Genomic DNA, 118697 nt, shown 5'->3' on the forward strand with positions numbered 1-118697 from the left:
TCACTTCATGGGAAATAGATGGGGAAACAGTGGAAACCGTGTCAGACTTTATTTTGGGGGGCTCGAAAATCACTGCAGATGGTGACTGCAGCCATGAAATTAAAAGACGCTTACTCCTTGGAAGAAAAGTTATGACCAACCTAGACAGCATATTCGAAAGCAGAGACATTACTTTGCCGACTAAGGTCCGTCTAGTCAAGGCTGTGGTTTTTCCAGGAGTCATGTATGGATGTGAGAGTTGGACTGTGAAGAAGGCTGAGCGCCGAAGAATTGATGCTTTTGAACTGTGGTGTTGGAGAAGACTCTTGAGAGTCCCTTGGACTGCAAGGAGATCCAACCAGTCCATTCTGAAGGAGATCAACCCTGGGATTTCTTTGGAGGGAATGATGCTGAAGCTGAAACTCCAGTACTTTGGCCACCTCATGCGAAGAGTTGACTCATTGGAAAAGACTCTGATGCTGGGAGGGATTGGGGGCAGGAGGAGAAGGGGACGAACGAGGATGAGATGGCTGGATGGCATCACTGACTTGATGGATGTGAGTTTGAGTGAACTCCGGGAGTTGGCGATGGACAGGGAGGCCTGGCGTGCTGCGATTCATGGGGTCCCGAAGAGTCGGACACGACTGAGCGACTGAACTGAAATGAACCTCAAAGAACCAACTTATTTATCCTTCAAGATGTGACTCAAATGACAGAGAGAACTTTGAAAGCTTCTCCAGCTCTCACAGACTAAACTGTCTCAGAATCTAAAAGCTCTTGTGAGCACCTTCCCGTCTCCCTGCTGTTGGTGTCTAGTGGTGTCCCCAGATGAATCACTGTTCTCTAGAATGTGCTTTGCTGGGTTGTGTGTGTCTCCATCAGAGGCCTCTCCATGGAGTGGGGACCCAGTGGCTATTTGGACAACCACTGAGCCACTCAAGGCCATGGGGTCAGGTGACCCCCAGGCTACCTGAACAGGGCTTTCTGCTTCCCGCTGGACCCATGAGCCCACATGTTCTTGGGGCCTCTCAGAATCACACCCCAAGGGGGCTCAGTCTCAAGGCTTGGGTGGCTGACCTCAGGCCATCACACCCAGGGGCAGAGATGCATCACAACCCACATGGGATTCTCCCGTGTCCCATAACAGCAGCCCCAGGCCGAGCAAACTTCAGTAAATGTGTAACTTGACTGTGCACCAGTTCACTGTCAGCAGCAACAGTGCATCGATCCCCCTGGATTCCTGGAAGGAGGCCCATCCTGAGAGTCGCCTGGCCTGGCATTTGTCCCTCTAGTTGGGAGGCTGCTGAGGCCCCCACCCCCACGGCCTGGCCAAGTCATGTAAACACCCTCCCCCCGGCCTGAGCACAGGCTGGTCTGGGAACCGCTCCATCCCCACCCCTCAGACATAAATAGGGCCTCGGTGGCCCAGCCAGAGGAAGAAGCCACCCTGTCTTGAGGACAAGAGCGGAAGGTGAGTGGGGGCCCTCTCCATGCACACCCTCCCCAGCTCTCTTCACACAGCTGCCTTGTTTGCTGGTAGGAGAAATCTGGGCGCTCTGGTGGACAGGTATGGGGGAGAGCTGCTGGAAGCCTGTGGCTGAACTGCACCCAGGAACCAGGGGACAGCGCTGACCCGGGCTGCAGGTGGCATTACCAGACTCGGAGGGTGCCTCTCCCCGAGGCACAGGCTGTCCCTCCCCCGAGCGCCCCGAGGCACAGGCTGGCCCTCCCCTGAGCGCATCATGGGTCTCACCAGAGGAACTGCTCCTTTCAGCAGCAGGCAGGCTGGCGGGGTCCTCCGCTCCCTCTGAGCAGGGCTGGGTCCTAGGGGGCTGGCGCAGAAGGAGTCCCCTGGGTCCTCCTCCAGCCCGAGGACAAGCAAGGCTTGTGCAGGCAGTGGAGCTGGGGAGAAGGGCAGGCTCAGTGAGCCTGGGGCTGCGTCCCCACAGGGCTCAGGGGAGCAGTGGTCTACTTCCCTGCCGCTCTTCGGAGGCAGTGCCGGCTCTGGTCCTGGGCTCAAGGCCCGGGTCTGAGCAGTCAGGCTCGTCACTCTGCATCCTGAGCCTCGGTTTGCTTGTCTATAAAATGGAACCAGCGGCAATACCTGGTCTCCCTTTCTCGGGAACTATGCTATAAATTAAGAGTGCTAATACCTGATAGTGCTTTCTAAACTTGAGAATAAACTAAAAAGACACAGTCTTGTTCGAAAGCAGTATAGATCAGTGCCTAAGTGTATGGAGTATGGAGTCCTGGGCTCTGGGCTCGAACACTAGATCTGTCTCTTACCAGCTGTGTGAACTTGAGCAAGTCTCCAAACCTGTCTCTTCATCTGCAGGACAGCATCCTTTAGCCACCACTTGTATTTTTGGGAATGTGGGACACATCAGTAAGCAAAACAGAGCAAGAACCTCAGTCCTACAGGATTTGCATCCGTGTGGGAGGAGACGGCGATACACGCTGAACATAAGACACACATGAGTGACGCAGTGATCAGAGCTGCAGGGGACCAGCGCCACGGGCGGAGAGGCACTGGCGCCGCTCCAGGGCTCTTGCCTGGAGCATCCCAGGGATGGAGGAGCCTGGTGGGCTGCTGTCTATGGGGTCGCACAGAGTCGGACATGACTGAACGATTTCTTTCACTTTTCACTTTCCTGCATTGGAGAAGGAAATGGCACCCACTCCAGGGCTCTTGCCTGGAGAATCCCAGGGACGGCAGAGCCTGGTGGGCTGCCGTCTGTGGGGTCGCACAGAATCGGACACGACTGAAGTGCCTTAGCAGCAGCACCACTGGGAGAGGAGAGGAGGGCAGGGGGAGTGAGTTCAGAGTGCCAGGCGTGGAGGGCCAGTCGAAGGGTGAAATCAGTGGTGGGGAGGCCCAGACAAGAAGGTAGGCTGCTGTGAGGGTTCAGACTTGGCCCCTGAAGTCACTGAAGCTGTGAGCAGCCTTGCACTTGTGTTTGCTACTATCCTCATCAGCCTTGAGCACAAGCCCTGAGATGTAGGAAGCCGTGCAGGAGAGGCTGGTCAAGGGGGAGGCCAGGTGTAGGCAGGTGGAAGAGAAAACCCAAGGCACCGCTGTCAGGCTGGGAAGCTGTGCGCTGACTTGGCACCCAGGCCAGTGAGACAGACCACAACCGAGAGCAAACAACAGCCTCTGTTCTACCTGGTAAATCACCTGAAACGGGGCCTGTGCCTGAAGGAAGCTGGGAGACGGCTGCAATCACCTGCACGGCCCCAGCCCAGGACCCTTAGGCCTGTTCCTGAAGGATTCTCCACACTCAGGCCCCGCCAGTTTCCCCTGGAGAGGTGTCAATGGGCAACTTAGGCCTGCCTGACAGGAAGGCCTATAAAGAGAGAAGTTTCTGTCCTTTTTTTCCGTGTTGTGTAACTCCTTGTGGGAACAGTGGGTGGAGTCAAACAGCTGGGAAGGAGAGTAGGTGGGAGTTAAGGTCAGAGGTCAGAGTTCCCTTGGAAATTTGACACTTAGAGCAGAGAGGGTGCGCAGCGCATGTCAGCCCTCGCCGAGCGGCTGCCGTTGCCGCACCTGCCCAGGCACGCGTGGGTGTGCAGGAGCCAGCTAGGCTTCGAGGCGACCTGGAGTTGGTGGTGATGGACCATAGCTCCAAGGAGGCCCAGGCCAGCTCTGGGAGGGCAGGGGAGAGTGAGGGGGGAATGGGAAGGCTGGGCGGCTACCTGGTAGTACAGCACTCGCCTTCCCTCAAAATGAAGGTGGTGTCATATAGAAGCCGCTAGAGCGCAATGAACCCATAAAGGAATATTTATTCTCTCAGTGACAGCCATCGCGGAAAAAGCCAGCAGAGCCGACCCAGGAGACTTTTCTCCCAGGAGCTCAGCCCACGCCCATTCTCTTGGCTAGAAGTGAGGCTGAGGCAGAGGTGCTGAGCACTGTCCCACCTCACCTGCCCCAGGTGAGGCAGGGAGAGCTTCTACACTGCGGAGGCACGTCTGCGCCTCCTGGGAGAACTGGGCACAGACCGGTGAAATCTGGCTGCTGACGAATGGGCTCGGGCACAGACGACTCGGAGCCCCTCGGGGATCTACTCTGCAGGGCGGGTGCGCGCTAGGGAGGGGGTTGAGACAGGCAGGGATGTCTGGGCTTCCCCAGGTTGAGTCTATGGTGCTTAATTCCAGCTGCAGGTTAGGACTACCGGGAGACTAAAAACCCTTTCTCAGACCCTTCCCAGGGTCACTTAATTAGCATCTCTGGAAGTGAGACTCAGATTGCAATAGTTTCTCAGGCTTTCTGGGTGAGTCCTGTGAGCACTCGGGTGGAGCATAACCTGTGAGAGTGAAGTAGGTTGGAATCGGATCTCTGTTACCTCCTTGCTGTAACATGAGCTTGGGGATGTTTCTCCGTATCCCAGAACTCCCCTTTCTGTGTCTGCAAAGTGGAACAATCTTAGCTCACGTGACACGTTAGGTTGGATAATCTATGGGAAAGAGCCAAACAAATACGAGATCTCCATTCTAAATTACACAACTTGGCTGGGGAAATAAGGGAACATTTCCCACACAGCTGGATTATTTTCTTGTCAGGCTAATTTGTAACACAGGAGAAACCTCTGTGTGAGTTGGTCTTGTATTCCAAAATGGTTTACCACCTACCCTAGGGCTTGGAGCCCCACAAAGACCCTTGCTGCCTCACATTTTGTTCTTTGGGGAAAATTTATAGCCTTGAACAGGTGGGCATATTGGTGTTATAGGCTGCCACTGCAGAGCCACAGACTGGAGTCTTACACAGAAGAAATCTGTATTCTCTTGATTCTGGAGGCCGGGAGTTGACAGGGTTGGTTTCTTCCGAGGCGTCTTTCCTGGGCTTGCAGGTGGTCTCCTGGCCGTCTGCCCCTAATACTTTCATGGGGTTCTCCCTGTGTCCTGATCTCTTATAGGGACACCGGTCAGACCGGATTAATACCCACCCTAAAGGCCTCATTAAACCTAAATTACCTCTTTAAAGACTGTCTCCAAATACAGTCGCAGTTTGAGGCACTAGGGGTCAGGACTTTGTTAACAGAAATAATCAATAAATAATCTATAATAAGAATAGACAACTGTTCTATTTGAGCCAAACTGAGGCCTATCGCAGAGAGACACAGATTCAGGAAGCGCTTGAGTTGTGTTCTACCAGACGAAACACAGAGGGGGCTTATGGAGGCAGGAACTGCAAAATTACGCACGTTGCTTGTCAAGAATTAGGACTGGAACTGGCAAGTAAGGGTATTTGTTAAGCAAGGATTGTTTGGGATTCAAAATGGTTGCATAGTTACAAGGGGAGACCTTGAGACCAGAAGGTTGCAGCTGGCAGCTACGGCTATGGTCTGTTATCGTTCAGAAAACTCAAGTTCTCAGTGATACATGAACATGTCTGAGACAACATCCACATGGCCACCAGCTCCATTTTGGATAAACCAGAATGACTTCTCCATACTTCAGTATGTAAAAATTTCTTCCATCAACTTTGACATATGAATTTTAAAATTTTTGCATAACAACTATCATGATACTTTCTTCACTCAAAGCATTCCTTTAAAAATAAATTAAGATGCTTCCATATTATTCTTTTGTTAAACATGTAATTATTGACTGAAGCATCATACCACTAATTAACAAAGGTAAAAATGTATCAGCCGCTTACATATTCTTGACAAAAGACACCTGCAGTACTTTGTGAAAACATGTGTTTACATTAAAAATAACCCCATTTCGTATTTTTCTTTAAAATCCACAAATGTCTTAATATTCAGACGTGCTTACCACTTTAAAATTTAAACAAAATAAAACACAAACCCACCCCTGCAATAAAGCCCCACAAACGCACAGCTCAGCCCACGCTAGCGTGCTTGCAGCTGGAGCGCCTCTGTAGCTGGCTTTCAGAGAGCGTTGAGCCACCCCTTCTCCTTGAAATGTATGAGACAGGGATAGGTGTCCCATGTGCTGACTGGCTGCAGGGAATATTGCTGGAAGACACGTAATAATCCCCTTTAACTCTTCACAAACTATTTCAGGATAGCAGAAGCAAGTGCCCAGTCAGAGATGGCTCCCGCTGGCCTGAGCCTAGGAGCCGCCGTCCTTTGCCTCTTGGCCTGGGCTGGCCTGGCTGCTGGCGACCGGGTGTATATACACCCCTTCCACCTCCTCGTCCACAGCAAGAGCAACTGTGACCAGCTGGAGAAACCCAGTGTGGAGACACCTGCAGACCCGACTCTCACACCTGTACCCATTCAGACCAAGTCATCCCCAGTGGATGAAGAGGCCCTGTGGGAACAGCTGGTTCGAGCCACTGAGAAGCTAGAGGCTGAAGACCGGCTGCGGGCCTCCGAGGTGGGGCTGCTGCTCAACTTCATGGGCTTCCACGTGTACAAGACACTGAGCGAGACATGGAGCGTGGCCAGTGGGCTTGTGTTCTCCCCAGTGGCCCTCTTCAGCACCCTGACCTCTTTCTACATGGGGGCCTTAGACCCCACGGCCAGCAGACTACAGGCATTCCTGGGTGTCCCTGGGGAGGGTCAGGGCTGCACCTCCCGGCTGGACGGCCGCAAGGTCCTGTCCTCCCTGCAGACCATCCAGGGCCTTCTGGTCGCCCCGGGTGGGGCCAGCAGTCAGGCCAGGCTGCTCCTGTCCACGGTGGTTGGCCTGTTCACAGCCCCTGGCCTGCACCTGAAGCAGCCCTTTGTGCAGGGCCTCTCTTCCTTCGCCCCAATCACTCTCCCACGCTCACTAGACTTGTCCACGGACCCAAATCTCGCTGCTGAGAAGATCAACAGGTTCATGCATTCAGCGACGGGGTGGAATATGGGCAGGCCCCTGGCAGCAGCCAGCCCAGACAGCACCCTGCTCTTCAACGCCTACGTCCACTTCCAAGGTAAGGCCAGCCCTTGGCGGGGCTCTGCCCCTGGCCAGCGCAGGAGGGTGGCAGTCCTCTTTCTGTGTGAACTTACTGTCCAGCATCTCAGTTCCGCTGAGCAGGGCCATGCCTAGAGATGGGCACGGGGGCAGATGAGCAAGCACCAAGCGGCTGCCCCACGGGACTCCTTGGACGAGAATTATCTGAGCATTGGCCTCCCCATCTGCCACCCTACTCTGTGCCACTGCCGTGCTGAACCCTTTAACTTTCGTCATCGGACCCCCTAGAGATGCGGTGAGGAGGTATGACTGCCTTTGTTTACCAGTGACGAAGACTCAGACAGACAAAGTGACCGCTCCTGATGCCACACCCACAAGCACGGGCCTAGTTTCTAAACACATAGCTCGTGGCCCAGCTCCACACACAGAAGGGCTGGGCTCATGTCTGTTGAGGTCAAGGGATCTTGTCCTTGAGAAGTTCACTGTCCCATGCAAAAATATCCAGTTTGTTTGCTGGGATCATTTTCATATTGGGAGAAGGTTATTACCAAAATAATGCGTCACACACAAGATGTTCATTCATTCGGAAATGATGATTGGGGAAGTATTACTTGCAAGAGTCTGAGCTGGTGTTTCAGAGGGGAGAACAGGGAGACAGCACAAACCCCGACTCAGCTTGCTGACTGTGGTTAACCAGAAGGCTGGATCCCACAGGCCAGTGCCTCAGCCCCAGAGCTGAAGGCAAGGTGCTTTGTGCAGGTGCCCGGGGCTCAGGGTGCTCGGGGAAGGCTGTTGCCTGGGAGAGGCCAGAAGGAAGGCTGGGAAACGGTGCAAGACTGCAAAGGTCAGGGCGAGGAACCAGAGCAGGGGCGATTTTGTTTGGCCTGAGCTCAGAGGAAGAGAATGGGATCAGTGTTAGGCAAGGCCAGAGAGATGGGTCAAGGCCAGATTTTGAGACTTTGAATGTGCTAATGGGAGGTTGGAGCTGTGGGTGGCTGGGAGCTGGGCGCCAGGCATTCTGCTCAGAGGTCCCTGGCCTGTGCTATGGGGACTGGAGGCAGGGAGAGTGGTTGGAAGGTTATGCAATTGCTCAGCAAACGGTTCCAGGAACAAGACTCTGAAGCTCTGTGAATGGATGAGTGGGCCAGGGAAGCTGTGTGTGAGGTCCCATCAATATATGCAACAAATAGGACTGAGAGACAAGGACGTCGGCGGCCGGAAGGCAGAACTGTGGGGACGGAGGAAGGTTGACCAAAACACAGTTGTTTTCTTACTCTGACAATAACCTGGAAGTCTGAAAAGCTGCCGAGAAGAGGCAGCAGGCTGCCCCCGGGAGCAGGAGGAAGGTGACAGCCCAGGATCGTACAGACCCCGGCCCTGACAGGTCTTGGGAGCAGCGTCCAGTCAGGGACCACATAGCTGAGGGTGGCTGCACCCCATGTAGGACCGAGGGGGCCCCTGGGCTGAGCCAAGAGTCGCTAACAGGTGCCCAGCAGGAGAGCTCATTGAGAAAGGCCTGCTTCCCAAAAGGCAAAGTCAGAGAGAGCCTCTGGCCCAGAAATGGGCCACACCTGTTGTCCTAACCTGGCGAGATGTTCTTAATCTCTGGATGAGGACAGGATGCTGTCCGATGAGATGAGCAGAGTAGGCGGCAGCTACCCTCGTTTCAGACTCCCATATCTTTTTGGAGGTAGTGTCCTTTTTTTCCCCCATAAACTAACTAACAAGCCTCCTCTCAGTCCCGTGGGCCAGCTTCTTGCGTGCAGCCCCCCTGCAAGCTGAACTTGCCTGAAGACACAGGGATCCCAGGCTAGAGGACAAGGCGGGGCTGGGGACCCTGCCACTCCTGTCTCACAACACCTGGGCGCCCTCCCCAGCTCCCTACTCCCACTCCTCCGAGGACTCACAGCCCTGACTCATTCAGCCACCTCTGTTCAGACCTCCAAGTGCCAGACGTCCGGGGCCACTCCATGAGGGGCTCATCCTCAGCGTCACATTGTTCTCCCAGGAACAACCGCAAAACTGGGCCTTTCAAGGGGCTAGGAAGACTGCAAGGGAGGGGTATGCTGGTGTGCCCAGCTGCTGCTATGGAGACAGCCCAAGTGACAGTGCTTTCAACAATTTGCTCAACAGTAGCCAAGTCAGCTGGCAGCTCAGCTCCTCAAGCCCAAGGCCACAGCCTACTGGCAGGGGTGCTAGCAGAGGGCTTGCCCGTCCCCTCTGGGCCCAGCACAAAGGTTTACACAGCTCACATCCACTGGTCATCCTGGGTCTCGAGCAGCAAGCGGTACCAAGAAACGTGAAGGAATTCTGCACAACGGCACAATGGTGGATACGTCATTGCGTGTTTGTCTAAACCTGTGAAATGTCCAAGAGTGAACTCTGATGTGAACCATGGACTCTGGGTGATGAGGATGTTCGTCAGTGTTAACAAACGCACCATCTAACGGGGCTGGTGGTGGGGGAGGCTGTGTGTTGCTGGGGAGTAGGGGATACACGGGAAATATCTGCACTTTCCTCCTAATTTTGCTGTGAATCTAAAGCTTCTCTAAAAAATAGTGGTTTTGTTTTCTAAAGTGAGCAGGGCAGAGCCCAGGCTTGGGGCCAGGACAGCTCTGGGCCTGAGTTTACCTGGTCTGTGAATAGCGGGGTAGGATTTTCCTCTGTGGGCCTCAGGTTGGGGTCTGGCGTGTTCCACGTTTTCAACATTGGCCGCCGGTGGATTTTGCAGGAGGAAGGCTTTGCTGGGTGCCCTGGGGCTGGTGAAGCTGTGGGGCCAGGAAGGAGGCTTTGGTGGTGCTGGAGGCTTTAGAGGCATCCCTGCCCCTCTGCTCCACCGGAGCCCCGTGCTCTCCCTTACTCTCCCCTTCCTGTCTCCTGCTGGGTCCCCAGGAAAGATGAAGGGGTTCTCCCTGCTGCCAGGGCTCACGGAGTTCTGGGTGGACAACACCACTTCAGTGCCGGTGCCCATGCTCTCCGGCAGCGGCACCTTCCACTACTGGAGCGACAACCAGAACCACCTCTCCATGACCCGCGTGCCCCTGAGTGCCAACGGCTACCTGCTGCTCATCCAGCCGCACCACACCCTCGACCTGCGAAAGGTGGAGGCCCTCATCTTCCAGCACAACTTCCTGACCCGAATGAAGAATCTCTCTCCTCGGTATGGCTCCAGAAACTGCTTGGACCCTCCTGGGCTGCCCCCCAACCCTGGAGAACGGGGATCTGCGTGGGCTGTTCTGCCCAGGGAGTCGGGGGGCATGGGTGGGCAAGGGCACGGTGTCGGCTGAGTCTTGGGGGCCCAGCAGGCAAGGGGGGGGGCGGGTGGGAAAGGTGAGTAGAGGCTTGGGCACCCCCACACAAGCACCCTCTCCAGGCACAGACTCAGCTCTTCTCATCTTCTCTCTCTGAGCACAGAAGAGGCAGGGGAGGAGGCATCCTCTTCCCCATGTGCTGACACTTAGCTGCAGGGTTGGGAGGCCCACATCCAACAGGCCCTCTGCTCTGAGACAGGCACTAAGGGGCACAGGGGGCCTCCTGTGGTCAACACTTGTTAAGTCATTTAAAAAAACTGTGAAAGACACTAACATAAAATCGATCACCTGAGCAATTTTTAAGTGTTTATCAACATGACATCAATACCCTCACGTTTCTGTGCTATACCCTCCATCTTCAGAAACTTTTATCCTTCCCAAACGGGAACTCTGTGCCCGGTGAACACTGACTCCTATTTCCCCTCCCCCAGCCCCTGACCACCGCCCTTCTGCTCCCTGTCTCCGTGTGCCGACTCCTCTGTGTGCCTCCAGCAAGTGGCACGCCATGTAGTACTGGGCCTCTCGTGTTGGGTTATTTCTCTTAGCATTGTGTCCTCGAGGCTCATCCACACTGCATCATGCGTCAGCACTCCCTTCCTTTTAAGGCTCGACAGTATTCCATTGTGTGTATCGCCACCTTCCGTGTGTCCATCTGTCCACTGCAGGGACACTTGGGTCCCTTCTAGCTCTTGGCTCCTGAGAATAGACTGCTACAGACACGGCGTGCTGACAGCCATGTGCGGTCGCTGGAGACTTCTATGGGCTCTCAGGGACGCCCAAGGAAGGCAGGGCTTCTGTGTGGAGGTGAACGCGCCTAAGTGACATGCCCACACAGAGGCTGACCTTGTGCCTGCCCCTCCCCTTTCCCTCCCGCGGGGAGCTCACCACTGCACCGGAAGGTAATAAGACATGACATTACTTTAGAGGACACCATTTGAGAATTACCCACTGAGTACGCTTCAATGCAGCCAGCCGAAAGAAGGAACAGAAGATAGAGCTGACGACTATTCACACCAGCCCCTCAGAGAGCCCACCGCTGAATTCAGCGCCTCCCTTTCGCAGTGTCTCAAAGAACATGGAAGCTTGCCAGTGTACTTACTGCTGAGCGTTTTCCCGAGACACCCTAGCCGAGTGAGCGTGGCGACACTTCCTCGTTCGGGAGCACACGCTTGCTCGTTCGGGAGCACACGCTTCCGGGTCTTCTGTGAGCCCAGCGTGCCCAGGGCCTCACGCTGTGAGACACCCTTGGTAACCATGTGTCGTCTCCCCAGGGCCATCCACCTGACCGTGCCCCAGCTGACTCTGAAAGCATCCTATGACCTGCAGGACCTGCTTGCCCAGGCCAAGCTGCCTACCCTGCTGGGCGCCGAGGCAAACCTGGGCAAAATCAGCGATGCCAACCTTAGAGTTGGAAAGGTACTGGGCGGGTGGCATCCATGCCTGCTGTAGGCTGTGTGCTCGTGGAGTGGGAGGCACCCACGAGAGGGACACAGTGGAGGCTTCACCGAGGGGGTGGGGTGCGGGGTTGGGTAGAGGCAGTTGGGATGGAGAGGAGTGAGCAGGTGGCCAGGAGGCTGTTGGCCCAGGGTGGGAAAGTGGCCAGCGCTCTCTGGGTCTCCCCAAGGACAGCTGCAGAGCAGGGGACCCTCCCCTGCATGTGTTCATGGCTCTGTGCAGCCAGGCCTCGCCTTGGGTCCTCTCCAGATCCCACAGCAGGGTCAGGACTAGGGCCTGGAGAGCAGAGCCTTTAGGCTGGCCGCCGGCCCTGGCACTCAGCTCCTGGCTTCAGGGAAGCACACAGCAGTGGACGGACTGTCCCAGGAGCACAGGGGTGATGCAACCCCATAGCTGAGAAGTGCCTTAATGCTGGGAGGGTGAGACGTGGGGGTGGCTCACAGTCCTGGCCTCGGAGCTCTCTGTGGTGGTAGCAGAGAGGGGAAGCAAGCCCTGGCACACAAGGGGCCAGGGGCCAGACTCCACCTGCCTGGGACAGCAGGGCAGAGTGGAGACGGGCGGGTTTGAGGGACACTTTGGAGAGGAGCCGCCGTGTCCTGTGAGTTGGGTCAAGTGAGGGTGGGCAGGCTGGAGAATGGTCCCCCCTGGGGCCCAGGCCTTCAGGAGTGATGCCTAGGCTCACTGCTTTGCAGGTGCTGAACAGCGTTCTTTTTGAACTGAAAGCAGATGGAGAGCAGGCCCCAGAGTCCGTCCCACAGCCGGCCGGGCCAGAGGCCTTGGAGGTGACCTTGAACAGCCCGTTCCTGTTGGCTGTCCTGGAGAGAAGCTCGGGAGCCCTGCACTTCCTGGGCCGCGTGTCCCGCCCGCTGAGCGCTGAGTGAGGTCGCCACCCCTGTCGGTGCACGCCCCTGCTCGCTTCCACGCGTCCACCTGGAGCTGAGAGCAGCCGCTCCTCAGGAAACGCACACTGGGTACAGTCAGCAGCCTTCGGGGGGTGGAGGACGCCGGGCCTCGAGCCCACATTTTGCACGGGCCATTGCTTCTGATAGAGTTGGAACACGTCAGCTTGACTATGAAACCAAAAATGGTTTCCTTTTTCACTGAGAACAAAATTGGGCATTAAAATTAAAACACCCCTTTCTCATTGCCGCAGGCTTACCTTTGGCTTATTGACGGTGACGATGACCTGCAAGTGGTCCCCCAATGCCTTCCTTTCTCTGGGTTTCTGTTTCCCCTTCCCGATACTTGCGGTTTCTGAAAAACACATTATGAGAAAAACACCAGTGTCTGAATGTATGTTCATCCGTAATCCCTGGCTGATTATCCCTGTGTTACTAATAAATGTCTTGCAACAATAAACAAAACAGAAAAATTCTTTCACTTGGCAGCAGCAGGACAAATATGTGTGAGGTAGTAGCAGGCTGTAGCGTAGCAACATAAGGGCTTTTTAGGGCCTGGGGCCCTGTTTGCATGGGGCTTTCATGAAGGCACAGGTTGTCCTCAGCCTTGTCTGGAGAAGTTCTTGGCGGTGGTGAGCAGCTGCACAGACCTCGCTTGGCAAAACTGGGCAGGGGACAGCTGTCACTCGTCCTCCTGGACCCCCCTGGAGCGCTGTTCACCCTGTGCCTGGAATCGGAAGATGGAGAAAGAAATCTTCACCCATGAACATGGGCGCATGTCCCTCTCAGCGGGGTCCCCACCTTCTAAACCCTGGGAAGGAGGTGGGCCCGTGCTGTTTCCCCCTAACTGTGAAATGGACGGAAAGCACATTCTCTCCCTCGCGCCCATGAATACTCAGAGGACCAAGTAGGCTTGCAGTGCAGCCGCTATCACAGGGGTCAAGGAGCAGGGTGGGGGACAGGGGAGCTGGGAGGCTGCAGGGTGGAAACGGGTGGTGTCTGCGGTCTGCTTGTAGGAGCTGCCCAGTCTGCCCTGGCTGGGCCATGGCAGCTATTCCAAGGGTCTGGCTCGCCCAGAGGGAGCTGTGAGGATGGAGGCAGGGTCTGCACCTGGTCCAAGGCCAGCACAGGCCAGCATCTCAGGCTCTCCCCCCACACACCCAAGTGCCCCTTCTGCAGCTGAAAACCCTCTGCCTAGTTTCGACATCAGAGGCTTCTAGTCTGCTGCGCTGGGCACACAAGGCAGCATGCGATTGCTTAGGAGCAGGGGTTCCAGAGACAGCGGCTGGCAGGAGTCCAGATACTAACCCAGAGCCACTTATTTCGGCTCTCTGGGCCTCCCCATCCTTATTTGTAAAATGGGAAACGCTTGGGTGAATAAATGAATAATAATCACCTTAGTCCGTACAGAGTTCATGACCTCCACCCTGTCTAGAAGCCCTGTTCCACAGAACTACAGCAGGGATTGGGGCGCCTACCTGCGGGCAGCTGTAGCAAGCTGAATAATGGCACCCAGAGCCAGCCAGGTCCCAGTCCCTAGCATCCATGAGCATGAGCTTAGATGGCAAAGGGGGCTCTGCAGACGTGATTAGTCTTGAAATGAGGTAACCCTGGATTGCTGGTGAGCTCTCAGTGCGGTCACAGCCATCACTGTCAGAGGGAGGAACAGAGAGACTGGAAGAGGAGAAAGCATACGTGACTCGGGGCCACAGTGCAAGTTGGGAGCACAGCCCCAAAAAGCTTGAAAGGCAAGGACAGGACCCTCCCATAGAGCCTCGTGGGAGCACTGCCCTGGGAGCCTGTGAGAGGCAGGCCCTCAGGCCTCACCCAGACCTCCTGGGTCACGATGCGCACCTTTATGGGAGGCCCAGGGGTCACACCAGAGTTTAGGGGGCGATGCTCTAAGTGATGCTCAAAGGCTCCCCTCCAAACACAGGCTCCTAAAGGGAATGTGGCTACAGCCAGTCAGGGCTCACCTCTCCTCCAAACACGGGCCCCCAGAAGGGAACGTAGCCACAGCCGGTCAGGGCTCACCTCTCCTCCAAACACAGGCCCCCAGAAGGGAACGTGGCCACAGCCGGTCAGGGCCTGCCTCTCGGATTTAGGGTCTCAAAGGGGCACATGTTCAAATCAGGAGCAGAACCTTTTCAGTGTCTTCTGTAATTCCTAAGACAACTTCAAACAAAAAATGGTCATTTTCAGAATATGTGATTACTGGATTCAGAGCTGCCTGTCAAAAAATAGCCTCCCAGGAAATGCCTTTCTTCATTTGACATATATTTGTGAGGGGCCCACTGAAAGCCCAGCTTTGTGCTGGGTGAGGGGACCCAGCCGGACGAGTTGTCCTGAGTCATAACTGGGGTTTGAAGTTGTCTGCACAGGCCGGGGACGGCACTGCCACGGCACCGGGAAGAAGAGGAAGGTTGGTGTTTCTGACTTTATTTCAGGAAGCAGCTGGCAGCAGACTGATGCACTCGCTGTCCTTGCGGAGCTTTTGTACTGACAACACGAAAGTTGGGTCAGGACACTCATAGCAGCATGGTCTAGATTATTCAACACACAAATATTAACTGTAGAGATTTCTCCTCAGTATTTCCGCAGCAAATCCTGTATCTTCCTGGGGTTGCAGATGCTTACCCAGTAAATACGGTTGCCGTCCAGCAGCCAGTCACCTCCGATCTGGTATTCCTGGTGGGCACGAGCCCTGGCCTGGGGCCAGCCAGGCGCAGCCAGCTCAAGGCCCCATGAAGAACGCCATCAGATCCCAAATCTCTTACTCATTTCACGCCCTAATTTCTGCCCCCCTCTTCTGCAGGTTGGGAAGAGCAGTGCTGGTGACGAGGGGCGGTACACCTGACTGCTGTCCGCCACATTCAGAAACAATCAAGAGAGGTAGAGTGGCTGGAGACAGTGCTGGAGCCCACCTCTGTCCAAGGCTGGACGGCACAGCTGCCGGGGCGGCTGCGCTGGTGCAGAGAGCTCGGCGGGGCCTCAGGGAACAGGTGTGACTCGCAAGGCGATGCAGGGTGTGCCAGGCACCTTGTTATGCTGTTACAGGCTCACCTTGGAGCATGAGGCTGGGGGCACCACAGGCCTTTTCCCTTAGCTTCTTCAGATCCTAGGTGTGTGTGCCAGGCATCCCGGTGCTGAACATGGAGTCCCAGGGTGACCAGCATCCCACTCAGCCTGCAGGTGCCAGCTCAGCAGCTCTCCACTGTACACCTAGCTCTCTTCCCTGTCCTGCCCCTGCCACCCACGTGCCCAGCACCACAGCCTAGCCTGGCGAGCTGGCTCCTCGGACGAGGGCTCAGGCCCTCAGGGTGGGTCCCTCCTGCTGTCTCACTCAGTGTTGCTCCTCTCACCAGCTCCCTAAAACCCAGACACACATCTGTCCCAGGGCAGGGCCCTCCCTGCTAAGATGAGGGCGCCTGTTCTCCAACAGAGAGCGGAGATGCCCGAGCACGCCCCGCTGGGGGCTGGCAGCCTGGACCGGGCCGTGCCCCGCCTGCAGTGCTCACTGCTCTCTGGGGCCCTGCTCCGCTCCCTCCCGCTTCTCCACTTCCATCTTGTCACTCCCGCCAGCTCCCAGGCCTGCTCGCTCCCTTCCCTGTCACTGATTCCTTCTCTCCCCCTACAGTTAACCCAGAGGAGGAGGTGCACCTGCCCTCATGTCAGTGTGGGGCTGAAGGGGCAGAGCCGAAGCCACGCCAAGTGCTCTGCACTCGAGTGTGAATATGGGGGCGAACAAAGCGACCACATGCTTCCAGTGCCGCCTCCCAACACGCCCAGCTCGCCCGCTTCTCCCGCACGTGGGGGCAGGTTGCTAGGAAGGGGTCCTGCTGACTTCAGCGGGAAGGTGTATTGGGTTGCCCTCCCGCAGCCCAGACCTGCCACATACCCGAAGGGCACCCCATGATGGACAGGACCCTGCAGGTGCGAAGGAGACGGGACGTGGCATCTGACTGCGGAATTCACACATAAGAGGTGCACATGCTTTGGCAGACTCTTTTATTTAGGAACCTGACCCCCCTGCTGCTTCTTGCTGTTGACAGAGGTCTAGGCGATGAGCACTGTTCTCAACACCTAGCGGGAGAATGGAAAGCCACCAGTATAGCTCCATCTAGAAAGGCAGTGAGTCATCACAGGGAAGGGTGTTGGCATAGAGTAGGCACCCCTCTGCAGCCAGTCACTTCAAACTGCAGGACCAGAAAGATGACTTTTTATATTCATACCTACATGTATTTACTTCAATCATATTTTAGAAATCATCTCTTCCACCCTAAGATTTACAATAAAAATAAAATAATTTGCTCTGTAAACTATAGTAGAAAGGTTCAAACATCTTAAAATGATCTTCCATACAACGGAAAAAGCTTCTGCATTCTTTTTGAGTGAAAGAAGACCCAAGGGCGCTGAGGGAAGCTGCCCTGGCGCACTTTCGGGGACCAGCGGATGTGCGTCCCCGCTGCAGCCTGAGAGAGAACAGAGCCGCTTTCTTCCCTGCAGGCGTGAGGTCCAACTTTCTATCCCCCTGGGCTCTTCCAAGATGCTTAAGGCTGCTCCGCCGTTGCCTGGTCCTTGGCAGCGGCAACGAGCTCTGCAAGAGCTGGAAAGCTTCTTATGTCCTTTGTTTGCAGGCCCATCTTTTCTATCTGTAAAGGCCACGGGAATGAATCAAGTTAGCTGAATGTGGAAGAGACCCTTACAAAGCAGAAAACAAGATATCCACCCTTACCTCACCCTCCACTAAACCAGAAAAAGGCAGTTTCCTGAAGACTGGTACAATAATTTTTTACTTTCAAATAAATGAAGTAAAAAAGTGTACTTATAACATTTATTTCTGGAGGTCATTCTAACAAGTCAGTGTCAATTTATCTCCATTCACTAAATCATCCTCTCACCAGGATAAGAGCCTCTCTTATAGGCTGAAAGAAAATTCACACTAAGAAAAGGAACTTTTTAAGTACAGAATTCTCAAAAAACGACTTGTCTGAGGTCTTAAGCTCTTAGCATATCATTAACAACTTTTCTTAGAAACAGCTCTGGCGCAGCAGGCACACGGCAACAGGGCTGCAGCGCGGCGTTCGTCACCCTTTATTCCACGCTGCCACCAAGCACACGTGCGCCCACGCACAGCAGAGTCTGGAAAACCCCAGACCGACTATGTCGCCTCTGCTGGCGTGCTGTGGCTTGCCTGGGGGCTGGGAGGAGCCCACCTCCCTGTTCTTTTGCTTATTTGCTCTTCATTGGTCCATGACCAACTTTCCGGCCCATAAAAAGACTTTAAGTTTCTCTGTGAAATAGAGTAAGTAAACAGAAGAAGGTAATAGACTTTCTGCCAGGATGTCCCTGTAAATCCACCTGAAAAGGGAAAATCTGGATCTTCAGTGGTGACACTGAGTCGTAAGAAAGAGGGACTAGAAAATCAAGCGTCTTGTGATGGGAACGTTATGACGCCACTTCTTCTCCAGCAAAAAGGTCTTCCTGACGGCCCGGCGGTCAAGGATCTGCCTGCCGATGCGAGGGACGTGGGTTCAGTCTCTGATCCAGGAAGACCCCACATGCCTCAGAGCAACCGAGCCCACAAGCTATGACCTCCGAAGCACCACGGGCCTCAGAACCTGTGCTCTGCCCCAGGAGGAGCCGCTGCCTGAGAAGTGTGTGCTACGGCCAGGAGCAGCTCCGCTTGCCACAACGAGGGAAAGCCCGTGAGCAGCAGCACAGACCCAGTGCAGCCAAAAATGAATGAATGAACCATTTTTAAAAAGGTCTTTCTTGAGGATTTATTGCTACAGAAAACCTAAGCAGTTGAGAAAGCCAGTTTCTGAACATTCAAAAGTTTGATATTCAGTAAGGATGGAAGGCCCTGCGTAGGATCCACACTTGCCCACAGGTGATGGTACCTACGTGAATGTGCCCCCATCCACTGTGTGAGACCAAAATTTATGTTTTATAGAAAACCTAAAAACCACAGGCAGGGAGGCAAAGAAACCGTGCTGAGATGATTTCTCAAGCACCACATGGAGAAATCAGTGGCCTAATGCTTCTCTAGTTATTCTAAAGCCAAACTAACAAATACCTCAAAAGATCCTCAGCACCCAGCACCAAGGCCATATCAAGCTTGTTTCAGGCACTGGACCGAAAGGACACCACCTCTGCCTACGGGCTCACGTCCCAGCAGCTCTGGGAACAGGAGCACCAGCGAGCCAACAGAATGCCAGTTCACTGGGCTCACAGAGTCTGCTTTTCCCTTCTCATATCGCTGGGCGCACAGCCTCTTCCTTAAGCGTCTGGGGCCCTGGTCCTCTCTTCTAGCACCGGAACGAACTTTTGGTCTCTCCCAGTCATCGCCCGGTGCCTGCTGGGCCCCTGGAATGCAGCCAGGCCCCTGGAAGGGCAGCGGCGCGCGAGTCACCTGCTCTCCTAAATACGCAACGTCCAAGGCCAGCTGCAGTCGGATCTTGTCATCATCGCTCATGCCACCGCCACTGAGGCCAGCCGGGCTGGCGGGAGTGGCTCTCCTGGCTTGCTTGAGCCTCTTCAGGCTTTCCTCCATCTTCCTCACAGAGCTCAGGACGTCCGACACGGTCTCATAGTACCTTGAACACAAGACAGAGTGGTCAAAGAGAGGTGGTACCAAACACACCCCCGAGCTCGGAGGACCAGCAAAGGGATCTGTCTACTTAAAAACTCAATTCCAATAGGAGATCAGCCACGGCAAGTACTGTTTAAGACTGAAAGGAAAACAGGGTTTTGACTCTCTAGCATTGTATTCCCTCAGAATTTAAGAACTATGTATATGATTTTTGTCTAAAATGTCTGTCCTGAACACTAAGAGAAATCACAGGCCAAAGTCTTTCCTATATCAAGGCTGAACAGCAGCTCAATTCACAAATGTAATTAGCAAATTCATTTACAATCAGTTCTAGGAACAGCTTATCTTTTTTAAAGAGTAAAAAGCATTTCAAAAATTTTAAAGAAAACTAATTGCCTTCAAAATGATTTCCAAATTATAAATGAGATATATTTCAAAATTTTAGTTACAAGCTGGTTACCTGGCATTTAGAATACATTTGCCCATAGAAACTGCATTGTAACTCGTTGCTGTGTTCTAAATTAACTCACAAATGCTGCTTAATTCATAAGCAGTAGGAAGAAACAAAGTATTATTGCAAAATTAATAATTAAAATTCAACAACAAAATCAAATAATATATTTTGATGTAACTCAATGCTGGATTTGGGGAAAATAGTTGGCTGAACTAGAACTGAAGAGACATTCAACCAGAGAAGACCTGCTCTGGCCTCATCAGCCTGAGGATCTGACAGCAGTGCTCTAAGAGTTATAACTGCGCTTCACAATGAACACGTTTGCTCCCCTGATCACCCTGGTTGTCCCAGGGCAAGTCTGCTGACCATCGGCAGGACTGGGGCCACAATGGACCGGCAGAGTTGAGGAGAAAGGACCTGAAAGGAGAAAGTGCGCCTAGATTTGCAGAGCACTCCTACATGAAGTGACATCAAGGGCAGCCAAAGGCAGCGCGCTCAGGGGGACGGTGGCCTATGCCTGGGTCCCGCAAGGTGTGAGAGCTGCGGGAGGCGGGGCTGGCGGGGCTGCAGGCCAGGCAGAGCCTTGGCTGGGGTGGAGTGAGCACAGATGGGAAGCGGCTGGGTGCCCACATCCAGCCTTGTCCAGTGATGAGGCCACAGACAGCAACTTGTGATGGCCCCAGTGATCTCTGACTTAGGACTTTTCTAAGAAAGTCCAGAATAGTCTACTTGTAAGTTACTTACTTATGCGTGCTCTCAGAGAGGGTGGCTTCTAACCATTGCTGAATCGTGGCTTGCTTGAGCTTGTCCTTGTGCCCACTCTGAAGCTGGTACAGTGGCTTCAGAGCGCTGTCCACGTAAGAGGAGGCTGTCACGGGCACCTCCTGGGATAATGTTGGTAGAGGTTAAAGATGAACAGAAAAAGAGAAAGTTAAGTTACTCAAAAACCTCATGTTCCAAAGGACATTACTCAGGTACCAGTTTCGAGACACATACAAGTGCTGTCTACAGCAAGATCCTGGGGACCAAGAGGGAGCCACGGAGGGTGGTGTCCAGAGCTGCTGGACTCAGGCGCCCTGACCTTGTGTCCACACGGATCGCCTGGCCACCTCAGTAATTCCAGGTCTGACTTTGTGTGTGTTCTGGGCAGGAGGTGAGTGGGGCCAAGTTTTGAGACCATGCATTTATAACAAGCTAAGACTTTTCTTAATTTTGGTTTCTTCATCTGTAAATAAGGGCACTGATCCTCACTTCACAGGACGGATGACAGTATAACGTGTTTAGTACAGTGCCTGACCCAGAGGCAAGCACTTGGTAAATATGATAACACCCTGCTGATGAAAAAGGGAAAGCTGGTAGATTCCTAAAGAAGAAGTGATGAACTTGGAAAACTAACATAGGTCTGTCTCTCCCACTTCAGACCAGAACATCAGATTAGATACTCTTGCTGATGTCCCCAGGAGTGGGAATTCTGCTATACGCCCTAGGTTTTAAAAGGAAAAGGAGAACAGCCACAGAGATGAGCTCGTCTCGTCTCAGGACCCAGCCCAGCCACTCCCTGCATCCAGAGCTACAGGGGAGCTGCAACACCAGCAGCAGCCAGGCCCCACACCGGTGTGTGTGTGTGCAAACGGCAGGGGTACTCCAGAACGGCGCAGCGCTGAGGACGCCTTCATAGCTCCTGAGAATGAGTTTAGTTGCAAATTAAAGTCCAACTTTACAACCAGGAGAAGAGAAAATTAGAAGGAAAATAAGAACTAGCAAGAATGAAATGAGTATAAACAGTTGAAAATGAGAGTTCTAGAGAAAGATTGAAACACTCTGAAAACAAATCCCCAATTCCTATTCCACAAAGTGAAGACAAAGGAGAATCTGACTTTGGATACCAGTATAAGCTCAATTTTTCACTTCATAAATACCTTTAATATCTTTTAATGTAGCTTTTTTATACCATATCCAGTAAAAGACAGAAGCAGGTACTTCCAATGGCAATATAAAGGAAACAAGGTAAATTCAGATCTTCTCAAACATAGAATATGAAGCCCAAAAGAAGTGCAGGACTTAAAATATTTTATTAAAACGCTTTCTTCGAAAATACTATTTTTCCTCAAGGCCCAAAGTCCATACTGCCTAAGTCCAGCTACCTAAATTATGTTTGTGCCCAGGCCCTGGCCATCTACTGAGGAGCCTCCTTCTCACAATTGAATGAGATGGAGTCTCCCCTGGAGAACCTATTTCTATTCTCACTTAACCATTTCTTCCCTCCTGGCCTTCCTGATACATATTTCCCCACCTCAAAATGCTTTTCAATGAGTGCACTGACCTTATTGGTTCTTCGGTACAGCCTGGGAACCTCCAGGGCACTTTTCAGATGACTAAAGCAAGACTCACTTAAGTCCTGGGTGATTTTCTCACTCAAGGCAGGTACACAGGCAGACAAAGACAGCTGGGAGTCCTCCAGGGCTGCTGCGGAGATGGAAAGGTGTGTTTTATCACTCTATTCAGGCTCAGGCCTAAAGAGAGTATACAATAAACCAAATCGAATCAAATTAAATTAAATATCTCATTCAGAGAAGTTACAAATCACAGAACAGAATACAGAAACAACCAAGAATTTCGACCAGAAAAAACTGTTAATTAAATATATCTCAGTCTCTAAAATTCTATTTTAAGTTATTTCTTATTCAAGGATTTGCTGAATCTAAAGATTCATTTTTACCTGAGATGGAAGAAAAATTCTTAAAGCCCATCACTTCAAGTTTTGGCTTGATTGTTTCTAAGAGTTCTGGAAGCTGAAATAAATATGTACTTTATATATTCAGTTACTTTTTATTAATCAAAGGAAGAGGCAATTCTATATGCACCTACAACTCTAGAATGTTATTAATTAATGATAAAACTAAACTCAGAACTTTCAATAACTTTCATCAGAAGAAAACAAAATTCTTAATTAATGCTTTCACTAGACAATAATTCAACCACAAGGAAAATCAAATTTTCACGGCTATTAACACTATTCTGTAGCTCCCCTCGATACCAAAAACACCTTATGATAAAGACCATGTTTTTGCTCAACACATACAGTATTTGTCCAAGCACCACAAAACACTTAAGCCTGAAAAAAGCAGAATTACGTATCACAACACTTAAGCACGTTCTGTTCTAAAACAAAGTCCTGTTAATGGTAAAAGCAAGAACATGAAACCTATGTGGACAGAACAGGAAGACGTTGTAATAGTTCAGCACTTTCAAAGTATAAGTACTGGGTAAGGAGACTAGAAATAATTAGAATCCAACCCATTAAAGACCATGGCTCCACAGAGCAAGCTAACGAGGGCCTGGCTTGCTCCTGGCCTGTGGCGTCACTGCTCAGGGGAAGCCAGGGCTCCAGGCAGGCACGCTGTAGACAGGCTGCTACCCAAGGAGGAGAGCACGCCAGTCAGGGGGTGGAGGCAACACCGGAAGGGAGGAAAATGGATGCTCCCTCTCAGGGGCCCTGGGCCCACAAGTCTAAACCCCATGAGGCCAGACAGTGAGAACACGGAACCCCACATTTAGAATCCTCCACAACAGAGGCTCGCCCACCTGCTCCTGAAGCCTGTCCAGGTCTGTGACCACATAGACAAGTTGAGTGCTGGAAATGGAAACAATGGGCTTCGTTTCAGACGGGCCACTTGCTTGGTCTTCGCAATTTCCTTGGGTGATAGAAAGCTCTTTGCTGCCAGTTACCAAAGGCTTTTTAATATCCTTAGCACTTTCATTAGAGATGGGCCTGAGTAAAAGCTGAAAAAAGATTTCAGTGATAAAATGTTTCCACCTGCGAGATACACGAGCATGTAACTCAACACAAAATGCCAGCTGTCCACAAAGCATTAAGCGAAAGCTGGCTCAGGCGAGGGCACCACACCCTGTCCCTCCAGGTGGGCATGAAACCAGGAGCCGGGCACACCTGGACCCTGCGTGCATTTCCCGCCTGGACTGAAGCAACAGCCAGAAACAGAGCAAGAGGCCCCAAACTAAAGGAAAAGTAAGACCTGGAGCCTCATAGGTTTTAGAAAGTAAACAATTTACTGTATTTGCTTGAAAAATTATTATCATAAGGGTAAAAAGTCTCAACCTCAGTTATGCTTCCAATAATACAGACAACATACGTGTTCTCTGCATATGAACACGTATGTCATCTGCATTGCTGCAAGGGAAAAAACCTGAGAAGAGCACTCGCATCGAGGAAAGGACGGAGTATTCTAGGTGTAAGAATGATCACTGGCTGGCATCTTGCTGGGGATGCTGAGGCAAGCCCAGGCCTCACAGAATCGTATAGAGTCCACGGTGTCCCAGGAACTGCACGATCTTTGTGAACAGGTTCACAGGGCAGGGTGCTCTATTGAGACCCCTCTGAGCAGAGGGAGGCAGAGGAGGAAGAGGAGAGGAACTTGGATGGAGCACCATTATCTGCTGGGCACCCTCGTTATCACTTTGCTGGGCAAGAAATCTCTTTACTCCTCACAACAAGCACATGTAGAAGCTGTTTTCCTATTTTACAGATGAAGAATCTGAGATTCAGCCAATTTCCCTAAGACCACGAAATTAAAGAGCAGCAGCGCCAAGGTCTGACTTTGACTTGAAGCTGTGCTTTTTCCACTGAGACGCTTCCTCCAGCTGACAGAGGGCCTCCATGTCCGCGGATGATGGCTTCTCCGTGTCATCTTTCCTAAACTGCTCACGCTCTCTTAGACCCATCACCTTGCACTGGCCAGGGTGTGTGTCTGTCACTGAGCTGTCCGTGCAGCAGGCATCTCTGAGACCTGGAGCGGACCGGCTGGGGCCGGACGCTCAGCACTGGACCCCACGAACGCTGCTGTGGCTTTATGCACAGAAACTAACCAATCATCGAGGCCATGTGGGTGCCTAACACACCCAAGCTGAAAAGGGCTTCTGAGACAAAGGGAAGATTAATCAATTGCACGACCTTCTAATCTCAGCCATTTGGCGTTTTTAAATTTCCAAATATTAAGGAAAAAATATGCATATTTTTATCATCTTCATTGAAACGATCATCTCTGTTTTATGGTGCCTCTCTATTGGAGGCACCATACAAAGATTCCGGTTTTCCTGCGGGAAAACAAGGTCAAGGCGGTGCTTTTCAAAAAGACAAAGCAATGAATGTGCGGCGACTGACGCCCCTAAAGGCCACGCAAACAAGAGTGAGAAGGACATCCAGTGAAAAGGACAGAAACTTCGGAAGTTGGACTACAGCCCTTGCATCAACCTCTCATGACCACACGGGCTTTAAAACTCTTGGCACGTTTAGCTTAACCTATCTGTAACTCATTTCAGTCTTGATTAGGGATGAGCACCAGCCAGCCCTCACCTCCTTGACAAATACGGAGTACCGGGCCAGAATCTGCAGCGTCAGCCTCCACAGACGATGCGCCAGCAGCGGCAAGAACATCTCATCAGACCAGCACCTCTGAAGGCTGCTCCACGTCCTATGAGAAGCCAAAAGGCGATACGAGCTCCCAGCTAGAGGTAAAAACGCACAGTTAAGGAGCCGCAGCAGAAGGTCTAACAGCTAAAATCTTCAATGGACACGCCAAGAGTGAAGCCGATGACATTCTGAGGAATCCTATGAGGTCAGCAAAGCTCTAGGGAGGCGGCGTGCACAGCCAAGAGGCCATAACGTGGACACATCCCTGCCTCTCTCCTGTAACGCTGTCTTCCAATCTTATATGACTCCTTCTCCCAGGCATTTGACACATATTAAACATACATAACAATCAGAAATAATCAGTTAACAGGTACTTTATAATAAATCAGCAAATGCGAATTGGAGTGGCAATCACTTGCAAGGGTTTAATCTTTGGTTTTGAATTTGTCCTGTCTTCTCTTCCACTCCTGAATATGCTATTTAAACATAGGAAGTCAATTACACATGGCTACTTTTGCAAAGACAGCTGAAAATAAACTTTTGAGGCTAAAAGAGCGCAGTTTAGATGGAACTTGGCTCCACAAAAGGGAGCACAGTGGAGTGGAGCTTGGTGGCCCCAGGAACAGACACCTAGGTGAGCAGTCACCAGGGACGCCTAAGACATGACTAGACGCAGACATGTCTGCGAAGCACAGGCTGAGCCCAGCCGCCTGCCCACTGTCCCAGGGCTGGGCCAAGGGCTCTGGAGGCCTGAGGCAACAGTCTGGGCTGAGTCGTCCTCTGCAGGGAAGGGTCATTCTGATCCTTTACCTCAGCTTGAGAGGGGAGCGGAGGGTGGCCACATGGCTACAAAAATGCTGTCACTTGAGCATAGCAGGGGTTATATCCCCTTGACACACTATATCCAGAAGCGAAAATGTGGCCTCCTTCCCGTGTTCTTAAAGCACCCTTTACATCGTCTCTATACAGCCAGAAGCTCTATAAACCTTTTTTTTAAAAAAGAAGTTAAACCCTATCTTCAGGGCCTAACTCACTTCCCTCGTGGCTCTGATGGTAAATAATCTGCATACAAGGCAGCAGACCTGGGTTTGATCCCTGGGTCAGGAATGCCTGCCCACTCCAGCAATCTTGCTTGGAGAATTTCATGGACAGAGGAGCCTGGTAGGCTACAATCCATGGGGTTGCAAAGAGTCGGACACGACTGAGCGAGCAACACTACTGGAAGACAGCAAAAGGTCAAGGTGCTCCCAGGGTGCTCAGGCCGCCAAGAAGACTTGGCGAATGGAATTAACCCACTTAATGCTGGACTTCGTCACTGTGAGGATGTTACCTGGTGCATCTTCCAGGACATCTGTAAGTGCTGCTTCTAAGGATCCCGCTATTTCTCTAAATCTGAGAGAAAAACAAGAGTGTAAACGGCTGTCTTTTCTGCTCCAGGTGCCTGTCCCCCAGCCTCCCCCGCCCCAGGCAACAGGACCCTTCTCCTGCTTGCTCGCGGGGTTAGGGCCTCAGAGATGTCCCAGCAGCCCTGATGCCTGGCCTCCAGACTTTTTTCCTTAACTGAGCAGGAAATAAACTTATCTGAATTACTTGACCGGGAAACCATTTCTGGTAGGTCCCACCACCTATAATCAGGTAATCATTTCAGGACCCTAAGACTGGTTTTTCCAGTCCTCTTACCTCCACACTATCAGAAGAAAGCAAATGTCCCTCAAACTAAGAAATGGAGAAGCTCTATTCTGTATCTTTGTTTGCAGCTTGAGACATGTCACTGAAAGGAGGCAGTTAGCTAGAACAAGTCTCTGCCTGGCGCTCACCAAGCGCCTGCTGCCCGTCTCTCGTGCTGCTACTGGGAACTGCGTGCCCACCCTGAGGCTCAGGGTCTGCTCCCCGATGCGCTTCCTGTTTTCTCTGCTGAGCCATTTGTCATTTCATACCATCTTCTCACAGACTTCCGTTTTAATATCTGATGTGGACACATTGTTATGACTGTGAACTGAAACTGTGTATCTATTTCCTTACTTAGCTGCCTGTGTAGCACCCTCCTTCCCACCTATGTAACCTTCCATGTCCATACTTTCTTTACCATACATTCTCCTGTCACCCACTAGCCCCCTAGCTACCAAGAAATTCTCACACATACTTAACATCAATTTACCTAATCCATAATCTTGGCTCTTTTTAGTACTTATACGCTTTTTAAAAGCGGTTCAGAGACTGATCTTCAGGAAACTGGAGCGTAAACGGAGCAGCGCTTCCAACAAAGAGCAGCAGCCCTGCCCGCAAACGCACGGGCGGCTGAGAGCAGCGGGCTCTGGGCCACCCTGACTGCTGGAGCGGGCCGCGCCCCAGCGGAGGAAAAGAACTCAGCAACTGCCCCGTGCAGCTTGCGAAGGGCGGGTCTCTCGGGCAGCAGGCAGAGGCACCGAGGGAACAAGGGACAGGAGGAAGTGGAGGGAGAGGAAAGAGCGCTGGAGAGCGCGAGGAAGGCGGCGCCCCCGAGCACAGCGGGGAGGAGAGGGCAGGGGCTGCCCTGCGGCGAAGGGAGCAGACCGTCTCCTGCATTAGCCTCAGAGCCTAATTCCACCTTTTGCCCAGATCTATTAATACATAAAACACAGGAAGTAAGCTTCAACACAGAAAAGGCCCAACACTAACACAGCGTTGTTCAGAGCACGGAAAACCAGAAGCGGCCTTCGCAGCCCCAGAAGGGAAGGCTGCGGTAGCCTGCGGCACAGTCCGACTGAAGGCAGTGTGAAGAGAGGCCAGCCTGAAGTTCCGCGACCACCAGAGGAACAGGCATAATCCAGTGTGAGTAAAGACACAGGATAAAACTACGCGTATGCTACAACAACCCGAAAACCATACAAACGAGAAAGTGCAAGAAGCAAATGCAGCACACCCCCAACATTAATGCCTTTTACACAGACGTGCAGGTTACGTGTGACCAGGCGTGAGACCCTTAAAACTAAACTGTCCGTGCCAGGTGACCCACGTGCCCTCTCGCCCTGCTCTCCAGGAGCCCAGCACCAGCCCCTCAAGTAGCTTTACTGGCCAGTAACTTCCAGGATTGAAGTGTTAGGTTGTACTTCTTAGAAAATAAACAAATTCATCGAGATGTTGCTTTGGTGAAATTTGAAGTTATCCTATAGTTTCACATGTATATGGGGTGCCATCCTACTCTTGATAGAGGATCTGTAAGAAAGGCCACCCCAAGCACAAACACTCCTGAAGTCTCACATTTGGGTATGGGGATGATCTGGAGACACACACCCCCTTCCCCAAGCACGGGTCTACTGACGCATGGACACAACGTGAGGAGGGTGCAGGGGAAGGAAGGCAGGCTAGCACCACCCAGACTCCATGCTGTGACGGAGCTACACCCTGCTAAGCACGTGCTGAACGGGGCAGCACACACGTGGCCATCCTGGAGGCACAGAACTCTCCAGCAGGAGTCCAATTTAAAAAGAGAGGACACTGCCTGCAGCATTTAAGGGGCTAACGCCCAGCTTCCAGGCAGCCACTGATCTACTACCATTTGAGACTGTTGGGGGCCCATGTGTATTTAATCTCTTTCTACGAAAACTAATTCCTAACCCTACTTTCCAAAACTCCCGTAAGGACAGATGGAGTGCTGACACAACAGGGCGCCAGAGACGCAAGGGGTGCCCGTGGCTCACAGGACACTGGTGGCGGGAGGTGGGCCTTCTTTCCTGAAGATGATGGGGACGCAGGCAGAGTCAGACCCGGGGCTATCCGATCGCTACCGAGAGTGCAGTATTAGTACTGATACTCCTTCCTAGAAACTTGTTGAAACATCACCACCCTACTGGCGTTCAGGCTTACTTTCAATGACCCTGAAGCGAATCAGAGAGCAATACAGCTTTGACACTAGCCATGTTTGCAAAACATTCTGTTATCCCAGAGAATAAATAACCCAACCACTGACGAAAATCACCAGAGTGGCGTTCTATAAAGTATTACTTGAATTTCTTTTTAAGTGGAAGAGCAAATGTACTGAAAACAGGTTCCACACCTCATAACTCAAATGTAACTTTTTTAATTTCATAAATTTTGAATAAAACTATTTACAAAGAAAAGTTAAGCAATTCCTTTGAATGCTTATGATAAACTCTGGTGAAGATTAAAAATGTTTTTCATGGGACTGGGTGAGTTTCAGCATCATTTAAGACTCAATTACCAGCTTTGAGAGAACCTATGGTGAGAGGAGAACGGGCTGAGGCCAGGCTGTGCTACCCTGCAGGGCCCAGAACTCCAGAAGGCGGAATGATGCAAGAGTGCAAGGTGACCAAGTGTGGGGGTGTGGGGCCTGGGGAAGTGACTGGATAAGAGGCGGCTGGAGGCAGTGAGCAGGGGTATGGGCTGTGACGGTTATTAGGGATCTAAAGCAACCTAACCCAAAACGTAGACTACAGGAGATACGGAAAGTCTAAGTATTATTTCTCCATGGCACTCTTACACTATAAAATGATGCTTCACCATTTTAAATTTTTCTCATAAACCAAAAGGGCTTCTTGCCCTGGCTACATCTTGATCATCACATAACGGTTACTCCCCATGCAGTCCATGAGTATCTCAGACAAACAAATCCTTAATTTCTTAGCTACATGATAATATAACCTTGAAAAATTAAGTATAAAGCTCAGTATTATATCTAAAAGAGCACCATACTAACAGTGTGACACCTTTGACTTCCTCATCGAAAGGTGACTATACACATTCCCAATCACGGCAAGTGATTACAAGTCAAGGTATCTATGTATTTCCCTCTCTGTCAATTACTCCTCAGAACTCCAGGGAAGGGCTCCACCATGATTAATGGAAGCGTCCACAATTTAAACACAAAGCTTGCAAGTCTTTAAAGACCATCCTACCTAAAATGCTCTAGCTAACACCATTTTATGGAGGAACTTACTGTGACCTCATTCAAGAGAATCTGCAAAAATGGCTATATTATCATCTATTTTTCTAGAGGAACATACATTGTTAAGAATTTATCCTAAATTGCCCCAAACTGTCTACAGGACCACTTAACTGACACTGGTGATATCACTATGCTATCTGGAAGGAAAGTGTCACCATTTTCCAGAATACTCACCAAGATTATAAAGGAAGCCAAAATAATAACTACAATTCTTATAAATTGATGGATGGAATCAGCTACAAAAAATATTTCAAGACGGGATACTTTTCGTGATTCCCTCTGAGGATAAACTGTCACAGCTGGGCAGAGCTACAGACAGAGGGCAGGGCTGCCCCGAGGAGCAGGCGCTGGCGGAGGGGAAGGGGGAGGGGAGCTGCCAGGCGGCCAGCTCCCGCGGTCCTTCATGGCGAGTGAGGCGCAGCACCCGGGAGGAAGCCGGGCCGGGCTCGCTCCCCTGGACTAGCGCTCTCAGCTTGCCAGAGACACAGGAGTGAAGCGCAACCCTTCTGTCTTATAAGCCAGAACTCTGGCAATCACGATACTTCTGTGCACTTCTGCTCTAAGTTGTTTCCCAGGAATAATATGATGATCTCCAGGAAGGGGCTGTGAGACGGGGTTCAGTCCATCTGAACTGGTGTTCACATCCTATTTCAGAAGGGTGGAGGCGATGGGAATAAATTACTGACCTTATTTGAAAATAAACAGGCAAGTTCCACTTATTATTGAAGCTGTGATAGGCAGGATGCGCTCTTAATCTTTTGACACTGGCCTGTGATCCACACTGCCGTTCAAACGCTCTTACAAAATCCATACTTATGGTATATTTCTAAAATAAGAACAAACAGGTGGAATTTTCATTTTAAGTAAACTAACCAGAATCGGGATCAAATACTGAAAAATGGAAATCAAGATGAAGACCAGCACACAGAATCCCAAGTTTAGGGTCTCATTAGGCCTTACAGCATCTTCCTTTGAAGGGCCCGAAGTGGCTCTACGACTTGTTCAAGGTCTTAGGTGGCAAGCCCCTCAAGAGACCCAGGCATTCTAACTCCAGCGGTCTTTAAGGGACAGCTCTCACTCGTCTTCTAGGGCACCCCTAACTGTCCACTGGAACCACAAGAGATCACAGATTAAGTGGTATAATTTTCACTGCCTTTTGAGAAGAAGTAGAAAATTTAAAAAAAGGAAAGAGGGGGAGAAAAAAGGAAAGAAATTACTGAAACCATGTGAGTAATTACATCATTTTTATAGATAGGCCACCATGAAGACTGACAAGGGGCATCTAGCAACACCACTAAGAGCAGCAGGTAACACTTACTTAACATGTATCATCTGGACACAGTGCTTACAACTGTATTATTTAATTTAACCCAGAAAACCACACTACTAGGTTGACTGCTTTTATTATCATCTCCCACAGAGATGACACTTCCTCTTCTGCTCAGGCTCAGAGAGAATTTACTCAGAAACAAAGCAAGGACATAGAGGAACCAGAAGCCCAGTCAGTCAGCAGCGCAAAACTGCAGCTGCACATCCTCTGGCGAGGGCTCTGAATCCCCAGGCTCTAGGGAGAACACCGCAGGATTTCCCATGCACTTCCCATTTAAGAGAAGCTCTATTCTGGGTCACCAAACCAGTCACCTAGATATGGCGCCTGTGACTACACGGGTCACCAAACCAGTCACCGAGATATGACGCCTGTGACTACACGGGTCACCAAACCAGTCACCTAGATATGGCGCCTGTGACTACACAGGAATTGTAGGACAGTAAACACTACTATAGTGTTAAATTCCTTTCAGCCGGTTTTGAGCTGCTGCTGCTGCTAAGTCGCTTCAGTCGTGTCCGACTCTGTGAGACCCCATAGACGGAAGCTCACCAGGCTCCCTCATCCTTGGGATTCTCCAGGCAAGAAGACTGGAGTGGGTTGCCATTTCCTTCCCCAGTGCATGAAAATGGAAAGTGAAAGTGAAGTTGCTCAGTCATGTCAGACTCTCAGCTACACTTACTGAATTTCCTAAGTGTGGTCTAGATGTGAGGAGCCGAGACAAAGAAAAGTATTACTCATCCCTTTTGGGATAAAACTACACCCCTGCATATAATGGATGTTAAAGAAATGTAAAAATACTCCTCTCTTCTCAAAAGCATGTCCCATTAACACTGAAAACTGAAAGCATTTCTTGCAAGAAATGTTTAACCATGAACATTAAGTATTGGTTTAGAATTTTAAAGTCAACATTTCACCAGAAAGCTCTATTTCTGAGCTGAAAAATCTCCTGAGCCTAACATGATCAATATGATTCTCAAAGAGGGATGTAAAGGGTCTAAATTGCTAATGCTTAAGACCATTACTTCATTCTGCTTATGGTATCTATTTTTAAAAGCCCTATTTTATTTATTTATAAAGGTTTATTTTATAAACTCACAAAACTCAGTGTCACACAATTTGTTGAAAATCATATTACCTAATTATATAGTTCAACACACTGTAACAAGGGCCAAGAGAACAGATAAGTGGTATTTCTGGGATAATAAAGTTCCAAATTTGGTGTCTTATCTGTTGTGAAGTTATTAGGCCCAGGCTCACCACACTCAACTTCTGCCTCTCTACACTTTAAAAATTAGTAAGCAAAGCGACCAAGCACAATTAGAAAAAGAGGCAAATAGAGCTTCTAGAAATGAAAATAATGATAAATTTGAAACAGGTGAAAAAGAATTCAGACACAACTGAAGAAGGAGTTCTTGAACTAGAAGAAAAGTCCCAAGAAATTACCCAGAATGTAGCACAAAGAGACAAAAATAAAAAAGTCAATTCAGGAAACATGAAAGATCGAGTGAGGACGATTAATTAAGAGTCTAAAGGCAAATGATAAAGGAATGAGACAGAAGCACAATTCAGTCAATGAACAAAAATGATATAGAAACGATTTAAAAAACCACCAATCCTCAGATTCAGAAAACCCCACAAATCTTAAATTCAGCAAATAAAAAGAAGTCCGCACTAGATATTTCATAATGAAACAGCACACCAAAGTCACTGGGAAAATTTTAAAAGGAGCCAGGGGGAAAAGCGGAGAAGGCAATGGCACCCCACTCCAGTACTCTTGCCTGGAAAATCCCATGGATGGAGGAGCCTGGTGGGCTGCAGTCCACGGGGTCGCTAAGAGTCGGACACGACTGAGCGACTTCACTTTCACTTTTCACTGTCATGCACTGGAGAAGGAAATGGCAGCCCACTCCAGTGTTCTTGCCTGGAGAGTCCCAGGGACGGGGGAGCCTGGTGGGCTGCCGCCTGTGGGGTCGCACAGAGTTGGGCACGACTGAGCGAATCAGCAGCAGCGGCAGCAGCGGGGGGAGAAGCCGCTGTGACCCCCAAGAGACAGCAGCAACTATTGCCTTCAAGTGACAAAGTTCAAAGTGCAGAGAACTCTGCTTCCAGCAAAACCACCTTTCAAACATAAAAGGTACAAAGTTATTTTCAAACAAATATTAACTGAGGGTTTATCATAAAAAAGTGAAATTTATCACCAACAGAAATTGGTAACAGATGGATTTCAGGAGGAAGGAAAATGACCCAAGAGAAAAGGCCTAGCGCCCAAGACGCAGCAGTGAGCAGAGCACACGATGAACATGCAGAGGGACTTTCAGAGGAGGACGACGGCCGTGTCAGAGCAATGAGAAAATGCCCAACTGGGGGCATGAGAAATCAGAATAGAAAGAAGACCCTGGTAACTAACATACACTACGGAATGGCATGATTGGCGTCTGAGATCCTTGTGCTGTTTGGGAGGCCAAAGGACACCAGTAACTTTAAATTCTGTTAAGTAACCACTAAGGTTACTTAATACACAAATAAACAGACGGCAGAACTTCTAAATTAGTAGAGGGGTAAAAGAGAATAAATGAGAGAAACAAATTCCCAAAAGTGAAAAATACAAAGAAGGTGGAAAAGAAAAAAAAAAAGAAGAGAGAAAGGAAAAGAAGGAAGAAAAATGGGACACATAGGAAGAACTGAAAAATCCACAAGTGTATCAGTCACTACGGTCACGTAAAGTTAATAAATCACCTGATTATAAGACAAAGATGGTCATACTGAATAAAAGAATAAAAAACAAGAATCAAATCCAGAGCAGAAGAGGAGGAGAGGCACCAAGAGGCTGAGCAGCAGGGTACTGAGCAGGAGAGCGGGGTGCAGACTCAGGCCGTGTGGCCTAGAGTCTTCATTCTTCTCCAGGACACTACATAACATCTTTAAAAAATGGAAAATCAACATATGGGTTCACTATTGATATATCAACCACTAAGTCCTTTAAATAGAAAACATGATTTTTTTTTAAAAGAAATATCAAGGCCTCCTAATCTTTCAAATTATATAGGATACTTTTATACTACATTAATAATTATAATATTAACTATATAAATCTCTTTACAGTTGTTTTTGATGAAAATCAAGTTTGTAGAACTCTGCTGTATCACTTTGAAGAAAAACAAGAAGCAGTGATTGGATATAATATATACTGCAATCCAATCACTACTTCCTGTTTTCCTTCAAACTGATATAGCAGAGTTCTACAAGCTTAATGTTTCATCGAAAACAACTGTGAAGAGATTTGTTTTCAACAGTCCTTAAGATCTTTTTTAAAATTTACATAAAAAACATCCATATCTAGTCATAATTGCTTCTGGACTGAATTCTACCTTACATCCTAAAAAATATTCTTAGTCCCCAAAGTATCAGAGACTATGACTTGAATAAAACAATGTCTGTATTTTTAAGGTAAATGCTGGCTCCGCAACTCAGATTGGGATTTTCAATAAACCACAGAACCAAGACTGTGCAAAAAAGACATGATTATCTCAGGTCAGCACCATCAAAAGTCCAGACAGCAGAGGAAAAGGTACCTGGTGAAATGCATCAGGGTCCCCAGGATTAAACAGCGAGGGCAATTTTTCTTCTAATCCTCGTACTATTTCTGGCCAGACAGAATTCACCAAAAAATCATAGCCGGGAACAGTATTGCCCTTTTCACTGTGAGATAAGAGAAAAATTTCAGTCAAATACACCAGAAACATCTACTTACAAAAAGCAAAATTCCATTGTGGTGTTTTATTAAAATAAAACTTCCTCAGCCTAAAATTTACTTTGACCTTTTGAAAACAACTGTATCTGTCAATTATCTTGTTTTAGGCCCAGACTTCTCTCTCACTCCTTGATCTCATTCTCACCTAGAGCCTGACGCACCCTCTGTGTCCCGACTCCTACAATCATCACAGAGCAGACAGCTGGGGTCAAGGTAACGGAAAACTACGCAGACGTGCCGTGGCACAGCTTTCTCCCCTAAAATGGGCTACCACGTTTACACACTATCTTGAAAAAGCAGCAATCTAGTACCACAGGAAAAGCAATCTTTGTATTCAATCTTAACACCGCTCAACTCTGCTGCTGCTGCTGCTGCTGCTGAGTCGCTTCAGTCGTGCCCGACTCTGTGCGACCCCATAGACGGCAGCCCACCAGGCTCCTCTGTCTCTGGGATTCTCCAGGCAAGAGTACTGGAGTGGGGTGCCACTGCCTTCTCCAATGCATGAAAGTGAAAAGTGAAACTGAAGTCACTCAGTCGTGCCCGACTCCTAGCGACCCCATGGACTGCAGCCCACCAGGCTCCTCCGTCCATGGGATTCTCCAGGCAAGAGTGCTGGAGTGGGGTGCCATCGCCTTCTCCACACTCAACTCTAAAACACTATAAGTCACACTAATTTACCAATCACTAACAGCTTTGTGACTCAGCTGCCTCCGACTATCTTCAGGTCTGATGTAAAATTTCATTTAATGTAGAATCTGGATCACAAATCTTAATAAAGAAAACTGCTAACATTCATGGTTTACATATGCACATGCTCTATTTTGCATCGTCAGCAAAAAGGCCGAATTCTGAGTCTCTAATTCACACACTTAGGTGACAGAGAACACTGAGATAAAATCATGCTCTCAGGAGCCACAGCACCTCAGTTCAAATCTCGGGTCACTGAACTTCTCTGTGTTTTGGTTTCCTCATCTTTAAAATCATAGGGTCATTATATGAAATAAGATTTGTAAAGCATTTAGCACTTACTACCATATAGTAGGGAGAAGGCGATGGCACCCCACTCCAGTCCTCTTGCCTGGAAAATCCCATGGATGGAGGAGCCTGGTGGGCTGCAGTCCATGGGGTCGCTAGGAGTCGGGCACGACTGAGTGACTTCAGTTTCACTTTTCACTTTCATGCATTGGAGAGGGAAATGGCACCCCACTCCAGTGCTCTTGCCTGGAGAATCCCAGGGACGGGGGAGCCTGGTGGGCTGCCATCTATGGGGTCGCACAGAGTCGGACACGACTGAAGCGACTCAGCAGCAGCAAGGGCAGCAGCATATAGTAAGTGCTATGTTAACAGTGTGAAATACACGGTACGTAAATAAAAGAGGTGGGCTCCCTAAGCTTCTCTGCACTTAAAAATCTGTAAATATCTTCAGGCAACACCACCTCACTGACCTACCCACTTCGGTGCACTGTTAACATGCTCTATATTAAGGTAATCTTCTTTACATTCAATGAGGGGAAGGAGATGCCTACGTCCCACATACCCAATTTCACGTATCATATCATGCTTTTAATCACAATAAGAACCAGCTCTAATCAGGTATAGGAAGAGAGAACAAAATTGAAGATTTTATAATAAAAATGCACATAATATGAGCAACAATGAATGACAAGATCACCTCATTTCCAAACTAAATATACAGTTAAAGCCTCAAAAAGAAAATTTAAATCTGCAAGATCAACCATTAGAAAGGCTAATTTATGTTCTCTGGAAAATAACTCCTGAACATCACTGGTGTTGCTGGGTATACAAAGCACCCAAAGGCAGATGCTGAGCAAGGGAGGGTCCAGGGCAACAAGACGATGGGGCGTGAAGCGAAGGCAGATGACCTACCAAGGCACAGTCTAGACACTCAAATTTCTGAGCTTTCTACATGAGTTCTGCCACACTGAAAACTGTGGAAGAGAACAAACGTGAGGCATGAGACTTGACACTTCAGGACCAAGACTAGGCTTGTCAAATCTAATGACTGGCTGTTTCGTTACTGTGGCCTCTTTAATTTCACATGATGGCTTCTGTTAAATTCTTACCCCAAATCCAGATCCAACTAAATCTTCATGATTATTAAACAAAAGTGGCAAAACAAAGCTTCATCTGAAATCATCTAGTGGAAACAGAGAGGGCACTTCACCATCTATCAGCACAATTATTCCCCAGGTTTCTCCTTTCAAAGAAAAAAATTCAAGACTAAAAATAATTTTTACTCCATGAAGAAAGGGGCTTTATTTGCCTTTCTAATGCTGCACATTGACGGAGTCTTTCATTTAAAAAACATTGGATAGTTGCTGTCTTAAGACACTGTGCCAAGGGTGGGGAGTATGCGTTGTGCAGGATGGGAGCAAGCAGTTAAGATGGAAATTAGTCCTCAACAGAAGTAAAAGCAACATGCAATCGCCTGCAGAGAACAGGATTAAAGCTAGACTTCAGGATGAAAGGTGGTCTCTTGAAGGAAGTGGCATCTGAGGTGGGGCTTCACACGGAATGACAGACCAACAAAGAGAAAGGGAAAGGCAGAGGACTCGGAGGGAAACCCAGGCCCACGGGGTGTGTGCTGGGCCAGCGGAGCAAGGGGAGCCCGCAGAGTGCCCCGTGCAAGGACCGCCGAGGCCAGAGCACGCAGGGCCTCGTGTGCCGCGCCAAGAGCCTAGACTTTCTCCGACAAGCAGCAAGAGGCCACTGCAGGCTTAGGGAGAGGGCAGTGCCCCGTCAAGAGCCTAGACTTTCCCCCATGAGCAGCAACAGGCCACTGCAGGCTTAGGGAGAAGGCAGTGCCGCGTCAAGAAGCCTAGACTTTCCCCGACGAGCAGCAAGAAGCCACTGAAGACCTAGGAAGAAGGCAGTGCCTAAATATCAGAACTGCGGGTAAATGCGACAGCCAAAGGGCAGAGGGAAAGGGTGAGAAGGGAGAGGGTGGAGGCAGGGAGAGGAGGTGGGCAGATCCTGTTATTCTGGATAAAACTATGACAAAGGCCCGGATCAGGCCAGTGGTGATGGTGAAAGGCAGTCGGGTATTTTTGAAACAAAGCTAAAAGTATGGAAATCAGGCAAGAGGAGGGAACACAAGATGACTTTAACCACAATTAACGTAAAACTTGTTGAATTAAACTGAACTGATATTTATAAACAGATTACAACATTAGAATAATGTAAGGAAACCAACTTTTATTTCACAAGTAATTTAGGAAAAAGTATAGAAAAGGGGAAAGTATGGGTCGTGAATTCAGAAAGATGCTCCCTTCACCTCTGCCCTGCTCATTACAGCTCCCTTCTAAGGCGATGACCTTCTGAGGGGTGGCCCACACCCACCTCGCAGTGCCACGGTAACAATTCACTAGGGGAGTGCAGAGGAACCCGCCCCAAACAAGGCGGCGGTAATCAGCCGGCGCAAGCTCTAAGTACAGCTGCTCAAACTACCTTGAGGTGGCTCCTCCTGTGACCTCTCGAAGAAGGCGGCAGTGATGCGGAACGAACTCCAAGAGCTTAGCATACATGAGCTGGAGGTCACTCAGATGACTGTCAACAATCTGCTCTAGAATCACCTATTAAATGAACAGCATTTTTTAAAAAGCATCTAAAAGAGAGGTGTGAATTACACACTACAGGAAAAATAATAGAGAAAACCTCAAAAGTATGCTTCCTCATGCCCCTCCTCCCCAGCTAACATGTTTCTAACAGTAACAGCTATACTCAGAACTAGTTTCAGGATTTGGAAGCACAGCTCTGACCCAGGGGAGACACAGGCTGGGTGACAGAGACTGGCCTGAAGCTGGGAAGCCAAGCACATTTGCCTCCTTCCCTCCCGAGATTGAAAGCAAAATAAAATGACAATTTCCCATAACAACAGCCCCTCCCTGTACCGACCTTGGCCCTTTCTTCTACCATAATTTAGATCAGGGGAAGGTGTGAGACAGAGAAAGATGGAAATATATATTTTAGTTTACTTTATTATTTTATCTTTTGTGTTAAGGTTGAGACTTAAAAGGTTAATGACAAGATAAGCATATGAATTGAAAAAAAAAATTAAAATGTGGCCTTAGTTTATTTAATATGCCACTGAAACATCAAATGTTTCTCTAAGTTAGCACATTAGGTTCAGTTCAATGAAAAACAAAGGCATAAGTTAGTAACGATTTTCACTTACTGATAAAGAAATAATGTAGGTAATTTGTCTTTTTCATTCTTATCAAGTTAGATATGAAACTTAACAGGTTAGGAAGAGAGGAGTCTGACAGATCATTTATTTTTAGTAAAAGCTGAGAGGATTACTGACGTTAATCCTCAAATTTCATTTTTATCAGTGAGATTCAATTTCCCCCATTTATAGATGGGAGACTTTCATCCCAAAGTCACAGAAAGCAGGGCTTTTGCTTACTGGGCAGAAAGAGCGTCCGCGCCGACGGAGGACTGGAGAAGCCTGCAGATACTGAGGGCGGGCTTGTGACTCTCACCAGTTTGGACCAGATGCAGCTGCCATTTTTGTGTGTCAGCAAATGTTGAGTATTGGCAGCTTCATGTGGCACAGTTTATATTCTGGCTGCTCTAAGGAAGAATGTGCTCACTCTCCAAAGTTTACCTGTACCCTTGCAGATGAAGGACACGGGATAGGCAAGCTCTGGGCTTAGCATATTGCGCCCTCATCTGCCTATGAAAGGCCTGTGCCAGTGACTCTTTCCTCCCTCCCGCCTTCCTGGCTAAGAGACTCCTCAGTATCCAAGACTGAGGCCACAGCTCTGTGAAGACGCCCTTCAGCACAGGCTTTCCATGGTCGGGGTTCAGCAGGCTCCTTTACCAGCAACACTGCAGTTTTGGTATCTGCTTACTCATTCCATTTTACCCACTAGACCAGCAGTTACAAATTCATTTTAAGAATTTAGTGGCAAATAATTTACATACCATAAAACTGACCTAAAAATGTTTTGATACATTCCTTCTCCCTAGGCAAGACCCTCCTCCCACTAAATTAACATGACCCCTGGGCTATAGCATCACTAAAAACACTTGAGAAGGTGCCTGACTCCGGCATGCTGGTTGTAACCACCAGGGACCAACCTTTTCTCACAACTGATGGTACTACAGTAACTGAGAATCTTTACAGAAAGGCCTCTAAGCCACCCCTTACACCCAGTAAAGCATCCAAGACAGAGCAGATGCTCCACGAACATCTGCTGAATGAAGGCCTTATCCCACAGCACACGAACCTCGTCTACGTATGGCTTCACGAGGACTTGACCGACCAAGGCCTCTGCATCCCGGGTCTTGTCGATCGTGGCGTAAGTCCGTAAGCAGTGCCGAATAATATCGACACTGGAAGTCTGAATGCCTTCTAGCAGGAGGCCTTCCAGTGACTGCTGCAGCACGGCTGTGATGCCAGCTATGCGCTGCAAGAAAGACAGGTTAAAAAGCTCCAGCTGAAATAATTTCTAAAGATCCAAACACACACATAACACATTTCTTATTCCAACAGAATATACGTAAAATTAACATTTTCTGGAGAGCAACAATGAATCTCTCCTCCTCCTCACATCTCTTTCTAAGTTAATCTTGGCTGTATCAAAGGAGGATTTAGATGTCACTTCAGAATGAGGTTCTTTTAAGTTACAGAGTAAATCTGACAAACATCATGATTCTAAAGTCCAGTCAAGAGTTCGGGATAAATCAATTCTGACTAAATCATACAGTGTGTCAATCACATGAAATTTAGAGTTAATGCCACCCTTATAATTCAGAGACTATGCCTGTGTCTTTACACAAAGTCTATACTGTGTGACACATTAGGAGGCAGGGGCCCAAAAACAAAAACTGAGAGAGAAAATTCAAAGCCAGTTTCAAAACCCTGCAGACCACAACTGTCAGAACAACACAGGCGCGCGCTGGCAATACTGCAGGGGCGGCTCCAGGCTGCCGCAGTGAGCCGACTACCACCTCAATAGAGCCAGTTATGGGGCTTCTTGGATTCCAAGCAGATATAAAGGGGATGTTTATACTGTACTACAGGGAGCATACGGAGTTTGCAAAAGCATTATATGTAGAAAAACAAGACACAGACCTTACTTAATTAAGAAATGCTCTATTGCTAAAAATGCCATCATCATGTGAACCTTCAGCAAGCTACAATCGTTTTGCTGGTGGAGGTCTGAAATACTGTGAAAACTGCCAGAATGAGATACAGGGATAACAGCCCGTGAAGGGAGCAAGTGCTGTTAAAAGGGTACTGGCATGGTGACAGATCTCCTTGACGCAGAGCTGAATAAACCTTCAATTGTTGGAAAAGAGTGCAATATCTGTGAAACACAATAAATCTAAGGGCAATAAAACAAGGTCTGCCTGTACCATTTAGCAAATTCCTAAACACTGAAGGGTGAAGATCTAAAGCAACACTTACTGGTCTTATTTTGTCCAAAAGGGGCAAGCCTTTGCTCTGAACAGCATGAAACTGTAACTGATTGAATTCTGTGGCAATTCTCTCCAAAATTTGTCCAGTCAAAAGCGGGCTAGTGGAGACAATTGAAAAGAGTTAATTCCTAAAGTTTTTTAATTTCCAAGAATACATCACATGATCGGCAATCCTGATGCTTCCATTGTGCTTTTCCATAGCCCCCCTGTTATAAGGCAGAAGCTATAGCATCCTTTGTGCCATGAGCTTTTACAGCTTGTTCTAGGGCAGCGGAAAACTCTAACAGTTAAGCATACGCCCGACACTGCCAGCCCCACCACAGGGTCCAGCCGAGAAGCAAGAGTGGCCAGGCCAGCGTGGGTGTCTACGTCTCCTCCCCCAGTCTCTCCCGTTCAGGGCCTTCTTCATTCTAACTTCCTTCCCCCTTTAGCTCTGCCCTGTTATTCTCATCACACTGCCCTGGTTTCCCTCCTCTACAACCCAAAGTTGCTGATCTGAATTTTGAAAAAGTCCTCGAAGGTGATTCTGAGCAAGAACCAGCATGGTATCTATTACATTAAAGACGGAGTATCACAAAGGGACAGTATTATAGAAAAAGACCTTGTGACGCACTTCTATCAAAGGAAGAGTAGGATTGGGCAAAAACGGAAAGCAAACAGGAAGGCAGGCACAGCGGACGCCGAGTGAGGATAAGCCGGCAGGAGCTGCCAAGGCGAGAGGCCTGGAACAGTTGAGACCAACAGCGCCCCTGGATGGGCCAGGAGGGATGACCCATCAAACGGGGTCACAAACAGCTGACCACGACTGGGCAACGCCACTGAGCTGAGGGCCACCTGCATGCCAGGTGGGGGCTGGTGGTGTCTCAGTGTCACAGCCCTGCCAGCAGAGCTCCCACTGGCCTCCCACTGTCAACAACACCAGGAGCTGGGCTCCACGGCTCAGGCTGCCCAGTGGAATATGAAGCACAGACCTGTCCACGGCACCACGGCGCTTCCCATGGCGCTGGTGTGAGCTGCTCGTTTTCCGAGTCACTCACCTACCTGGCTGATTTAAAATTCAGACTAGAAAGATAAGACAGTTGCAGTATATAACAAAAAGAAAATGGTCATCTTTTTCTAATTTCACAAGCTTTTTTTTTCTTGTTGACAAATGCTAACTAAACGTGCCTATCCTGCTTCTTAATGATGTAATGCTAGGGTTAGCCACTTAAGTGACAACACTCTGGGCGTTACTCTGGTCTAAATGAATTTAGGAAGGATGAAAGCTATTTCACATCTTGAAGATCAACAAAATTTTGCCCGTGCTTCTACAAGGCAACTCCAAAGATAAAATTATTGCAATAAAACACACTCCTCTGATTCCCTGTGAAGTGATGTATTGGAACTGTGGCTCATAACCATAAAGGCTTTATAAGGATGTATTACAAACTTTACTGTCTCACACCCTCCACTTTCCACAAGCTACACTCAAAAACACTGAACCACAGACTTGGCTTTTCTTCTCTTTCAGAAATGAATTTTAACAGAAAAAAAAAAAAAAAGAAAAATTAGGCTAGATGTGAAGTATTAATTTATGTAATATTTAGTAAAGAAAATACTTACCTGCTTGCTTCTAGAGCAGATGTTTCTTTAGAATGTTGAGAATTTAAGATTTTTTCAATTTTCTCAACTGATCGAATAACCTGTATAAGCCGCAATACACATATCTATAAAATAATAATTAAGCAAAAAAAAAGTTATCACGATATTTAATCTTAATCATCTTATTTCCCCATTCTAAATACAGGGAAATACAAAGCAAAAAGTCAACTTAGAGTATGTAGGGCATTCTATATTTTGAATACTTCTACAGAAAACTGAATTCCCAAGAACGCAAATCTTAATTTTAGGTGTCAAGAAGAAGCACATTTTCAATATCCTGCTGCAAGTTTATAGTTAAAGAAGAAGAAAACCAGACTGTTTGTCTTCTCATTTCCCACACTTTTATTCCTTTCTTGTCCTGTCTTAAACGAGCCTCTATAGGTGCTACATTTCCCTTCTTATGAGCCTTTTCCACGTCGTAACCGTAGCTTCTGATCTTTACCCTGTTTACATGTATGTGACATGATTATGTGCTTAAGCGCCCTTTCATCAACGGCATGGCTGCACAACACCATCGAAGAAGCTGAGCAGTATAAAAGATCCCATCCTTAAAAGAGCAGAAAGCCATGAAGCCAGTCATTAGACAGACAGTTGCCAGCACCTGCTGCAGAGCACAGGGGACTCTAGTCAGCGCTCTGCAGTGACCCGAGTGGGGAGAAACCGAGAGGCGAGGGGGTACATGCGACACACTGTGTGACTGATTCACTGTGCAGCGGAAACTAAGACGTGGAAAGCAAGCATACGCCAATAAAACCTAATTTAAAAAAGACGAGACAAAATATGTGAATAGTTACTGAGCACCTATTGTGCAGACATTGTTCCAGACAGGGAGGACACGACGGAATGGAACAGTCAGAGCGTCCCTGCTCTCATAGAGCTTACAGCCTTTCTAGAAAGGCACTACATGCTTGACATCTCTGGACAAAAGCTGGTAATTGTCTCAAATTCTAATCCTATTATATCCAATAATAATGGATATATATGATATATATTATATATTATTATAATATATAGAATAATGGATATATAATGTTATATATCCATTAAAGTCAGAAAATAAAACCAAAACGTAAGACTGCTAAAAATTAAAAGCAGTGCATGCAGAGGCACAGTTACGAAGTGGAAACAAAAGCAGCGAACGTGGCAGAAAGAGAGAGCGACTCACTAGCCTTCAACCTGCAGCAGAACAGCGGGAGAGCTGGCCGTAGAGGCCTACTTGCTCCCTAATCACTAAAATTGCTGAGGGTGCTGAGAAATTAGTTTCATGCCTGTTAAACTGCAAAATGCTTCACTGATACCGGTTATTACTGTTTCTTATTCTGGAAAAACTGAGGAATGTTAATTCTGTGCCCATTTGGGTACCTCTAAAATTCTGCTTTATTTCAAACAGTTAACATGACATTAGAAGCATAGAAACAGTTTTGGGGAAAAAAAAAAAGTTTCATATGGTGAGAAGGTGAGAAGACATGAGGCTTTTAGCTGGCATGTAGCATGAGAAATCTACATTTAAATCTTAACGCTATCATTAATAAAGCACAAGAAGAATATGCAATATTCTTCATCTTTTTCTTCAATTAGTCACCTCACCACACCCTTCTTATTAATAGGACTTTAATCAGCCAAGGAATGAGGAGACCTGGGCTCCAGCTCCGGCTGAACCCCTCCGGAGCTTGGCTGAATGCTGATGCCCAAAGAGAAAGGGAGGTCCCACACTCCTTTCTGCAAAGGTACCAAGAGGAGTATACCACACCGCATCCGTGACAGTGCCGCTAGCGCCAAGGTGCTACCATGAGCCCATGCTTCCCAGTCTGACGCTCAAGGATACCTTCTTCTTCCTAATGTCCTCTTGCTTAGACAGTCGCTCGTCTACTGCCCGAATCCCTTCACTGACAGATGACTGCAGACTCTAAAAGAATAAAGAAAACGTACTGCAGAAACTGTTTTGTGGCATTACGAAACTTATACATTAAATTCCAAGTGACTTAATTATCTTTGGGCCAGTATTATGTAGATATTGACAAAAATACATAATATCAAATACAGCTGCTGTTGAGGGTACTCATGAATTTAGGGCAAAATGACATATAAAGCTAGGATTAACGGCCAAAAGAATAATAATATTGGGTTGGCAAAAAAGTTAGCTTACTTTTTATCATAAGATGGCTCTAGTAGTGCTTGGCTGTCTTTAATTTCATTAGAAATAATTTTGTAAGACTGTACTGTGACAGCTGTCATATCAGTGTGCACCAAAAAAAAATCAAGACTACTGAATTTTTGTGTAGTCGTTTTAATATCAAAGGAGGAAAAAAATTCAACATTTTCTATGTATTATGCTTTATTATTTCAAGAAAGGTAGAAATACAACTGAAATGCAAGGAAGATTTGTGCAGTGTATGGAGAAGCTGCTGTGACTGACTCAAGTGTCAAAATGCCTTGCAAAGTTCTGTGCTGGAGACTTCTAACTGGATAGATTTCGCCACGGTTGAAATGAGCAGTTGAAGTTGACAGCAATTTAACTGAGACCTTAACTGAGAACACTCAATATTATACCATGCAGGAGATGGCCAACATACTCAAAACATTCAAATCAACTGCTGAACACCATTTGTACCAGTTTGGTTATGTGAATCATTTTGATGTTTGGGTTCCACATAAGTGAAGTGAAAAAAGAACCTTCTTGACCGTATTTCCACAGGTAATTCTCTACTTAAAAGTAACAAAAAAATGTTTTAAAAACAACTTGTGAAGTGGGAGGGGGTCCAGGATGGGGAACACGAGTGCACCTGTGGCGGATCCATGCTGATGTGTGGCAAACCAGTACAATATTGTAAAGTAACTAACCTCCAATTAGAATAGTTAGATGTTTTAAAAGATAAAATGAAACAAATTGTGACAGAGAGAGAAAACTGGACTGCTGTTGTTGCTCAGTGGCTCAGTTGTGTCTGTCTTTGCGACCCCGTGGACTGCAGCACGCCAGGCCTCCCTGTCCTTCACTATCTCCCAGAGTTTGCTCAAACTCATGTCCATTGAGTCGATGATGCCATCCAACCATCTCTTCCCCTGTGGATACTGTACAATTGTGCGGAATGGAAGCGCTCGTGGGGCAAGCAAAACGAACCACCACAATCGTACGAAAGGCTGCTCTTCATCCAAAAGTGATGCTGTGTACGTGGTGGGATTGGAAGGGAACTCTCTATTATGAGCTCCTTCTGGAAAACCAAATGATTAATTCTAACAAGCACTCGCTCCCAGTTAGACAAACTGAAGGCAGCACTAGATGAAAAGCGTCTGGAATGAGTCAACAGAAAACGCACAGTCTTGCATCAGGATAACTCAAGACCACGTTTCTTTGATGACCAGGCAAAAGCTGTTACAGCTTGGCTGGGAAGCTCTGACTCATCCATCACAGTCGCCAGAGATTGCACCTTCAGATTTTCACTTACTTCGGGCTTTACAAAATTCTCTTAATGGAAAAATTTCAATTCCCTGGAAGACCATAAGAGACACTCGCAACAGTTCTTTGCTCAAAAATATGAAAAGTTTTGGGAAGATGGAATTATGAAGCTGCCTGAAAAAAACAGCGGAAGGTAGTGGAACAAAACTGTGAATACACTGTTCAATAAAGTTCTTGGTCGAAATGAAAACTGCTTTTATTTTTACCTAAAAACCAGTAGAACTTGCTCACCAACCCAATACATATACAATCACCATCATACTTGGTCAGAGAACAGAAAGAATCATCCGAATCAAAGAACAGGAGGATCTGGCACAGGGGATGGAACTCGAGTCTGCCGTGGAGAGCTGAGGGGCCGACGGTGGAGGGGAGGAGTCACCAGAAGACAGAGGGTGGAGGGGCAGAGCTTCCAGGGCACACGCGGGGCTGGGGGGTACGCCCGAGTGCACAGCAGGCCTCCTTCAGGAGAGAAGCAGAAATAAACGGGCGGGGGCTGATTTAGGAGAATGTTCGACTAGATCCTATCAGGAATTAAGCAATCCTTAAGCACTGACACACCACGATGCCCTGCTGTTCTAAGGATACTAAGAATCAAGGAGTAAGGAACAGAAGGGCCAGGAAAAGGCAGCTCACAGGTGGAGAAACATGTCCAGAAGCTAAAAAATTAAACAAAATGTGAAGAATCAGGCCAAAACAGAGGCGAAAGAAACGATCAGAAGAAACCAGACGTGACAGCCCCTCCAGTCCTCTCGCCTGGAGAATCCCATGGACAGAGGAGCCTGGCGGCTACAGTCCACGGGGTCGCAAGTCAGACACAACTCTGTGGCTAAACCACCACCACCAGCCAAATCACAAAGATTTTACAGAAAAGTGAATTAATTCATTCAGCCACCATGAAATGTATACCAACTGTCAGCCAATGAGGATACACAATGAACTGGACAGAAACAGTCTTATCCCTCAATGATTTCAGAATCCCAGAGAAGCTTCTTGAGTTGAGAATAAAAAGGCAGGTGAGCTCTATGGTTGATGAGGAGAAGGAAGGTCATAAAGACAGCTGCAGAGTAAGGGACGGGAGGCGGGGCTGGCAGCTGGCAGTGCAGGACAAGAGCCTGAAGGTATGAGAGCCGTCGAGGAAGTTCAAGCACAGGTCAGCAGAGTGGAGAGAGTTCAGAGAGTGGAAGGTTAATAAAGGATGGGGTTCGGGAACTGTCATGGCTACAGGTTGGGAGAAGGAAGAGGAGTCCTGAAAAGGGGGCAGGAAGGCCACACAGCGGCTGGTGTGGAATCCAGCAGCAGACCAAGAACTTCTTTCTTTTCCATTCCAACAAAAGGCACTGTAATAAGCTTTGTAAACTTCAAACAAGACACAAACTTTCAAACAACCTGCTAGTTCAAGGCACAGCTCACAACTCAACCTCTTTTACGAATTTTTTCTTGCCTGGCCTCCTCGGGACTTCTCAGCCCTGACATTCCCATTGTCCTGCATTTCCTGCAGCTTTATCCAAGCAGAAGCTCGTTATCACACTATCTGCTGAGAGCCTTGCGTGTGCCAGCTGCTGTCTCGAGGCAAGGTGCGTAAGGCCACTGGGTCCGGCACGGTCCAGCGCTGACACACACCGGAAGTGACGGCACAGTGCTTCACAGCTAAGGGAGGATGGAGGTCCAGGTGCCCAGCACAGCTTAGAGGGTGAGGGGGACAGGGCGGCACAGTTTTCTGTCGGAGGTGATACCAAAACTCCCTCTCCACTGTTCATCTGGATGAAGTCCTTGTTCTCATGGCTTAGAGGCAGACAGTTCCATTCCCAAGGGAGAGATCTTCTCAGAGAAACTAGGTATTACATGACATTTATATTACCCTTCAGTTACATCAGGGGTTAAATGGCTGGTATAAACTGGTCCACGAATCTAACTACATATAAAATATTGTCTGGGAAAATACTTGTAAAATGACAAATTTTAAAATATAAGTAAGCCAGTTCTAAGCTGGAGACCACTGGGTGAGGTGGTATTAACAAATTTAAATTTTGAAATACCCTTCTCCTCCTCCCCGACATTTAAAAGTGTCTACTCTTGAGAATTTGCCTTCTTCAAACCAAATATGTTTCTTAGGTTGTAATATCACATGCAAATCATTTACATTTTGAAAGTCTTATCCTATAATCATGGAACATTAAAAAACACCACCAACAACACTCTAACAGATTAATAAAAGAATTCTCGGGGAAGGCAAACAAGTGTAAGACGCCTTATGGCAGATTGTTTACTGCTATTTGGGGACTTACCAGAACCTCTTCTCGTAACTGTCCCAAAGGCACAGAAAGCTGATTGAGGGCCTTGTCCATGCCGACCTAAAGGCAAGTTGGCACAAACACATCAGGGCCAGGATTAACAGTGAAGCCTACGCTTAACGATCAGAGCCGTACCAGACTTAGGCTATTCTTTCTGCACAATTATACGCTGCTAGCAACCACGTAACAAAAATGTTACTCTGCCATAAATATTGCTCACTGAATGTGAAAAACCTGTTGATATACAAGAACTATAAAAATAAGGAAAGTCATAATAAATCAAAAATTCCTATGCACAGTTTGCCTTTGGATGAAATTTTAAATGACTTAAAACACTAACAGGAAAAATAGCTATATCTGTTGTTTATGACAGTCAACCAGCTGATATGAAAGTCTGATGGACTACATTTCTCCTAAGCATTATTACAACCCTTCAGAAAAATCCAAATTAAACAGGATGGAAATAAAATTTTCAGGGTTTCTAATCCTACTGGAACATTTATCTTAGTGGTGTATTTCCCAAAAGCAACTATGGCTCGTTATTCTCAATGCTTCTTGAAATTCCCATACAGATGGCTATTTTCCATTTGTCTTTTGACAAACAGACTTAAAATATGAAGAAGACTTTCACAACCATGAGAACTCAAGTATTTCTAAGCAACTTTTCCAAGTAATTGATATGCTTCTTATAAACAATTCCTACACTTTTATAAAATGTGTAAAAATAGGCTTCTTAATGATTAATATTGGCCAATGTCTTCTCAACCTACCTCTGGCTAGCACATGTACCTGAAAGTAAATTAAACATTTCCTTAAGAAGAGTTGATATCTGCTCTCGGAAATTAGTCTAAACTGGTGAGATTTCATGGTAATCAATTAGCAACTAACAAAAACAAACATTCTTGGTATTGCTATCCTTTACTTTTCAACACTTCTTAATAAGTCATTCAAAAAATAATCAAACCAAACTAAAAACAAGAAATGTGTATCAAGAAAGCTTAGTTCCTTTATTAATAAGATTAGCAATCCCTTCAAGTTTCTGGGGAAAAAAAATAACTGAAAGGTTTCTAAAAAGACTCAGAGCTGTCAAGAATGAACGTGACTGAGGAAGAAAGTGTCCAGCGCCTGTGTGAGCACGCTGGCGGGCAGGGCTGCGCAGGCCAGGGTTACCAGGTTCGTCGACAGGTTGACAAAGTCTGCGTAGTCCTTGTTGATGAGCTCGACCATGGCTGCTTTGAGCAGCTTATAGTAGAGCTCCAGGTCGTCTCTAAGCGCTTCCAGCTGGACTCGCTTCCGACAGTCAGACACAAAGTGATCGACGTCGAAGTCTTCCTGAAAATAAAGCCAGAAGAAAAGAATTATCGCAACAACATCACATCTTACATATAAAAATAAAAGGAGAGAGAATAACAGAGAAACACCATTCTGTTCATTTGAAAGGTTAACTGCTGTCAGGATAAAGCCCTTTAAACACACAGGACATAAAGGCGCTTGCACACGATCAAGGTGCCCAGAGGGAGGCCCCTGACCAAGAGCATTCTCTCCTGCTGCCTAAATCCTAAAAGGGATTTCATTCGTTTTTAACTACACACATTAAATAGGCTCTTCTCAAAACAGAAATAGTTTCTTTTCCCTTAAGTTTTAAAAGTAACAAATATTCACTGTGACAATTTCAACCTATAAATAAAGCCATCCCTCAGCATCCATGGGGGCCTGTTTACAGGACCGCCGAGGACACCAAAATCTAGTATGTCCTAGTCTCTAATATAAAATGGCACAGTACTTACATGCACTTTAAATCATCTCTAGATTACATAACACCTAATAAAATGTAAATGTTATATAGATAATGGAAAATACTATGCAAATAGTTGCCAACTATTTGTTGCAGCAAATTCAAATTTTGTGTTTTGAAACTTTCTGGAATTTTTTTCCCAAATATTTTCACTGTGAGGATCGATGAGGTATCATCTATCACGCAGTTACAAATTTCCTTTTCTTGCTATGATAAATTTTAAGATTTAGTCTCTTACACTTTCAAATGTGCAGTACAGTATTATTAACTACAATCACCATGCTTCCATCACATCCCCACGATCACTTAACTAATGGGCTGTAAGTCTGTACCGTTTGACCCCTGCACCCATTTCGTCCATTCCCCAGCCCCTGCTCTGGCAACCACCAACCTGTCCTCAGTACCCTTGAGTTAACGTTTGTTTTGTTTTTTATATTTCACATAAAACTGAGATCATGATCACCTTTCCCTAACTTATGTCATGTAGCATTAATGCCCTCAAGGTCCATCCACGTTGCTACAAATGGCAAGATTTCTTTCTTGTTTAAAAACACCTTTGTTTACTGTTCCTGACGGTGCTGCACCTTCACTGCCGCGGGCGGGCTTTCTCTAGCTGTGGCGAGCAGGGGCTGCTCTGCGTTGCCGTCTACAGACTCCTCACTGTGGTGGTTTTCCTTGTTGTGGGCAATGGACTCCAGCGCACAGGCACAGCCTCTGTGGCTCAGAGGCTCCTGTGCTGCGTGGCAGGCGGAATCGTCCCGGACCAGGGGTCAAACCTGCACCCCCTGCATTGGCAGGCAGATTCTTAGCCACTGGACTTTTGCAGAAACCAATCATCGAGACACCAAGCAGCACACTCAGAGAGTTGGAGAACTCACATTTATGACGCCAGCGGGCCCAGAGCAGTTAACACTCCAAGCTCTGGGCCCCAAACAAAGGGGTTACAGAGTTTTCACAGACAGACTACGGCGGGCTACACTAGCTGCTAATAGGCTGGTTTAAACTAAGCAGTTTCGTGTGCACGGGAACAGCAGTCAAGATGGGGCGGGGGAGGATGCCTGGCCTTTACATGGACAGGCATGATTAAGCAGGTTTACAGGGGCTGGGGAATTGCAGAGAGCAGGACAAGGGTGGCGAGATAAGCTCCAGTTCCTAGTGTTTTGAGTCCCCACTTTCTGAGACTACGTGACCTACGTGATTGACTTTGCAAGGAGCAAGCTGAGTTACACAGGCGGAACGAGCAGGAGGCCATGTAAAATTGTGACTTTTCCGTTTCAGGACCACCAGGGGAGTCTAGGCTCATCTCCTTTTCATGGCTGGATGATGTTCCTCTGCGTGTGCGGAGCGTGTGGATCACGGCTTCTTTGTCTATTCACCTCTCAGTGGGTGTGAAGCCTGCTTCCGTGGCTTGACGATTGCAAATAATCCTGCAGTGAGCACTGGGGACCTACAAGTGTGAGCCTCACTGGCCACCAAAGCCGGGTGGCCTAGAGTTGTCTCCGGGCAGCAACTGCAAACATCAGGGCACCAGGTAAGTACTCAAGTTCCTTTCTAGGAGATACTGTCTGGCTGGAACAAGGCAGAGAGAGCAAAGACGGCTCCTGCCTGCCGCCAAGCCCCTAGAGAGTGTTAAATTAGAGGTCGGCCCCTCAGGCTGATGATGCTTTGAGATAAACAAGCCTCTTTCACAGAAAGTCTGGGCCCTTTTCAGCTGCTGTCCCCGTGCCAGGCCCCAGGAGGGTGACCAAATTCACGCTGCCCTTCAAAAGCGGTTTCTCCCATCATGAGCCTGGTGGGTCTTGCAGTTCCACTGACTTTCAAAGGTAGACGTCTGGGGGCTCAGCTCCCAGATGCAAGTCTTTACAGGAGGGGTGCCAAGCTTAGGGTTCACACCCTTCACTTCTCAGGCAGCAGCTGGGGATGGTAGCTTCCTTCCAATTGTGGGTCACCATGCTGGGAGTGGGGTGGACGGTGAGACCATGTCTCAGCCTTTCCTATCCACTTTGATGTGGGCTGTTGGCCAGATGTGCAGGAGTTGCTCAGAGGAGGAAACTATTCCAGGTTTAGCTACTGATTTCATGTGTCCATGGGAGGAGGTAAGTGTTGTAGGATCCTCCTTGAATGAAACCCTTGACCTTTATGTTCACACACACACGCAGAATCACACACATACACAGAATCTTAATAAACCTTTTCTAAGCTATTTTTCTCCTTTTACATATAACTCCAATGTCTTTTCATAATACATATTAATTGGTATTGACATTTTATATGGATGTTGAGTATTCAACTGAAAAGATGTTCAAAATCTTTCAAAACCAACTTCCAAGCATTGTTCACAGAATCATTATGCCCGGTTTCCCTTTATAACATTCTGATGCCCCTGGTAGGCACACAGGCATACAGACAGCAAATCACTGTCTACTTATGACTTCGGTACTAACTGAGCTGTTTAGTTATCAAGTGTCAGGTATGATGATTCCCAGACTTGTTAAGGCCACTTATACTTATCACCAAAATTACATAATTTTATTAAACATTGTATAAACCTACAAAATATAAGTACAAAATGGTAACTGTTTTCATGAAAACTAAGGCAGATGCTTTGCAAAGACCTGCTGCTGGGAAACTGATAAGACAGTCGTTGCTGAATCACATTAGATATACGAGATGACCACGAGCCAGGCAGCGCTGTGGGAAGGAGGACCACACGGATCTCGAAGGGTTCTCCACCAGATGCTCTGCAAATGCCTTAGGGTTCTCATTCAACTTAAAGTACAACAAAAAAGTCTAATTCACTGACAAATTTCCAGAGAAAAGAATTTCATGCCACATCAGTGTAGAACAGATGTACACGTATGTCAAGGACAACATGCACCATTCTGTAAGAGCACTTATAAAAGCGGACTTTCTCAACTAATCACCCAAACACTTGCTCTAACAGTGTCAGATAAGCAATTTCTTACCAGACTATCATTTCACAGCCGCCTAGTGAAAGTCCATGTGCTTCTTTTACTTCTTGAGACTACCTCAGACAACACAGACTCACAGTCACACAACAATCAGAAAGAATGTGGGGGCAGGGCTCAGCCCGACATCTCGGCCTAGGTACTGACCCGCCGCATGACTGCGCGGAGCACTCGGCCTGTTACTCTGAGAGCATGAACTCCAAATGGATGCAGTTCAGATCTGAACTTCATGACGGCATTCTAGATCACAGAGCTGGAGCTCTAACAAATGCTACTAGCCAGTATTAGTGCTCAATTCGCCATTTGTCTGTTTGTTCCTGGGTAGATAAATGATGCGCCACACAGGAGAAAATGACTTAGAGCGCGTGTGGATACTGGATGAGGCAGCTTCTGCTATGGAAGCAAGCAGCTTCAAACTCACAGTGGCGTAGAACAGCTGCCGCACTTCATTCACCACAAAGTTTCACTTTATACTGTGGGTTTGCTAAGCATCCAGCGACTGACATTATCATCCAGAAAATATCCATATGGAAGAGAGTGGATTTAGATACCAACCTCAAGTGTGAGGTTGGTATCTATACACAAAAGTTCAACTCAAGATAGATTAAAAGACAAATAGAAGAGCTAAAACAATAAAACTCTAAGGAGAAAACAGGTGCGAATATGTGTGACCTTGAATTAGGCAGTCATTGACACAAAAAGCATCAAGATATCAGACAAACTGAACGCAATCTAAATTAAAACTTGTGTCTCAAAACACATTATTTAAAAAGTGAAAAGACAACCCAGTGAATGGGAGAAAATATTTGCAAATCATGTATCTGACACGGGTCTAATATCCAAAGTATAAAAACTCTTACAACTCAACAGCTAAAAGACAAACAGACCAATTAAAAAATTAGCAAAGGATCTGAATAGACATTTCTCCAAAGAAGATATACAAATAGCCAATCAGCATATAAGAAATTGAAAACTACTCAAGAGTTTGGCTGTGATGCGGAAGAGAGTGATATGGAAATGACTAGAGGCAGGAGGGCCAAGAGGAAGAGACCAAAGCAGGAGCGTGTTTAAAAGCCCCTGGGCGTGAGGTCAGAGGAGAGCACCAGGGGGTCTGGGCTGCAAGCACGGGGAGGAGTGGGGTGGGAAGGACCAACCTCAGGAAGGAAACCCCTTCCTAAACAGGCGAGGAGGAGAGAGGGGATGGGCACACACACAGGACGGGAGCTGTCATCAGTTAAGATGACGACGTCCCCACCCGATGGCACTATTTTTTCTATAAAATAGGAATCATATGCTGGGATAGAAGGATAGATTTCAGCAGCACCCCTAGGGGAATGGGTCTCACTTGTCTTTGTTAGCAGCCTCTTCTGTCCCGTACTACTAGTATCTTATGTCCTATTCCGTGTATTAGTTGGCTATCAACCCTCGCTAAGGATTTTTGTATTTTTCAAGCTGACAAAACTAAGGCTGTGATGTCATCACCACCTCTATTACCAAGCGATAGAAGCCTACTACCATCTGCCACTCTCGTCTTTTAATCTCCCTGCATCTTTCACAAGTCTGTCCTCTGCTCTGTATTTCTCATTGGATCTTACAAGGACCACTGCAGCATCTTCAGTAGCCTCTTTTTTCTGAGTTCAGAAAGGTAATTGGTTGTTTCTTAAGCTTTTATTAAATAACTTCCTAAAAGTCTGAGATACCACTACGACATTGAGTTAGGGCTGAAATACATGTGCAAGAATGGCCCAAACCAAAATACTAGCTCATCAGTTCAGATCCACCATAATTTCCCCTTGAAACAGAACCCTAATTTAACTTGAAGTAACCAGTGGCACGGCATCCTCTAACACGGCTTCAATGCAGCAGACATGACTGCGTCATTCCCTGCTGCACAGCTGAGCGCAGCTCATCCAGCGCAAGCCCCTCAGTGCAGCACACGAGCGACCCGCAGCCCACCCAGCTGTCCTACTTTTCCCGTCTCAATTCTGGTCATCCTCCCAGCTTCTCTGGACTAAGTCCAGTTTCTCAGCACACACTGTGGTCTTTCTGTGACCATACTCAAAAGCCTAAATCTTATCTGAAGTGAAGTCAAGTGAAGTGAAGTCGCTCAGTTGTCTCCAACTCTTTCGACCCAGTGGACGGTAGCCCACCAGGCTCCTCCGTCCATGGGATTCTCCAGGCAAGAATACTGGAGCGGGCTGCCATTTCCTTCTCCAAGGTGATCAATGAGTGCCTGTTTATTAAATGAATGATTGCTGCCATTGTCCTAACAGGCCTCATCACATGTGTGACAAAGTTTCCTTTGACTGGAAACGAAGTTTCCAATGACTGGATTTTTTCTGAGTAACCTCCACTCTCCTAATGCAAATCGGACATTCTCTACCTTTCTCACAGACACAAATTACAATATGCTTTGAATCAGACAGACTTAAGAAATATAACCCCGAAGGCAAACTCTCTCTCATTTCTGCCATGTGACCGGAACTTTCTAAATGTCTCTCTGAAGGAAACTGCAAGCAGCCTTTATCTCCGAGTCTCGCCGAGGAACCAACATGTGACACAGGGCAGCTGTCCTGTGTATTTTTCTCTTACATGTGAAGTGGTCACATTTGTTAGCACTACAAATTACAGAGCACACTCAGAGGCATGAGAGAATGTGAAACTGCTGCCATGTCAGCCGCCTCCCCAGTCTGCTCTCTCCTTCATCAGGTTCTACTTTCGAACTTATTCTGAGGTTTCTACTTTCCAAAGCCTCTCTTCCCAAAGGCATTCTATCAGTTCAGAGCAAGAAACATGGTGGGGCTAGCAAGTCAGAAAGAATGCTGGTGCTGAGCCTGAAGGAAGCCTTGAAGGAGGCAACAGGTGGTCACGTTAAGCTCTCTGTGTTCCCAGATTCCTGAACAGGCCGAACCCCTAATCGCTGCTTGTGCCTCGGCTTCGTCCATCACACCTCTTCTCATCAGGCTCTCCTTCTGCCCCTTGCTCCAGGACAGCTCTCAGCCAGGACATGGGACAAAGTGTTTCTAGATCAGCAAGTTCACTCTGCACTCCCTTTCAAATTACGCCCTTCGTTACAGAGGCTAAGCAGAAACATCACTGTACAAGAACAAGAGCACATCATTCCTGGGTCTAGATGGCCTGCATAAAATAGACAACATGGCCACACTGGAGAAGAGCCAGATGGAAACGCTTTTTTTTAAAAAAACTACATCACTTAATTTTTTTTATTCTAGTTGACATACAACGTTGTGCTAGTTCCAGATGTACTGCAAAGTAGGTCGTTTCTATGCAGACATGTATCCACTCTTTTTTGGGTTCTTTTCCCATGTAGGTTATTACAGAGTGCTAAGTAGAGTTCCCTGTGCTATATAGTAAACCTTTGCTAATCTATTTTATATATAGTAATGTGTATATGTTAATCCCAATCTCCTAATTTACCACCTCTCCCCATGTGTCCCCTTTGTTAACCATAAAGGTCTGTCTAGACAAGGCTATAGTTTCTCCAGTGGTCATGTATGGATGTGAGAGCTGGACCATAAAGAAAGCTGAGCACTGAAGAACTGATGCATTTGAACTGTGGTGTTGGAAAAGACTCTTGAGAGTCCCTTGGACTGCAAGGAGATCCAACCAGTCCATCCTAAAGGAGATTGGTCCTGAATATTCTCTGGAAGGACTGATGCTGAAACTGAAACTCCAATACTTTGGCCACCTGATGCAAAGAACTAACTCATTGGAAAAGACCCTGATGCTGGGAAAGACTTAAGGTGGGAGGAGAAGGGGACAACAGAGGATGAGATGGTTGGATGGCATCACCGACTCAATGGACATGACTTTGAGTAAACTCTGGGACAGGGAGGCCTGGTGTGCTGCACTCCATGGGGTCGCAAAGAGTCAGACACGGCTGCGCGACTGAACTGAGCTGGACCATACATCTAACGCTGAGATCTGCGTGTCTGCCTCGTGAATAAGTTCCTTTGTTATCACTTCTCAGGCTTCCCAGGTGGCTCTGCAGTAAATCAACTACCTGCCAAAGCAAGGAAACATGGGAGACGTGAGTGTCACCCCTGGGTTAAGAATATCCCCTGGATAAAGAAACGGCAAACGACCCCAGGGTTCCTTCCTGGAGAATCGCATGGACAGAGGAGCCTGGCGGGCAACAGTCCATGAGGTTGCAAAGCGTCGCTTACGACTGGGCATGCACGCGCGCACGCATCACCTTTATTAGAGCCCGGATGTAAATGGCGTGCTTGTCTTTCTCTTACTTCACTTAGTATGATAATCTCTAGGTCCGTCCACGTAGCTGCAAATGGCATTATCCTGCTTTTTTATGAACAATATGGAAGCTCCTTTAAAACTAAATACAGAACCACCACATCATTCAGCAGCCCCACCCCTGGGCATATATCTGAAGAAACTCATCATTTGAAAAGATACACACACCCTAATATTCACTGCAGCACTATTTGAGATGCCAAGACACGGAAACGACCTAAAAGTTCACAGGAATGGATAAAGAAGATGCGGTGTTGTTCAGTCCCCAAGTCACACCTGACTCTTTGCGACCCCATGGACTGCAGCACCGCCGGCTTCCCCGGCCTTCACCGTCTCCCCAGGTTTGCCCAAGCTCATGTCCATGTGGTACATACTGCTGCTGCTAAGTCGCTTCAGTTGTGGCCGACTCTGTGCGACCCCATAGACGGCAGCCCACCAAGCTCCCCCGTCCCTGGGATTCTCCAGGCAAGAACACTGGAGTGGGCTGCCATTTCCTTCTCCAATTCATGAAAGTGAAAAGTGAAAGTGAAGTCACTCAGTTGTGTCCGACTCTTCATGACCCCATGGACTGCAGCCCAATAGGCTTCTCCATCCATGGGATTTTCCAGTCAAGAGTACTGGAGTGGGGTGCCATCGCCTTCTCTGGTGGTACATACTACTCAGCTATAAAAAAGAACAGATGTAAATACTTTTTAAAACCAGATACTGTGAACTGAATGCAAGTTATCAAAAAGATAAACTAATGAAGCTACAAAGAAAAAAAATACTATGACTTGAAGTCATCAAAAAAAACAAGAAAAGTAAGACTTAAATTCAGTTGCTCAAAAGTTTAAGTGTCTACTGAGCCAAAACGTTTAACTTTTTAACACTGAAAGCATCCACTAAGTGGTATCAAAAACCTCAGTCCTTAGAAATAAAGGATAACTGTATTTCTTGATGGTGTATGTACAGTCCCAGAGCATTGCACCAAAAAAATATGCAAAGTGCCACCCAGCTCTGATTCAAATCTTGGACATTTTCAAGGCTGTGCCTGATAAACCTTTAATATCCATAATATTTCAATTCTGTTTATGTAAGCTTATGTCCTATATTTACCTGCAGACCAACTTCAAGTTCACCTTATAAACAGTACAAACTCCTAGATACAGAGATTAGATTAGTGGTTACCAGAGGGGAAGGGGGCCAACTGTATGGTGATGACTGGTAACTAAATTTGTGATGGTGCTCACTTTGTAGTTATACAGATGTTGAAGTATAATGCTATACTCCTTAAGTGTATATACCTTTTAAAAAATAGGCCTACCATCCGATCCAGCAATTCTGTTTCTGCGGTTTGTTTTGTTGTACTGCAACAAAATCAATAACAAGATTCTAATCTTTTAAATATCCCATTCAGAAACTTTAGGCGAACGTTAAGGAAAAACTTTCAACTGCCTTTTCCACCCACCTAATCTCATGGGGTCGCAAAGAGTCGTACACGACTGAGCGACTGAACTGAACTGAACTGAATCCCTGGGTAGGGACGTGGGTCCAGAGATTTGGTCAATACATTCGTACTGAGCTTCTAGGTGCAAGGCGGCGGTCGACAAACTTCTGTCTGCCCAGGATCTGGCAATTCCCACTGCACTGCATGGTAACGGGCTCGGGTAATAACAGGAGCTTTTACACCTAGCTCGAAACCACTTGCTCACAACTTCAGGCCTTTTGGTCACTATGCACAATTTCACAGAAGTGCCTTCTCACAAAAGGCTGCCCCTGCCACACCTGAGGCCCAAAGACTCACTGCGAAGGCAGCGAGGTCCCGCCGGGAGCTGATCCGGGGTGTGCGCGGCCCAGGACCCCGCAAGAGCAGCCCGAGGAGGCCCCGGAGGGAAAGGACGGCAGGCCACCCGCCTCGGCTCCGAGAGCGCAGCCCCGGCTCCGAGAGCGCAGCCCCGGCTCCGAGAGCGCAGCCCCGGCTCCGAGAGCGCAGCCCCGGCTCCGAGAGCGCAGCCCCGGCTCCGAGAGCGCAGCCCCGGCTCCGAGAGCGCAGCCCCGGCTCCGAGAGCGCAGCCCCGGCTCCGAGAGCGCAGCCCCGGCTCCGAGAGCGCAGCCCCGGCTCCGAGAGCGCAGCCCCGGCGCGCACCTTCATGAACTCGTCCTTGTCGAAGCACAGCGTGTCCGGCCCCTTGGGCAGGTTCATCCTACTTTTCTCCATCCCGCCGGACGCCGCCTCTCAGCGCCAACCCCGGGCGAGGGGAAGAAGGAAGACCCTGTGCGCACCGACCCGGCAGCTGCAGCCGCAGCCGCAGCCACAGCCAGTTGCCGCGGCACGGAGAGCGCCACTTCCGCCAACATGGCAGCGGCCGCGCTGGGGCCAATCAGCGAGGGCTCCGCGGGCCGGGCTCCGCCCGCCGCCGCCAAGAGGGGCGAGGGCATCGCCGCTGCCGCCGCGCTGCAGGTCACGCTGCCTCCGTGCGGCGGAGGCCGGCACTGCAGCTCAGGCAAGCTGGGTTGGGCAGTCTGGCTCCCAGTCAGGTAGGTCTGAGGCTGAAGGGCACTGGCTGGAGGAGTCTGGGGCTTCCTCTCCAGCCACCGTTTCCACTGGGAAAAATGTACCTGCAGCATTCTTCCAGGATCTTCTCCCTGATCTTGCGCCAGGTCTGGCTCAGATCCAGCTGGGAGGTCGGAGTACCCTTGGGTCTTCACTCTTCTTAAGGGAGCACCTTTGAATAACCTTGGTCTTCACTCTTCTTAAAGAGCATCTCATCACCTGCCTAGTCAGAACATAGCAGACTAATACGTGCGCATACATATTTATTTTTAATCTAAGGCAGTGTCTGCTTAGAACCATTCACAGCCTTAAAGTTGAGAGTCATGTTCCATTCGGTGAGAATTTTTAGGACTTCAAGTCCCGGAGATACCAGCTCAAGTGACCCTGAGAGAACTACTGTGAGGAGGCAGGGAGGTGGGGTACAGGTTACACAGAAGTTTTGCAACCAAGTGTAGGTAGTCTGAACGTCAAAAATGTTTTGTAACTTAAAGAAAACCAGATATCGCAAGTTGAGAAATTTAGCGCTTTTCTACGTAAAGGAGGATGCAAGAGACTAGGCTTACTGAGGTCATTCCTTTGATACGCTCTCAACTACCTGGGGCCAGCAGTCTGTTTGCACGTCTGCGCTCCCTCAGGACTCACCATAGGGAAAGGCTGCAGTTTGATGGCTGCTAGACTGCAGGCACTATTTCCATCCTGACGACCCTCAGGGCTCACTAGCTTACCTTCCATGGTGGCTGCAATTGCTGATGACTGCGATATCCTTTGTTTATTGATATGGCAGAAACTATTCCATATCTTCTTCCTCAGTGATCAAATTAAAAAAAAAAAAAAAAGAAAGCCTTCCTTAGTGATCAATGCAAAGAAATAGAGGAAAACAATACAATGGGAAAGACTAGAGGTCTCTTCGAGAAAATTAGGGATACCAAGGGAACATTTCATGCAACAATGGGCACAACAAAGTACAGAAGTAGTATGGACCTAACAGATGCAGAAGATATTAAGGAGAGGTGGCAAGAATACACAGAACTATACAAAAAAGATCTTCACAACTCAGATAATCACGATGGTGTGATCACTCACCTAGAGCCAGACATCCTGGAATGTGAAGTCAAGTGGGCCTTAGCAAGCACCACTACAAACAAAGCTACTGGAGGTGATGGAATTCTAGTTGAGCTATTTCAAATCCTCAAAAATGATGCTATGAAAGTGCTGCACTCAACATGTCAGCAAAATTGGAAAACTCAACAGTGGCCACAGGACTGGAAAAGGTCAGTTTTCATTTCAATTCTTAAGAAAGGCAATGGCAAAGAATGCTCAAACTACTGCACAATTGCACTCATCTCACACACTAGTAAAGTAATGCTCAAAATTCTCCAAGCCAGGCTTCAACAGTACATGAACCATGAACTGTCAGATGTTCAAGCTGGTTTTACAAAAGGCAGAGGAACCAGAGATCAAATTGTCAACATCCACTGGCTCATCAAAAAAGGAAGAGAGTTCCAGAAAAACATCTATTTCTGCTTTATTGACTGTGCCAAAGCCTTTGACTGTGTGGATCACAATCAACGGTGGAAAATTCTGAAAGAGATGGGAATACCAGGCCACCTGACCTGCCTCTTGAGAAATCTGTATGCAGATCAGGAAGCAACAGTTAGAACTGAACATGGAACAACAGACTGGTTCCAAACTGGGAAAGGAGTACATCAAGGCTGTATTTTGTCCCCCTGCTTATTTAACTTATATGCAGAGTACATCATAAGAAATGCTGGGTTGGATGAAGCACAAGGTGGAATGAAGATTGCCGAGAGAAATATGAACAACCTCAGATACGCAGGTGACACCACTCTTATGACAGAAAGTGAAGAACTAAAGAGCCTCTTGATGAAAGTGAAAGAGGAGAGTGAAAACGTCGGCTTAAAATTCAACAATCAGAAAACTAACATCATGGCATCTGGTCCCATGACTTTATGGCAAATAGATGGGGAAGCAATGGAAACAGTGGCAGACTTTATTGGGGGGGGGGGGGCTCCAAAATCACTACATGTGGTGATTGCAGCCATGAAATTAAAAGACACTTGGTGCTTGGAAGAAAAGTTATGAGCAACCTAGACAGCATATTAAAAGGCAGAGACATTACTTTGCCAACAAAGGTCCACCTAGTCAAAGCTATGGTTTTTCCAGTAGTTAGGTATGGATGTGAGAATTAGACTACGAAGAAAGTCGAGCGCCAAAGAATTGATGCTTTGTGACCTGTGTGGTGGAGAAGACTCTTGAGAGTCCCTTGGACAGCATGATCAAACCAGTCCATCCTAAAGGAAATCAGTCCTGAATATTCATTGGAAGGACTGATGCTGAAACTGAAACTCCAATACTTTGGCCAGCTGATGTGAAGAACTGACTCATTGGAAAAGACCCTGACGCTGGGAAAGGTTAAAGACTGGAGGAGAAGGGGATGACAGAGGATGAGATGGTTGGGTGGCATCACCCACTCAATGGACATGAGTTTGAATAAACTCCAGGAGTTGGTGATGGACAAGGAGGCCTGGCGTGCTGCAGTCCATGGGGTTGCAAAGAGTCAGGCAGGACTGAGTGACTCAAATGAGCTGATTCCATTTTTCACTAGGAATAGCAAATTTTTGTGTTTGAGGCCGGTAACCATGTGACTGGGCTTCCCTGGTGGCTCAGCAATAAAGAATCCATCTGCTAATGAAGGAGAGGTAGGTTTGATCCTTGGGTTGGAAAGATTCCCCTGGAGAAGGAAATGGCAACCCTCTCCAGTATTCTCGCCTGGGAAATCCCATGAACAGAGGAGCCTGGTGGGCTTCAGTCCGTGGGGTCACAAAAGAGTTGGACCCGACTTAGAGACTAAACAACAGGAGCAAATCAATGCGATCATACACCCAACCCCATCTTCTCAGAGTTTCTCCCTCCTCTTGCCCCCATACATCCCAATTTTATTTTGACATTTTTCTTTCCTTTTCTCTTCTTCACTTTCCCAAGGTCCCTGCCTCTGGCTCTGAATACCATGATCAAATGATGAGGACTCACTTTTCTTTTTTCCTCCTTGAGACTGATAACTCAAACTACAAACCTCACTTGACACTCTTCACCCCGCAACTCCTCTTCCTGCAGACTTTGCCTTTATACACCAGGTGTAGGCTGCTCCTCCCAAGGCTGTTTTCACCTTGGAGATAACATTAACCCCTAACAGTCCTTAAGAAAGAGTGGGACAGAGGAAGACAACACCTCAAAATGAGATTCTCGCATTCAAGTTAGTGCAAAAAGGAAACGTCACACATTTTTAAAACACGGATGCAGGTCTGGGCCAGACCTGCCTTTGAGAGTCTGAGTGTCTCCTGCAGGGGCATGGGTCAGCAGCGGCCTGCTGCGGGGGCCGGGGCTGCGGCTTCAGCAGACTGGGGAAGTGCAGTGTGTGGGCCCCGCCATAGAGCCACCGAGTAGACAGCCCGCAAACTGGACATCAGTTATTGCAAAGAAGGTTCTAAGGCCCACAACGGATTTCCCAGCATGAGGATCCAGCAAAGGGACTGAGAACCCTCGGGGAATTTGACCTTGAAGGCCAGTGGGGTTTGATTACAGAACTTCCAGGGGACTGGTGGAAGAGACTCTTAGGGGGCACAGACGAAACCTTGAGCACACTAGTAATGAGGAGAAAGGAGCAGTGACCCTCCCAAGGCTGAGGCAGACTCGCCTGTGAGTGTCCAGAGTCCCCAGGGGAGGCACAGGCCAACATGGCTATTGCGAGGTCAGGGACGCTGAGTACAACAGTCCTGGCGTAAACCATTTGGAAGGAGGTTGCCATCACCCCTACCACAGTTCAGCCTCAAGCCAACGACAGGGAGGGAACACAGCCCCACCGATCAACAGAAAATTAGATTAAAGATTTACTAAGCATGTCAAAGCAAGACCCAGATTCCCTCACAGCCAGTCCCTCCAATCAAGAAGCTTCCACAAGTCTCTTATCCTCATCCACCAGAGGGCAGACAGAATGAAAACCAAAATTACAGAAAATTAACCAAACTAATCACTTGGATCACAACCTTGTCTAACTCAGTTAGACTATGAGCATGCCACGTAGGGCCACCCATGATGTGGTGGAGAGTTCTGACAAAACGTGGTTCACTGGAGAAGGGAATGGCCAACCACTTCAGTATTCTTGCCTTAAGAATCCCATGAACAGTTTAAAAAAAAAAGGCAAAAAGATATGACACTGAAAGATGAACTCCCCAGGTCAGTAAGTGCCCAATATGCTACTGGAGAAGGGTGGAGAAATAGCTCCAGAAAGAATGAAGAGCCTGAGCCAAAGCGAAAACAATGCCCAATCGTGGATTTGACTGGTGATGGAAGTAAATTCTGATACTGAAAAGAATAATATTGCATAGAAAACTGGAATGTTAGGTCCATGAAACAAGGTAAATTGGAAGTGGTCAAGCAGGAGATGGCAAGAGTGAACATCAACATTTTAGGAATCAGTGAACTAAAATGGACTGGAATGGGCAAATTTAATTCAGAGGACCATTAATCTACTACTGTGGGCAAGAATCCCTCAGAAGAAATGGAGTAGCCCTCAGGGCCAACAAAAGAGTCCAAAGCGTAGTGCTTGGGTGCAATCTCAAGAGCGACAAAGAGATTTTTGTTCGTGTCCAAGGCTGACCAGTCAGATCACCACAATCCAAGACTATGTCCGACCGCTAACGCTGAAGAAGCGGAAGCTGAACGGTTCTATGAAGACCTATGAGACCTTCAGAACTAACAACAACAAAAATGGTGTCCTTTTCATCATAGGGGCCGGAATGCAAAAGTAAGAAGTAAGAGATGCTACAGTGACAGGCAAGTTAGGGCCTTGGAGTGTAAAATTAAGCAGGGCAAAGGCTAACAGAGTTTTTCCATGAGGATGCACTGGTCATAGTAAACATCTTCTTCCCACAACGCAAGAAATGACGCTACACATGAACATCACCAGATGGCCAATACTGAAATCAAATTGATTATAGTTTTTTGCAGCCGAAGATGAAGAAGCTCTATACAGTCAGCAAAAACAAGACCTGGAGCTGGTTATGACTCAGATCATGAACTCCTTATTGCCAAATTCAGACTTAAGTTGAAGAAAGTAGGGAAAACCACTAGACCATTCAGGTATGACCTAAATCAAATCCCTTACGATTACACAGTAAAAAGTGAAAGTGAATGCTGCCCAGTCGTGTCTGACTGTTTGCAGTCCTCTGGAATCCATGGAGTTCTCCAGGCCAGAATACTGAGGTGGGCAGCCTTTCTCCCTCCAAGGAGAACTGTACAGTGTAAGTGACAAATAGATTCAAGGAATTAAACCTGAGAAAGTTTGGACGGAGATTTCTAACATTGTACAGGAGACAGGGATCAAGACCATCCGCAAGAAGAAGAAATGCAAAAAGGCAAAATGGCTGTCTGGGGAGGCCTTACAAACAGCTGAGAAAAGAAGAGAAGCGAAAGGCAAAGGAGAAAAGGAAAGATACACCCATCTGAATGCAGAGTTCCAAAGAGTAGCAAGGAGAGAGAAGAAAGCCTTCCTCAGTGATCGATGCAAAGAAACAGAGGAAAACCGTACAATGGGAAAGATTATCACTCTCTCCAAGAAGATTAGAGTTGCCAAGGGAACATTTCATGCAAAGATGGGCTCAATAAAGGACAGAAACAGCATAGACCTAACAGAAGCAGAAGGTATTAACAAGAGGTGGCGAAAATCCACAGAAGAACTGTACAAAAAGGATCTTCATGACCCAGATAAACATAATGGCATGATCACTCGCCTAGAGCCAGACATCCTGGAGTGTGAATCAACTGGTTTTACGAAGTATCACTGCAAACAAAGCTACTGGAGGTGATGGAATTCCAGCTGAGCTATTTCAGATCCTCAAAGATGATGCTGTGAAAGTGCTGCACTCAATATGCCAGAAAATTTGGAAAACTCAGCAGTGGCCACAGGACTGGAAAAGGTCAGTTTTCATTGCAATTTCAAAGAAAGGCAATGCCAAAGAATGTTCAAACTACCACACAATTGCCCTCATCTCACACTAATAAAGTTGTGCTCAAAATTCTCCAAGCCAGGGGCACTGTATCAATCTAGAAGGGTGAGATGGGGTGGGAGATGGGAGGGAGGTTCAAAAGGGAGGGGTTATATGTTTACCTATGGTTGATTCATGTTGAAGTCTGACAGAAAACAACAAAATTCTGTAAAGCAATTATCCTTCAATAAGAAAATAAATTAATAAAAATGAAAAAATAAAACAATTTCGAAATGTTCTTATCCTCAGTGGGGTTGTTAATTTGGTGGAAAGTGATTTGGCATATACCCCAGGCTATCATTGTGGGATTCCCTTGTGGTTCAACTGGTAAAGAATCCTCCTGCAATGCCGGAGACCTGGGTTGGGAAGATCCCCTGGAGAAGAGAAAGGCTACCCATTCCAGGATTCTGGCCTGGAGAATTCCATGGACTGTATAGCCCATGGGGTCACAAAGAGTAGGACATGACTGAACCACTTTCATTCTTCACTTTTCAGGGTATCAGGAACAGAAGATTACACTGGAAAAGATGTGCTCATTCTAGGAGGCAGAGATGGGGGCTCATTATGTGAAATAGTCAAGCTGAACCAAACATGTTCACTATGATAGAGACGGATGTGAAATACAGCAAAAAACAAAAAACAAAAAAAAAAGTGTGGGGATGGCTTAGACAATCTTAAAGGAGATTGCTGTCAGGTTCTAATAGAAGACTGTATTAGAATACTGAAGATGTATGCCAAAGAGGGTTTGATTGCGTGATCAGTGGTTCGACAACCATTGCCATCCCCAGTGTTTGAGCGTCTGCTTTGGACGTGCGGGCCAGCCGTGGTCTGCCACAGGTGCAGGGGCTCTGGGCACTAGGAAATGGACCCTTGGACGGCACAACAGAACCTTGTGCACCAGGACCCGTGAGAAAGGGGCAGTGACCCCACAAAAGACTGTCCCGGACATGTCTGTGGGTATCCAGGAGTCTCCGGTGGAGGTGTGGGTTGGTATTGGCCTGCTGCAGGGTCGGGGACATTGAGGGTAGCAGTATACGCATGGGATCTTTTGAGAGGTCACCATTATCATCATTACCTCCACCATAGTTTCAGTCAATTCAGTTCAGTCACTCAGTCATGTCCGACTCTGCCTCAGTCAGTCTATCCCATCAGGAAGTGTCCATAAGCCTCTTATCCTTGTCCATCAGAGGAGAGTCAGATTGAAAACCATAATCACAGAAAACTAACCAATCTAATCACATGGGCCACAGCCTTATCTAACTCAATGAAACTATGCACCATGCTGTGTAGGGCCATCCAGGATGGACAGGTCATGGTGGAGAGTTCTGACAAAAAGTGGTCCACTGGAGAAGGGAATGGTAAACCACTTCAGTGTTCTTGCCTTGAGAACCCCATGAACAGCATGAAAAGGCAATAAGATAGGACACTGAAAGATATATCCCTCAGGTTGGTAGGTGCCCAATATGCTACTGGAGATCAGTGGAGACATAACTCCAGAAAGAATGAAGAGATGGAGCCAAAGCAAAACAACAACAACAACAACAACAACAACAACAACACCCAGCTGTGGGTGTGACTGGTAATGGAAGCAAGGTCTGATGCTGTAAAGAGCAATATGGCATAGGAACCTGGAATGTTAGGTCCACGAATCAAGGCAACTTGGAAGTGGTGTAACAGGAGATGGCAAGAGTAAACATCGACATTCTAGGAATCAGCGAACTAGAATGGACTGGAATGGGTGAATTTAACTCAGATGACCATTATATCTACTACTGCGGGCAGGAATCCCTCAGAAGGAATGGGGTAGCCATCATGGTCAACAAGAGTGCTAAATGCAGTACTTGGATGCAATCTCAAAAACGACAGCATGATCTCTGTTCGTTTCCACGGCAAACCATTCAATATCACAGTCATCCAAGTCTATGCCCTGACAAGTAATGCTGAAGAAGCTGAAGCTGAACAGTTTTATGAAGACCTACAAGACCTTTTAGAACTAACACCCCCAAAAGATGTCCTTTTCATTATAGAGGACTGGAATGCAAAAGTAAGAAGTCAAGATACACCTGGACTAACAGTCAAATTTGGCCTTGGAATGTGGAATGAAGCAGGGCAAAGGCTAATAGAGTTTTGCCAGGAGAACACACTGGTCAAAGCAAACACCCTCTTCCAAGAACACAAGAGAAGACTCTACATGTGGACATCACCAGATGGTCAACACCAAAATCAGATTGATTATATTCTTTGCAGCCAAAGTTGGAGAAGCTCTATACAGTCAGCAAAATCAAGAACAGAAGCTGACTGTGGCTTAGATCATAAAATCTCTATTGCCAAATTCAGACTTAAATTGAAGAAAGTAGGGAAAACCACTAGACCATTCAGGTATGACCTAACTCAAATCACTTATGATTATACAGTGAAAGTTAGAAATAGATTTAAGGGACTAGACTTGATAGAGTATCTGATGAACTATGGATGGAGGTTCATGACACTGTACAGGACACAGAAATCAAGACCATCCCGAAGAAAAAGAAATGCAAGAAAGCAAAATGGCTGTCTGAGGAGGCCTTACAAATAGCTGTGAAAAGAAGAGAAGCAAAAAGCAAAGGAGGAAAGGAAAGATATATCCATTTGAATGCAGAGTTCCAAAGAATAGCAAGGAGAGAAAAAAGGCTTCCTCACTGATCAATGAAAAGAAACAGGAAAACAACAGAATGGGAAAGACTAGAGATCTCTTCAAAAAAAAAACTAGAGATGCCAAGGGATCATTTCATGCAAAGATGGGCTCGATAAAGAAGAGAAATTGTATGGACCTAACAGAAGATATTAAGAAGAGGTGGCAAAAATACACAGAAGAACTGTACAAAAAAGATCTTCATGCCCCACATAATCATGATGGTGTAAACACTCACCTTGAGCCAGACATCATGGAATGTGAAGTCGAGTGGGTCTTAGGAAGCATCACTACAAACTAAGCTAGTGGAGGTGTTGGAATTTCAGCTGAGCTATTTCAAATCCTCAAAAATGATGCTCTGAAAGTGTTGCACTCAATATTCGAGAAAATTTGGAAATGTCAGCAGTGGCCACAGGACTGGAAAAGGTCAGTTTTCATTCCAATCCCTAAGAAACACGAAGGCAAAGAATGCCCAAACTACCACACAATTACACTCGTCTCACATGCTAGTAAAGTAATGCTCAAAATTCTCCAAGCCAGGCTTCAACAGTACATGAACCATGAACTTTCAGATGTTCAATCTGGTTTTAGAAAAGGCAGAGGAACCAGAGATTAAGTTGCCTTCATCCGCTGGATCATCAAAAAAGCAAGAGAGTTCCAGAAAAACATCTATTTCTGCTTTATTGACTATGCCAAAGCCTTTGACTGTGTGGATCACAAGAAACTGTGGAGAATTCTGGAAGAGATGGGAATACCAGACCACCTGACCTGCCTCTTGAGAAACCTATATGCAGGTCAGAAAGCAACAGTTAGAACTGGACATGGAACAACAGACTGGTTCCAAATAGGAAAAGGAGTACGTCAAGGCTGTATATTGTCACCCTGCTTATTTAACGTATATGCAGAGTACATCATGAGAAACGCTGGACTGGAAGAAGCACAAGCTGGAATCAAGATTGTCGGGAGAAATATCAATAACCTCAGATATGCAGATGACACCACCCTTATGGCAGAAAGTGAAGAGGAACTAAAGAGCTCTTGAAGAAAGTGAAAGAGGAGAGTGAAAAAGTTGGCTTAAAGCTCAACATTCAGAAAACGAAGATCATGGCATCCGGTCCCATCACTTCATGGCAAATAGATGGGAAAACAGTGGAAACAGTGTCAGACTTTATTTTGGGGGTCTCAAAAATCACTACAGATGGTGACTGCAGCCATGAAATGAAAAGAAGCTTACTCCTGGAAGGAAAGTTACGACCATCCTAGAGAGCATTATTAAAAAGCAGAGACATTACTTTGTCAACAAAGGTCCACCTAGTCAAGGCTATGGTTTTTCCAGTGGTCATGTATGGAGGTGAGAGTTGGACTATAAAGAAAGCCGAGCGCTGAAGAATTAGTGCTTTTGAACTGTGGTGTTGGAGAAGGCTCTTGAGAGTCCCTTGGACTGCAAGGAGATCCAACCAGTCCATCCTAAAGGAGATCACTCCTGGGTGCTTATTGGAAGGACTGATGTTCAAGCTGAAACTCCAGTACTTTGGCCACCAGATGCGAAGAGGTGAGTCATTTGAAAAGACCCTGATGCGGGGAAAGATTGAGGGCAGGAGGAAAAGAGGATGACAGAAGATGTGATGGTTGGATGGCATCACCAACTCAATGGACATGGGTTTGGGTAGACCTGGGAGTTGGTTATGGACAGGGAGGCCTGACGTGCTGCGGTTCATGGGATTGCAGAGTTGGACACGACTGAGCAACTGAACTGAACTATCTGCATTGTCCTTCTGAGTGAGTTTGTTTCCCAGAACGCGTGGCTACAGCTGATTCGCTAAATGAGGGAAAAGCACAGTTTGATTCCCTACCTGACAAGCTCCAAGGTATGCCGGCTGTATCCCATTGCTTCAGATGGCTATTGATCCCTTGGAATTGACTCTGGCCTCCTACTCTCGAATGGCGGAAAGTCCACAGGTTCTCCACTTCCACCTTCTGTTTCAGTTGCTTGTGACTGTGATCAAGGCTGTAGAGTGGTTTGGAAAAGTCTATTCCAAGCACAGCAGCTGTCCTCTGTGTCTAATGGGTTAAACATCCAGTGGAGAATCTGATGGTGGATGTTGGGGGCTCTTTTCTAGGAATTGAAATGGATATGGTCACTGTGGCACAGAATAGAGGCATCTCCCCCCCGCGCCCAGAAGACCTAAAAGCCAGATGACCCTCTTATTCTTCAAGCATGGCTCCAAGGAGTCGAGCACACCCTAGGCATGTGAGCAGGCACGGCTGGATCAGAGCATCACAAGTGCCATCTGCAGATAGGCTGAGCACTGAGATTTTCCATGACTTAGCATTCATGAGCAGTATGAAAAAGCAAAAAGATATGACACTGAAAACCCGCTCAGGTCAGTGGGAGTCCAGTGTGCTGCTGGAGAAGAGTGGAGAAATAGCTCCAGAATGAATGAAGAGGCTGAGCCAAAGTGGAACCGGCTCCCAGTTGTGGAGGTGTCTCGTGGTGAAAGTAAAGTTGGATGCTGTAAAGAACGATATTGCATAGGAACCTGTAATGTTAGGTCCATGAATCAAGGTACATTGGAAGTGGTCAAACAGGAGATAGCAATAGTGAACATCGACATTTTAATCAGTGAACTAAAATGGATGGGAATGGACGAATTTAATTCAGAAGACCATTATATTTCTTACCGTGGGCAAGAATCCCTTAGGAGAAATGGAGTAGTCTTCAAGGTCAACAAAAGAGTCTGAAATGCAGTACTTGGGTGCAATCTCAAAAATGACAGAATGACCTCACTTCATTTCCAAGGCAAACCATTCAGCATCAAAATAATTCAAGTCTATGCCCCAACCACTAATGCCGGAGAAGAACAACACCTTCTAGAATTAACAACAACAACAAAAAAAAGTTCTTTTCATCATAAGGGTTGTTGTTCAGTCGCTCAGTCGTGTCTGACTCTTGTGACCCGATGGACTGAGGTACAGACTCTCTGTCCTTCAACATCTCCCAAAGTTTGCTCAAACTCATGTCCATCGAGTCAGTGATGCCATCCAACTGTCTCATCCTCCGCCATCCCCTCCTCCTCCTGCCCTCAGTCCGTCCCAGCATCAGGGTCTTTTCTAGTGAGCCAGCTCTCTGCCTCAGGTGCCCTCAGCCTGTCCCAGCATCAGGGCCTTCTCTAATGAGCCAGCTCTCTGCCTCAGGTGCCCTCAGTCCTTCCCAGCATCAGGGCCTTCTCTAATGAGCCAGCTCTCTGCCTCAGGTGCCCTCAGTCCTTCCCAGCATCAGGGCCTTCTCTAATGAGCCAGCTCTCTGCCTCAGGTGCCCTCAGTCCTTCCCAGCATCAGGGCCTTCTCTAATGAGCCAGCTCTCCACGTCAGGTGCCCTCAGTCCTTCCCAGCATCAGGGCCTTCTCTAATGAGCCAGCTCTCCACATCAGGTGCCCTCAGTCCTTCCCAGCATCAGGGCCTTCTCTAATGAGCCAGCTCTCCACATCAGGTGCCCTCAGTCCTTCCCAGCATCAGGGTCTTCTCTAATGAGCCAGCTCTCCACATCAGGTGCCCTCAGTCCTTCCCAGCATCAGGGCCTTCTCTAATGAGCCAGCTCTCCACATCAGGTGCCCTCAGCCTGTCCCAGCATCAGGGCCTTCTCTAATGAGCCAGCTCTCTGCCTCAGGTGCCCTCAGCCTGTCCCAGCATCAGGGCCTTCTCTAGTGAGCCAGCTCTCCACATCAGGTGCCCTCAGCCTGTCCCAGCATCAGGGTCTTCTCTAATGAGCCAGCTCTCCACATCAGGTGCCCTCAGTCCTTCCCAGCATCAGGGTCTTCTCTAATGAGCCAGCTCTCTGCCTCAGGTGCCCTCAGTCCTTCCCAGCATCAGGGTCTTCTCTAATGAGCCAGCTCTCCACATCAGGTGCCCTCAGTCCTTCCCAGCATCAGGGCCTTCTCTAATGAGCCAGCTCTCCACATCAGGTGCCCTCAGCCTGTCCCAGCATCAGGGTCTTCTCTAATGAGCCAGCTCTCCACATCAGGTGCCCTCAGTCCTTCCCAGCATCAGGGCCTTCTCTAATGAGCCAGCTCTCCACATCAGGTGCCCTCAGCCTGTCCCAGCATCAGGGTCTTCTCTAATGAGCCAGCTCTCCACATCAGGTGCCCTCAGTCCTTCCCAGCATCAGGGCCTTCTCTAATGAGCCAGCTCTCTGCCTCAGGTGCCCTCAGTCCTTCCCAGCATCAGGGCCTTCTCTAATGAGCCAGCTCTCTGCCTCAGGTGCCCTCAGCCTGTCCCAGCATCAGGGTCTTCTCTAATGAGCCAGCTCTCCACATCAGGTGCCCTCAGTCCTTCCCAGCATCAGGGCCTTCTCTAATGAGCCAGCTCTCTGCCTCAGGTGCCCTCAGTCCTTCCCAGCATCAGGGTCTTCTCTAATGAGCCAGCTCTCCACATCAGGTGCCCTCAGTCCTTCCCAGCATCAGGGTCTTCTCTAATGAGCCAGCTCTCCACATCAGGTGCCCTCAGCCTGTCCCAGCATCAGGGCCTTCTCTAATGAGCCAGCTCTCCACATCAGGTGCCCTCAGTCCTTCCCAGCATCAGGGCCTTCTCTAATGAGCCAGCTCTCCACATCAGGTGCCCTCAGTCCTTCCCAGCATCAGGGCCTTCTCTAGTGAGCCAGCTCTCCACATCAGGTGCCCTCAGCCTGTCCCAGCATCAGGGCCTTCTCTAGTGAGCCAGCTCTCCACATCAGGTGCCCTCAGCCTGTCCCAGCATCAGGGCCTTCTCTAATGAGCCAGCTCTCCACATCAGGTGCCCTCAGCCTGTCCCAGCATCAGGGCCTTCTCTAATGAGCCAGCTCTCCACATCAGGTGCCCTCAGTCCTTCCCAGCATCAGGGCCTTCTCTAATGAGCCAGCTCTCCACATCAGGTGCCCTCAGTCCGTCCCAGCATCAGGGCCTTCTCTAATGAGCCAGCTCTCCACATCAGGTGCCCTCAGTCCTTCCCAGCATCAGGCCTTCTCTAATGAGCCAGCTCTCCACATCAGGTGCCCTCAGCCTGTCCCAGCATCAGGGCCTTCTCTAATGAGCCAGCTCTCCACATCAGGTGCCCTCAGTCCTTCCCAGCATCAGGGTCTTCTCTAATGAGCCAGCTCTCCACATCAGGTGCCCTCAGCCTGTCCCAGCATCAGGGCCTTCTCTAATGAGCCAGCTCTCCACATCAGGTGCCCTCAGTCCTTCCCAGCATCAGGGTCTTCTCTAATGAGCCAGCTCTCCACATCAGGGCCAGAGCACTGGAGGTTCAGTTTTAGCACCAGTCCTTCCCATGAACATTCCGGGTTGACTTCCTGTCAGGTTGACTGGTTTCATGTCCTTGCTGTCCAGGGGACTCTCGAAAGTCTCCTCCAGCACAACAGTTCCAAGGCATCAGTTCTTTTGTGCTCAGTCTTTTTCATTGTCCAACTCTCACGTCCATACAGGACTCCTGGAAAACCCACAGATTTGACTCTATGGACCTTTGTAGGCAAAGTCTCTCTGCTTTTTAATATGCTGTCTAGGGTCACCCTAGCTTTTCTTCTGAGGAGCAAGCATCCTTTAGTTTCATGGCTGCCGTCAACAAGCTACAGTGATTTGGGAAACCGAGAAAATAAAGTCTGTTACCGTGTCTGTTTTCCATTCTATTTGCCATGAAGTGATGGGACCGGAAGCCATGAGCTTCATGTTTATTTTTATCTTGAGCTTTAAGCCAGCTTTTTCACTCTCCTCTTTCACCTTCATCAGGAGACTCTTTTGTTCCTCTTTGCTTTCTGCCATAAGGGTGGTGTCATCTGCATATCTGAGGTGATTGATATTTCTCCCAGAAATCTTGATTCCAGCTTGTGATTCATCCAGCCTGGCATTTCGCAAGATGTACTCTGTATATAAGTTAAATAAGCAGGGTGACAATATACAGCCTTGACATACTCCTTTCCCAAGTTTGAACCAGTCAGTTGGTTCCATTTCATGTTCTAACTGTTGCTTCTTGACCTGCATACAGGTATCTCAGGAGGCAGGTAACATGACCTGGTATTCCCATCTCTTGAAGAATTTTCCACAGTTTGTTGTGATCCACACAGTCAAAGCCTTTAGCATAGTCAAGGAAGCAGAAGTAGATGTCTTTCTAGAACTCTCTTGCTTTTTCTATGATTCAATGCATGTTGGAAATTTGATCTCTGGTTTCTCTGCCTTTTCCAAATCCAGCTTGAACATCTGGAAGTTCTTGGTTCACATACTGTTGAGCCTGGCTTGGAGAATTTTGAGCATTACTTTGCTAGCATGTGAAATAAGTGCCATTGTGCAGTAGTTTGAACATTCTTTGGCATTGCCCTTCTTTGGGATTGGAATGAAAACTGACTTTTTCTAGTCCTGTGGCCACTGCTGAGTTTTCCAAATTTGGGGCGCATATTGAGTGCAGCACTTTCACAGCATCATCTTTTAGGATTTGAAATAGCTCAGTTGGAATTCCATCACCTCCACTAGCTTTGTTTGTAGTGACTGGAATGCAAAAGTAGGAAGTCAAGAGATACCTGGAGTAACAGGCACGTTTGGTCTTGGAATACAAAATGAAGCAGGGCAAAGGCTAACAGAGTTTTGCCAAGAGAACGCGCTGGTCATAGCAAACACCCTCTTCCAACAACACAAGAGATGGCTACACATGGACATCACCAGATTGTCAGTACCAAAATCAGATTGAAGGGGACGACTGAGGATGAGATGCCTGGATGGCATCACGGACTTGATGGACATGAGTCTGAGTGAACTCTGGGAGATGGTGATGGACAGGGAGGCCTAGCGTGCTGCGATTCATGGGGTCGTGGAAAGTCAGACACGACTGAGCGACTGAAATGAACTGAACTGAACTGATATTCTTTGCATCCAAAGATGGAAAAGCTCTGTAGAGTCAGCAAAAACAAGACCAGGAGTTATCTATGGCTCAGATAATGAGCTCATTATTGCAAAATGCAAACTTAAATTGAAGAAAGTAGGGAAAACCATTAGGCCATTCAGGTATGATGTACTCAAATCCCTATGGTTATACAGTGGAGGAGACAAATAAATTCAAGGGATTTAGGTCTGATAGTGTCTGAAGAACTACGGATGGAAGTTCATAAAGTTTTACAGGAGGCAGTGACCAAAACCATCCCCCAAAGAAAGAAATTGTTGTCAGAGGAGGCCTTACAAAGAGCTGAGAAAAGAAGAGACGTGAAAGGCAAAAGAGAAAAGGAGAGATATACCCATCTGAATGCAGAGTTCCAAAGAATAGAAAGGAGAGATAAGAAAATCTTCTTAACTGAACATCGCAAAGAAATAGAGAAAAGCAATAGAATGAGAAAGACTAGAGAGCTCATTGAGAAAACTGGAGATACGCACAATAGATAGCTGCCAAGCTAAATTTTATTCTGGGCAAAATGAGGACTGCAGCCCAGGAGACAGTGCCTCAGATAACTCTGAGAGTCTGCTCCAAAGAGGCAGTGGGGGAAGGTCAATATATAAGATTTTGGTGAATGGGGAGTTCAGTGCAATCAAGCGCTTATTTTACAAAAGGTTTTCTGCTGGTCACGATGTCACCATGAAGGGATTTAGTGATTTTCTAGATATGAAGAAATGTGAGAATTGGGATCAAGAAATCAGTTCCTGAAAATATTTGACTATCTAACAGGCCTGTTCCGCCAGTTTCCCTGGAGCAGGGTGCCTGCTTCTCCTCCCTGAATCCCCCTCAGCAGATGCTAAAGGTCAGCAGCCTCAGCAGCACAGGGTTCCGTCTCCGCTGAGGCAGCTGGCAAATCCCCTGCTGCGGGTCAGTCCCTGGCGAGTGCTCTTTACAAGTGCCGATTTGTAGCTGACAGTGATATCGTGTGGAAGTAGTTGAGAAAATATTGAAAAGGTAGAACTGAGCTGTATTAAAACGCACTCGGTTGGGCTTGTCAACTGCAAATTGGCGCTTGCAATGGTCACGTGCCTTCTGCCTCTGCAAGGATTAAATAATGTGCTGCTGCAGCTGCTGATTTTCAGGAGTTCAGGGTGGAGAGCAGAAATGAAGCCCTCTCTGCTGTGGGAAAAGCTGGTGGAACAAGTCTTCAGATAGATATTTTCAGGAGTCAAGTTTATAAGACCAATTCTTGTACCTCCTGGTATCTAGAAAAGTGCTAAAATCCTTCGTGGTGGTTGAGTCAGCAGGTTTTATATTTTAAGGAATCAGAATTTATTATACTTTGCTTTCCCATTGAGAAATGGAATATTTCCTGCCATATCAGTAACAAACGATTTCACAGTCATCAGTGCTGCAGCCGCCAGCCAAAGCTGAGCTGGTGACGCCCTGAGGGGACTCGGGAGGGAAAGGCTATCTGCCCTTTGGCAGCCTTCAGACTGCAGCTGTGCCCCATGGCGAGCCCCGAGGGAACTCAAGATGGGAAAATGCGGTAGGATAGAGATGGGTCCCAGGCTGGACACCTGGTGATTGTCAAGGGGAGTAAAGTTGAAGCTTTGCTCTCACCCAGACACTCCAAGGACAAAGCTAGTGGCAAACACTGAGCTCTGCTGAAGTAAAGAGATACAGTGCCCACTCCTTAAGAGGACATCTCTGTCCACACATGTGCAGGAAGGCTTGTTGGGGTCAGAAAGGGAAGGGAGTCCCGCACCATAAGTGTGGACATACACCTACTGGCCTGTGTGGTGGAATCCATATTAGCAAAAATTTGCACAAGCATCTTAGGGTCGAAGGACCAGCCAGGTGTGAGAAAAGAAACAAAATAATTGGCCAAATGTAAACAAAGACCCCATATAAGGGCACTCCTATATAAGGGCTTTAAATCGGCTCCTGACTGCGCTCCCCATTCAGCACACCCGTGCTCCTCTCCCAGTCTGTGTTACCGTCGTGCTTCTGACATAATTATTTCTCTGAGTGCTCTCCTACATGTTGCGCTGTGTCTCTATATAAAAAACTTTGCACCTGTTCTGCAGTTTTTGCTTCCTTGAAACATTTTTGCTTTCAAATGGAGTCAGAATCAAGGAGCTTAGCCTGTAGCCTCTAGCCACTGGTGGACTGGCAGCTAGGTTCATTTCCTAGATGGGGAAATAAGATCCTACTTCAAGACCAAGACTGTGCCCCCCAGTGCAGGGGGCCGGGGTCCCATCCCTGGTCAGGGAATTAGGTCCCACATGCCGCAACTAAAATGTCCCATGTGCCACAGCTAAGTCCTGGCACAGCCAAATAAATAAATAAAGACTGCTATTCCTTCCAGAACAAAACCACAGGATCCTGTCCCCAAACAGCTGAGATGCATATCCAAGGAAGGATTTCAGTGAGCCCAGACTCTTGCATCTTCCCACACATAGAAAAGTGCTAAATTCATTCACTTGAGATATCTGGCTTTCTTTTAATTAACAATAATCGCTGATGTTCTGACTACTTGCCCTTTGTGCAAAACTTCTATATAACCTGGCTCCCCCCTCACCTCAGAGCAGTTCCCTCGGGTTTTCTTGAGGTGCTCTCTCCCTGTTTTGAAATCCTAAAAATTCCTGCTGAATAAAACATAACTCTAAACTTTTAGGTTGTGCATAATTTTTAAGCCAGCACTTTACTGCCTTTAAGGGAATAAAATTATTTGTAACACATGTAGTATACACTTCTTGGGGGCTTCTGTGGGGGCTCAGATGGTACAAAATCCACCCGCCAATGCAAGAGACTTGGGTCTGATCCCCGGGTCAGGAAGATCCCCTGGAGAAGGAAATGGCAACCCACTCCAGGATTCTTGCCTGGGAAATCTCAGGACAGAGGTCTCAAGGGTCAGACACAGCTGAGAGACGTTGCAACACCTGCAACAACCGCGACGTCTGCTTAGACTTGCTTATGTCCTGTCTGTCACGCTATCTGTCCTCGGAGAAGGTTTTCTGTAGACCTGAGGAGATGTGTATTCTGGTTCCACTGGGTGGAATGTTCTCTATATGTCTCTCAGTTTAACTTGGTCTAAAGTTTGGTTTAATCCCAACATGTCATCCCTGATTTTCTGTTTGCATGATCTATGCATTGCTAAGAGCGAGATGTTGAAACCCCCTACGTTTTTGCAATGTTGTCTGTTTTTTTTCCTATGGATCTGTTGTTATTTGCTTAAAATGCTTGGGTGATCCAACGTTGTTTTATGTGTTTGCATATGTGTGAGTGTGTGTATGTGTACTTTTTGATGTATTAACCCTTTGTCATACAATGGCCTCCTTGGTGTTTGTATCGTTTTTTCTTAAAGTCTATTTTGTCTGATATAAGAATTACGACGCCCCCTTTCTTTCTGTTTTCATTCCTGTGAAATACCTTTATCTATCCCCTCGCTTTGAGCCTTTGTGTATCCCTAAAGCTGAAGTGCGTTTCTTGTAGACAGCACACAGTCGGGTCTTATTTTTCATAAGCGTCTGTGTCCTTTTGTTGGTGCACCCACTCTGGTTGCATTTAGACTGGGTGTGGATGTGTGAGAACCGACTCCTGCCGTCTGAGTGATGCTTTCTGGTTGCTGTTTGTCTCCATTGATTCCTCTTCCCTTCGTTTCTGACTTTTGTAAACTGGTGGCTCTTCATCGGGGTATTGTTTCCCCTTTCTATATTTCCGGCATCTACTCTAGATTTTTACTGTGGTTACCATGAAGCTTACATTAAAATGTATACCTAAGGCCGTTTCTCCTGTGCTGATTGCAGCCGGTCTTTATTCGCCGATTAAGCAGCCCCCATTCACCTCTCCCTCTGTAAGGCTTTGATGGTCCCGTTCTCTCCTTTATGCTGTGTTTGGTAATAAGACGGATTAGCTGTAGTTACTCTTAGTCATCCTTTCCTTGAGCCTTTATACTTGAAGTTGTTCATATAGCCCTTTTCTAAGTAATCGGAATTAACTAAATCTGACTGTATATTTTTACCTTGCCTACTGTGTTATATACTTTAGTGTGTGTTCGTGTGTTAAGTTAGTTAAGTCGCTCAGTCGTGTCCAACTCTTTGTGACCCCGTGGACTGTAGCCCACCAGGCTTCTCCATGGGATTCTCCAGGCAAGAGTACTGGAGTGGGTTGCCATTTCCTTCTCCAGGGGATCTTCCGGACCCAGGGATCGAACCCACGTCTCCCACATTGCAGGCAGATGATTTAACCTCTGAGCCACATATGTGTGTTCATGTGTTACTTTGCATCTTTTTTGTTCTGCTTGAGCTTCTTCAGCTTCTTTGCAAGGCCGGTCTGGTGGTGATGAACTCCAGCAATAAAGCCTTTATCTCCCTTCATATTTGAAGGATAAGTTTGGTGAATGGAGTTTTCCTGGCTGGCAGTTTTATTGCTCTGCCCTCTGAATACTCCATTTGGCCCTCTCCTGGCCTGTGGTTTCTCCTGAGACGTCCCCTGACGGCCTCGCGGGGCTTCCTGTGCCAGTCACAGTCACCCTGGTAAGCACATCAGACATTCCTATTTTAGACAGGAGAATTTACTCAGTATTTTGTAACAGCAGTAAGGAAAGTTGTCGTGGTCTGGGCGCTGGTTGGAAAATAATTTCCTGACATGAGACAGAGTGAGAGGGAAAGAAAGTTTATTCGAGTGGGAGACGCTATTAGAGGGCCAGCTCAAGAGAGAGCCGTCTTTGAACAGGGGCCCGTAGTCCAATTTTATGCCCAGGGTACAGGGAGCAGGATAGGGGTCTTGCGGGTCATTTGCTGATTGGATGAGAAGGGGAGGGTGGGGAGTAAGGCAAAGACCTTCTCCCTATGGGCCAGGAGGGGAGACAGGTTATACTGCTCAGGAGGACCTGAAATCCATCAGTAGGCACACCATGGGGGAGGGAAGGACGGTCAGGGCGGGTCCTCCGTTCCTGCGCTCCCTTCCCCTTGGTCTTCTCTGCTCTTCCGTCCTTGGGTCTCCACCGTCCTCCCTCTCTTTATTTTTAGGGCCCATTCTTTGGCCCCGTCTGATACCCTGTTCACGTCTAACTATCTGCCTATTTCCCTTCTCAGGCATTTGGGGATCTGGCCTCAGGGGGAAAGGGGACGGTGACCGCTCTGGCTTCTTCAGGCTGTAGGGGCGTCTGGGGCTCTAGGTTCCCTTTGCCTGCTCTCTGCCAGGGTGCCTTTACGGAAGGAGACGAGAGTCCATGGAATGATAAGGCGGCTTGTTTCAGCGTTGTCTGGGTGTTGGCCAGGGAATATTCTTGTCAGACTATCAGTTGGAGATTTGTTGTATTCTAGAAGAAGCAAACTTAACAAGAAAGCTAAAGATACATGGCCCAAAGATTGAGAGAAGCAGAAAAGCTCCCGAGGAGCTGGGGGAGAACCAGGATCAGACATTGGGCCGCGACGTTAGTGTCTCTCTAGGTGCAAGAAGAGGCGAGAAGCTGGGCTCATAGTAACCTTTACCTGAAAACACCCGACTCTCTGCAGGCCGGTTCTTCTGGGTTTTTCCCAGAGCACAGAGTGCCTCATTTCTGATCTCCACCCTGAACTCCTTTCAAGGTCAGCAGCTTGCAGTGGTCATGATGTAATCTTTGTAGAGACAGCTGGCAAGTGCCAACTTCCAGTCAGCAGGGTCCCTTCATAGCCACAGATCTGACCATGCTTTGGGGGCATTTCACGGCCCTTGTGTCCCGGGTCTGATGAAGATTCCATTCACAGGCCACTGTGTGCTGTTACTAGACCAGACCTTGCAAGTAGCAAAAGTCTCAGGGCCATACCTGTCTTACTAGCCTCTTGGCCCAGGAGAATACTCCCTCTTGTTGCTTCTTTCCATATCTAGAGTTGCGTTATTACAGTCATTGACATCATACGGGACTGCATATCAGCATTTTATCACAGGTCAGTCACACATTTAGTAATGTAAGAAACAATCTTCTGAAACAGGCGACAGTAATTAACATAGCTAGCAGTTATTAGTAAGGTCACAAGCAAGAATTTATGTCAAGAACTTTCATTAGGTAGAGCCCAGTATATCAGGCTATCTGCCTTAGTTAAATGATTATAGCCAGGTGTTAATCTCCTGGTTGTACATCATGGAGGACCTGACCTTTATCCAAAGATTGGTTACTGAGATAAGCTTTAGAAACAAACTTAGAGTGTCCTTTTAAATAACTTAATTAATTAAACCTTTTAGCAATATAACATAACAACAAGGAACTATCTCAGAAGTGAGTCGTAGTAAATACAGACCTTAACTAACAAAATTTCACTTAATATTAAGTGAAATATAATTTTTTTGTCATTGTGAGGGCATTAACTCTGTAGCCAGGGAAGGCTTTAACCCACCAACTAAAAATGAGGTTTGTCAGGGAGCCGGGAAAAGCCCAGTGGCCGCCCTGACGCGTTGATTTACAGCTACTGTTCATGCATTTTTAATTGCCCATTTTAGGAGTAGACTGTTGCCATATTTTAAGGACATCAGAATAGCAAAAGTCTAACAGTGAGGGGTTATTTTTTTGTGGAAGCAGAATGAGCTTTTACAAGTTCCATAATCTTGAAAGTGAAGTCGCTCAGTCGTGTCCGACTCTTTGCTACCCTGTGGACTGTAGGCCACCAGGCTCCTCCATCCATGGGATTTCCCAGGCAAGAGCACTGGAATGGGTTGCCATTTCCTTCTCCAGGGGATCTTCCCAACCCAGGGATCCAACCCGGGTCTCCCACATTGCAGGCAGATGCTTAAACCTCTGAGCCACCAGGGAAGCTCCAATCTTAAATAATGCTTATTTACTTTACCACATTAACAAAATATTTTAAAAACAAATGTAAATCACTTAAAGGCAAAGAAATTCATAATCTGTTTTTGAAGGCCTCATTCTAACAAAATTTTGTTCTCTTAACACAGAGAAGACTAAATTCCAGTCTGGTACCAGCTTACCAGATAACAAACAAACAAAATGTGTTTATCGTTTAATCTTAGAAGTCTTTTCCATAAATCTTGAAGTAGCAGTATTCTTGCAAAGGCATCAGAATGAGACCATAGAAGGCATGCTTAAAATCTGATTAAATTGCAATTGACAAAGTAGCCTGATCATTGCTGTGATATGTAACACTTTAATATGATAACTAGAATTATAACTGACAACATTTTACCAGGACATATCAGATTTTCATGAATTTCACATACCTTCTAGGATATCCATATTAGTAACATCAACCATACAATATAACCTGACGAGACTCATCACTCCTCCAACAACGCTTCCCATGTAATCTAACATGTCAGATGGACTCAGGTAGTTTAATATCTCTCTTCAGGATGTCTCAGGGGCCCTCTGAAGCACCCCAAAGTTAGCTAGAAGTCAAATGATTTAGGAAATGTTTTCAATAAATATCAAACGGGTTTATAACACTCAGTCGGATTGGATCATATAAGTCACTATGAAACAATAGTTACTCACTTAGCCAAAGTTAACAAAAGATTTCAAAGGTAAGCGTAGATTACTTCAGAGATGAAGAAACTTGAAATCCATTATCAAAGGCAGTTCAACATCTCAAGAAAACTTGTATTTATGCACAAAACTCTTCCCTTGGGGTGCACTTCCCATCAAGCCTTCTCATCACGTTCTGCATCCAGGACTTTGTTCTCCTGAAGAGCCTGAAACAGCACGTGTAGGTCAGGCCTACTTCCTTCTCCCTTCATAAAACGTAATTTCATTTCTCATCTTTTTTACTGAAAACATACATCCTGCTTCCCTTAAGCAACCAAGAACTGACCTTTATATTAGCATTCTATAGATTGGTGAACATAATTTCCTGTGATAATTTCTAAGGGAAATTCTAGAGAACATCTCAGGATGGATTCAAACATTAGTCATTAATGGTCCAAAATCTCTAGTTTCTCTCTAGGAGGAAGTTAGTGTTCAGTAATGAATGTCTGAGAATCTCATTTTATTTGGACATGACCTGGCTATTCAATAAGCTTCTGTCACTTAGTTTAGCACACCCCTGGAAACTCCAGTTACCCCAATCTGGAGAGACTATTTTAGACAGACGTTCCTAAAATATAATTATTCTCAATAGTGTATCTAAAAGTTCATATCATTTATATTTCTTAGGAGGTTTTGTTTTTCCCTAGAGTTTTCCTTGTTGACAAACTTGTAGCAGATATAACAATATAACAATATTTAACTTACAATAAACCTAGGCACAATGAAAATATTATGCTTAATGTTAATGACTCTTAGACATGTCTACATTAGATTAGCAAACAAACATTAATACTAGATATTTAATACTGAATATTTCCCAGTTCATGTGAATCGGATATTCATTTAGGTTAACTTCACTTGTATTTAGAATTGTCTGATTTGTAAGTACTTATTTTTCTTTGAAGTGAAGTGAAGTCACTCAGTTGTGTCCAACTCTTTTCGACCCCATAGACTGTAGCCTAACAGGCTCCTCTGTCCATGGATTTTCCAGGCAAGAACACTGGAGTGGGTTGCCATTTCCTTCTCCAGGAGATCTTCCCGACCCAGGGATTGAACCCGGGTCTCCTGCATTGTAGGCAGACGCTTTACCATCTGAGCCACCAGGGAAATGTGACCCTCAAATATACGGCCAGCTGACTTGCAACAAGCATCCTGAAACGGTGGTCTTTTCAACAAGTGGTGGTGGAACAACTAGAGAGCCATTAAGTGAAACAAACCAACCAACTACCCCCAACCCTTACTTTAAGAATCTTTGTTATTCAACTTTTCTTTTTTCTTTTTCTTTTTTTTTTTTTACTTTATTTTACTTTACAACACTGTATTGGTTTTGCCATACATTGACATGAATCCACCACGGGTGTACATGCGTTCCCAAACATGAACCCCCCTCCCACCTCCCTCCCCATAACAACTTTCTGGGTCATCACCGTGCACCAGCCCCAAGCATGCTGTATCCTGCCTCGGACATAGACTGGTGATTCGATTCTTACATGATAGTATACATGTTACAATGCCATTCTCCCAAATCATCCCACCCTCTCCCTCTCCCTCTGAGTCCAAAAGTCCGTTATACACATCTGTGTCTTTTTTCCTGTCTTGCATACAGGGTCGTCATTGCCATCTTTCTAAATTCCATATATATGTGTTAGTATGCTGTATTGGTATTTTTCTTTCTGGCTTACTTCACTCTGTATAATCGGCTCCAGTTTCATCCATCTCATCAGAACTGATTCAAATGTATTCTTTTTAACAGCTGAGTAATACTCCATTGTGTATATGTGCCACAGCTTTCTTATCCATTCATCTGCTGATGGACATCTAGGTTGTTTCCATGTCCTGGCTATTATAAACAGTGCTGCGATGAACATTGGGGTACATGTGTCTCTTTCAATTCTGGTTTCCTCTGTGTGTATGCCCAGCAGTGGGATTGCTGGGTCATAAGGTAGTCCTATTTGCAATTTTTTAAGGAATCTCCACACTCTTCTCCAAAGTGGCTGTACTAGTTTGCATTTCCACCAACAGTGTAGGAGGGTTCCCTTTTCTCCACACCCTCTCCAGCATTTAATGCTTGCAGATTTTTGGATCGCAGACATTCTGACTGGTGTGAAGTGATACCTCTTTGTGGTTTTGATTTGCATTTCTCTAATAAACAGTGATGTTGAGCATCTTTTCATGTGTTTGTTAGCCATCCGTATGCCTTCTTTGGAGAAATGTCTATTTAGTTCTTTGGCCCGTTTTTTGATTGGGTCATTTATTTTTCTGGAATTGAGCTGCATAAGTTGCTTGTATATTTTTGAGATTAGTTGTTTGTCAGTTGCTTCATTTGCTATTATTTTCTCCCATTCAGAAGGCTGTCTTTTCACTTTGCTTATATTTTCCTTTGTTGTGCAGAAGCTTTTAATTTTAATTAGATCCCATTTGTTTATTTTTGCTTTTATTTCCAGTATTCTGGGAGGTGGATCATAGAGGATCCTGCTGTGATTTATGTCGGAGAGTGTTTTGCCTATATTCTCCTCTAGGAGTTTTATAGTTTCTGGTCTTACATTTAGATCTTTAATCCATTTTGAGTTTATTTTCGTGTGTGGTGTTAGAAAGTGATCTAGTTTCATTCTTTTACAAGTGGTTGACCAGTTTTCCCAGCACCACTTGTTAAAGAGATTGTCTTTACTCCATTGTATATTCTTGCCTCCTTTGTCAAAGATAAGGTGTCCATATGTGTGTGGATTTATCTCTGGGCTTTCTATTTTGTTCCATTGATCTATATTTCTGTCTTTGTGCCAGTACCATACTGTCTTGATGACTGTGGCTTTGTAGTAGAGCCTGAAGTCAGGCAAGTTGATTCCTCCAGTTCCATTCTTCTTTCTCAAGATTGCTTTGGCTATTCTAGGTTTTTTGTATTTCCATACAAATCTTGAAATTATTTGTTCTAGTTCTGTGAAAAATATGGCTGGTAGCTTGATAGGGATTGCGTTGAATTTGTAAATTGCTTTGGGTAGTATACTCATTTTCACTATATTGATTCTTCCGATCCATGAACATGGTATATTTCTCCATCTATTAGTGTCCTCTTTGATTTCTTTCACCAGTGTCTTATAGTTTTCTATGTATAGGTCTTTAGTTTCTTTAGGTAGATATAGTCCTAAGTATTTTATTCTTTTCGTTGCAATGGTGAATGGAATTGTTTCCTTAATTTCTTTTTCTACTTTCTCATTATTAGTGTATAGGAATGCAAGGGATTTCTGTGTGTTGATTTTATATCCTGCAACTTTACTATATTCATTGATGAGCTCTAGTAATTTTCTGGTGGAGTCTTTATGGTTTTCTATGTAGAGGATCATGTCATCTGCAAACAGTGAAAGTTTTACTTCTTCTTTTCCAATTTGGATTCCTTTTATTTCTTTTTCTGCTCTGATTGCTGTGGCCAAAACTTCCAAAACTATGTTGAATAGTAGCAGTGAAAGTGGCACCCTTGTCTTGTTCCTGACTTTAGGGGAAATGCTTTCAATTTTTCACCATTGAGGATAATGTTTGATGTGGGTTTGTCATATATAGCTTTTATTATGTTGAGGTATGTTCCTTCTATTCCTGCTTTCTGGAGAGTTTTTATCATAAATGGATGTTGAATTTTGTCAAAGGCCTTCTCTGCATCTATTGAGATAATCATATGGTTTTTATTTTTCAATTTGTTAATGTGGTGAATTACATTGATTGATTTGCGGATATTGAAGAATCCTTGCATCCCTGGGATAAAGCCCACTTGGTCATGGTGTATGATCGTTTTAATGTGTTGTTGGATTCTGATTGCTAGAATTTTGTTGAGGATTTTTGCATCTATGTTCATCAGTGATATTGGCCTGTAGTTTTCTTTCTTTGTAGTATCTTTGTCAGGTTTTGGTATTAGGGTGATGGTGGCCTCATAGAATGAGTTTGGAAGTTTACCTTCCTCTGCAATTTTCTGGAAGAGTTTGAGGAGGATAGGTGTTAGCTCTTCTCGAAATTTTTTGTAGAATTCAGCTGTAAAGCCGTCTGGACCTGGGCTTTTGTTTGCTGGAAGATTTCTGATTACAGTTTCAATTTCCGTGCTTGTGATGTGTCTGTTAAGATTTTCTATTTCTTCCTGGTTCAGTTTTGGAAAATTGTACTTTTCTAGGAATTTGTCCATTTCTTCCACATTGTCCATTTTATTAGCATATAACTGCTGATAGTAGTCTCTTATGATCCTTTGTATTTCTGTGTTGTCTGTTGTGATCTCTCCATTTTCATTTCTAATTTTATTGATTTGATTTTTCTCTCTTTGCTTCTTGATGAGTCTGGCTAATGGTTTGTCAATTTTATTTATCCTTTCGAAGAACCAGCTTTTGGCTTTGTTGATTTTTGCTATGGTCTCTTTTGTTTCTTATGCATTTATTTCTGCCCTGATTTTTAAGATTTCTTTCCTTCTACTAACTCTGGGGCTCTCCAATTCTTCCTTTTCTAGTTGCTTTAGGTGTACAGTTAGGTTATTTATTTGACTTTTTTCTTGTTTCTTGATGTATGCCTGTATTGCTATGCACTTTCCTCTTAGCACTGCTTTTATAGTGTCCCACAGGTTTTGGGTTGTTGTGTTTTCATTTTCATTAGTTTCTATGCATATTTTGATTTCTTTTTTGATTTCTTCTGTGATTTGTTGGTTATTCAGAAGTGTGTTGTTCAACCTCCATATGTTGGAATTTTTAATAGTTTTTCTCCTGTAATTGAGATCTAATCTTAATGCATTATGGTCAGAAAAGATGCTTGGAATGATTTCGATTTTTTTGAATTTATCAAGTTTAGATTTATGGCCTAGGATGTGATCTATCCTGGAGAATGTTCCATGAGCACTTGAGAAAAAGGTGAAATTCATTGTTTTGGGGTGAAATGTCCTATAGATATCAATTAGGTCTAACTGGTCTAATGTATCATTTAAAGTTTGCGTTTCTTTGTTAATTTTCTGTTTAGTTGATCTGTCCATAGGTGTGAGTGGGGGTATTAAAGTCTCCCACTATTATTGTGTTATTGTTGATTTCCCCTTTCATACTTGTTAGCATTTGTCTTACATATTGCAGTGCTCCTATATTGGGTGCATATATATTTATAATTGTTATATCTTCTTCTTGGATTGATCCTTTGATCATTATGTATTGTCCTTCTTTGTCTCTTTTCACAGCCTTTGTTTTAAAGTCTATTTTATCGGATATGAGTATTGCCACTCCTGCTTTCTTTTGGTCTCTATTTGCATGGTATATCTTTTTCCAGCCCTTCACTTTCAGTCTGTATGTGTCCCTTGTTTTGAGGTGGGTCTCTTGTAAGCAGCATATAGAGGGGTCTTGTTTTTGTATCCATTCGGCCAGTCTTTGTCTTTTGGTTGGGGCATTCAACCCATTTACTTTTAAGGTAATTATTGATAAGTATGATCCTGTTACCATTTACTTTATTGTTTTGGGTTCGGGTTTATACACCCCTTTTTGTGTTTCCTGTCTAGAGAATATCCTTTAGAATTTGTTGGAGAGCTGGTTTGGTGGTGCTGAATTCTCTCAGCTTTTGCTTGTCTGTAAAGCTTTCGATTTCTCCTTCATATTTGAATGAGATCCTTGCTGGGTGCAGTAATCTGGGCTGTAGGCTATTGTCTTTCATCACTTTAAGTATGTCTTGCCATTCCCTCCTGGCCTGAAGAGTTTCTATTGAAAGATCAGCTGTTATCCTTATGGGAATCCCCTTGTGTGTTATTTGTTGTTTTTCCCTTGCTGCTTTTAATATTTGTTCTTTGTGTTTGATCTTTGTTAATTTAATTAATATGTGTCTTGGGGTGTTTCTCCTTGGGTTTATCCTATTTGGAACTCTCTTGGTTTCTTGGACTTGGGTGATTATTTCCTTCCCCATTTTAGGGAAGTTTTCAACTATTATCTCCTCAAGGATTTTCTCATGGTCTTTCTTTTTGTCTTCTTCTTCTGGGACTCCTATAATTCGAATGTTGGAGCGTTTCATATCTTCCTGGAGGTCTCTGAGATTGTCCTCATTTCTTCTAATTCGTTTTTCTTGTTTCCTCTCTGATTCATTTATTTCTACCATTCTATCTTCCATTTCACTAATCCTATCTTCTGCCTCCATTATTCTGCTATTTGTTGCTCCCAGAGTGTTTCTGATCTCATTTATTTCGTTATATTATATATTGACTCTTTTTTATTTCTTCTAGGTCCTTGTTAAACCTTTCTTGCATCTTCTCAATCCTTGTCTCTAGGCTATTTATCTGTGACTCCATTTTGATTTCAAGATTTTGGATCATTTTCACTATCAATATTCGGAATTCTTTCTCAGGTAGATTCCCTACCTCTTCCTCTTTTGTTTGGTTTGGTGGGCAACTCTCCTGTTCCTTTACCTGCTGAGTATTCCTTTGTCTCTTCATCTTGGTTATATTGCTGCGTTTGGGGTGGCCTTTTTATATTCTGGTAATTTGTGGAGTTCTCTTTCTTATGGAGCTTCCTCACTGTGGGTGGGGTTGTATCAGTGGCTTGTCTAGGTTTCCTGGTTAGGGAGGCTTGTGTTGGAGTTCTGGTGGGTGGAGCTGGGTTTCTTCTCTCTGGAATGCAGTGGAGTGATCAGTAATGGGTTATGAAACATCACAGGTTTTGGAGTAACTTTGAGCTGCCTGTATATTGAAGCTCAGGAGTGTGTGCCTGTGTTGCTGGAGAATTTGTGTGGTATGTCTTGTTCTGGAACTTGTTGGCCCTTGGGTGGAGCTTGGTTTCAGTGTAGGTATGGAGGCATTTGATGAGCTCCTATTGCTTAATGTTCCCTGAATTCAGGAGTTCTCTGATGTTTTCAGGCTTTGGACTTAAGCCTCCTGCTTCTGGTTTTCAGTTTTATTTTTACAGTAGCCTCTAGACTTCTCCATCTAAACATCACCGATGATAAAACACCTAGGTTAAAGATGAAAAGTTTCTCCACATTGAGGGACACCCAGAGAGGTTCACTGTTTTTGAAGACAATGGTCGGCTTTTCTGGTTGCCTGAGGTCCTTTGCCAGCCTACAGAAGTTGTTTTGTGGAGTTTGCTCAGTGTTGAAATGTTCTTTTGAGGAATTTGTGAGGGAGAAAGTGGTCTTCACGTCCTATTCCTCTGCCATCTTAGGACCGCCCCTCCTATTCAACTTTTCTTTAGGCCAATTATTAGAACTCATTTACCATTTTGACAATATTATTAAAACAAATAAACAAACAAAAGACACACACTGAGACATACACAAATCCAGACAGACAGACGGAAATCTCATAGTTTTCCACTTGATATTTACAATGTCTCTTTGACCCCCCCCCCTTTTTTTGAAGTTCTAATTTGCCCAAGGCCAAGGTCTGAGGCAAAGTGGGCTGTGTATTTCAGGGACATGAAAAGGGTTAACTTCAAGCTTTTCCCTAGGCAGGCTTTTTAACAAACTTGTTTTTAATTGCATATGCAAAAAGAACTGATTTTGCAGTTTCCGAGAAAAAAAATTTTTTCACTTTAACCAGTTTTCTCCAGAGTCTAAAGAATATCATGGCCATCCTGTGTCAGAAAGTTGCCTTTCCTTTCTGTAGTCACAGTTTCATACCTGAAGTGAAAGTGAAGTCACTCAGTCGTGTCCGACTCTTTGCGACCCCATGGGCTGTAGACTATAGCCTATCAGACTTCTCAGTCCACGGGATTTTCCAGACAAGAAGATTGAAGTGGGTTGTCATTTCCTTCTCCAGGGGATCTTCCCAACCCAGGGATCCAACTCAGGTCTCTCTCTACACTTTACCCTCTGAGTCACCAGGTTGATCCCTTTATACCTAAATTATAGGCCAAACAGTGCTCAAATTGACTCTGATATCAGGGGCAGATCAGCTGATGAAAATCTTGGATTGTCCCTCTGGTGGGAAGGGAGGTCTTTGTCCCATCAGAAGGACCTGAAGGGTTACGGGAGTTTGCAGGAGTGGGGGAAGCTTGGTTCTTCCCCATCCTGAGAAACAGGAATAGTTACAAGGGAATTCTTTAGGATGTTCAGGGGTGGGGGAAGCTTTGTTCCCTGCCCACCTGAGAGACAAGCATAGTTAGAAGGTGATCTTCAGAATGTTAGGAGAGCTTTTGATCCTTCAGGCTTTTGAATACAGAGAAAGACCTGGACCAAAGGGAACCTCAGAACCCTTTCCTAGAGATCATGTGGGCACGAAAGGTTGAGTAGGGGTCGTCTAGGAAACCTGATGGAAAGAGACAGAGGGGGACAGGAGATAGGGAGGCAACAGGAAGACACGCGGCATGAGTCCCTGAAATCCGGATTCCAACTGAGGGCCACAGAGGACTGAACATAAGGAGATTCTGAGTTCTCTCACTGCTTTTGGCAAAAGCTAGTGTGCCTTTCAGAGGCCATCTTTTTGGGAGGTCCCCCACGGCGTAGGAGTGCAGCAGCTGCGACGGTTCAGGAGTGCAGCTGGGAGGAGTTAACGCACGTCCAAGGTCAGGGGCGGCAGCTGAGAGGAGCTACCTCACATCTGAGGTAAGGAGCAGCGGCTGTGCTTTGCTGGAGAAGCCGTGAAGAGACACCCCACGTGCAAGGTAAGAGAAACCCAAGTGAGACGGTGGCACTGAGAGAGGGCCTCAGAGGGCAGACAGACGGAATCACAATCACAGACAACTAGCCAATCTGATCACATGGACCACAGCCTTGTCTAACTCAGTGAAACTAAGCCATGACGTGTGGGGCCACCCAAGACAGGAGAGTCATGGTGGAGAGGTCTGACAGAATGTGGTCCACTGGAGAAGGGAATGGAAAACCATTTCAGTATTCTTGCCTCAAGAACCCCATGAACAGTGTGAACAAGCATTGAAGGATGAACTCCCCAGGTCGGTAGGTGCCCAATATGCTACTGGAGATCAGTGGAGACATAACTCCAGAAAGAATGAAGGGACGGAGCCAAAGCAAAAACAACACCCAGTTGTGGATGGGACTGGTCTCAGAAGCAAGGTTCGATGCTGTAAAGAGCAATACTGCATAAGAACCTGGAATGTTAGGTCCATGAATAAAGGCAGATTGGAAGTGGTTAAACAGGAGATGGCAATGAAGGAGGAAACAGACAGAACAGGCTCCATCTTGAAAGCAGGACTCCATCTTGGGCCAGACCATGGACTTTAAGCTACATTCCCAGTATCTATGGAAACAGCACACCAACTGGAAAACCAGGCCCCTGGAGGGAAGAGCCCCAGGGCTCGTACCTGGACTCTCTGTTGCCTAAAAGAATACCCTAATTATCTGTGTGACCGAATAGAATCATAAATTCTATTATGCTTATTGGGGTATGACCGCAGGCCTATTGATAATCGTCTACTGTTAACTACCTGGGCTTAAGGCATATGAATTATTGATTAACTTTGTATCTTTCTTTTCCTTTGTTCAGACTAGTTTCAGGGAATTTGGGGAGGTGGGTTTGGACACGTACACTTAGGGTATATAAAGTTTTCAGAAGAACTGGTCGGGTCCTTGGCTAAGAGGAGACTCTGCCTTGGGCCCGCCAGTGTAATACACTGCACTCCACTCTCTGCATTGTCCTTCCGAGTGAGTGTGTTTCACAGAACGCGTGGCTACAACAGCAATAGTGAACACAGAGTTGGACCATAAAGAAAGCTGAGCCCCAAAGAATTGATGCTTTTGAACTGTGGTGTTAGAGAAGACTCGTGAGAGTCCCTTGGACTGCAAGGAGATCCAACCAGTCCATCCTAAAGGAGATCAGTCCTGGGTGTTCATTGGAAGGACTGATGCTGAAGCTGAAAGTCCAATACTTTGGTCACCTCGTGCGAAGAGCTGACTCATTGGAAAAGACCCTGATGCTGGGAAAGATTGAAGGCAGGAGGAGAAGGGGATGACAGAGGATAAGATGGTTGGATGGCATCACCAACTCAAGGGACATGGGTTTGGGTGGACTCCAGGAGTTGGTGATGGACAAGGAGGCCTGGCGTGCTGCAGTCCATGGGGTCACAAAGGGTCGGACACGACTGAATGGCTGAACTGAACTGAGTTTGTATTTGGGCCAGACCTTTTGCAGGGCTAAATTTTCCAGTTTCTGAGAATGTAGCCAAGGGGTGAGTCTGAGAGAGGCTCCTGGGACATACCAGAGCTCACTCTCGGCCTATCTACCATAGAATGGGGTACTCAGAGTCACCGGCTGACAGAAATGAGTCCCCTTTGTCCCAGTGATCTCCCCCTGTTAGTAATGCATGAGAATGGCCGCCTGACCCAACAGCCGCACCCAACAGTGAGAGGTGACCCCTGAGAACCGTGCAGCTAGGGCACCGTGTGACCAGGGCAGAGACAGACTCCATACTTGTCACAAGTGCACGGGGAACATTCTCCAAAATTGACCATATGTTAGGCCAGAAAATAAGCCCACTATAAATAGACTCAAATCCTGCAAAGGAACTGTTTCCTGTCACAATGCAACGAAGCGAAAAGTTAATAGCAGAAGGAAAGGTGGGAAGATCCACAACATGTGAAGATTAAACACACTCTTGCGTAACCAGCAGGCTAAAAGCAAGAGCAATAAAACAAGAGCTCAGAGAATACCTGGGGACAAACCGAAACATAAACAGAACATACCAAAATGTGCGGGATTCTGCAAAAACATCACCGACAATGAAATGTAAAGCTGGTAAAGCATACATTTAAAAGAAAGCTCAAATACGCAACCTATCTTTATACCTAGGCAGAAAAGGGAGATCAAACCAAACTCAAAGCTAGAAGGAGGAATGAAAATAGTAAAGATTAGCTCTCAGATACATACACAGAAGAGGAAAACCAAAGAAATCAATTTTAAACAAAAGTTACTTCAACCAGGTTGACATAAGTAACAAATCTTTAGCTGTATTGACTAAGAGAAAAGACAACAGGAACAGAAGAGGAAACATTACTGCTGATACGACAAAGCAGAGCACTGCGGGAGAACTCTGCACAGCCGGATGCTACGAGGCTGGATAACCTGGATGCAGCGCTATTATTTAAGCCTCAGGCTGCGGTGTTTTATTCTGGCGACCCTAGCAAACTAGCAAAGCTTTATCCTCTTTCCTGCAAACAAAAGTTGTGAAAATAGTGCCAAAACCCACAAAGTATACAAACTATCTGAAAAGAGGAAGAAAGAAATGGATGAACTACCTAGGGTGTTGAGAAAAATCTTTTTATCAAAATTAAATAAAAACCATCAAAACCACCAGAAAAATCTCACGGATAGACATTTTAGAGAAGCCCAACAGCAGCCTTGGTAAAACAAACCAGAAATCCATTCAGTTGGTAAAAACAGTAAAATAATATCTTAAAATAAAAACAGTAAAATGCATTTTATTCTTTGGAGGTTTTAGAAAATTCAATTTAGTGAAAATTCCCACGAGGATATAATACAGGTACAGGATATACTTGCCTTAATTTGTGCCTCTTGTCATTTAGCCTGTGTGTCCAGGGCCATCTGCCCTCCACAGGTAGTATTTTGTTTCTTACGGATCCTTCTAGTTCCCTGTAAGCAAACACGAAAGTGTATTTCTCCTCCATGCCCTAACTGAAAACACAAATAGTGGTATGTTAAGCATGCTCCATCAGGACATGCTCTCCTGTACAGCAGGGCACTGAATGGATGATGTGCTATTATAATACACTTTGCCCATCCGCATTGGGATGAACACTGATATACAAGAAGATGGACACTGTGGGAAAATTTAGTGTGACTTATTACACCAACAGATCTTACGAAAACAGGAGCAAAAATTGCCTCATTGACTTGATACTACCTGAAGGATTCAAATTCAGAGACTCCTAAGACCTTACCCAGGATTTACTGGCATAATGTTCTTCTAGGGGGTGAGGAAAGCCATCTAAGTGTCTCCTCCTATTTCATTTTATTTTAACATGTTCATGAGCAAAAACAAAGAATATGAGACAGACACCTTCACGCATGTGTGGTTAGGTGATTTTAAATTATTGATGCAAAAGTATGATTTTCTCTTAAAATGTGACTTCTGCTTCCAAATAAATACGAGTGTCTGGACTTCCTCAGCACTAGTAACTGGTAATTAGAAAGCTGAACAAACTACATGAAACCAACCCCGAGTCAGAATGCTTGGCCAGAGACAACCTGGAAACCAACTCCATCAACATAAAACCTGAGACCGCAGGTCACGTGGCGGAGAAGTCCCCGGGGCTTCCCCACCCTGCTGCTGTCCTCCTGGGCGCCCTTTCCAGCCAAGTCTCTTGCTTTGTCAGCAAGTGTGAGCCCACTCTAGGGCCCTGCAGAGGGTTCCCCTTCCTGCAACGATAATAGGAACAGTGTCTAACTTGTTCACCTACCATTGGGAATTAGAAAGCTGAACAAAACAGGAAACTGTTCTCAGACCCTGAACAGCAGGCAGTGTGGGGGTTCCGGGGCTAGGTTCCTCCCGTAAAGGTGAGCACACACACCAATCTGATGACTCCGCCGCTCTCTGCCTTCAGGCGGTCTTCACGCTGCAACTGCAGGCAGAGGAGCCCATGAACATTCTGGCAGCCACGAAGCTCTGATCTGTGTGGCAGGGCGTCAGGAAGGAGGGAGCTACTCAGAGAAAAAGTTCCACAGCGGCTGAATGATCCCTTTGAGTCTATCGACTACCCATCGGAGGACACAGAGGTGAGATTCCATAATTAATAAGAACACAAAAACATTGGTCTCAAAGCAAAAAATAAAACAATTCCTTCCACATTAAATTTTTTTCAAAGTATGGCAATTAAATGAAGGCTAGTGAGCAGTACGCACATACATAAGTGGATATGTTTCTAGAAAGCAATGTTTTAAAGATGTCAAGAAACCTCGTCGTCATGCCAGTTTTAGAATTCTACGGAAAAAATGCAGAGTAACGTGGATATCTCTCTGCCTACAAAGGCATTGGAATAGCTTTAGTATTGTTCCTTTAAAATTTTTTTTAATTGGTGGAAAATTGTTTTACCATTTTGTGTTGGTTTCTGCCATACAATGCAAATTAGCCATTATTATTGAATATGTGTATACTTGTCCATCACTTGCTTCTTGAGCCTCTCTCCCCTCCTTGAATAGCTTTAGTAAAGAAATCGCTGACCCTGTTACCCATGTTCCTCACTCAACATTATGCTTCCATTGTCATGTTTATAAAGATCTTAAAATACAGACCAGGACGTGCATTTCCAAGCTACTATTAGCGTTGCAAGGGGTCAGCCAGCACCACTTGCATTAGGCTGAGACTAGGGGTACGCAGAGGAGTGGTAGCAAACCAGGAAGGCATGTCCTGCTCAGAGCTTGTGATGTAGGGAAGCTGGAGGCAGGCTGCGGGGAAGAGAGGCACCCCTGGGATTGCTTAGAGGAGCATGTTCCCACCGATTTGTTTCTAATTGGAAAGCACATGGGAGGAAACAGTCACTGACCCAGACGGGACCTTGAGGCCTAATGCAGCAGTTTGGAGTTGTGGATTTCCAGAATGGTTGCTATGGGGCCGGGGACAACGCCTTGTGGGTTGTAGTTTTCTCTGCTTTTATATACTTAGACATACTGAAACTTTTTTAGGGCCATCTTCAACTGAGCAGCTGTTCTGCAGGTAAACTTCATAATTACAGACAACAGTAATAATTACAGTAACGCCGAGTAACAGTAATTTTCATTATAGATTTCACTGTCAGCTACTAAAACCTGCTGCTGCTCCTACGTCGCTTCAGTCGTGTCCGACTCTGTGCGACCCAATAGATGGCAGCCCACCAGGCTCCCCCATCCCTGGGATTCTCCCGGCAAGAACAGTGGGATGGGTTGCCATTTTCTTCAATGCATGAAAGTGAAAAGTGAAGTCACTCCTGTCCGACCCCGTGTACTGCAGCCTACTAGGCTCCTCCGCCCCTGGGAATTTCCAGGCAAGAATATTGGAGTGTGTTGCCATTACCTCTTCACTACCAAAACCTACATTGTGGCAAACTTTAAAGCACCAAAGTTGTCTGGCCATCTGGTCGACGGCGATGACCCAGCTGCAATTTAACAGCATAAACGCCACCAGGACAAATCAGAATCGCAGGGGGAAGGCACAGCATGACCACTCCGCACGCGTTCCCTCCGAGTCCGCCGGAGGTTGCATTTCTCTCTCTCCCCCATCCTCCCGTGTTCAGTCTGTTCTGATTAAAGACCGCGCCCCCAGCATTCTCCAACAGACGGCCGCGGACGCTTTGTGTCACATCTGTTTGGCGCTTCTGACCGCAAAGCCCAGGCAGGACTGGAGCCGGGCATTGGGCAACGTTCCCTATTATTACCCGCGGTGAGAAAAGCCGTTAGTGTGCGATCCAAAGCCGCAAAGGGAACAGAAGGGACCACAGACGGTCCCCGTGAAGACGCAGCCCGGCCTTGGACGATCGCAGAGCCTGGAGAAACTTCCCCACCTCCCGACTCTGCTGCGGACCTGAGCCCCAGGCGGCGAAAGCCGTCTTGTTCCGTGCGTTCGTCCCGTCCCCACTCTCGGGGAAGTGGGAGGGGATCCAGGGACGGCCGGGGAACCCAGCGCGGTAGCCGCCGGAGATACGGTAACTCGCAACCAAAACGGGAAAACCGAACAATGTGGCCCAGGACATCCCGCGGGGCACGGTCAGTCTCACCCGCCAGCTATAGCCCAGGCGGTACGCGGGACCAGAAAAAACGTCCCGACCGCTCTCCAGCTTCTAGAAACACGGCCCGGCCTTGTCACGCAAGCCTGCCCGTTCAAGTCAAGGGAGAGCAGGGCTCGTTCAGGCCCGGAGACGGGGCCTCGGCGCGCCCGCCAACGGGCTTTCCGAGCAAAAGTCGCGTGGGCTGGCCAAACCCCGCAGCCTGGAACGGGGTTATCGCAGAAAGAAAACGAACGTCCCAAACGGTGACCCAAAAGCCTGGCTGCCGAGCCAACAGCGTCCCGGCGTGGAAAACCGTCTATTTGCTCGCTCCCAAGTCCTACATATGGATGGGCGCGAGGAGATGCTGGTCGACCCGAGCGAGCAGCCACAGCGCGCACCCTACCGCGGCGCTAGGCCGCCTCCTGAAATTCTGCAGATCCAATCTTCAGCAGGAGCAGGCATGTCCAGGCCTCAGCGGCACCGGGGTTATCACCGCCACTACTGCCGGCCTCTGGAGCTCTCCTCCGCGTTTGCCGGCTGAATCGCAGCCCTTGTGAAGGTCGCCGAAGGAAGGGACCGCTCTGCAAGCGGCCGCCGGGGGCGCAAGACAACCGGTTCGAGCGTCCCCGGGACGAGGCGCCGTCGCCGGCAGGCCGCAGTGGCGCCTACCGCCCGAACGCCCGAGCTCGCCGGGGGCCTCTGCCTCGCAGGGGGCTCCCCGCTCTGGACAGCACGGCGCGGAGCGGCCCAGGGCGGGCGGAGAGCGGGAAGCCGCGGCGGAGAGGCCCTCCCCGCGAGATTGCAAGGCCCAGGCGAACCTGAGCAAGGAAGATTCTGCAGGAGGTTGGGCTGTGTGAACTGCAGGCTGAAACAGTGACGGTAACACAAAAAAAGAAAAAAAGCAAGCACGGAAGATATTTCATTCTGTAATTTCAGAGTCCAGATGCTGCTGAAGTATAAAAGCCAAGGCTCAGAAGCCATAAAGAAAATGACTGAAAATTTGACTACGTAATTGGTTTTTTGATCTTTAGCAAACAAAGTCAGATGACAAGAAATGGGTGTACAAAAACATTTGTGCAATTACACGTATAACAACAATGTTGATATCAGCATTACTTAACAGAATATTTAGAAAACATGGTAAGGGACCAGTTACGTAAACCTTCAGTGTATTTACATAACACAACACTATCAATTTGCTTTTTGGTTTATTGGTGTTATTTAAGTGAGTTAGATCTATAGGTATTAGAAAGGTATCTACGGCAAATTGTTAAATGAAAACAGAAAGTTCTAGCACTTCCAGCGGTGCATATATATGTGCATTTACCTTTTTTTAAAAATGCAGTGGAAAAGTAGAGAGAGTAGCTGAAGAGGTTTTAAAAAGCAAGAATCGCGTTTTCCCTATAGCCTGGTGCCTGGACAGAAAGACGTGCAGAAACAAAGATGGGCCACACGACGTGCTTTTCTGCTCCCTCCTACTCTAGCCTTGGGACAGGCAGCTGGCATCTCAGCCCCTCCACCTCTCTGCTCCACTAACACCCAGAGCCCCTGCGGGCAATCAGAGCTCTGACTCTGCAGGCCTGGGATCCCTATGTCCACAGTCTCTTCCTTCAGGTCAGGAGCCTCGAGCCATTCACTTGGCTTGCCCAATCATGCGTGCCCAGAGCTGCTGGCTCTAACACACACCTGTGTAGTCCTTCCCTCCATAAGCTTTGAGCTGATACCCCAGGGGAAGACCATTCCCCTCACAAAACAGCTGTGAACCACGGGAACAACCGGAAGTTTGCACCTGGACCCATTATACAAACTCTGTGCACACTCAGCTCCCAAAGACACTACCCTGTTCACCGCGCTGTTTGCGTGGCATGGCCACTGCTTACTTGAAGCATCCAGACTCACGTCTGTGGCAGGAAGAAATACGAGGCGCACACACACACAGGCACACACACGCACACACACACGCACGCACAGACACACACGCGCACACACACATGCACAAACATAGAAGCACACACATACCCCAGGAGCCACTCTGGACCCCTGCTAGGGCTGCAATGGTGGGAGCAGAAAAGAGATCATTGTTGCTAATTCTTGGGTCCCCTGCGCTGACAGACCCTGGTGGTTTTACTGATTTCACTACGGAGAGTGCGGGCTTGGAGTGCCCTAGTCTGTAGTTTGCTGTCCAGCACCCTGCGCTCTATTCGGTCCACTCTACCCTTTCTCCTCAATGCACACTCAGCACTAAGAAATAAGAATCGACACACATTGCATTCAATTTTCAAATTTGAACAAAGTTTAAGAACAGAGAGAAACTGAGTTATTGTGAAGAAGGTAGTGAGAAAATTTTATCTGTTTTGTAGCTACCAAAATGTTCAAACATAGTCTATAAAAGCTTAATATTTTTTAAAATTGGGAAAAGTAAATAGGCCCTCATTACTCCTCCTTGCCCATCACCACCTCTGCCCCAGCTTCCACCACACTGGGCTCGCCTGATGACACGCCTGTTCTCCTGGTTGGGGACCTTTTTCACACTCATCACTGTCGTCTATGCCCGCTGCACACCTGCAGCCACGGGGGCCGTTCCCATGGTGAATCAGGGGGTTTTCTCCAGTGAGCCTGAGGGGTGTTGTTGTTGTTGTTTTTTTCTTTTAATAGAAACCTCCCCCATCTGTCCTCTAAAATCACAACCTTTACAGATGCTGTAACGAGTGGGTGTGAATGACAGAAAGAGGCTGTTTCCATATCAGTCCCTGAGCTGCCATAGGCCTAACAGAGTGGTGGATGTCACTGGCATCAATATTTCCTGGGTGGTGTTAGAAGATCCAGGCCGAAAGGAGAAACCGGACAATTTGGCAAGACACAGATCAAACCAGGAACGAGAGCAAGTCCCTCTCGTTGTTTCAAGGTCAAGAACTCAGCCCCCGCTGTCCTCCTCTGCATCCTCACGCAGGACGGTTGAAACTGACCAGATAAAGCTGAGGAGACGGAGAGCCGTCATGAGAGCCAAGCCTCTAAAGCCCTGCTGGATACTCCAGACTGAGTCCCCAACACTCACCTGGGGGTGACCCCTCCCACCAAACCATGGGCATGCAGAGATAAGGGGAACTCTGCTCTCTCTGGGGTCAAGGGGAAAACACTATGGGCTGCTGCTGCTGCTGAGCCGCTCAGTCATGTCCTACTCTGTGCAACCCCATGGACTGCAGCCCCCCAGGCTCTCCCATTCCTGGAGTTCTCCAGGCAAGAACACTGGAGTGGGTTGCCATTTCCTTCTCCAATGCATGCAACTGAAAAGTGAAACTGAAGTCACTAAGTTGTGTCCGACTCTGTGCAACCCCATGGACTGCAGCCCACCAGGCTCCTCCGTCCATGGGATTCTCCAGGCAAGAGTTCTGGAGTGGGGTGCCATTGCCTTCTCTGAAAACAATATAGGCTACTTCCTACATAAACAAGGTAGTAATATTTCCATTTTACACAGAAAAAAACAAAAGTCATGAGCTGTTATACTCTGATTAGACCTATTTGTTCAGTTATTTAAATAATATTCCATTCCTATGATTTACATCAAATCCCAAGAAACCCTCACAATGATCACGTGGGGAATCTTGAATCCACAGAACAAACACCACTCTCAAACATTTCAATAACTAATTCTTGATCAAATGCATCAGGATTTTGATCCACCGAAGCGGTTTACAGTTTCCCATCCTTCCTGCTGTGCCCTCCCCTGACCCTCTGGATGCAACTGCCTTCTGTCTTCTTAACTGCCCCCCATATGGGAATCAGGCAGCTTTGGGGACTTAACCTTAGTTCCATCATCCATGGCCTCAGATATGTGGCCAAGCCACTGTGAACCTTTTCAGTGGTGGATGAAACAACCTAAGGGGTCATGTCTTGGTGGAAGGTCAGGCACTCTGGTCGCACAGATAAGCTCTTAAACCCCCCTGCACAGGAAAGAAGCAGGAGCAGGCACATCATGAGTCCCCCGGTGGGTGTCACAGCCCCACAGGGCAGACACACTCATCAAATGCAGAGGAAGCTCGCTTTGGGGTGAAATCTAGTTGACACCTTCAGAGACATGGTGAAATTCTCCATGGATTTCTGCCCTTCTAAATATTATTGGCAGAAACAGTCATCATTGCATAATTTTGTTTAGGAAAGTATTTGTCTTTAAGGAAGAAAAATTACACTAATTATATTCTTCATTGAACAAATTTGTGTGCCCACTCAAAGCATATTCTGACATTAGTTGACGCTCCCCATCTTCCAAAAAGATGAGAAATATAGTCATTTGTTTCCTTTCAGCCTGCTCATCTCCAGGTGTCCAATTTTCCCAGGAGGGTGTGCTTCCTCAGAGTACAAGTCCCACCTACTCTCTCATCTTCAGAAGAGAGCTCAGGCTTCAGCCATAAATTAAGCCTTTGACATAAATACCTCAGATGACCTAGTGGCCCCAGGAGAATGAGAAGCTGTCCCTACTGTGGTGAGAAACCTTGGGTCTCCTCCCCAACTAATCTTTGCCAAGCCTCCCTCCCCTCTGGGTTATTATTCTAAAGATGTCTGTGAGCAGTAGCTGATGTGAAAGAGAAGAGGGTCTCCAGAGGCCCAGCACAGCCCCACCCTCTCCCCAGCAGCCCTAATTCTGGGTCTGGCTTCTTTTTTTCTTTGTTTCTTTTACCATGAGTGCTCTTTCCAGCCATCCTAGGACTTCCTTTAGAGCAGTTCTTGAAAGATTCCCCAACCACCATTGGCCTCATTTGCCACTTCTATACTTCCCTTCTGAAACCAAATTCAGTTCTTTCAAAAAGATTGAGTCCAACGACTTCCCTGGAGGTGCAGTGGAGGGGACATAGGTTTGACCTGTGGTCTGAGAAGATCCCACATGCCGCAGAGCAAGGAAGCCTGTGCACCCGACTCCTGAAGCGCGCACAGCCGGAGCAGGTGCTCCACAGGAGGGAAGCCGCCACAGTGAGAAGCCCAAGTACCGCGGTGAAGAGCAGCCTCTCAGGCCATGAAGGCCACAGCTACAGAAAGCAGGTGTGCAGTAGCGACACCCCAGTGCAGCCAGAAGAAATTAATTGACTAGTTGAATTTTTAAAAGACTGAGTCCAGAAAAAAAAAAAAAAAAAAGAATGACATTTCACTTCTCTTTATTTTCATGCTTCTTCTGACATTTTGCACCTGATTCTGTTAGATACTTAGGATGCTTACAAAACTCCAGGTCACAGAAAAGGAGGAATTCCCAGTGTGTTCAGCATCTCAGGGAACAGGCACACATCACTTCTGCTGAATAGTCCAAGGAGATGTGAGTGTAACAATGAACCAAAACCACCAGAAAACACCAGGAGGAGAGCAGCCCATGCATCCCGGAGCTGTTGTCTGCTGGGCTCACTCGGGGCAGCAGAGGACCCAGAGGGTGGCTGGGCTTCCTGAGCCCCCAGACTGCTGGGGAAGGCTGCCATCTTTCAGTGATGATTCAGGCTCCCCATCAGGAAAACCAGGCCAGATCTCAGCATCTCTGACTCAGTAAATACCTTCAGGACCCACCCCAAGTCCACCCTCTCCTCCTCTCTCTCAGGCAGCATGAATGCAGTGTGGGCTAGGTCGCTGATCGTCCTGGGGTGCTAAGGCCAGGGCTGGCCACATAACTCACCACCCGGGGATTCTCGGGGTCATAAGGACTTACCTACTTCCCCATTCAGGTGAGGAACAGCAGTGGCTGTGACAGGCAGGGCGTCCCGATAAGGCAAAGGGACAGGCCGAGTCAAGGAGAAACGACGGGAGGCTGTCCGTGCGGGAAGCTGCCCAGGGCAGCACGGCCAGCCCCTCTGCTCAGGGACAGGCGGACGCCCTTGTCACCAGAAGCAAACGCGGTTCAGCCGGGGTCCCAGGGCTGTGACTCACAGCAGGTAATGACACCAGCTCCTCGGTCCCTGAACCAGGCGGGCACTTGGGAATCTGGGATGGCCTAGGAGAGCCAAGCCAGGTGCAAGATCAGCCCATAGAGCCTGCGGACCTTGACACCCACTGGGCGGAACACAGAGAGAAGGGCTCACCGGTCACCAACTCTCAGTGAGGGGGAGGGCGGGAAGCTTTGGCCTGAGTCTCATTCCTAGGACCTACCTACAAGGTTAAAGACTGACCTGACCATTGCTAGATTCTTTTTAACAGAAGCCCAGGGTTCCTACTGTACCCAGTTTCTAATGGGCCAAGGTGAAGATGGAAGAAAACGTTAGCATCCTTCCTTCTTGGATTCAGTTGTAAATTCATCCAATATTTACCAGACATTTTTATCACTATGATAAAGAACAAAATCTCTCTTTGAAAAGCTCATTCTCTGCTGGTAATACAGAAAGTAACCCCCATCACAGGGCAGTGGAGAGTCCACTCGCTCCGTCCAGGAGTCTAGAAGTCCTGACAGTCCCATGGGGAGAGGAGGTTCAGGTGAGTCTTTAAAAGTGATACTTTTTTTAACCTGGAGGTGGAGGCAGCTAGTGTGAAGAACAGGAACGTTTGTGAAAATGAACCTCATTCCCCACTTCTCCTCTCAGGTGCTCAGACCACATGGCACCCTGGGCTGTTCTTTGAAATCCCCATGCCCTCCCCCCATCCCCCGCCCCCCAGTCACAGAGCATTTCCCTTCTCTCTGATTTCCCTGAAACACACTTCTCTTCCAGCAACAGACAGCTCATTCCTCCACTGGCTTCAGGCCTTTACTGAAATGCTCCCTCCTGCAGGTGAGATCCCACACCACACATGGAAGGCATCAGCTCCATCCTTCTCTTCCACTTGTCCTGCCCTCTCGCTCTCTCTTATTTCTTGCATCTCTGACAGCCTCTAGGGATGGGGCTGTGGGTGAAGGGAGAAGCGGGGAGAGGGCAGGGTGGTATCTTCTCTCCACAGGCTTTGCTGGAAAAGTAACTGTTTTTCTTCAGACAAGGCATGAATATAAATTGCAGGGAAATTGAAACTTAAATTGAAGGTGTTAATAAATTGAACATTAACTGTGAAAGACATGAAACCTTTTGGAGCATACCTAACAGAATGCTATTATGATGTCTGGGGGGATGAAGAACTTTAAAAAGCCAAACAGATGGGTAAGCAAAAGATGGATAAATATGATCATGTTACAAGTAACAACTGCTGCTCATCAAAGGACATCACAAAATGAGGAAGGCAGAAGCCGGGGAGTGGGAGTGAATGTTCAACAAGTGTGAAGATCTCTCACCAATCAATATTTTTTTAAGTAGATGTCAAAAACATGTTAACAGGCATTGCATGGATGGTGAAACATGGAAGTCCAATGAACATTTAAAATGTGATCAATTTCACTTGTGATAAATTAAATACTAGTTAAAATGGCAACAAAACACCATCTCACAGCTCACGGTTGAGCAAACATTTGTGAGTGACTATGAAAGGCTGGCCCAGATGTGGAACAGAAGAAGCTGTCATTCTTTGTTAATCGGAATGGCAACTGTTGTAACATAGCACAGCTGGACAAGTGCACACCCTAGCTTTCATTAATTCCCATCCAGCTCATAAAGTAGATACATGTGAATGACATTCTTAACAGCAAAGAGCTGCAAACAGCTCCAGCACCCAGCAACAACAGAATAGATAGATTTGGTACATTTAAAGTATGGACTACTATATAGCAGTAAAAGTAATTCAATGGATGCATACGAATGAATGAACCTCAGAAACCGATACCACACACAAAATAAATATTATGTCACAAAAGGATAATCACTGTGATTCTGCTTACATAAAGGGACAAAAGAGGGAAAGCCTGTGTACTCTTTAGGAACTGATATGCATGTGCAAATCTCAAATAAAAGGCAGGGAATGACATGGAATTGAGATATACAGAAAAATTAGAATCTGTTAAAATGAGAGTGGGTGCTGAGAACATGAGAATTTGCTTTTAATATTCTGCAAATTATGCCCTTATATTACCTACAAGCTTTTCTTGGTATAATCTACTTCTCAGTAAGATTTGTGCCACATATCAAAATAAACCAAGTGGCATTTAATATAAAATTTGATACCATAAACCTTAAGAATACAGTGTAAATATGTATGCAATCTTGAGATGGGGAAGACCTTGATAAACTCTGATGGACTGGTGTCCCCCAGGTAGATGTGTTGACTTTCTAACCTGCAGGGACTCAGAATGTGACTGCATCTGCAGACAGAGTTTCTAAAGAGATAAATAAATGGAGGCCTTTGAGTTGTGCCCTAATCCAGTATGACTCTTGTCCATGTAGGAAAAGGAAACTGAACACAGAAAGAAACCCCAGGAATGGGTGCACACAGATGAGGGGCAAGTGAGACCCAGAGAAAGGCGTTGTCTGCAAGTCAAGGAGCAAGTCCTTGGGAGAATCAACCCCAAGCACACTGTGGCCTTGGATGTCCAGCCTCTGGAGCTCTAAGAAAACAAATGTCTGCCCTTCAAGCTTCTGGGGATGCGCTATTTTGTCATGGCAGCCCCAGCACACTAATGAATGAGCGTTACATTGAAAGCCAGAGCACACAGGAAAGTCTTCATGGGCTTTACTACAACATCGCCAAACACTTACATGTCAAAGAGGAAACGGAAAGTTACAAACTCCAAACTATAATACACTTGACAAAAGTCTGACATTGCCAACACATAGCTCCTAGAAGTGTGTAACAAAGCAAGCAATCTAGCAGAGAGTTTGGCAAGATCCATAAACTGAAATGTTCATATAAAGAAATACAAATGCTTATTAGAAGACAGAAGAAAAAGTCAACTTCCCTCAACAAATTAAGGCTGAGATATTATTTTGTCTTCTATTAAGAGACAAGTGCCTCATAAAACAATACCATACACATTTAACAAAGATTGTAGCCATCATCCTTGGCAGAGCTAAGTATTCAGCATTCCTTCTTGTTTGTCCTTCGACGGTACATACAGATCAAAGAGCGGTAAAAATGATTTATGCTTGGCATGGAAATTTTAAGTCCAACTCCTGGGAATTTATACCAAGTAATTAGGTAAATATTTTGACATTAGAATATGTACTCTAAAATGAGAAATGATCTTTACTCTCAGCATAAAGATTTGGTTAAACAAAGTATAGCAAATTTCACACCATGGAAATGTTTAAATTGGAAAGGAAATAAACCAAAATATGAAGCGAGATCGTCTCTGATAGGTAGATTTTCTGAATTGTATACAAGTAAATTTAAATGTCTTCTTTCCTAGTTATCAATATTTTTCAAAGTTTGCTAAGATAAAATACAGATGGCTTTGATAATACTGTGGTGGTGCTTTCATCTCTCAGTTGTGTGTGACTCTTTGTGACCCCATGGACTGTAGCGCACCAGGCTCCTCTGTCCATGGGTTTCCCAGGCAAGAATAGTGGAGTGGGCTGCCATTTCCTTCTCCAGGGCATCTTTCCGACTCAGGGATGGAACCCATATTTCCAGCACTGCAGGCAGATTTATTACAGCTGAGCCTCCAGGGAAGCGCAGCAAATCTATACAGTCACTTCAAAGAGACATGGAAGCAGCTGATGAGGGATCTGAGCAGAGTGGGAAGCAGACCCCAGAGGTGACCTGTGCGGAGTGGGAAGTGGACCCCCATGGGTCTGAGCAGAGTGGGAAGTGGCCTCCCGTGGGCCTGAGACCCAGGGACAGGACTCATCTGCATTTGAATCCTGGTCACTCTCACTTGCTCTGTAATCTTGGCTGGGTTTCTAAAAGTAGCAAAGTCTGAGCTTTGTCAGCTGCCTCAGAACCTTGTTTCCTGAACTCAAGGGCTCAGAGTGGGCACAGAGAAAGGCTGCTGCTCACCAAATCCTCCAACCTTGTACAGTGAAAAGTAGATTTTTAAAGTTGAGAGTAATGAGGTCTTTTTGAACCAAGGGGGATGCAAAGCAGAAACAGGCCTGACGGCTGGAAAGAATCCAAAGCAGGACCAGAATCCAGAGGACGCTAAGCATGGTCACCCTGTGCTCAGTATCACGAGTCATTCCCTGGGGTTTGGGGGGATTGCTAGCTACCCTCACTATACTAGCTGCCCTCACAGATGTGAAGAACTGACTCACTGGAAAAGACCCTGATGCTGGCAAAGATTGAAGGCAGAAGGAGAAGGGGACGACAGATGAGATGGCTGGATGGCATCACCGACTCGATGGACATGAGTTTAAGTGAACTCTGGGAGTGGGTGATGGAGAGGGAGGCCTGGTGTCCGTGGGGTCACAGAGAGTTGGACCTGACTGCATGAATGAACTGAACTGAGCTCCCCTCATAGAAGTGCCAACGCATGTCTTATCTAATGTGATTTTTCACACAGCTCTGTGAGCAATAGGATTGTCATTTCTACTCCAGAAGTAAAGAAACAGGTGATTAAAGACATTAGGTGTCCTGTCCAAAATCACACAAGTAGACAGGGGTAGCGATAGGATGTGGATGTTTGTGTGACTCAGAGCCAGCTCGTGTTCACCCTACTCACACAAGCACAGTTTTCTTCAGGCTTGTGCACTGAGAACGACTGGCTTCTTACCTCCGCATCTGATGACACATTGCTGTCACACTCAGCTAGGCATCAGAAGAAAGAGAAAGATGCAGAGCCAAGTCTACATGGGGTGCATTGTGATATAAGGTCACTTTTTTTTCCTGGTTACTTTTCCTCCAGTGGTGACCCCCCCCTGGTTCTGGATGCTCATCTTTGAGGGCTGGCGCTCATCTGGTGGTGAAGATGCAGGCGCAAGGCCCCAGGACCCCCCTTGTGCATCACCCTCTCTCAGCTCAGCTGTCTCCAAAGCATCTCCAGATCTAAGTAAGATCATGAGCACACAGCCCTCCCAGCTGTTTCCCTGAGGCTCCTCTGCCTGCAGTCCCTTCCTGCCCCCAGGGAGGGCCTTTCTTATCTACTCACATCTTCCCTTCCCTCTTTCTCAGAGAGTGCCTTCTGAATTGCTTTTCAGAGGATACATATTATCGAATTACCTATCCGCATTCCAGCTCCCTGATAACAAAGAAATTCTTCCTACCAGTAAGGACCCATGTATCTTTAAAAAAGATACATTTCCCTATCTGTATTCATTTCTTACTGCTGGTATAACAAATGAGCACAAGTTCACTTTCTCATCCGTCTGGAGAAGTCCGATGTGGATCTTGCTGTGTGGACATCGAGGTGTCAGCGGGCTGTGCTCCTTCCGGAGGACCTAGGGGTGCTCTTCCTAGGGGTCGAGGTGTCGGCGGGCTGCGTTCCTTCTGGAGGACCTGGGGGTGCTCTTCCTAGGGGTCGAGGTGTCGGCGGGCTGCGTTCCTTCTGGAGGACCTGGGGGTGCTCTTCCTAGGGGTCGAGGTGTCGGCGGGCTGCGTTCCTTCTGGAGGACCTGGGGGTGTTCTTCCTAGGGGTTGAGGTGTCGGCGGGCTGTTTTCCTTCTGGAGGACCTGGGGGTGCTCTTCCTAGGGGTCGCCGCACTGCTCGCCTGCGGGCGCAGCAGCCACTTCAGCCCCGCGGTGGCTCACGTCCTCACGGCTCCTGCACCAGCTGTGACCCTCCTGACTCCCTCTCTGCCTTCTGAGGACGCTTGGGACCACATTGCACCCTCACCAGTGACCCGAGGGCCTCCGGGTGTAGAGCCTTTCTTTAACCACACCCACACACGTCCCTTTTGCCCTGTGAGTTAACAGTCACAGGTTCTGGGGATTAGGACCCGGACATCTTTAGGGGGAGGGAAACTGTTGATCACACTACTCTTTCTGCACAACTTGAGAGAAAATTACTTTAAACAATTGCAAGGTACCTTCACAACAGCTCAGAGTATCATCACCTACTAAAATATGACATACAGATAACACAACAGTTGGGTCACAATAAACAGGCCTAGAAGAATGCTTTCCCAATTTTTCGCCAGCGAGAAACGACGATCAGGTTGCATTTGGGTGACACCTGTCGGGGTCGTTTCCTGAAGCATGAGGTCAGGGAGGGTTGGTGCGGTCTGCACAGACAGGGCTGAGGCGGGAGAGGTCCCGGTGAACACGGAATCCAAGGGACAGCGAGGCCTCTGCAGGCTCAGGCAGGAGGAGCCCCGGACTTCAGGGTGGGAGCTGGGTGGGCAGGATGTGGCTGCGGGTGTGGGGGTCCCTGAGACGCCGAGTCTTCTCACCACTTATTTGTGCAAAGGCCCCACCCTCTTTAACTCCTAGTTACCCCGTGATGTCCTGGTCTACAGCGTCCATTCAACACAAAAGCGCAGCGTATTACCAGCAGCGTGGCAGGACTGCAGAGGGCGGTTCGGCCCGCCGAGATCAAGAAGCACTTGGGAAGCAGCACCGATGCTGAGCCCGGAGCCCCGGGAGACTCCTTCCGCCCCGGCCCGTCGGCGATCCCCAGCCCCGGAGCTTCCCGCTCGGGTCCTCTGCTGGAGAGGGGCCCGGGCGCCCGCACGTCTGAGCCCTGGGCCTCGCGCCCGAGCTCGGGTGTGCCGCGCGCCCCTTCTCCCGGTCCTTCGCTCCCGGTTCCTTCAGCGGCCGGAGGCCCGGGGTCGGGCCCGGGGAGACGAGCGGGCGGGGACGCGAGGCCCCGTCGGTGGCCGCGTGCGGGGAGAGGGTGCAGTTTCTCCCCGCGGGGCCGAGCCCGGCCGGTCGGAAGCCCTTAGCCCGGCAATGGGCCCGCTGTGCCGCCGGCGGGATCCCCGGGGACTCCGCATCTCCTGCCCGCGGGGGATCGGAACCATCTCCGGGGCACGGAGACCGCCCCGTCTCTCCTCGCCGCCTCCCGGCTTCTCGAGGCGCACCGGGCTCCCGGGTTCCAGCGGCGGCCAGGGGCCCGGAGCTCCTGCGGAGACGGGACCGCAGATCCCGCCCGGCCCCGGGCCCTCCGTGCGCGTCGCCTGCCCCGCGGGCGCTGCTTCCCGGAGCGGCCGGCCGAGCGGCAGCCCCAGCCAGGGAGATGCGGCCGCTGGAGGCGCCGTCGGACGTGGACACGGGGCCGCCTGGGCTTCTGGCTCCGCCGGCCGCCCCGGCTGCAGCCCGAGGGCCGGGGGACACCAAGAGAGGCGGCTTCGCCGTCTGCCCGAGGAGCGCAGGGGCGGCCCTAAACTACGACTTGGGGTCAACTGCACGCGGGCCGCTTCTTTGATCCATGTCTCTGGTGTGAAAGAACCCAGAGTTCCCACCCTGGGCTGAAGAAAGGTTCTTTATAAAGGTTTTGTAGAAGGCGTTCTTTCTCCGGCCAAAATAAGAGGGTTGGTGATTTGAAACGCCACCGTCACCCACGCTGTTGGCGGTGCGCCTGAAGGGCAGGTCTGAGCCCGACCCGCTGTGGGTGCGCGGAGCACAGAGCAGTGCCCGCCTCCGCTGCTTCTCAGCCCTCAGAGAATCAGACTCTCAGGGCTGGACTCCAGCTCCAGGGCTGGGGCTGGAAAGGCGGCTTCTGTCCCGCTGGGAGCCTCAGTAGGTACTGACGGCTTGATGGGCGAGGAACTGTGCCCAGCAAGTAACTGCTGCTCAAAACTCGATGGGCGCCAGCGCGCAGCAGGAAAGGGGTACCGAACAGGACAGCTTCCCTCCTGCTGGAGGCTGGGACGCACAGATGAGCTTGTTGCAGCAAAAACAGAAATGCAGTGTTTCCTCTCCTGAGAGCAAGGAAAGTAAACAGCGAAGACTAGACAAGAAACGTGACCGGTCGCCAAAGAGTTAATCACTCCTAGTTTTACTTGAGGTGTTTCTAACCTGTGTGTCTGTAACCAGGAGTCCCTGATCCTGCGTACTTTCCATCCTGTACCACGTTTTTGCTCTCCCTGCACCCTCTCATAGCAAGTCACCCCTTAGAGCCGTTTGCATTTCGGGAGGCAGGTGGCAGGCTGGCGGACCCAGGAGACCCAGGCTGTACACAGTCTCTCAGGTCCCCCAGGAGGGGACAGGGCCCTGTTCCTGGGGGGCTAGCCTGCTGTGTGCTCCCCTTGGCTGCTGAGGAGTAAAGCCATCTAATTCCTCCAAAATTCCGTCTCCTGTATTTTTTAATTGAGCATTGGTGGGCAGAGAAAGGAGAGATTTTGGCAGTAACAAGGCGGCCATGCATGAGTGGGAGGCGGGGCGGGGCGTGGAGTATCCTGGGGCAGGGGAGGACTTGAACCTCTCACACCTCAGGCAGCTTTTGGTAATTTGGGTTTTGTTTTTTGAATAGGGTTTCATAGTTACAGCACATAGCTCAATCACTCTGTTTTGGAATGGTGTTCCCTATGGGCGGGAGAGTCCACTATAAATGGATAGAATAGGCCATTTCATCTTACATCCCATGGACCAAATTCCACTCCCAGATTGTGCTGGTAGGGCCTGAAAGCTGAAAATGGTTTTTATATCTTTAAATGGTTGAAAATAATTCTTACAGATAGTATTTGCAGCATGAAAATTCTATTCATTATACTCACATTCATCCAGATTTCATTGCCTATAAGGAGTGTCTTCTTGAAACGGGCTCTTCATGTACTTCTTATCTGTGGTGCTTCTTGGATACAACGAGTGAACTGAGTGGATCCAACAGATGTCATGTGGAAAAGCTAAAATATCTACTCTCTGGATCTTTATAGAAGTTTTCCCACCTCCACTGTAGAAATATGGTAGGGTTTTTTGTTTGATTGTTTTAACACATATGCTGAGAACTATACTTCAGAAACATTGTGAATTTTGTTCACATTACAAATTACTGTGAATTTAGTTCACATTACATTGTGCATTCTGTTCTTTGGAACAAACCTCCTGTGGGTAGATGTTCAGCTGGTTACATCGCTCTCAGAAATCTCACCAGCATGAACACTGCGCCTGTGTACTCAGTTGCTAAGTTGTGTCTCTTTGTGACCCCATGGACTGTAGCCCTGCAGGCTCTTCTGTTCCTGGGGATTGTCCTGCCAAGAATAATACTGGAGTGGGTTGCCAGGCCCTCCTCCAGGAGATCTTCCCAACCCAGGGATCGAACCTGGGTCTCCCTCATCGCAGGTGGATTCTTTACCATCTGAGCCACCAGGGAAACCTCTCAGGAGAATGGTCAAGCTGAATCGAGTTCTCAGAGTGATGTTTACTCTACTTTCTGTCTCCCCTTAATTGACTCTCCCAGCCTTTTCTGCCTTGATTTGTCAAATTTTCCATCTCTGCCTGCCCCCTGCCCCCAAAGGGTCTCTCTGCATTCCTTCCAACCTATGCTTCCTACAGCAGAAAATGCAACTAAAAAAATAAAAACCCAAATCCTCCTTAAAATTTTCAGTAATTTCTCACTACCACCAGACCCACAATTCCAGGACCTTCCATGAATGACCCCTGTGTTTCTCCTCACGCTAATCTCCCTGCCATCCTGGATTTCTTTGAGTGCCTGGCACCATACATTTCCCCCTGAGTCAAGGCTTTATATATGCCTGCCTGGGGAGCTCCTCTCCCTACCCCTTGTTCCACCAGCTCCCCACCATTTCATCTTCATGTTCAGTACTCATTGTTCAGGGGCGTCTTCCCTAGCCCTTCCGCCAGCTCCCCGAGCACCTGCATTCCCCCTCTGTCACATTCATCAGATTGCCAGTTCTTATGGAATCTCCTGCTGGATGGAAAACTCTGGGAGAGCAGGGCTGTGTCTTGCTCATGGTTCTTTGCTGGCTCCTGACACATTGATTCTCGGCCACTGTTGAATGGATGGTTGAAGGATGAGTGACGGGGGTGTGCTGGGAGGGGCCTGGCTCTGCGATGATCTGGAGATGCCACACATCTTTGGAGGATTTGGAGACTGGACGAGTTAATCGCTAACGTTTATCAGCTTGGACATCTATTAATGTTTAGGCTTACCCCCAGCCTGTTCCATTTGCTCCTAGATATTTGGTTGAACATTCACTGTACTGAACTTGAGATTCAAGGTTAGGCTGTGGATAAAAGAGTTAAAAGTGACAGCTACTTGGTACACACATAAAATAATCTGCATAATTTCTGAGATCTTTCTCCAGCTACAGAGCTCAGAGAATAGCCACCAAAACCACATAGTCATGCACTTGGCCACATAGTTTCCTGGGTCCTAAAGCACTGTTGGAGAAGGCAATGACACCCCACTCCAGTGCTGTTGCCTGGAAAATCCCATGGATGAAAGAGCCTGGAAGGCTGAGTCTATGTGGTCACTTAGGGTCAGACACGACTGAGCGACTTCACTTTCACGTTTCACTTTCATGCATTGGAGAAGGAAATGGCAACCCACTCCAGTGTTCTTGCCTGGAGCATCCCAGGGACGGGGGAGCCTGGTGGGCTGCCGTCTATGGGGTCGCACAGAGTCGGACATGACTGAAGTGACTTAGTAGCAGCAGCAGCAGCAGCAGCAAAGCACTGTAGCCAAAGAACCAAGTGTTGTGTCTGAAGGTCTAGAACTAGCCATGCTTGCACAATGGAGAAGCTGACTTACGGCAGCCTCTATCTTCCGGTAAATGCTGACACTGGAAGGTGACTGATGATCATCTGGCTTTAATTCCCTCACCCCAGGGCCCTCTGGTGGGACTAATCAATCAGGTTGAAACGTGTACTCTAGAAACACAAGGGGTCCTCCCCAAGGGAATCTCACTTTATTCAAAGCTTTCAACAATCTCTGAAATGGGAAATATACAGGGCAAAACTCTCCCAGCCATACCTGCAATTAAACTTTGAGAAAGGGTTAAGATCTTTGCTTGTGGCTTTTCATATGAGTGAATTCTCATTCCTATCTGTCCATAGATTCCAAGAGCACAATTAATGTTCCCGGAGTTACAGAAGTCAGTTCTGCATCACCTAGGATTAGGGCAGGTTCAAACCCACTCCTGTGGTTTAATTAATGTAAAAGCAACCTTCTGTAAAGGCCTATAGAACATGTGAAGTTTTCAGGGTTTGCTGACTCTGTGACTAAAATCTGGGGGAAAGTCTCCTAGGGAGGTGTTTTCCTGCCAGATGTTTAACATTTCAAAGGGCGAGATTCAAGTCTGGACTTGTGTTTCCAAACAGTAGTTGCTCTAATTAATGAAGTGTTTATCAAAGGTGATGTCCATTATCATGATTGTTGGAAAGAGAGTCATTACTGAATGACCACACACTTTACTGGTGTGGAGGGGAAGTGCCCCAGAGCCACACACCAGGGCTGGGAGAATCTGCCCCATGACAGGCGGTGGGAGGAGATCACATTCCCATCTCCACATGGAATGTTGAGAGGGTAACAGATCCAGGACCTACTAAGACCTGCACTAGTCTTACAGGTGCACAGAAAAAGGGTGAGCTCACTTACATGTGGCATCTTAAAAAATAAATAAATGAAAAGCAAAGCACCAAGGTCCTCAATCCAGGGCACAGATCGGTGTCTGCAGAAGGTGGGCCGTGGGTGTGAGAAGAGGTGAAGGTGCTCAAAAGACACAGACTTCCAATTACAGGAAAGTGACTCCTGGGATCATCATGTGCAGCATGGCAACTATAGCTAATAATACTATTTTTAAAAATTATTTTGTGTATTTGAAAGTAGCTAAAAGGGTGGGTCTAAAAAGTCCTCATCACACACACACAAAAGATGTCACAGTGTGAGATGATGGGCATGAGATGGACTTATCATGGTGATAGGTCACAATATATACAAATAGTGAGTCATTATGTTGCACACCCAAAATCAGCATGAAGGGGTATGTCAGCTATGCATCAATTAAGAAAAAGAAAATGGTGAAGGATGACACGCGCTCTCACAATTGCTGAGAAAGATAAAGCTTTGAGCTTTGCATCAGGGTCTGCAGGCTTCCCTTCCTCTCAGTAAAGTGAAGGATGCTTACGGCCTTGGAGGCAGCGGATGGGACAGGCCCGGGGCTCTGCATTTCTCACAAGCTCCCAGGAAATGCCAGTTCCTGCAGATCCCGGGCTGCACTTTGAGTAGCAAGGTGTCAGAGCTCCTGAGGGTGGAGATTAGCTGGGCTGGTTTCTAAGGGATCCAGTGACACTTATGAGTACAGCACAGGGGCTTTTTTGGCCTCTGTTCCTGACAGTGTAAAATAGCTGGGGGTGAGCCGAGGTGGTGTTTCCCTTGCAGAGAAGAGGAGAATGGCAACTTTCACCAGACTGGAAATGATGCTGTTTCATGTTCACATACGGATCTCCTCAGAAAATTGGGGCCCACCAGCAAAGACCTTCAGAAATAAGGGCAAAAATACGATTATGACTTTTAAAGTATTATTTTGGAGTGCTATCCACAATGGATAAACTAGATTAAAGGACATGATTTTATGTCACAGCTCAAGTGGTTCAATTGCCTAGGAGCCTTTTTTTTTAAGTTTTATCTGGAACCCTTCTTAGAAGTGTCTACAATCACATGAGGGCTTAACGGAGTGCGCCACTGCTTGTTCAAAGCTCTGGTGGCAAATAAAACATACAGTGACAGGAAGGACCCTTTACTACTCTTGTTAAAATATGGAAGGGGCCTCCCTGGGAAGCTATACATTCTTGGTCACCGCGAGGAGTAGAACGTGAGCCCGCAGAATTCACAGCTGGGCTGCAGGAGAGGAGCCGGCCCCCCCAGCCCCTCTGATACAGGCTCTGTCTGACCCCCAGACCCTCAGACATGCCTCCCGAGGGTCACAGACCCTGAGAGGCCTGGTGTGGGTCCCCGTGTTCTCCTCTGACCTGGGGGAGGAAGCGGTGGGCTCAGGAGAGACCCTGGGCGGGAGTGAGGACCGCGGCCCGAGCAGCGCCACGCGCGGAGGGACACCATCTGCACGCTCTGCTGGTGTTGGCTTCCATGTGTATAACACAAGCGGCCCGGATGCTCTTGGGTGTTTCTTGATTCTTCAACGGTCCTTGGGCCTCAGCAAAATTGGCAGAACTCAGAAATGTGAGTCATCAGGCATCCCTGATGACTCAGTGGTAAAGAATCTGTCTGCCAATGCAAGAGCCACAGGTTCGATCCAGAAAGATCCCGCACGCCGTGGAGCAGCTAAGTGCACACACCACGACTATTGCTCCTGTAGGGCCCGGAGCCACAGCCCCTGACGCCCGTGCCTCCCAGAGCCTGTCTCTGCAACAAGAGGGCGGGGGAGTTTCTTGGAGTGAAAGCTGCTCCCCCACAGCGCGGACAGTTCCTGAGGTGAGACCCAGATGGCCCCGCAAGCCTGACGCGGGAGCCACAGCCTCCAGTCTCCGTGCAGGTGAGCAGGGAGCACCTCCGGGCCTGAGAGAGTCGTGGAGAGTCGTGGGGCCTGGATTCCTGTCCTCAGGAAGCCCTGGGCCTAAGAGGGGCGTCAGACGAGACAAAATGCCCCCCCGCCCCATGTGGCACGTGCTCACCGAGAAAAGGCACACAGGACCAGAAGAGAGACAAGGAGTTATGACACAGCCCGAGGGAGTCAGAGGAAAATCAGCAGAGCAGTGGTTTCCAAGCCAAAGTCTGGGAGGAGTACAGTTCAGCAGCCAGGAATCCAGAGCCAGGGGCCAATGGTAGGTGCAACAGAGAGCAGGCTCCCCACCCCACTCCCCCCAGAAAGGCAGATGTGAAGGCAGAGCGTTCATCTAAGCTCCCGGATGATGTCAAAGGCAGTGTGGACTGCGGGGTGGAGGCAGGGGGTGAGGGCTGGCAGAGGAAGGGGCAGGGGAGAGAGAGTGAAAGGCATTTAGAGCCTGGCCTGGGATGCCACTATCCTTCCTGGGAAGTGGGCGCCACTCAGATGCTGTGAGTAGAGAATGGACATGTTCAGAACTGCAGGTAAAGCAGGTCAGTTATCACAGAGAGAAAGCGAACAGGGGGGCGGAGAGGCTGCAGCCAGAGGGCGGCCAGGAGCCCAGCAAGAGCACAGGTGAGAGGAGCCCAGACTGAACTCAGGAGGCAGAGCTGGAGGCAGGAAGCCCCTCAGAGCAGGGGGAGGAGAAGGAGAGGGGACGATAGGAACCTGGAGAGCAGCTCCTGCAGAGGCCGAGGGTCCTCGTGGTTTGGTGATGAAGGGCAGCTCAGAGAAGGCAGTCGCTGAAGGAGGAAACCTGTATCCTCATCTCTGCCCAGATGTCTATTTGCCTACAGACATTAGAAGGGTGAGAACCAAACAAAACTCAGGATAAGATGTGTTTCTTGGGTGAATTCTTTTAAAAAACAATCCTTTATCAATCACAATTTTTAAGTCAGAATCTAATTCACATATTATAAAATTTACTCTGTAAAATGTACAACTCAACGGTTTATCATCTGTTTGCAAGGTTGTGCAGCCATCACCACTCTCTAAATCAGAGCACTTCACCTCCTCACAAAGAAAGCCACCACCCATTAAACAGGCGCTTCCCCGCCCACCTCCCCCGGCTTTGGGCAACTGTCTGGGTGCTTTTTGACCCTGATGATTGGCCTGTTCTGCATTTTCACAGTACATGGGTCTGCACCACTGTGGCCATGCACGCTGGTTTCTTACACTTGGTGCTGTGTCTCTGAGACTCATCTCTGGTTTAGCATATGATTCATTCCTCTGTTTGACTTGAGAATTTTCCTTTCTAGGCCATGATAATACACACACACACAAGTC

General features: G+C 47.4%; 2 protein-coding genes and 1 long non-coding RNA gene across 4 annotated transcripts; 1 reads left to right on the forward strand and 2 right to left on the reverse strand.

The window, feature by feature from the left end:
• The first annotated feature begins 1248 nt into the window (after positions 1-1248).
• On the forward strand, positions 1249-12981 carry AGT (angiotensinogen). Its single transcript, XM_069572215.1, has 5 exons — positions 1249-1450; positions 6006-6862; positions 9736-10003; positions 11426-11570; positions 12302-12981. The coding sequence occupies exons 2-5, from the start codon at positions 6034-6036 to the stop codon at positions 12488-12490; spliced, it is 1431 nt and encodes a 476-aa protein (XP_069428316.1). The 5' UTR covers positions 1249-1450; positions 6006-6033; the 3' UTR covers positions 12491-12981.
• LOC138430201 (uncharacterized) lies at positions 12865-14056 on the reverse strand. Its single transcript, XR_011253052.1, has 2 exons — positions 13987-14056; positions 12865-13235 (listed from the first exon to the last, which is right to left on the reverse strand). It is a non-coding gene; the product is annotated as an uncharacterized lncRNA (long non-coding RNA).
• Positions 14057-16499: 2443 nt separating this feature from the next.
• Positions 16500-60242, reverse strand: COG2 (component of oligomeric golgi complex 2). 2 transcript variants are annotated; one of them, XM_069572217.1, is made up of 18 exons: positions 60006-60242; positions 50015-50176; positions 48839-48904; positions 44925-45005; positions 43061-43164; positions 41448-41556; positions 40264-40443; positions 38480-38604; positions 34833-34959; positions 30617-30756; positions 26316-26377; positions 24929-25080; positions 23143-23340; positions 22277-22349; positions 21881-22020; positions 20302-20441; positions 18924-19107; positions 16500-17160 (listed from the first exon to the last, which is right to left on the reverse strand). In XM_069572217.1, exons 1-18 carry the CDS (start codon positions 60075-60077, stop codon positions 17059-17061), a joined length of 2217 nt encoding a protein of 738 aa, XP_069428318.1. In that variant the 5' UTR covers positions 60078-60242; the 3' UTR covers positions 16500-17058. The 2 variants fall into 2 exon arrangements, with proteins under 2 accessions (XP_069428318.1, XP_069428317.1); XM_069572216.1 differs by having other exon boundaries at positions 21881-22023.
• Positions 60243-118697: the final 58455 nt, after the last annotated feature.

This window comes from Ovis canadensis, chromosome 25 (assembly GCF_042477335.2).
Source record: "Ovis canadensis isolate MfBH-ARS-UI-01 breed Bighorn chromosome 25, ARS-UI_OviCan_v2, whole genome shotgun sequence".
In the NCBI taxonomy this organism is placed as follows: Eukaryota; Metazoa; Chordata; class Mammalia; order Artiodactyla; family Bovidae; genus Ovis; species Ovis canadensis.

Bases quoted from the DNA above. Each gene is read 5' to 3' on its own strand.
- AGT (XM_069572215.1), top strand. From the start codon at position 6,034: ATGGCTCCCGCTGGCCTGAGCCTAGGAGCCGCCGTCCTTTGCCTCTTG. The intron at 6,863-9,735 runs GTAAGGCCAGCC...CTGGGTCCCCAG, and splicing joins CGCCTACGTCCACTTCCAAG to GAAAGATGAAGGGGTTCTCC. The intron at 10,004-11,425 runs GTATGGCTCCAG...TCGTCTCCCCAG, and splicing joins ATGAAGAATCTCTCTCCTCG to GGCCATCCACCTGACCGTGC.
- COG2 (XM_069572216.1), bottom strand. From the start codon at position 60,077: ATGGAGAAAAGTAGGATGAACCTGCCCAAGGGGCCGGACACGCTGTGC. The intron at 23,341-24,928 runs GTGAGGGCTGGC...ATCTTTTTTCAG, and splicing joins ACTCCGTATTTGTCAAGGAG to CTTTTACTCAGGCCCATCTC. The intron at 19,108-20,301 runs GTAAGTAACTTA...CTTGTGTTCAAG, and splicing joins CTCTCTGAGAGCACGCATAA to GTACTATGAGACCGTGTCGG.